Source organism: Bos mutus, chromosome 27 (assembly GCF_027580195.1).
Source record: "Bos mutus isolate GX-2022 chromosome 27, NWIPB_WYAK_1.1, whole genome shotgun sequence".
Classification (NCBI taxonomy): Eukaryota; Metazoa; Chordata; class Mammalia; order Artiodactyla; family Bovidae; genus Bos; species Bos mutus.
Window position 1 is genome coordinate 8,613,252 of NC_091643.1, and position 144,179 is coordinate 8,757,430.

A 144,179-nucleotide genomic window follows, 5' to 3' on the forward strand; every position below is an offset into this window, starting at 1 on the left:
TTCATGAGACAGGCACAACTTTGATATCAAAATACGAAAGAAGAATTCAAGGCAGGAAAATGATAGATCGGATTCACTTGTGGACATAATCACACAAATCCTAAACAATTTACTTATGCACGTAAATACTGCTATTTATAAAAAGGTAATATATCATGACCAAGTTGAATCTGTTCCAGGATGCAAAGTGGATTTAACATTAGAAAAACAGCCACTGCCATTCATTGCCTTCACAGGTTAAAGGAAAAAAATTAATGACAATGTCATTAGTTGCAGAACAGACATTTGACAAAATCCAGCATTTGGCAACAAAGACTCTTAGCAATGTGGAAATCGAAGGGAAGCTCCTCATTCTTATTAAGAGTATCTTCAAAAACTACAGCAAATATTCTCAATTTGAAAGTATTTCTTTTGCAAGATTAGAAGAAAGACAAGGGAGAAAACTATCACCACACCAATGATAAAAAGAAAAGATTTATGTAATTTATATAAATATATATATACACACATATACATAAAAACTTTATAATAGGAACTTCTGTTCATCTAGAGACACCACTAAGAAAAGTGAAATGACAAGATTAAAAACTAAGGGAAACAATATACAACATATATAACTGACATGTAGCAGGACCTGGAAAATAAGAATTAATAGAGATGCAAGTAATGCAATAGAAAAATAGGTAAAAGATTAGAACAAAATACTTCACAGAAAACTCAAATGGCCAATAAATGTATTTTTTTTAAAAAGGTTGGTCTCACTAGTGCTCAGGGAAAATGCATGTTAAAATACCACAGTAATAACAATACTAACAAGTGGGCTTATTATATAATGCAGACTACTTTAGTGCTATGACTATAGCAACTTTTAAACTCTCACAACAGACCGATGTGATACTATGGTAGCTGTCAGTACTGATGTGTGTTGTGGAGAAAACCTGGAAAGTCATAAAGTCAGATAGTAAAACACCTTCAACTCTGTTCATTTTCAAAGTTGTATGGCACTTCTACATCTTTTGTAGTTCCAAGAGAATTTTAGGATCTGCTTGTCAGGTTGTAGAAATGAATCCTGCTCGGATTATGAGTTCAAGTGCACTGAATCTATAAATCAATCTGGGGATAACTGACATCTTAACAATATTGAGTTTTCCAATCCAGAATATGTATCTTTCTATTTTCTTAGGGTTTCTTTAATATTCTTGGCAGTATTTTGTATTCAATAAACATATCTTGCACATTGTCAGATTTACTCCTAAATATTTCATATTTTGATATAACTATATATATTTTCATCTCTAATTGTTGCTGGTATGTAGAAATAAAATTTATCTTTTACACCAATACAGTATACCAACGCATATATATGGAATTTATAAAGATGGTAACGATGACCCTATATGCGAGACAGCAAAAGAGACACAGATGTATAGAACAGTCTTTTGGACTCTGTGGGAGAAGGCGAGGGTGGGATGATTTGACAGAATAGCATTGAAACATGTATCTGAAGCAGATCGCCAGTCCAGGTTCGATGCATGATACAGGGTGCTCAGGGCTGGTGCACTGGGATGACCTGAGGGATGGGGTGGGGAGAGAGGTGGGAGGGGGGTTCAGGATGGGGAACACATGGACACCCGTGGCTGATTCATGTCAATGTAATTCATTGTAATTAGCCTCTAATTAAAAATAAATAAAAAAATAAAATTTATGTTTAACTGTAATAATATACACATAACATAAAATTCACCATCTTAATCATCTTTTTTGGGGGGTCATGCTCTCCGGGCCACATGGCTTATGGGATCTTAATTCCTCAACCAGGGATCAAACCCAGGCCCAGAACAGTGAAAGTGCAGGGTCCTAACCTCTGGACCAGCAAAGAATCCCCAATTTCAACCATTTTCAAATGCACATTTCAGGGGATTTCAATCCTTGGGTCAGAAAGATCCCCTGGAGAAGGAAAAGGCTACCCACTCCAGTTTTCTTGCCTGGGAAATCCCATGGACAGAGAAGTCTGGCAGGCTACAGCCCATGGAGTTGAAGAGTCGGACACAACGGAAGCAACTTAGCACTGTTTTATGCATAGTCAGATTCCATTTGCTAAAGCTTTTGAAAGAAATTTGCATCTGCGCATCCACATTCATGAAGGACACTCTCTTTTTTTAGTAATGCTCTTGTCTAGTATTGGAATCAATAATGCTGACCTGAGAAAATAAGTTGGGAAATATTCTCCTACAATTTTCTGGAAGAATTTATGTAGAACTGGTTTTATCAATTTATTAAGTGTTTGGTAGGATTTACCAGTGAGAACAATGCCTGAAGTATCTTTGTGGAAGGTTTTAAAACTATAAGCTCCAATCCTTTGATAGATGTAGGATTATTTGATTATTTCTTCTTGTATATCCTTTAGTAGATTATGTCATTCAAGGAATTTTTCCATTTAAGTTGTTCAATGTTTTGGTGTAAGGTTGTTCATATTATTCCTTATTCTTTTACCGTGTGTAGGATCTTTGATTCTTTTATCTTTAATCTATTTTGGCCGTGCTGCACAGCATGTGGGATCTTAGTTCCCCAACCAGGGATTGAACTTGTGCCTCCCGCAGCAGAAGCACAGAGTCCTAGCCACTGGACAACCAGGAAATTCCTGGATCTTTCACTCTTTATATTGTTAATTCATGTCTTATCTTTTTGCTTTCCTGGCCAGTCTCCTTAGAGTTTAATTGATTTCATTAATCTTCACAGCAAACCATCTTTTAGTTTCATTGATTTTTTCTTTTGCCTTCCTGCTTGTCATTTCATTGATTGCAACTTGTTATTACTTCCTCCCTTCCATTTACTATGGGGTTTTTATTTGCTTTTCTTTCTCTAATTTCTAAATGTAGAAGCTTGATTAGTTGATCTGAGATGTTTCCATGCTTCTAATATAACTGTTTAGTGCTCTAATGTCCAAGCACTGATTTAGCTGCACATTTTGATATGTTTCTTTTCATTTTTATTCAATAAAACACTTTCTAATTTCTCTTTTAATTTCCCGGTTGACCCATGTGTTGCTTGATTGGCAAACATTTGCTGATTTTCCAGATACAGTTCTGTAATTAATATCCAGTTTAATTTCATTTTATCAGAGATCACGTTGGGTACAATTTCAATCATCTTAAATATAGTAAAATTAGTTTTATGACCCAGAATATAGTCTATTATGACCCAGAATATTTTGTGTACACTCGTGAGAATGCGGATTCTTCTGTTGTTGGGTACAATGTTTTATAAATTTGTTAGTTGACATTATTTCTCACGTATTCTGTATCATTATTCATTTTCTTTCTACTGACTTTTTCTTTTTTATAAGTCATTTTATTTAATGAACTAATCTTATACAAACATGTTATAACCCCAAAATGATATTAAATAATTGATTTACACATAGTCTCAGTTGATTACATCATTTATAAATTATGGCATTCCTGATTCACACAATGTTAAATATTACTTTAATACAATTCAAAATCACATTGCATGACCTCTGTTTATGAATATAATATCCCTTTTAAAGTATGGGTTACATTAGTTTATTAAAATAATTTTATTTTCTATGCTTACTTGATGCCTAGAAAACATGACTTCAAATGAAAAGGAAAAAGTTATTTTATTTAAATATATAATATAAACAGGGTTAATATTCACATTAAGGTAGAACATTTCCTTTAAGAGTATCACTGTGACAGTTGATTTCTACAGACCAGAAAACTATTATGTATTCTCCTTCCTATATATATGCTGCTGTTGCTGCTAGGTCACTTCAGTCATGTCCAACTCTGTGCGACCCCATAGATGGCAGCCCACCAGGCTCCCCCGTCCCTGGGATTCTCCAAGCAAGAACACTGGAGTGGGTTGCCATTTCCTTCTCCATCTACTGACGTTTTTAATTAATTGATATGGGACTGTTGAAATTTTAACTCGAATTGTAGATTTGTCTCTTTTTGTTTTCTCCGTTTTTGCTTCAGTATTTCGAAGGTCTGCAATTAGTTTCATTTGCATTTATGACTGTTAAATACTCTTGATGAATTGACCCTTTTATCATTCTAAAATATCCATTTTTATTCCTGGTAATAAACCTCATTCTAATATCACCTTTTTAATATTAATACGTCCATCCCAGTGTTCTTTTTCAAATCTTAATGAATTTGTTAAAGTATCGCTTCTGTCTTAAGTTTTGGACTTCTGACCACAAGGCATGTGGGATCTTAACTTCCCAACCAGGGATTGAACCCACACACCCTGCTTTGGAAGCAAAGTCTTAACCACTGCTCCACCAGGGAAGTCCCTCCAGTATTCTGTTGATTAATGTTTGCCTGGTCTATCTTTTCTCATTCTTTATTACTAATTTGTCTTTGTATTAAAAATTTCCTCCTTATAGACACTACATATTTGGCTCATAGTTTTATCCCATTTGATTATCTGTACCTTTTACTTGGATGTTTATACCATATATATTTAATTGCCAATATGGTTGAATTTAAATCTATCATTTTGCAAAAGTTTTCTATTTGTCTCATCTGTTCTTTGCTCCTTTTTTCTTCTTTCCCTATCTTCTGGACTGAATAATTTTGTGACTCCATTTTATTTCTAGTATTGGCCTAGTAACTATACCTCAGATTTATTATCATTGCTTGTAGGGGCCGCTCTAGAATTTATAATATGCATCTTCCGCTTACCCCAGCGCCTGCAAACATTATGCAGGGATGTATGTGCAGCGTAAATCCTCGGGACGGCTACTTCCACCTCCCGGACAGCCCCATCACCCACTTCATTCTACCCACGCTTTAAACTCCATGCGTATTGTCTTTAATTTGCCTTAAAATCAATCATATATTTTTAAAAAAATTTAGTCTTATCCACACTTTTCTCATTTCTGCTACTACTACTATCTTTCTACAAACCGACATTTCCATCTAATAAAGGATATACCCTTTCCTCTTCCTTCTGCAGAAATGTTTTCCACATTTCTGGCAGTTCAGGTCAGTAGCGATAAACTGTCTTAGCCTTTTCGTGTCTGAGAAACTCGCTATTTTGCCCTCATTCCTGAAAGACTTTTTTTCTGAATGAGGAATTTCAGGTCGATTTTTAATCTTTCAATATTCTAAAGGTTTTTTTCTCTTTCTCGGTTATATAGTTTCTAATAAGTCTAATGTAATTCTGTGTAGCTTTGTATATAATGTGGGCTTCCGTAAAGAATCCGCCTGCAATGCGGGAGACCTGGGTTCAATCCCTGGGTTGGGAACCCTGGAGAAGGGAAAGGCTACCCACCCCAGTATTCTGGCCTGGACAATTCCATGGACTGTATGGGGGTCACAAAGAGCTGGACACGACTGAGTCCGAAAGTGACACGACTTTCACTTTCTATATAATGTGTCTTTTATTCCTCTGGTAAATGTTTTTTCTCTTTACCATTGATTTTTCAGTAACTTTAGCGTAACGTGCCTTGGTGTGGTTATGATTTTGTTTATTGTGCTTGGTGTTCGTTAACCCCTTGAATTTGTGGATTTATACTTTTCATTCAATTTGGGAGTATTTCAGCCATTATCGCATCAAATCTCTCTCCTAACCCCCAATAAAGGGTAAGTACAGCCTCAATACTAAGATGATACCCAAAGCTGACAGTGTTGAAAGCCTTCCATTCTAGCTTCTGGAAACAGACCGTTTCCACTCATATGAGAGCTCTGGGAATAGTCTCACTTGCTCTTTTTTGGTGGTTCTTTCCCCAGTCAGGTTGCTGTCAATCATGTGCAGAGGAATACACATTCAGAGGCTGCAGACACCTGGGGTTCTAGACAGATGCATCTTTCCCCTTTCTGGTTCCCTGTCCTGCAAATGTTAGTTAGATACCTTGTTCTCTCTCAGCAGTGATATTTGTATCCTCGGCTGAGCAGTAATATTGCCGGGCTCTGGGCTGAGGTCTAAGCACGTTTCAGTGCAGTAGGCTGGGGCGGTTTGCTGCTTCTACTTCTCGTTTCAGTCACCACTGCCCTACCCTGTCTATTGTCCAATGTCTTAAAAACCATTGTTTCATATAGTCTTTCAGGCTTTGCAGTTGTTTAAGGGGGGAGGATAAACCCCAATACTTGATCATGGTCAGAGCAGAAGTTCTTACTTGAGAGCAGAATTTTTTAAAACATAGAGCCAAATTCGTCTCACTCTCAGAAACTCCGATTCAGTAAGTCTGGAATGGAATCCTTGAATCTTTACTTATTAAAAAGTACTCAGGTGATTCTGATACACAGGAAGTATTGGAAACTTACCTTGATACATCAGGCAAAGCCGTGTTCAGACATTCTTCTCATGAGAAGGAAGGAAAGACCTTTTCATTTTTAACACTTTTCCTAGTTCTGAGTATGGTGGGGGTGCTTACAGCAGGCCAAAGATCCAGCTGAAAACCACGAGGCGAGCAGGTACAGGATAAAACACCTACTTGAAGGCATTAGCAAGCAACTTAAGGGCCCAGACTTAAGAGGATCCAGTCTCAACTGAGGGGAAACTTTACACACAGGTGGGGTGACATTCTCCAGCACCTTTGCTCCTCAGGGAAATTCGAGGCATACGGCCAGAGTCCGAGTTTGGGAACAGACCCACAAAAGAGGCCCCGAGAGGCAAAGAGACCAGCAGGAACTGTGGCAGTTAAGTAAGGTCAGAGAGACAAAATCAAATAGAGGGGCCAGATTTCCAGTGAAAAGGGACAAGTGAATAACTGAGCCTAAGTCTCTGCTGGTTTCCTCAAGTTTTTCTCTCTTTTTAAAAATATATAGGTCTTTACTTTTATTTTCTTGGCTGTACCTTGCGGCATGTGGAACTTCCCTGACCAGGGATCGAACAATGGGCCCCCTACATGAAAAGTGTGAAGTCTTAATCGCTGGGCCAGCAGAAAAGTCCTCCCTTAAGTTTCTGAAGATGCCTAAGACAAAAGGTTGCATGTGCTTGCCTGCTCTGTCGTGTCCGACTCTTTGTGACCCCATGGATGGTAGCCTGCCAGGCTCCTCTGTCCATGAGATTTCCCAGGCAAGAATACTGCACTCGGTTGCCATTTCCTTCTTCAGGGCATCTTCTGGACCCAGGTCTCCTGCATTGCAGGTGGATTCTTTACCTACTGAACCAGAAGGTTAAGCCCTGGGAAAGCAGAGTGGAGGTTTTTGCCATCTCAGGGTTTTGAGGAAACCAGCATTAGATTTCAGTGCCCGCAGTGACCACTGTCGGCTCCAGGGAACACAGACTCTCAGTTGGAACCCTAAAGGCTGTGCTGTAGGAGCTGTAGCAAAACAGAAGGAGATCAAGTCTTGCCAAAACCCAATCTCAACTGTGGTTTAAAATATGTGCACAATTAAAATCCATGATAACGGTAAACACAAAAGGGGAAGGACTAAGTGGAGGAACAATACTATTCTATGCTTTTAGCATTCGGAGGGAAGTGGCAAAAATAATCCTTTATATTATAGTGTAATAAGTCAATCTTTTTGCTTTTTCTTAGTGTTCATGGGGTTCTCAAGGCAAGAATACGGGAGTGGGTTGCCATTTTCTCCTCCGGTGGACTGTTTTGTCAGAACTCTTCACTGTGACCTGGCTGTCTTGGATGGGTCTGCTTGGCGTGGCTCATAGCTTTATTGAGTTATGCAAACCCCTCCACCACCACAAGGTTGTGATCCATGAAGGGAGAAAGGGAAAGATATACCCATCTGAGTGCAGAGTTCCAGAGAATAGCAAAGAGAGAAAAGGAGGCCTTCTTAAATGAACAATGCAAAGAAATAGAGGAAAACAATACAATGGGAAAGACTAGTGATCTCTTCAAGAAAATTGGAGATATCAAGGGAATATTTCATGCAAAGATGGGCACGATAAAGGACAGAAATATCAAGGACCTAATAGAAGCAGAAAAGATTAAGAAAAGGTGGCAAGATTACACAGAAAAACTGTACAAGAAAAGGCCCTAATGACCCAGATGACCACAATGATGGTGATCACTCACCTAGAGCCAGACATCCGGGAGTGTGAAGTCAAGTGGGCCTTAGGAAGCATGATTATGAACAAAGTTAGTGGAGGTGATGGAATTCCAGCTGGACTATTTAAACTCCTGAAAGGTGATGCTGTTAAAGTTCTGCACTTAATATATTAGAACATTTGGAGAACGCAGCAGTGGCCGCAGGACTGGAAAATGTCGGTTTTCTTTCCAATTCCAAAGAAGAGCAATGCCAAAGAATGTTCAAATTATCATACAGTTGTGCTCATTTCGCAGTAATTATATTAAATGTAAATGGATTACAACTCCTGTTGAAACAAGGATAGGGCAACCATCCAATCTGAGGCTTAGCTGAACTCTGCATAAAATGTAGTTAACATACAGCTGAAAAGGCAGGGATATCTAGAGTGAAATGTGGAAGGGGGACAAACTTTGAGCCGTCAGCCCAACAGGGCTGAATTCTGAGTAGGCTTGAAACAAGCGAACTATCCTTTGGATACTGTGGATTTCTTTTTAGGATGCAAAAGATGAAGACCTGAATCAGTCTTTTGAGAAAATTGCCTGAATGTGCCATTAAGTTATGCAAATGTAAAGCAAAGACTCTCTATGGAAGCTGTTTGAAAAGCTAAACTGTGCTTTGTTGTTGCAAATTGTTTTAAATTCTTGCTACTGTGTGCTTAAACTCCAGTTTGGTCTTTTCACAACAATGGCTGCGGCTAGTTTTCTTCCAAATTATCCAAAAGCAAACAAAAGCCATCTTGGTTATTTTCTTCTGAAGACCACGCACTCACCTCCCATGAACTCATTTTCTATTCGTATGACTTTATCTGTCCTGTTTGGGAAATAAGAACATTGCTTTAGTCTTCTAAAATAGAGTCTCTCCCACTTTCTGCCCACAGGTGTATTTTCATTACAAATGCCTCTCATTTTTCCTGAGAATGCATCTATCTAACTCATCTAGAATGGAAAATGCCCTAATAGATTATTTTCTATCCCCATATTTCTCTCCTAATTTGGGGATGGGGCTTAGTGGTAGGTGAAGAAAAGGGTGATTCTGTAAATCTTACAATTACTGTTATCAGTTGTCAGTGGTAGGATACTGAGTTGAAAATGTAAGTTTTTATGTTATTGAACGGCCTAGACCGTCTACGATGTATAGAGGAATAAGGCTAAGGAGCAGAATGGAGAAAAGCTATAGAGACAAAGAAAGTATAGGTTGAGACATAAACAAGAGAGAGCTTGATGGGGGTGGAGGTGGACATTCCACCTCTTCAGTTCAGCTCAGTCAGTTCAGTTAAGTCGTGTCAGACTCTTTGCAACCCCGCCGCAGCATGCCAGGCCTCCCTGTCCATCACCAACTCCCAGAGTTTACTCAAACTCATGTCCATTGAGTCGGTGATGCCATCCAACCATCTCATCCTCTGTCACCCCCTTATCCTCCTGCCCTCAATCTTTCCCAGCATCAGGGTCTTTTCACATGAGTCAGCTCTCTGCATCAGGTGGCCAGAGTATTGGAGTTTCAGCTTCAGCATCAGTTCTTCCAATGAACACCCAGGACTGATCTCCTTTAGGATGGACTGGTTGGATCTCCTTGCAGTCCAAGGGACTCTCAAGAGTCTTCTCCAACACCACAGTTCAAAAGCAGTTTCACCTTACTGTTCATTCACTAGCAACACCTTTTTGGACTCTGAACTGCACATAACACTACGCCACTGGAGATGCAAAGAGGCATTCCAGAATATACTTGGGAATACGTTCATAAAACGTAGTTAAAAGGCCATGCAACAAGTGCCACAGGGATAGGGCAAGCGATCAAACTGCAAAAGTTCACGAAGGCAACGTTAGGGGAGTGAGCCAGAGCGTGGACTTTAAATGGTAAAGCTGGGATAAATCCAGGAGATGTTTGGGGAGAACAGTCTGGCCGGTGAAATGGTCCGGGGGCGGGAAAACGTGTCCACACAAAAGTATGAGTTATTTCGTCTGTCATCTGTCATGCACTGCCCTTCCCTGGAATGCAGATTAATAAAAAGGTCTGACTCAGTCCCTGCCACCGACGGGACACCAGACAAAGAAAACATCCGTGCGGCCAGAGGAGGACAGACGGGCCGTGAAAAGGGGCCCGTTCTCAGCTCGGCCGTAGATTCGGTAGAGAGCGGGCCGAGCAGGGCCAGGCGCACCGTACCGGGGAGTCGTGGCAGGAGCCCGACGGAGGCTCCAGGCTCACACGCGCAGCGGACCCGCGCGGGGCTCGCCGCCGATCGCACACCGGCCCCTGCAGAGCGAGATGGCTCTGCGCGGTCCAACAGGTCCCCCGGGGCGGGGAGGGTGAGGTCAAGACGGTGGGGCTCTGCGCGCCGTCCAACTTTCCGCCCTGGCCCTCCCGCCTCGCGCCCTCTCCTCTTCCTGCGAGGAGATACCGAAGTGAAGAACATGGGTGGGGGGGAGCACCGACGTGATGAACATGCGGGAGGGCACCGACGTGATGAACATGGAGGAGGGGGAACACCGACGTGATGAACATTGGAGGGGGGGCACCGAAGTGATGAACATGGGGGGGAGGCACCGAAGTGATGAAGGGGGGACACCGCAGTGATGAAGCGGGGGACACCGAAGTGATGAAGGGGGGGGGCTACCGCAGTGATGAAGGGGGTGGAGACACCGCAGCGATGAAGGTGGGGGGGGGGACACTGAAGTGATGAAGGGGGTGGAGACACCGCAGTGATGAAGCGGGAGGGGGGACACCAAGTGACGAAGGGGGACACCGCAGTGATGAAGGGGGGCGGCTTCCCCGCCCTCCGCCCCCTCCCGGCCCCGGCTCCTGGGGGCCGCCCGCAGAGGCGACGAGGAGCCGGGCTGGGTGGCTGTAAACACCGGGCGCCATCAAGACTTCGGATCCTACCGGATTTCCGCGCCGCCCCGAAGCCTCCCCGCCCGGGCGCGGCCCTCCGCTCCCCGGCGGTGCCATGGGGTTCGCCGCGGCTGCTCCAGCCCCGGGGTGGGGAGCCGCCCGGCCCGCGCACGGGCGCCCCCCGGCCGCCGGGGCTCCGCGCGCGCGGCGCCGCCTCCCACTTTGGCCTTTTGTACCGGCCCCACGTGACCCGCGCGGCCGGCTGTTCCCTGCTGCCCCCGCCCCGCCCTCCGGCCTTCCCCGGCGCCCGGCCCAGCTCTTCCCGCTCCGCGGCCGCCTCCCCCCCGCCCGCCGCCCGCGCGGCCCCCTCTTCCCCCTCCCACCCGCCTCCCTCCCGAGCCGTTCCCGCGCCCTCCCCCAGGCCGCCGTTCCCTCGCGCCGCCACCCCTCCCCCCGCGGCTGTTCCGCCGCCCCGCCTCCCCTCCCCCCGGCCGGAGCGCACTGTCTCCAAGATGGCGGCCGTGTCAGTTCGGGGCATCTCCGCGGTCCGGCCCGGGGCCCCGGGCGCCCGGCGCTCTCCGCCCCCGGTAAGTAGCCGAGGGGCCACCCCCCGGCCGCCCCCGGCCGCCGAGCCCGAGGCCGAGCCGCCTGGGGACCCCGCCCCGCCGCCGCGCGGGCCCGAGTGGCCGCTGCAGGCCCCGCCGCGGCCTGCGCCGCCTCCCGCTGCTCTGCGCCAGGCCTCGGGCTGGGGCGCCGCGGCCGCCCCCTCGCGCCCGCTGGGCGCCCGGCGGCCTCCAGCCCGCGGCCCGCGCCCAGCGCCCGGGCCCGGCTCTGCGGAGCGGGGAGCCGCGAGGGGCGGCGGCCAGGCCGCGGGCGGGCGGGCGCGCGGGCGGGCGGCCGGCCGGCCGGGCTCCCTCGGGGCGCGCCCACCGTCCGGCGCCCGCGGCCCGGTGCCCGCGCCCGGCCCGGGCCCGGCCGCGCGCGCGGCGCGGGCTGACAGGCGGCCGTGCGGGGGCGCGGAGGGCGCACGTGCGGCGGCGGGTCCGCGCGCTGTCAGCCCGGGGCCGGGGGGCGGCGGGCGCCTGTCAGCGCCGACCTGCCCGGCGGGGCCCCCCCGACCCCGCCCCGCGCCCCGCGCCGCTCCCGCCGGGACCCGGCCCGGCTGCGGGGCGCCCGGGAGCGCAGACGAGCGGCGCTCGCAACTCTTTCACGTGATTTCATTGTTAACTTCGTCCCCGGGTTCCGTTCCCGTCCGGTGGGAGCCGCCGGGCCGCCCCCCGCGTCTGCAAGCAAGCCGCAGGCTGGTGCCAACGCCAAGTTGTTGTTGTTGTTTTTAAAGTTTTTCTCGCTCTTTTAAAAAAGAGAGCGCGAAGCTGTGTCGGGGGGTGGAGGGGGTGGGGTGGCGGGGAAGGAGGCTCGGGAGGACTGTCGGGAGCGAGGGGGCAGTTTCCCCGAGTTAGAGTTCAAGTCTGCAGGCGCTCTGCTCGCCGCAGACCCGGGGCCCTTGCGCGGAGCCGGGAGGCCGGCAGCGGCTGTCATTCATTCTCTCTTCTTACCTGCGGGGCAGGTGAGCCCGTGCGGGACGGGCCCAGCCGCTGAAACTCGGGCTGGAGCCGCTCCTTTCTTTCACCGCAGATTCCCCCCCATAATGAACTCCGACAATGCTATTATGATTTCTGTCCTCTCGAGACGCTTCTCACCCAAATGTAGCTTAGTTCTCTCCGGGGGGTAGCGGGGGGGGGGGCGGCGCTTTTCAGCCAGAGCTCATTTAAAAATTAAGTTTTGCCTTAGGTTTGAGTGTTTACTCGAGCCTTTTCTTTCTTATCAGAGTTAATAGTACTATCGGTTTCCTCGCATCTTGTTAAACTTTTTCCTTTGAGTTCGGTGGCACTCTTTAAGGAAGGATTGTGCGAGCCACTTTAAGACATTGTTTATGTTGTAAAGGCTCCTCAGAATAAGAGTTCTCAGGAGCATTTAGGTAAGGTTAAGTTTATTTTTGGAAGCAAAGGAGTTATAGGGTTCATTATTTTGGTGATTTTTTAAAAGATGCAAATCTTTCGGGTTCTTTTGTTTGAAAGTGTTACTGACTTTGATCGTGGAGTGGCAGCGTCATGTATATACATAATGTTTGTGTTTTTTTTTTCATTAATGTTCACTTCAGGACAACAGTCTTGAATCATTATGAGATCTTCTTCTCTTTAGACTACACACAGGCAGTATATTTCACCCCTCTGAACTGTACATTTGATATGTAAATAAGTGTACGTTTGAACCTAGGAATTTCCGGGCCATTCTCATTTCTAGTTTCTCTATCTGTAGATTGGTTGTGAACATTTTGACAGTTGCTGGACTCTCTCCAATATATTGAATGTTACTAGGAGAAGCTATCACAGCATGTGATTCTTAAAATCTGAATGAAATTGGCTTATTTTAAAATTCTCTAAACACTTTTCACACTTGACTATTTTCATTGTTATTTTGTTTCCATTTGGAACGTATGTAGTAATATTGTACGTAAAATATGAACTGTGCTGTGTGTAAATTTTGTTTCTTTTACTAGGTGAAACAGTTAAAACATTTTCTCAGTGGTTTTTTGCCTTTCTTATTGACTGTTTCATCCAGTCTACATGTCTGGAATTTTGAAAGATGAAAGATTCACTCTTACTTGCATTGCAGGATTCTTTCTGCTGATTCAGGTAACTTGTTGAAGTTCTGATTAGTTTGTTGGGGAAAGCTGTCAAGGACGAGTTTCAGTTCATAGCCGGGTGAGTGGAGATTGTGCCGAGCAGGATAGCCAGCACCCTCTGGTTAGTTGTAGCTTGAGGTCATTTATAGTGCATCTCATCTTGTTTCCTCATCATTCATCTTTTTTCCTTTTCTTTGTTATCCCAATGGTTTGCACACATGATTGTTTTGAACAATAATGGAAACATGTTCACACTTTTACAGGTGCTCAGTGAACACTTGCTGTTGGAGTGCTTTAAAGGCTAGGATGCTTCAGTTATAATTTATTTATAAAGTGGACCTTGATAGAAAGCTGACTTTGTTTTGTTTTTCAGGCATAAGATGCACATTTTTCTGCTGGGAATGAGATGTTCTTGAGTTTTTACACCTTTATGAAGAGACCCACATGTGGTGCTACTGAGAAGTTTGTTGGGAAGTTTGAAGACTTTGCAGATAACAGGTTGTTTTGATTTCTAAAATAAAAGTGGGGAGGCCTCTGTTTCATGAAAGGAGAAAGGACTGAGGCCAGGAAACTTGTATGCTATGGTTAACTGGTTCCCAGCCTCCGCGAATGGTGTTTTCCAAGGTGTGAAACTTACGCAGCATCAGGATAAGGGATAGCGACTCTATGGATATACAGAATCCTTCACCATGGTAAAACTCGCCAACCCGCTGTACACGGAGTGGATTTTGGAGGCCATCAAAAAAGTGAAGAAGCAAAAACAGCGGCCTTCAGAAGAAAGGATATGCAATGCAGTGTCTTCATCCCATGGCTTGGATCGTAAAACTGTTTTAGAGCAACTGGAGTTGAGTGTCAAGGATGGAACAATTTTGAAGGTCTCAAATAAAGGACTCAATTCCTATAAAGATCCTGATAATCCTGGGCGAATAGCACTTCCTAAACCTCGAAACCATGGAAAATTGGATAACAAGCAAAATGTAGACTGGAATAAACTGATCAAGAGGGCAGTTGAGGGCTTGGCGGAGTCCGGTGGCTCAACTCTGAAAAGCATTGAACGTTTTTTGAAAGGTCAGAAGGATGTGTCTGCATTATTTGGAGGCGGTGCTGCCTCTGGCCTTCACCAGCAGTTACGATTGGCTATTAAACGCGCCGTTGGCCACGGCAGACTCCTTAAAGATGGACCTCTTTATCGGCTCAACACTAAAGCAACCAATGTGGATGGGAAAGAGAGTTGTGAGTCTCTTTCCTCTTTACCTCCAGTGTCACTCCTTCCACATGAAAAGGATAAGGTAAGAAGGGCGTGCACGTGAGTGTTCCCAGAGCTGGGGATACAGCATGCTACAGAGCCACATTTCTAGGATGTTCAATAGAGGTTACATTGGGCATTCAGGGCCCTTTGTGGATAATCACTGCCTGGCTTTTATTGGTGAAATCTAGGTGTGAGAACTCAATAGATGTGATTGTTCTAATACTTTGACATATTTGATGCCTAAGATTTCAAAGTGTAGAGTATTGCTCCACCTAAAAGAACATGCTTAGAATTAAAAAGTAACAAGCAACTTTCAGACTGTTCTGAAAAGTTTTTATAATACCTTCCTGCTGAAGTTGCTGAGCAGCCGAAGGCTGGAAACCCTAAGAACCTGTCTTCTTCCTTTCTTCGTTTTCTTACTAGACAGGAATTAGACTGATTATCCAGACCAAAGCAGTGGCAAAGCAGATTTAGTGATTCTTATTTCTGCTGTTTGTATTCTAATTTTTGGTCGTGTGTTATTTTTTTGCATGCAATGGAGTCCTAAACGTTGCTTATGACAGATGTCGCTGCATGGGTCGGGAATACAGTAGCCCACGTCGCTGAAGCTCTGGGGAGTTGAGAGTCGGGGCACAGGCCCCTAGTGTGCTGTGTGTATGCAGTTACTTTGTAGAGCTGGAAGATTCTTCCTAACAGTTAACCTTGGCCCTCAAGTAGGTATTCAGGATGGGGAGAGTTGTTAGTAGCTCCTTTTCACGTTGACCTGGAGTGAGAGCTGTGAATTTACTTCCGGGGCTCAGAGTTGCGGTTCGTGGGGAGTGGTGGTGCTTTAAGAGTGTTGCACACCTTGGTGAACGCCAGCAACACCGTCTTCACTTTGCTGAAGACCATGAAGGCTATTTCTAGCATGTTAACAGTCTGAAGTTAATAACATTGAATGTATTTTAAAATATTTGAGGATTGATCTAGATTCTTGCAATTAATAACCCGCCAGTAGATTTTTGTTTAAATAGCAATTGAAAATGAACAGTTTTTTTGGATGAAAGTTTTAGAGATCTATTTTAGGGTTCCGTTTTCCCTGTGGACTTTGAAATAGAAGCATTATCTTAACTGTTATTACCCTTAAAATGATTCTAATGGAGTCTTGAATTAATAGGCAGTCCCATTCATAACATGGTTCTGTACCATCGGAACGTTCATTAAGGGTGTATTGAAAATTCAAGGCGGACAAGGAACTGAAATACTTCATTCTGCAGTTCAGTGCTGTAAGGATTGTATGAATTGTTTCTTGATCCCATAGCTGAAGTTAAATGAAATAGAATTGATTTCAACAACCGTTATCAAATGATCTCTAGGTTTACTGCCTGGAAATGGGAAATACTTTATAGTTTAGAATGAAATCAGTGTCACATCTGTGAATTGGGTATTATAAATTCTTATTAGAACTCCTGAGTGCTTTAATTTCTCTTGCTTGGATTAGGTATTTTAATTTTAAAAAATGTTAGCCATACATAAAATGTCAGTTGTCATATCTTTTTTTAAAGGTAGTCGATATAGTACAGTGTAGGATAAAACTGAGTCTTACCATCCTAAAGTTGTAGTTTTGAAGGGACTTTTGAAAACCATCTAGTCCAGCAGTCCTTATTTTACTGCTAGACCTTTGCAGTAAATTTAATCCAGTAGAGGTCTGCTGGTTTGCTTTGGTTAGAAATATCTCTTTGGCTACATAACTTATTTATTATACACTATTATAAACCAAAGTAACTGACTGTGGAAAAATTGAGTTTTGTTGAGTAGATTTTTGTGTATTTTTACTGGTCTGATTGGGAAGCCAGTTTATGGTAGTTGTCTACACAGTTAGGGTTGATGAGATCTGTTATATATTTTTTAATAGAAGTCTTATTTTCAGGGGTTAAATTTTCTGTGTGACTTTCTCCAAAGATATGAAAAGCTCACATTGAAAATCATAATGCAGTAAACTTCAGGGCGAGGAATTATTTCTCCTATGAAGAGATTATGTTTGTTCCTTTTGTTGTATTTAACTACTTCTTGGTTTTTAAAAAACTGTCCAGTCAGTTCCCATTTGGAATTGATTGATTGCTGTTATGAACCTAGATGTTCTTTAAAAAATTATCCAGATTGTATTTGATAATAGAAGTAATGATGAATGCAGCAAATAGTTGCTGAGCGCCTGCTGGGGACCGGGTGCTCCGCTTGGAGCTGCAGTGACCGTACCTGCTGTCCGCAGGGCGGTGTCCTGCCGGTCTGCGCGGCTGTGGCTGAGAGATCGAGTGCAGGGACTGGAGTGGCCTGAGCAAGTTCCCCTTTACTTGTTTCTGTGTCAGCTCTAACCTTTAATTTTTTCTTTTTAATTGTGATGTTAACCTTTGGAAGGAGCTAAATCTTAACTTTTCAGCAACTGAGTGGTTTTTGCTTTGCTCTGAAAGTGAGATGGCTGTGTACAAAAAATTTTGAGAGTTTTTGTGAAGACACTTGAGCTAAAGTGTGTTTTCACATTGATAAACAGGAGAATCTGGAGATACTGTGATTGAAAAGTTTTATCCATGTTACAAGGGAAATTTCTGTGCTAACTTTAGGGTGTGGTAGTTTATGGTGAGTTTGTTTAACTTAATGATTTGTTTATACTGGGCGCCAGGCATTACTTTACAGCCACACATAAGTTAACTCGTGTGATCCTCATACGGCGCAATGAGATAGGTGCTGTTATTTTACAGGTGAAGAAACTGAGGCATAAGAGCTTCAGTAACTTGTCCAAGTCTCAGATATATTAGGTGACAGACAGGGCGAGGTTTTGGCCTTGGGCATCCTGGCTCCAGAGTCTTTGTCGCAGAGATGCCTGCTGCCCCCTGAGAGTCGTTGGGCGTCATGCCTGTCACTGCGTCGGGCACAGTCGTGAGTGTTGTTGGTGTTAACTGCGAGGCACAGGGAGGAGGACATGTCCCGAGCTCCCCTCGCACTGTTTGCATCCCTTTCTTCTCTTTCTGTCATGAAATGGATTCTGAATTTGATTTCAAACCAGCAGTAGGAATGTAGCAGAAGTAAAAGATTATGAATAATTTAGTTTTGTATACCTGAGATCCATAACTAAAAAATAGTTTGGTCTATGTGAGTTTTTTTTCCCTTGTTTTTCTGTGTGTATTAATTTTCATTTCAGATGGCCCTGGAGTCTTCTGATTTGTAGTTTGGGGTCGGTTGCGTGGCTATAATAGAGTGCTTTAATTTGGGACAGAATGTTGCTTTCCCTTGAATTATGGGCTATAGGTGGAGGTGGTGTGTGTAACTGGCTTATAGGTGGAGGTGGTGTGTGTAACTGGCTTAAATAAGAACTTCCACTTGCAGATTTCCTTTTTTTGAAATAGACATTCCTGTAAGAAAATTTGTTCACTTACTTTTATTAATTCAGTAAGTGTTTAGGTGCCTACCACGAACAATGCATTTATGATTTAGGTCCTGTTGGGGATTAAGGCAGACAGCATAGAAATGGGCAATAACTTTTTTTACACCATTGTTTTAGTTCACAAAATATAACTTTTAGTTTGTACATTCACTGTTTTTTGGTGTAACAATTAGGTGTGTGAATCTCTTGAGAAAGAATAAGATATTTCCTGGGTGAGGCTAATTATTACCTGAGATTTGAATGGTCCATTAAAAGAATTACTTTGGACACTGAATCTTGGAAGGATCCATTTCCCTTTCAGGAATAATTTCCACCTTCATTTCAAATTTCTGGGTTTGTTTCATACGCAGAACAATGTACTTGAATATCTTTATTTTATGTTCCATATTACTGATCCAGAAAACTGCTCCTGTGGTGATCAGCCAGATGAGGAAACTGTTAATCTGTGAAGTATTGTGGAACAGAATTATATTTTGCTGAAGCATTCAAGTTGGGAAGGGAAGAGAAGATACTGTCAGCCAATGTTATTGTTTAGGTCATTACCCAGCTGAGTGACTTGGAGCCAAAAGATTAAATGATAAATTGCTAGCCTTCTAAGATAAGTTGTATTGAAATGCAGTAAACTCTTAGTAGAGTCCAAACTATTCTGTGTAACTGGAACTTGGCATTTTAAGTGCATAGAATAAATGAGGCTTTGACAGGAATTTGATATTTGATGTAGAGATGCTGATTAGAATGGAAATATATTTTCAAGTTAGGACAGTTACGAATGAGAGTTTTGATTTAGCTATTTGGAAATGGCCTTAATCATAAAATTGTTTCACATTTTATGTGTTAGAATAGTGGATCTGATAAAATTGTTTATAAATGTAAGCTTGGTAATGTTTTCATGTATTTTGTTGCTATGGTACTTTATAGTAATCGTCCATGCTGTTAAATTCAGGGGTGCGTTCACTGCTTGGCAGAATGCTTGTCTACTTAAACATGCACACACATAGCAGATACCAGAAAGCGAAGACGCTACAGAAGAGTTGAGATGACATAAATTAGTAGTAAAAGTGGAAAAAGTTCTCAATTTAAAATCCTTATGAGAGCATGCAAGCAAGTGTATTTTATAGTATAATTATTAGGAAACTCTTTAAGATGCAAGTTTTAATTCTAATTCTGTGGGAGAAGGAATGGAGGATAATGACAACTGTATCAGTCTTTAAGTGAAGAAGGATTACTGTAGAGAAAATTATCGTAACCATATGTTGCTCACTTTTTTTTTCAAGTAATGGCAAGGATACAGCAACGTGAATATTGTAGATTTTGTAATGTCACCGAGTTTGCAACTGATTGATCTCAATAATTGTATTTTCTTACATTATAGTTAATTACATTAATTGTAATTACAGTATTGTACATTTTTACATCATTGTTTATACCATTTTTTGATGACCCTTAAATGTCCAGGGTCCTGAGGAGAAGCTGGCCAGAAATAAAAATTTGTTCCTAACAAGTCATTGAGGTGTGTTAAATATAAATGTGTGTGTGTGTGTGTATGTTAGTCGCTCAGTTATGTTGGACTCTTTGTGACCCAGTGGACTGTAGCCCACCAGGCTTCTCTGTCCATGAACTTCTCCAGGCAAGAATACTGGAGTGGGTTGCCATTCCTTTCTCCAGGGGACCTTTCCCACCCAGGGATCAAACCTGGGTCTCCTGCATTGAAGGTAGATTCTTTATCATCTGAGCTGCCAGGGAAGCCCTAAATATAAATTTGGTTAATATAAATTGACTTTGTCTCAGCAGACTTGTTCTTATTTTAAAAAAAAAATTAAAAATAACTCAGACAGAGGTATGTTTGTGATACAATATTTATTTAAATAGTCAGTTGTACAGATATTTTTTGGTCTTCAAGTTAGCCTGTGAGCTCTGTGTGCACTGGTTGTTTTCAACCCATGATATACCCTGGGAGAAAACTTGAGCCACTAAAACAACCTTTGATTTAGTCATTGCTGATCAAAACTTCCATACTCAGCTACTTGTTGAGTCATTAAGTCGTTTCAGACTCTTTGCGACCTCATGGACTGTAGCCTGCCAGGCCCCTCTGCCCATAGGATTTTCCAGGCAAGAATACTGGAGTGGGTTGCCATTTCCTTCTCCAGGGGATATTCCTGGATCAGGGATCGAACCTGTGTCTCCTGCATTGCAGGCAGATTCTTTACCATGGAGTCACACTTGCTAGTACTTTGCTCTTTCTTGGGCTGCTGCTGCTACTGCTGCTAAGTCGCTTCAGTAGTGTCTGACTCTGTGCGACCCCATAGACGGCAGCCCACCAGGCTCCTCAGTCCCTGGGATTCTCCAGGCAAGAACACTGGAGTGGGTTGCCATTTCCTTCTCCAATGCATGAAAGTGAAAAGTGAAAGTGAAGTCTCTCAGTCGTGTCCAACTCTTAGCGACCCCATGGACTGCAGCCTATCAGACTCCTCCATCCATGGGATTTTCCAGGCAAGAGCACTGGAGTGGGGTGCCATTGCCTTCTCCACTTTCTTGGGCTAGCTTCTTCTAGATTGATGAAATAAATGGAAGAAATTAAGGAAGACATCAGATAGTACAGCAAATTGCTTTGGGAGTAGAGACTTAGATGATCTAACTTCTTTCTTTGCCCTGTATCAGGAGGCCAAGGAACTGAAAGCAGTTGCTTATAGAAACTATTAATAGGTAACATTTGTTAAGGCCTAACCATGTGTTGGCCACTGTTCTGAGTGCTTCAGCATGTACTTTCTTATTGAAGTCTCAGAAGAACTTTACATGGTTAAGTTTTATAGGCATAGTATATTTATATAATAGCTATTTAATAATACAAATTTTCATTATGGCATCTCATAAAACACCAAATGGAAGATACATGTATGCCAAATATATTATCTTCTTTCTTATTCTTCTGCCAGTCTTTTATTCAGTTCATCCAGATACGTGGGCCAGCACTTTTTTACATTGTATTTAATGTTAATACTACGAAGCAGATAGATAACAGAAACTGTGTAATGAATCCGGAAAAAAAAAAATTGTATCATTCCAGGCCTCTTGCAGTTGTAAGACTCTCCTTCAGGTATTTTTTTCTCTTGCTATGTAGAATACTGGTGAAAGTATAATTACACTGACCTGGTTCTTAGCTGTGTGAAAGGACTGAATCTGGGTGCCAAGTTTGCTGGTTAAACTAGAGTTAAAAAATTTTTTTTTCTGGTGAACTGAGAAATGTTTTTTAAACTTATAATGCTTTTGAAACTTTTTAAAGAATCAAATAAATGTTATGTATGGGAATCAGCTGTGAGCCTCATTCTAGTAAAGCTGTTTACAGGTTGGCTGCTCAGGGGTGGAGTCAGCACACCCAGGGTCTGCAGCAGGTGAGTTAAACCTGCAGCGACTTCACCTTCTGCTTCTCCAGCTGGGGTAGGATTTGGACTCCTTTGGCTGCAGCTGGTGGAGAAGGAAATGGCAACCCACTCCAGTGTTCTTGCCTAGAGAATCCCAGGGGCAGAGGACCCTGGTGGGCTGCCGTCTTTGGGGTTACACAGAGTCGGACACGACTGAAGCGACTTAGCAGCAGCAGCAGCTGCAGCTGGTTCCCAAGAAAATCTAGGTTTTTCTTCTGGGTTTTTCCTTTGACAGGAATGTCAAAGTTCCCAACAGATGGCTTTCATCAGCACTTTACATAACTCTGTAAATTCAAGTCCAAAGAAATACTTTTGGCTTCATTAGGGAACAGGTGAAGAAACAGTTCATAGCATGGCACTATTTGGTTTAGGGTTGAAATTAAGCGTGGAGATTACAGGAGTGTAGCATTTAGGTTTGCAGAATGCCATTCTGGGTCAAAATAGTTTTTAACTGCTAGCAATTACAGAAAAGGACCTGCTGTGAAAAAATAAGTCTGGCTGTGTAGTGTTGAGTAAGTTGTATTTTTCAAGTATGATATATTTTATATATTTATTTACATTTTGTATGTTTTATATTAATTTTTAATTAAATGTTTTTATTAAAGTATATTATTTTTTATTTTGAATAATGCATACAAAGTATGGATAAATTCTCAGGAAGAAGAAGAATACAGTCATCTGCATTTTGTAAAACTTGGAGCCAGTAGCCGTCTTGGATAAGGATGGTTCTAATCTTATTTCACAAACAGAGAAGCTGAGGTCCAGAGAGGTTTATGAGTTTTGTTTAATGCCACACGGCAAGTTAAATCACATCTGGGGGATGTGATCAAGCCCTTCTCAGTTCTGTGCTTTTTTCATTAGGCTGTAGTACTGCTTTATAGTTTTAAGAGAGGAAAGACTATAAAATAACATTGTTAGAAATCTCTTCTTTGATGGAAACCATAGGATGAACCCTGGTGTAGAGAATTTTGTTGGTTTTTGTAAACCACAGATACATAAATCTGCTTGTTTCAGTTTTTGAAGACTCTGGAAAGTTGAACAGGTTTTTTTGGTGGGGGGAGACTGAAGAGGAATTAGAAAGTTTTCTTCTGTTTTAGGTAAATATATTATGAGAACACGTTCAGTTCAGTTCAGTTGCTCAGTTGTGTCCAACTCTTTTCGACCCCATGAATGGCAGCATGCCAGGCCTCCCTGTCCATCACCAACTCTCGGAGTTCACTCAGACTCACGTCCATCAAGTCAGTGATGCCATCCAGCCATCTCATCCTCTGTCGTCCCCTTCTCCTCCTGCCCCCAATCCCTCCCAGCATCAGAGTCTTTTCCAATGAGTCAACTCTTCGCGTGAGGTGGCCAAAGTACTGGAGTTTCAGCTTTAGCATCATTCCTTCCAAAGAAATCCCAGGGCTGATCTCCTTCAGAATGGACTGGTTGGATCTCCTTGCAGTCCAAGGGACTCTCGAGAGTCTTCTCCAACACCACAGTTCAAAAGCATCAATTCTTCGGCGCTCAGCCTTCTTCACAGTCTAACTCTTACATCCATACATGACCACTGGAAAAACCATAGCCTTGACTAGAACATGTTAAACTACCCTAAAACTGAGAGATAAAATACTCCTTGAGTTTTGAAAATAATGTTCACTTGCAGTTAAGTCTGATTTTCAGAAAGTCATGGATGATGATTGAGTGACTTGGGTAGTTGGTTTGAACTTAAAATATTTAAGACTGAGATAGAAAGGGAGGGACAAGCCTTTCTATTATTAACAATTAATGAAGTAATTTTCATTAAAGGCATAAATATGGTTGGCCTAGGAGTGTATCATCTTATGTATACATAGTATTTTGGTTCTGGATTTTATAATTATTGTTGTTCAGTTGCTCCGTCTTAACTCTTTTGCAACCCGAGTGGGCTGCAGCCCGCCAGGCTCCTCTGTCCATGAGGTTTGTCGGGCACGAACACGGGAGTGGGTTGCCGTCTCCTTCTCCAGCAGATCTTCCTGACCCGGAGACAGGACCTGCGTCTCCTGCCCGGGCAGGTGCATTCCTTACCACAGAGCCCCCAGGGAAGCCCTGGTTTTGTAATACCAGGAAACAAGACTTTACAGGACAGGCAACAGACAGCAGGTCATGTTTGTCTTTTTCGGTTTTTATGATCAACACGTCATCTCTGCATTACTTTCACTTTGTTGTAATGGACTAGAGAGTGGCAAATGAAAGTTAAGATCGGGGACAGTGCCTTATAACACCACTGGATAGGGTAATATGGCACTGTTTGGTTCGGGTTGAAATTCAGCATAGAGACTATAGGAGTGCCACATGTAATTTTGCAGTGGGTGCAAAGTGGTGTTGGAAAGCTTTGAGAGGAGAAAGTGACTGCTGTAGAAAGAAAATCAGGCAGCCTAAAAAAACTTAAAATTGTTGTGTGTATGAAAGAAGACAGCTGCTTCCTTTACCTGTTGTGCAGAAGAGGGGTCCGTGTGTGTAAGGTGATTTTCATGCTTACCCTGTAGGCTGCCCTTCCTCCAGGGAGTAGGGACTGCAGTTGACCCGGAAGGCTGCTGTTTGGTGTTGGTTTTCAGTCCTCTCTGCTTAGGAGAGCACAGGTTTGTCTTTGTTCTTCCTCACTGGCTGCAGTGAGGCACTTAACTCCTGAGTTTTCTAGAACCTATAACAGAATTCCTGAAAACATCACTGCATGTGTGTGTGTGTGTGTGTGTGTGTGTGGAGTGTAGTGCTGTGCTTTAGTAGTTTGCCGGCTTTTCTGTTCATCTTTAAATGTGTGATGTAGGGTTTAGATCTTCTTTCACCATTTCCCAATTTTAGTTTTTTCTTTTTTTTCCCATGCTAGTCTGTTTTCCTTTAAACAGACATAAATAACATAACATAAATCTAAAGTTCTGTTCTTTCTAATACTAAGTCCACTTTAGAATTACCTGAGGAGGCTTAAAACAGAAACACCAAACCAGTTAAATTGGAGAAGGCAGTTGCAATCCTCTCCAGTATTCTTGCCTGGAGAATCCCATGGACAGAGGAGCCTGGTGGGCTACAGTCCATGGAGTCCCAAAGAGTCGGACACGAGCCAAGTGACTTACACACACATGCATGCACACACACGCAAACCAATTAAATTAGACTCCAGCGGTGGGGCCCAGATTTCAGTTTATTTGCTGACATCTCCCTGCACGTCTGATACACAGCCATGGTTGAGAACCACTGCTCCTGTGCTTAGAACCAGCATGCCCTGGGGTGGGAACTGTCAGAGGGAGTTGAGGGCGGATGGGACTGTCAGGGAAGGAATTACCTGTAATTGAAATTCAAATACAGGAAACACTCTCTTGAACGTACTTTGAACTCAGGACAGTGTACCCCTGAATTTTGTTCTAGTCCCTGACCATAACTGCCCCATTTTCCACCTTTCTCTCTTTTCCCTCTTGCTGCACCTGCTCTTTTATCTCATGAAGATCCCCCATGGGGTATGTTCTTGAAGGAACCTTCCCTGTGTGATTCTGCTGTATCCCCCCATGAACGCTTTCCTTCTAATTGCTTGGCCTTATGGTTTATCATTGCAGGTACTTGCTTTCCTCTCGCATCTAATTGGCAAACCCCAACCTTGAAATTACGCCAACTGTTCTCTCCCTGTGGGCTTCCCAGGTGGCTCAGTGGTGAGGAATCTGCCTTGTCGAGCAGGAAACTCGCATTCGATCCCTGGGTCAGGAAGATGCCCTGGAGGAAGAAATGGCAGCCCAGTCCAGTGTTCTTGCCTGGGGAGTCTCACAGACAGAGGAGCCTGGTGGGCTGCAGTCCACGGGGCCACAAAGAGTCGGACACAACCTCAAAACTACACCGCCACTACCACCTTGCTCTTCTGTGGGACTTGAACATTTTGAAGAGAACTGTGCAAACTCACAGAGTGGTAGGGTGCCGCTTACAAGTTTGTAATCTCATCTCTGTCGTCTGCTTGGGACTGTATGTCTGTGTCTGCAGTCTTTCCCTCTGCAGGAGTTCAGTGTTCTCTCCAGCCCTCTGCCTCGTCTGCAACAGATACTCGTATGTACTCCTTCGGAGAGAATGGAATGTCTCCAGCCGTGTGAGCTCATCCAGCTTTGCCCTCCCGCCCCACCCTAAATGCGCGGGCGCCTGTGTTCACCCCTCTGCTGCCCGTTCCGGAGACGAGAGGGGCGTCCAGAGGCAGCTGCCTGTGTTCACCCCTCTGCTGCCCGTTCCGGAGACGAGAGGGGTGTCCAGAGGCAGCGGCTCTGTTTGCGTGCAGGATCCTCTCCTCTCCTGCCCGGGAGCCTGGTTCCGTCTTTCACTCCTTGCCACGTGACATGGGGACGTCTCTCCCATCAAGTTAGAATAGAAACAAGCATCACTGCTCCAGATTCTCTCCGTCTTCACCCTGTCTCCTTCCCTTCATCTTGAAACTTCTTGGGGAAAAGTCTAGAATTGTTCCAAATCTGTTGCAGTCTTGCCTTTGGCTCTAAGTACCATTTGAAACAGCTCTTGTGGACAGTTTTCAGTCTTCATCTTTCCTGATGTCTTAGCAGCACTCAGCACTGGTTGATTATTCTCTCTTCCCTGGCCCTGTGGGATAATTCTTCCCTGGGTCTTTGCCCGCTCCGCTCATTTTTCTGGTGATTCATTTTCAGTTTACTGGCTTTCTGTCTTTTGCTTCTAGCTCACATGTTGAATTTTCTATGGTTCTGTTCTTTGTCTCCTTATTGTTTTCACCTTCCTGAATTATCTCTAGACATACCTTCTCTGTACTGATGACTCTAAATTCATTTATTGTTCAGTTGCTAAGTTGTGTCAGACTTTTTGCAACCCCGTGGACTGCAGCATGCCAGGCTTCCCTGTCCTTCACTGTCTCCCGGAGCTTGCTCAAACTCATGTCCGTTGAGTTGGTGATATCATGCAACCATCTCATCCTCTGTCGCCACTTTCTTCTACCCTCAATCCTTCCCAGCATTAGGGTCTTTTCCAGCGAATCAGCTCTTTACGTCAGGTGGCCAAAGTATTGGAGCTTCACCTTCAGCATTAGTCCTTCCAATATTCAGGGTTGATTTTCTTGAGGAGTTACTGGTTTGATTTCTTTGCTGTCCACGGGACTCTCAAGAGTCTTCTCTAGCACCATGGTTCTTGAGCATCAGTTCTTCAGTGCCAGTGATTCTATCTTTTCCCCTTCTATTTGCTGTGACGTGTTGAGACTGGATGTCATGATCTTCATTTTTTGAATGTGAGTTTTAAGCTGGCTTTTTTACTCTCCTTTCATTCACCCTCACCAAGAGGCTCTTTAGTTCCTCTTCATTTTCTGCCATTAGGGTTCTATCATCTGCATATCTGAGGTTGTTGATATTTCTCCTGGCGATCTTGAGTCCAGCTTGTGCTTCATCCAGCCCGGCATTTTGCATGATGTACTGGGCATATAAGTTAAATAAGCAGGGTGACAATATACAACCTTGACGTACTCCTTTCCCCATTTTGAACCAGTCCATCGTTCCATGTCTGGTTCTGACTGTCGCTTCTTGACCTGCATACAGGTTTCTCAGGAGATAAGTAAAGTAGTCTGGTATTTCCATCTCTTTAAGGATTTTTCACCATTTGTTGTGATCCACACAGTCAAAGGCTTTAGCGTAGTCACTGAAGCAGAAGTAGGTATTTTTCTGGAATTCTCTAGATTTTCCTATGATGCAAGAGATGTTGGCAGTTTGAGCTCTGGTTCCTCTGTCTTTTCTAAATCAACCTTGTATATCTGGAAGTTCTCAGTTCACATTCTGTTGAAGCCTAGCTTGAAGGATTTTGAGCATTACCTTGCTTACATGTGAAATGAGAGCAGTTGTACAGTAGTTTGAACATTCTTTGGCATTGACTCTAGCCCACCAGGCTCCTCTGTCCATGGGATTCTCCAGGCAAGAATACTGGAGTGGGTAGCCAATGCCTTCTCCAGGGGATCTTCCCAACCCAGGGATCGAACCCAGGTCTCCTGCCTTGCAGGCAGCTTGTTTACCATTTGAACTACTCGGGAAGCCCCAAATATGGAATGCTTCATGAATTTGGGTGTCATCCTCGAGTGAGGGTCTTGCTAATCTTCTCTGTATCGTTCCAGTTTTAGTGTATGTGCTGCTGAAGTGACCACTCTGTAAATTCATATCTTAACCCAGACCTCTCTTTTGATCTCTGGACTTGCGGATCTCTGTCTTGTGTATCGTCTTTTCTCAGTCGATCACCCTCCTCAGCTTGCTCTTTTGATCTCATGCTTTGTGAGAGGCGTTGCCCTTGACTCTGATTCCTCGCGGGGTGGAACTCTGGTGCCGCCTTCTGGACCCATGTGCCTCTCTTTGGGATTCAGCTCCAGTCCATCCCCAGCCTTTGCGCCTTTACTTCTGTGGCGTCTCTTTCAGGGAGCTGCTTGTTCATTCCAGCCGCTCCTCTCGGTGCGCGTCCTCACCATCACTCTCCTGACCGAGCCGCTTCTTCCTCCTAGTGTCATCTCCTTCCGGTTCTCAGGGACCATCTTATTAAGAAGCAGTTAAGAACAGAGGCTCAAGAACCAGAGCGTCTGGGTTTGCATCTCCTGTTGCTACTACTTGCTTTATCACCTCGCGTGATTTGCTTAATCTTTCTTTGCCACATTTCTTTCTATAGCATGGGGATAATACAGTGCCTGTCTCATAATGAAGCTCTGAAGATATGAGGAGTTAATAGAGTGTACGTCAGTGTTGTCTAATAGAGCTTTGTACGATGATGGCTGTGCTCAAAGCAGTAGTCACTCGCCATATGGCTCTTGAGCCTCTGAGATGTGGCTGGTTGACTGTAGAACTGAAGTTTAAATTTTCTATACTTGTAATTTAATTGAAATAGCCCCCTGTGACTAGTAGCCGCAGCCCTGAGCTGCACATGCCTCGTGCTGTATAAATGTTACCTGTTACCCTCTTTCTAAAACTCTTCTGAAGGTCCTCAGTGCCAGATTCTGTGGCGTGCAGAGTTTGTTTAACTTTGACCCCCTCTTTACCTTCCGTGTCGCTCCAGTGCCCTTGGGGCTCCTGGATGCGGTGCTGCTCTGAGGGTGGTCCCAGGGCCAGAAGAAGCAGTGATGTCCCTGGAAAACCTGTTTGAGGCACAGATTCTTGGCCCATTCTCACGCCTGCTGAATCACTCACGGGGGGTGGGGCACAACAGTTTGTAGGTTAATAAGCCCCCCAGTTGATTCTGAGGCGTGCGTGCTAGGGCTTGAGAACCGCCACGCGTTCCCGGCTACCTGGTGTTCCTCAGGTCCACCGTGTTTTCTCCTCCTTTGTTTTTCTCCTGTCTAGATTCCTTTTTCTCCTCTTCACCACTCAGCTCTTACTTAACTTTGAAGACAGCCTCGGCATAGCCTGGACGTATTCTCTGTTCCCTGTTACCCGTCTTGCTTCCAGGCTGATTTAGCCAGTCCGTTCTCCAGGAATGGCTTCTCTCTTCTCCACTCCCTCCTTCAGGCCCCTGATGCACAGAATGCCCCTCCTCGTAGCCCGTTTGCATCGTATGGACCGTGAACGGAGGATCTGGCTGCTCATCTCTGTGCCCCATCCGCCTCACACAGTGTCTGGTGCTTTGCACGTATTTCTGCAGCATCTCCCAGGTGCCAACACAGTGGTCAGGTCCTGAGTGGGGGAGATGCAGCCCTGACAGTAACGCTCCAGGGGTCGGGCTCTGGCGGACTGAAGCAGGGCTGAGGCAGTGTGCCATGGAAAGGCGGAGGGGGTGGGGAAGGTGAGGGAAGCCTTCTCAGAGGAAATCACATGTGAGCAGTTAGAAAGTGGGGAAGCAAGTGGGTGGGGTGGGAAAGAGAGTGGTTCCTGCAGAAGGAACAGCATGTACAGAGGCCTAGAAGCAAAACATTGTAGGCCCACAACAAACGTTTAATTGAATACGAGTTTAAAAAAAAGCAAGTCACGTGTCTAACTTTTGAAGTGCTACACTCTCCCCAGCAAACTTTAGTTAGCACTTTATAAGGTGCTTTTATATTTGATATCATGCTTTCTTTGAGCTGATGTTTAGAGGGTAACCTCCAAGCCAGCAGAATACATTTATCTTTTTTCTTTCTTCCTTCCCTTTTGCCTTTTATATGGTAGAAGAAAGAATGTATCTGAAGCATTCTTCTACAGAGTGGGGGACACATCGGTGCTAGCAGAGGTAAACACATTCCTTTTATTGCATAAGAATAGGCCAAGATTTTAAGCAAGCAGCTTCAAATTAAGGGCACTGACAAGCATGTCCGGAGGAAGGCTGAGAGGTGGCCCGCGTGACCGTCGCAGCTGTGGGCACTCTTGGAGCCCTACTCTGTGCTGGCCCCTTTTACCCTTGTTGCTGCCGTCCCAGGCTTCTCGTTGCTCTCACTGACCCTCCGTTTTAAGGGCATCAGTCCTTGGTTAATGTGCTATGTAAGTTCCCTTTTTGTAGCTGTTGAATGCCTGCTTTTGTCTCTATGAGACTTTATATGTGTGCTTTTTAGTAAAAAACTCATCGTTTACTCTCAGAATGCTTTACAAGTAGTTTGGCTCCATCAACTACTAATTTTGGAGAAAGAAAAAAACACAGTTTTGTTTCTGATAACTTCAGCAATGCAGACAACTCCTAACGTTAGCCTAGAAAGCTAGAGAAGGGAAAAGAGAAAGTCTTTTCCCCCCAAACTTTATACGGGTGGTAATAACATGTTCTGAAGCGTTCCACAGATTGAAATGGGTTTTGCTTTCATCCATATTTTGTTTTGACGTAGTATTTGTAGCAGGGTAAGCAGTCCAGGTGCTATGGTGGCCAGGTTTTGCTTATTCAGAATTGTGTGGTTAGTTAAAGGAATAAATAGATCTAGAACCAGATCTCACTCTCTCTCTCCTTTTTTTGGTGGTATCTTTGGTTTGGGTATCAGGGCGATGGTGGCCTCATAGAATGAGTTTGGAGGTTTTCCTTCCTCTGCAGTTTTTTGGAACAGTGTAAGGATAGGTGTTAACTCTTCTCCAAATGTTTGAGCTGTCAGGCCCTGGACTTTTGTTTGTTGGGAGGTTTTAAATCATGGTTTCAGTTTCAGTGCTTGTGATTGGTCTGTTCGTATTTTCTGTTTCTTCCTGAACCAGGTCTCTTTCAAGCCCAGTACTCTTTCAGCCACATTAGGCTGCCTCTTGTTCACGAAGAAGATAGCGTTTAAAAAAAAAAAAAGTGGGTGCTTCTTTAGCATTTTTAGTTACATATATCTGTTAAACCATGTATCAAGTCAGACGTATTATTAATCCTTATACCCAGGTCTTGACACATTGTTAGATGCTCAGAAAATGCTTGTTGAGTGGAAACTGTCAGGTTTAAACTGGAAAGGGGAATGATAGAAATAAGGTTGTTGTTGTCTTCTTTTTTTTAAGTATTAAGTCTCCTAGTGAACTTAGAAGCTGAAACCATTTATCCTCTTAAAATATATAGATTGAAGGGAGAGACAGTTTCTGATGTTTTCTGCAAATACTTGACACCTCAGCTGTAAAGTGCCTTCTGCTGCTTCCTTCAGGGTAATATTTGTTCTGTTACCCACGTAGTGTTTTTAAAAGTTTAAGAAATTGTGTTTCCCCAATAGGTAATGCGTTCACTAGTACGTAAAATTGTAAAACGTACAGCAGAGGAGTATTCCATGAGACGCAGGCTCCTCACTCCAATTCCCTGGGCGACCAGTTCTCTTCCTGGGAGCCGTCAGTGAGTTTTGTTCATTTTTACCTTCCGAAGCGACCTGTGTGTCTGTAAGCAGCCGCTCTCTGTGCATCCCGCCACACCCCCCGCCCCCCGCCGCCCCCCGCCACAGTTGATAGTGTATCTTAACATTCTGTTCCGCACCCTCCTTTCTTCCCCTCCCTGCTTAATGACAGAGCTGAAGTGTGTTCCATATCAATGCATGAAGTTTGGTGGCGTTCCCTTGTGTGGGTGTGCTGTAATTCACGTAACTAGTCCCATGCTGATAGACATTTGTTTCCAGTTTTTTTTGTGACTACAAATAGTACTCAGTTAAATAACCTCCTTTGTATGTTGTTTTACTAACAGATTCCTAGAAGTGGAATGATTGGGCAGACTGTGTCTTTCTTTGTAATTTTGATGTTTCTAAGTTTCTCCCCATGGAGATTCACCCAGTGTGTGTATGAGAATCCTTGTTTCCCTCCACCCTTTGGAGCAGTTTTTTCAGACCTTTTGATCTTTGGCAGTCTGATAGTCTGATAAATGTATAATTGTTACCGTTTTTGACTCTGTCCTTTCACTCTCATTGGAGTTTGCTCTTCTAGCCTAGTGACAGAGACAGCCTCTGATCACCTCTGATCCACCTCTGAACCTTTCTGCTACTAGGCTGTTTTATGCCTGATTTCTTGAAAATATGCAGTTTTTAGAGATCATTGTAAATCTTTTTTAAACTGTTGCCTTAAAAAATATGTAGGTCTTTTTGCTGGATCTCTCTGGTAAGCATTGACTTATACCGATAGATTTCTGTTGAGTAGAATGAGCCCCCTTTGCCCACCATAAAAATCTTAGCCTGTCGCTTTACTACTCCTGGCAAGGAATATATGATTTAGTATGACCTTGTTCGTCAGTCTTTTTAAGTGCTTATATTTGAAAACACATAATTTTGAATAAATACTGTATGCTAGGTCATACATTTAGGTCATACCAACCTTTTAAGGAAGCTTGTCTATTTTATGGAGGAAACAAAGGCTCATAGAGGTTGAGTGATTTGCCCAAGGTTGTATAGCTTTAGTATGTATGTGCCAGGGTGTAGAGGCTGGTGGAGTGGTCCAAAGGAAAAACACTGTGAATTCGGAGTTGAGATAAACTGAAACTCTGGGAAACTGGTGCAGGGGTTTAAAGTGCTTCCTAGATTATCATATTAATTCTGATTAGCTTAGGGCTTATATTAAAGAGCACATACCTTGACCTCATCGATTACTTATTGTTTGATTTTTAAATTACTTTACCCTCCATGAGCTTCAGTTCCTTTCCTGTAGAAGAGAAGTAACCACCTTAGGCATCCAGCAACTGCCTATTAAAGATTGTTTCAGGCTTGAGCAAGTCACGGCTCAAGTGGTTCCTTTCTTTTTTTTTTTCCTTCACTTAAAAAAAATAAGCAGCAGGAAACAGTGCTGATTTCCCTCTCCTTTCTCCAGAAAATACCAGAACAAAACCAAACAAATTGATTTATTAACCCACAAAATACTGCCATCATATTTTAAAGGCTGAAGTTTTCATGAACACATACCCACTTTTAACAGGACATAGAAGCAGACTTCTAGATAGATCAAAAAACATATTTCACACATCTGTAATCCATTTAAGTTAGGGTGGATATTCTCTGGTTATATTCTTGTAGAAATAGGGACAATATATGACAATCCCTCCTTTGTCCTTATTTTTAAGTAACAGTATTTCTCTCTTCTTTAGTAAAAATACCAACCAAAAAACTAACAACCCTCACCACCCCCACCCAGAGTACCCCCTTTGTTAAAGCTGTCAAAATAAGTATGTATTTTGTATCTTGAAGTTCAAGAGTAGAGTAAGGATGAAGCCTTAGAGTTGTTGTTTTTCATCATGCAAAGCAACCTGGCCCATATTGAAAATCAAACCAAGGACTTTAATATAATTAAGCACCATGTTGTATAGTACTGCTTCTCAAATTTTCATCTGGAGATCTTGTTAAAATGCAGTTTCAGGTCTTTGCCTGAGATTTTGCATTTCTAACAAGCTCAACACTTCCACGGCTGCACAGAACACCCTTTGAGCAGCAAGTTTCTGTAGGACTGAATTTCTCCTTTACTCTTGACTGATTGTCCTAAGTCATATACTTAATTTCAGATACTCAGCAAATTTCCCCTGAATGCCTGTGTCGCAGGCACTGTGCTAGGACTGGGGTTGTAATGAGAATGCTAGGGAGACACTGCTGTCAGTCAAGGGAAAGCCACGGGAATAAAAACAATCAAGTAGTGAAGTAGTGTGGACATGTCCAGGGAACTCTGAAAAAATCTAAGTGAAAAGCTGCTTTTTAAACAGGTTTATGAAGATCCTGAAACTGGATTGTCTGATATGTTGTCATCGAAGTTCTCAGTAGATGTAAGGTGAAACTGAATTGTCAGTCTGAAACAGATGTTGGCAAACTTTTTTTTTTGTGAAGGGCCATATAGTAAGTATTTTGGTCTATCTGACCACTCTCTGGTCTCTGACACAACTACCCAACTCTGAGCAAAGCAGCCACACGTATCTTCTTGTAAGATTTTGCCTTTAGAACCGCTGGCGGGCTGGATGTGGTCTGAAGGCCGCAGTGTGCCCACCCTGTTTATTACACCTCCTATATTACACTCCGTTGTAAGTTGTGTGGAAAATAACTTAAAGTAATAATGATTTATTTAAAAAATACGTTCTCTTGGAACATGTTCATTTTCCTAGTGATACCCCTGAGAATGGATCATGCATGTAATTGTCTTTTGTCCTGTGTATCATCGGGAAAAGATGGGCAAAGAATTATACCTAATACTCTTATTGAAGAGCAGCTCAAATGCCCATTTCATCCTTTTCTTATATTGGAAAAGAAGCTATGACAGGTAAGAGGGGTTAGGGAGTTTCAGTACAGCTATGTAATGAAACATTTCCATAATTTACTTTTTCTGGCCAGTATTGAAGAACATGTAATTTCTGGATCAAAGGAGAATGACGTCGTTGGGTACTCAGATCAGTTATTATCATTTAAGGTGATGAATAGAATTTAAGCTCTGGAGTTTGCTTTCTGGTCTCGCCGCTTAACTAGTTGTGATCTTGAGCAAAGAATTTATAATCTCTTTGCCCCTCAGTTTCTTAGTAGGATCATGACCCTGAACACAGTTTTGGGGATGATAAGAAACGCTATTTGATAGAACTGGTAAACAGTAGGGCCTCAGTAGATGTTACTTTCCCTCCCTTCTGATCTGTTTGAAAAATTAAGAAAAACATGTCTCTGTCACATAAGAATGTTAAAATCTTCTTGGAGGTAAAAAAAGTGATAGAGGAGCATGCTCAAAATAACATGCAGACAAATATAAGGCCTCTTACTAGAGAAGTAAGTAGGTAAGAGTTGTTTAACTCTGGAACTGAAGTCTTAGAAATTTTTTCAATCCAAATTCCTATTTTTACAGAAGAGATTGCATGACTTCCACTAAGTATCTCTATGTTGTCTTTGTAAATAGGTAAAGAAGGAGACTAACATTCATCCACTAACCAGATATTACTGGCTCTTGGTTAGGAATTTCTTTATCTCTAAGCTAAATTCATCTTGTTTCACTTTAAACACTTAATAGCTTTCTTTGCTTATTTTGAACCCTTGGTAAATGTTGATTCAAATAATTTTGTCTTCAGCAGAGATGTAAATTAAATAATCTTGATTTATTTAATGTTGCCACTAGGAACAAATTTTTAATGACATATTTGTAGTTCTTTTAGCTTAGTTTTTTTGGCAGACCTAAAAATTTAAGTAATATTAGTCTTTTTGAATTGCATCAGTAGAAGGGAATACTAACAAGCCAAAAAAATGATACATTATATATGTGTGTGTGTGTGTGTGTGTGTGTATATATATATATAAATTACTATTTAATGGCTTAACTCAGTTCTTTTCTGTCTTGGGTTATTGTAGTTGTCTTTCGGCTGGCTTTCCTTCATTCATCCAATAAATAGGTAATGATACCTGGCGTGATAAATGCTCCGAATTGAGCAGTGAACCAAACGGGTACAAATCCCTGCCCTCATGGAGCTTGTATTACCTGGCAGACTCCAATCTAGCCTTCTGAAACTCACGTCTGTATTGTCTGATTATTCTCTCTAAAATGTCTCGTCTTCCGTTGTTTAGAACCTTCAAGCCTGTTGGATTTCTGTTACTACGTGGATAAAATTCAAGCTCCTTGGCCTTTTTGCAGCTTCATCTGTTGACACACTCTTTTTGACCCACTATCTTTCAGCATATCACAGTTCCTTGTAAGCACCACATTCTCTTGCCTTTCAGTTTTTATATGTATTTATTTCTGTTTGGAATGTCATTCTTTTAGACATTCCTCCAGACAAAACCAAAAATAGCTAATAAGCCTCCTTGAACGACCCACTACCATTACTGGTTTGGTGAGATGACTTTCTTCCTGTATGACCATAGCAAGTATATTCTCATGGTATGTTAGGCATGCTGGGTTTTCTCCCTAGATTATGATAGTCTGTTTAGCTGCATCTCCTACTGGAATTAAAAGCAAATTGCTTTTTATTTCTTTATTTTTCAGTGTCTGTCAAGGGGCTTGGCTCATAGTTTGAAATATCCATTGAACAGTGAATGAAATGCACGAACTTCTATCTCAGTACTATCAAGATACCTAGAGAGTGTTGGGGGTTCATTCAATAAATCTTTAAATCTGTGGAGTGCTTACTGTGTGCCAGGCAGTAGATAAGTAGATGACCTGCTCCGGGTGAGTCTGTGGTAAGACTAACAACTTCCTCACTTTTACAACAAGCTCTCTTTTCTTTTTAATCATTACACACACACAGACATCATAAATAGTACAGATGAGTCAGTAGTCTGTACTAGCAAGTATCCAGTGTTGATGGTATCTTTTAAATACAGCAGTGTTTTAAACTAGTGAATAGAGACTGATGAAAATGTGGGGATCCACAGACCATTTTAAGGGCATATGAGGAAGGAATGTGAGTGCTGGTTTATCAGGAAACCTTCTGTGGACGCCTTCTGGTGAGGTTAAGAAAGTGTCCACATCCAAACCCGGAGGAACGGGTTACTAGCTTGGAAGAACATTCTGGAGACCACAGTGAAGTAGTCTTTAAGAATTATTGCATCACTGACCCTGGATGGTTCAGAGAGTGATGCTGTAGATGAACAAAAACTGCCAACAAAAAATGAGCACTGACGACTCGCAACAGGAGAGTGTTCCAGAAGAGATGAACTCTGAATGCAAGAAAGGTGTAAGACACGTAAAATTCTGCTTACATTTTTCTTTCTTGTTTGCACAAGATTAATATATGATAAAATATATCTAAATAAGAACACTTACAATCTGTTTACATTAAACATTGAGGTAATAAGAGTCTGGAAAGAACTGGAGCGGGGGGATTGGACATACAGATGAGTACCAAAGCGCTAGTGTTTTTTGCCCCCTCAGGGATCCAGAGTTATTTGGATAGTTTAGTAGCACACACAATATATTTTAAACAACTGTGCTCATTAAATCATTGCATTTATTATCTTTAAAAATGTGAAGGCTTCTAAATGGTTTCTTCCCCTGATTAAGAACAGAATTTTAACCTTTAAATGTTACCCTTGGAGAAAAATTTTCTTCTGTTCCGGTACCTCTCACCTTTGTAATAGCGCTATCTACTTGTATATCTCAAATTTCACTAATATCCCTTTTTTTTTTTTTTTTAAATAATAGTCACTTTCATATTGCAGTTCTTTTTGACTCTTATCTTACACCTTGGCTCTTGTGTTTGTAGCTGTCGGTCTCTCGAGTTGCTTTTTTTATAGAGATGTTGAAAGTGCTTCGTGTCCTCATGCTGGTGTTTTCACGGATATGCGTATGTAAATCCACGGTTTTGGAAAGGACTGTTAAAGTATAAGGTGTGTGTATATTTGTTATGAGGAAAAGATTTAATCTTTGATGAGCCTTGATGTTAATTTTTATTGCTCCGTTTTAATACTAATTTTAAAACAGTAAGCAGAAGAGGGTTGTGTTTTCCAAATTGCTTCCTTGGTGTACCAGTTACTGAGTTTGTGTTCCGAGAACAGAGGAATCCCTGTCGCAGTGAGTTTAGGAACAGCGCATATTCATAGTTCACATAAGCACATTAAAGGCGTTGTGGAATCCCCACCCTACACCTTTTCACTCTGCTTAAATAAGCCTGTTTGTATAAGGCAAGGCACCTTCCCACCTGTTACTGCCCTTGAGATCTGTTTAGGAACCACAGCGATTACACTTTGTCTGGGGCTCTAATATGCTTTCAGATCCTGGCCTTTTGGTTGTTAGTGGCAGGTAGAGTCTTTGCTCTTGCCTGCTTTTGCAGTAAAATGTCTGTGGGAGTTATTAATATTTAAAGGGGGGAAAAGGAGCCAGTCATTGTCAATCAGAAAAACCTGTGGCTAGGGCGTCTGTGTATGTCCATGAGCAGAAGTCTCTGCAATCTCTTAGTTCTTAAATGAACATCAGACTTGTTGGCTGTTTGGATTATTGGAGCAGGAATAAATTGATGTTCAGTTCAGTTTTTTTATGGCATTGGAAGGGACAAAAAATGTTTAAAACAAAATTGTGATTAAATCAAAGTGCCTTTTTTATTTTTTAAGAAAAACTTTTAAATGAAGAAAAATATTCTTAAGCGTAAGTGTTTAGCTCAGCCTTTTTAATCACCTGTTGTTCTGTTCCTGAAGATAGACTAATACATATTCCAGGAATTGAAATGTCCCCAGAAAGCTTACAGGAAGTTGTGAACTGTCATTGCAGGCTTCTTTAGATGTGCTCATTTGTAAGCGCCTTGAGGAGAAAGTGCTCGTCTTTCTATTGCTCACAGGCAGATTACTTGCTTTATGTGTGGCAGTGATCCGTGTCCTCATTTACGGCAAGAAGGGCTTTGTGTTCAGTTGTCAAGTGCTGCCTGTGTGTCTCAACACTGTCGATCGCCTGGGATAGCTGTTAAGTGCGATTGCGGTGCCCGGAAGGTTGTTCGTGCAGTTGCCTTCTGATTCATCTGCCCTCATCGCTTCCCAGCTCTTTTGCCCCCCGGCTCGCACGGGCTGAAGGGGTGTGAATTGCAGTACTGCTTCCTGTAGCATAGGACTGCTCGCTTGAGTCGGGACTCTTTGAGTACAGAAGGGGCACAGATGTGGCCCTGACCTCATTGGACCGATAATTTGTGGGTGTGATGTGTCGCGTACAGGAGGCTTTGGTGTGTCTTTGTGGATGACATTGGTGGAGCATCTCTGACTGACTGGACGTTTTTCTAGCCTGCTCTGTTCTTGTTGCCGTAGTGTCTCCCTTCATGCAGTGGTTCAACCATTTGAAATTGTCTCTTGAGGCTTAAGGACAAAGAGTAGTTGAAGAATTACGAACAGTGATTCCTCAGCTAATTAAAGAGGCTTGAGCCTGTAATCTGACCTACCCTAATCCTGAATTTGTAGCCAGGATTAATCTCATGTACCAAAGTATGTTATTCTGCTTCAGTTTTTGTCTCCCTTGTATGTGGATCTGTTCATTCTAACTGACTAACGCATCTCTGACTTTCTTTGTGTGTGTGTGTGTGTGTGTGTGTATCTACATGCGTATCTTTTTTCCTTATTTTGCTGTTCTTTTGTCCTGTCTATCCTTGTCTGACAGCTATGATCTCTGCCCCACTCAAAATAAAACAGAAACAGAAACTGATTATGCTGTTTCATAATCAGCATCAGCATTTCAGGATTGAAGGTATATTTGTTGATTTGATTTTATATATTAAAAAAAAAAATAACCCTGGTAGCTTGAGACTTCTCTCTGTATGTATTTTAAGAAAGAGCATAGTTTCCTAAATCTCAAGCTAAAAATGTGGCTGTTTTTCCTGGTATATTTGCCTTCAGTTGATTTTTCTGTGAATTTTGGCCTTGGATAGCTGTAGCATGGGCACAGTGACTATGAATGGCATAGTAGCTCGTTACCAGAGTCACAGCCTTCTCACAGAAGTGCTTTTGCTCTGCATTGTGTGGGGGGCAGCTCTGTAGGAGCTCAAACTAGCAGACTGGTGGTGCGCCTGACAGCTTTTTCTCACGTGTCACCTGCAGTCCAGCGGCAAACGCTTCTGGCTCTGCCCTCAGTGTGCAGGTTGGTGATTTACAGCCCCAACCACACTGGCCCCCACTTCTTTTGACAACCTATGAAGTAAGAATGTTTTTAAACATATTATTAAATGGTTGAAAAAATTTAAAGGATAATATTTCATACTTGGCGAAAATTATATGTAATTCAAATTTCAGTGTCTTTATAAAGTTTTATTGAAGCACAGCCACACTTGTTCATGGCTTCTCTCTTCTCTCACACTTAACAGAAGAATTGAGTAGTTTTCAAGGCTTCCCTTGTAGCTCAGTCGGTAAAGAATCTGCTTGCAGTGCAGGAGACCCGGGTTCGATCCCTGGGTTGGGAAGATCCCCTAGAGAAGGAAAAAGCAACCCACTCCAGTATCCTTGCCTGGAAAATCTCATGGACAGAGGAGCCTGGTGGGCTGCAGTCCATGGGGTCGCAAAGAGTCGGGCACGACTGAGCGACTAACTGGGTAGTTTTCAGCGAACGTGGTTGCAGCTGCTGTGGCCTGTAGAGGTAACGCACTCACAGCCTGGCCCTTTCCAGAAGCAGCTTGCCAGACCGCGCGCTAGGACGCACAGCAGAGCCCATCACGTGCCTCTTCCTCCCCCACTACTCTCTGGGCCAGACTTTATGACTTGGCCGTTGCTTTTGCTTCCTCATCATCTCCTTGCTTTTGTCCTTGTCCGCCCGCATCTACACAGTCAGAGGACTTTTTTTTTAAATCAGATTTTGTGACTGTTTTGCTAAAAACCATCTAGTGGTTTACTATCTTGCTCAGTAAGTGTGAAAAGTGTGTCAAGTTTCTCTGTTGATGATTGTAGTGTAAAAGCAGACATGGCAGTATGAGAACAGATGGACATGGCTGAGTTCCAATAAAACTTTATTCACAGGAGCAGGTGCTAAGCTTGATGCGGCCTATGGGTTTTTTCTACTTCTGCTCTAGATAGTGTGAAAGCTTCCCAGACCCTTTCCTTCCACGTAGCACACATTTCCTGGTGTACGTCCTGCTGTTCTCCTCCTCTGCTGCCCACCAGCCACCGGCCTTTGCTTTTGTCCCCGCACATCCCTGCATAAGCACCCTTGCACATGCTGGGCCCTCTACTTGGAACGTTACCACCACCACCCCCCTCAGCCCCCAGGCAGTATCTGTTATACCTGCTGTGTACCAGATAATGTCCTCAACTTCTGGGATTTATCTGTGAGCAAAACCTAAAACTTAACACCCTATGTAGCTCACTTCAGGAGGAGTGTGTGTGTGTGTGTCTGTGTGTGTAGACAGTAAAAATAATAGCAGATATAAAAAGTTAAGGATACCATGTGTCATGAGACACATGCAACGAGGAAAAACCAGACTGTGCTGAGAGAGGCCTTGTGGGTAAAGTGACATCTGCAGAGATCTCTGGGAGTGGCTGTGGGCGGGGATGGTCTCCAGAGTCAGTGTTTGCATGGCTTGGCTCCCTCCCCTTCTTCCCTGACTGCCCTGTAGAAATTGCGGCTTCACCATCACTCCCGGGACTCCCTAGGGCCATTTTTGTGTTGTTTCTGTGTATAGTACTTACCGCCAGTTGACATACTCTGTATTTTATTTTTGTTCGTCTCCTCCTACTAGAACGTAAGCTCCAAGAGAGCTTTCTTTTTGTTTCCTGGTTTTTACTTAGTGCCTGGCACATAGTCGGTATTCAGTAAGTATGCAGTGAATCAGTCGAGGTGAATTGATAACCCCTAGACTTTTTCTTTACCAGTAGTATTTTTATCATGCTTATCACCGCATGTATTTACCACTTCTTGGTAAGAAATAGGTTATTGGGTGATAAATACACCCAGAAGCACAGGGGGAAGGAAGTTCAGCAACACCAAGTACTCTTCAAGATGATTTTGTTTCTTTTTAGATCAAATGGCTACATAACTATAGTTAGAAAGATACAACTAAAAAAAAGTGATGTTGAGACTTCCCTCCTGGCCCAGTTAAGACTGTGCTTTTCCAATGTAGTGGGTGTGGATTTGATCTCTGGTTGGGAAACTAAGATCCTACATGCTGCAGGGTGCAGCCAAAAAAAAGAAAAATAAGTAAAATTTTTTAAAAATTTATAAAGTGACATGGGAAGGTGGTTGAGGAAGGGAAAAGAACAAGGCTGTGCTTAGGGATACATCTAGATAGGCAGTGACCTGGATGTCCTGCTTCTAAACAGAAATGCCCATAAGGAAGTCCGCATGCCCCTCCCCTTGTCCATCATTCTTCTCTTCCAATTCAAAATAGCCTGAAAACAGTTGATTTAGAACAGGGGTTAGCAAACTAGGCCCAGCCTGTGAGCCAAATCCTGTCCAGGACCTGTGTTTATATGGACTTCTAGCCAGTTTTATATTTTTAAAGGGTTATTAAAAAAAAGAGAGACTACGCTGTAGATGACACAGGCTTTACGTGCCCTACAAAACCTAAAAATACTTTCTGCCCTCCTACAGAAACAGTTTGCTAACCTTTGACTTAGAGGTAAGGCACCTTTTGGTTGCTTACAGGGTAGAAAAATATTTCTCTATGGTGGTATTCATAAATAACAAAACTTTAGATTTGGAACAAGTAATCCTTCTCACTTGTTTCAAAGGTTGTGTTGAGACCTGGAAAGCTACCTTAAGTTTCTGGGGTAACACAGCTTTCTAGGTATAGATCCCAAGTCCCTAGCTCATTGTTTTTTATGTACCTTTTTTCATAGCAGTAAAGAGTGGTGTTCACTCTTTTGTTATGTCTTAGCCAGACTGTTTTCTTCTAAGCCTAATTTTTATCATCTGTGAAACTGAGAAATTGATATTGTAGGCATTCTGTAATAATTAAATAATGCTATACGGTACAAGTATACAGTTAAAAGTGCTCAATAGATCACAGCTACTTTGTTTCATCATGGTGTAGTTAACAGATTTCTGGTGCCTAAAGCTTATGCCCCTCTCCCTGCCACACACATTTTTTAGGGGGTAGGGTCACTCCGGTCCCCACCTCCATCCTTATCAGCGTCTGCTCTCTGTGTGTGTCCTGTCTCCCTCTGTCCTCTCTCATAAGGATAAATATGATGGCTCACATGGTAATCCAGGATAAATGCATTATCAAAGTGCTTCATTTAATTACATCTGCAAAGATCCTTTTCCAAATAAATTAACATTTACAGGTTCCTGGGATCAAGGCCTAATATCTTTGGGAGCAGTCATTCACCTTGCTACTATAGGTTTTCCTTTCACTTGGGTAAACACCTAGGAGGGAGACTGCAGGGCTGAATGATAAAGATATGTTTAACTTTATAACAAATTGCCAGGCTGTTTCTACAGTGGCTGTGTGCTGTTTCACATTTTTACCAGCAATGTTTGAGTTTCATTTGCTCTGCATTCTAACACTTGTATTGTCATTTAAAAATATTCTAATAAGATATATCATTGTGATTTAATTTGCATTTTCCTAGTGATTAGTCATGTTGAGCATCTTCATGTGCTTACTTATTTGTATCTTCTTTGGTGAAATGTCTGTTCATGTATTTTACCATTTTAAAAATTGGGGTATTTTCTCAGTTGAGTGTGTTCCTTTTTTCACAGTTGTGTTCTCCCCAAGCTCATCCTGGGCCCCAGGGACTTCGGAAGATGCCGGTGCTTTTGTAATCCTTAGCATTTCTCAGATTTCATTGCTGAGCACTTTCCTTTTTGAGCTTCTAAAACTAAAAAGACTTGAGTCCTTTTCGAGCTCCTAATAGATGTACTATGTAAAAGAGATAGAATCTAAATAAGCCTGTGGTGGGTGTGTTGGTCAGGTCTAGGGTTGTGAAAGAGTGATTTATTCATGCGTGTGAGCAGACTGAAGGAGAGGGAGGGAGCTGGCTCTCTGGCCAGCTGGTCTAAGACTAGAGGACTGTGGGTTCTCGCGTCTCTGCTCTGCCACTCTCTTTGAATTGGTTATGTGGTCTCCTGTCTCAGACAGGTTTTCTCTCACTGGTTGTAGGTCTCTTAGAACTCAGATCCTTCTACCCTCGTGACCTTGAAGGAAAAAAAGGATCCTCTCTTCAGACTTTGTTCAGAAAACCCCTGGGTTTTCAGCATGAAGGCATATACAGATCAGTAAAACAGTCTCTCTGCCCTACTTGAACATCTTAACTCAAGTGTAATGGGAACAAAACAGGTTCTTGATTTCTTCCTTCTCCTTTTCCCCATAGTTTTCTTTATATCAGTAAATCCACCCTTTCTCTATCAAAACCAGAGAACAAGAAGTCCTCCTTGATTTCCTTTAAGGCATAGCCCTCTTCTTGCATATCCAGACCAGCACCCTTGCTTGCTGCTCTGTAACCACACTTCTCTTTTCCAGTTTCCTCAATTTGCCAAACTCTTCTTGAGGCCTTTGCACCTGCTGTGTGTTTCTGCGTGCAGTGACTTACCCCTCCAGGGCGTAGCTGCTTCTCTACCATAGGCCTCTGCTGGAGTGTCACCACCTCGGAGAGGTCCTCTTTCTAAGGCATGTAGCTCCTCCTCCTTTCCCATCTCTTTCCAAACTCTATTTGCTTCCCAGTACTCCTTATAACAGCCGAGAGTCATTTGATCCATCTTCCTCTCTTGGATTTTGCCTTTTTGCCGCCAGGCTCTACCTAGTTTGAGTTTGGGGACTGCCGTATTTGCCTCTGTGTCTCCGGTTCTCGTTCAGCGTGGGGCATGTGGGGGACGTGAGGGTTTTTGAATGAATGAATCAGAATGTCTTTTACAGTTGGCCTGACTCGGGTTTAGTACTCTGTCAGCGTGGGGCGCCACAATAGGCTCCAAGTGAACCTCTGTTAAGATGCCACACTTAATTTTTTTTTTTTTTAGTTTTTCTAGTAATAATGATTAATTCTGATATTAATCATAATATTTATTATTTTTATTTGAATAGAAATAATTTCTAAGGGTTATTTGTAGGCATTGGTCTCAACTAAGTTTAAAATCTTGATTTAAAAGAACAGCCAGAAGAGTCTGATTAGCACTCTTTCGTCTAATACTTAGTGTGGTGTGGCCATGTTATGGGCCAACTAGGTGTTTGAAAACATCAGTAATAACACTCACCTTCATGTTGCTCTGTCGCGCTTACCCTGGGAAGCTTCTGTTCAGCTTCTTGTGTTGTCTTTTTCTGGCACTTTGCTTGGGATGGTCCATTTATTTGCTGCTCTCTTAATCAGCTCTGGGCAGTTCCAGACAGAGAATCTGAAGTCAAGAATGTTTGAGATGCAGTAGAACACAAAACGTTTATAACCTGCCTGGGATGACTCCCGAGTTAGGGAGGTTTAAGGTGATCATGTAACTTGACATCCAAAGCAGGGTGTTTCTGAGCTGAAAGGGAGTGCTGAGAAAACAGTTATAACCTGGACCTTCCTGCAGATCCCAGTGATGGGGAGGTGACAGTCTGTTGTTCCAAGGTGGGGTAGGGTGCTCTGAGCCTGAGAGCTTTGGGTTGGGAGGAGGCTTGCCACTTGTGGCCATTGGTTAGCATATATCAACTAAGATCATGGCATCCGGTCCTATCACTTCATAGCAAATAGATGGGGAAACAGTGGGAACAGTGGCTGACTTTATTTTTCTGGGCTACAAAATCACTGCAGATGGTGATTGCAGCCATGAAATTAACAGACACTTACTCCTTGGAAGGAAAGTTATGACCAATCTAGACAGCATATTAAAAAGTGGAGACATTACTTTGTCAACAAAGGTCTGTCTAGTCAAGGCTATGGTTTTTCCAGTGGTCATGTACGGATGTGAGAGTTGGACTATAAAGAAAGCTGAGCACTGAAGAATTGATGCTTTTGAACTGTGGTGTTGGAGAAGACTCTTGAGAGTCCCTTGAACTGCAAGGAGATCCAACCAGTCCATTCTGAAGGAAATCAGTCCTGGGATTTCTTTGGAAGGATTGATGTTGAAGCCGAAACTCCAGCACTCTGGCCACCTCATGTGAAGAGTTGACTCATTGGAAAAGACCCTGATGCTGGGAAAGATTGAGGGCAGGAGGAGAAGGGGACGACAGAGGATGAGATGGCTGGATGGCATCACTGACTTGATGGACATGGGTTTGGGTAGACTCTGGCAGTTGGTGATGGACGGGTGGCCTGGCGTGCTGTGGTTCATGGGGTCACAAAGAGTTGGACACGACTGAGCGACTGAACTGAACTGAGAACATTTTCATCATTACGGACAGTATCATAGAAAGTTCAGTTAAGAACAGGGTGAAAGAGGGAGCCAGGCAGGGCTCTTGGCTTCCCGTAGTCTTTCTGAGGACTGAATGTAAACAGCCAGCCAAGGGGTCTGTAGATCTGTCCCAGTTAGGAGATGCCTTACGGATAAGGTCGAAATCCTAGGATCTGAACCAAATTCTCTTTTTGTTTTCCCATAGGAAACTAGTTTTGTGCTTTGCTATAAAGTTCACTCAGAGAACGCATGGGCTGTGTGATCTGCAGGCGTCTGGCCCACTGCCAGCAGGTCACTGAGTGTCTTCTGCACTAGCGTAGGATTTTCCCTTCACAACTTCCTGCCAGTTTGTCTGTTGATGGTTGTCATGCACATGCGCAAGTAGGTTGGAAAGATAGACCTTGAGTAGCTTTTGAGTCTTATTTATGTGAAGCAAATTGGAACTCTTAAATTAGAGGGAGGGCAGAATTTTATAGCCAAGTACGCACTGTAGAATTTTGTCTTCGCTTTTGCAATTCCAATCTGTAATTGAGATGAATAGCTGTGACAGTATGTAGCATGACTGATTCTATAAAGATAAACTTATCACTCCAGAATTGGGTTTACCTTTTTAAATTAGGTAAACATGTTCTTTTTCTTTAAAAAGATTTTTGCTTTTGACAAAGGATGCGAATGTCAAATGTTTTGTGGGAAAACAGAAAAATACATTAAAAGTTGTATGAAGATTGTAAAACACACGCACAGTCACCTTAGGGCCACCTTATATGTAACATTTTTAATGAAGACACTTTTGTTATGCCTTTTCTTAGTTTTTTTTTTTAACTTCCTTGTTATATGCACCTTGAATAAATAGAACTATATATGGTTGTTCACTGAGAATCACAGTTATTGTGAAATTTCTTGAGATAACAACATTAAAAATAGTACTTAAAATTATATTCCTATATAAAGTAGCAACAATGCCTCTTTGTGTTTTAATTCAGAGTAATTAGTGGTTACCATTTGGTTTCATTTAATCAAGTCAGACAAGTTAGAGTAGAGGTAACTAGCTGTGTTTTCAGCGGCTGGCTAAACTGAACCCTAGCGTTACAGTAAACGGGAGGGAAGATGTGATGGAAGGCCCTTGGAACTAGGAACGGCCTGCACAGGGCACAGCGCACGCAGTCATACACTGGAGAGTTCGTCAGAAGTGTTTTTCACGGTCAAAATTTGCTCTGTAGACATTGTTGCATTCAATTTTTGTAATCTTTTTATGAATCAACTAAAGCTTTATCAGTTTTAAAACCTGATTTCCTTCTATACAGATTTCTAGAATGGTACCCATGCAGATGCCATTAACTGCATGTAGCTAATTCAATTTAAAAATAATAAAAAACTAATGTAGCTACGTTTCAGGTACCTAGTATCCCACATGTGGCCATTGGTTAGCATAGATCTAGAACATTTTCATCATCACAGAAAGTATCATGGAAAGTTCAGGTAAGCACAGCGTTAAAGAAACTATCACGAGAGGACAGGGTTTGTTCTTGCTTATAAGCTTTAGGGGTTTTTGGCGTTAAAAATGTTAACTTTGAATTATTTATCCTAATGAGCTGGGCTTTATGATTTACTATCTATGAATCAAGCTTGTCATGCTCACACTTGCCCTAATCTTTTATTAGTCTCTCTGGCTCTGTGTAAATCACTTAGACTAGGCTGAGGTATCTGGGGCTAAGTAATACAAAATTTGCAAATGTGTTTTATGTTGTCAATGTTTAACACCTTTTAAACCTGAAAGCTTAATATCTTCCTTGTCAGTAGAGCTCAGATAATGAAATAATGACTACATGGAATTTGAATTAATTGACTGGGGTTATGGAGTTAACAATTTGAATCCTAATGCACCTCTTGCTCCCAGCAGAACTCTTTGCTCCGTTTTGAAGTTAGCTTCAACTTCGCTTCAGACGCTGGACCCTTAAAGTCAGGACTCAGCGCAGCGCCTCATTGACCAGTCCACCTGTCATGGCACTCCTCCCGTCTGTCTCTGTCTTACGTTATTTGCTAATTCATTTATGATTACTCATTGCAGTTACCCTTAACTAGATTATGAGCTCCTTGGAAGTAGGAAACCTACTAAACACAAAACTATTTTGTGTTTAAAATACCTGTACTTTTAGAAATTAAGAACTGAAAGAGCCTTTAGAGATAACCATGGCAAATATTTTCATTTTACAAATGAAGAACATGAGAGGTGGAGTTGCCCCTCGTTGGAGAACTTGGACCACAGAACTTGGATAGCTTCCTGTCAAGCTGTCTCCTTAATTAGCTGATTTTAAAATTCGAATTGAAGGAAGTCCTAAACACAACTGTTGGTTGAAGCTACTGTATTTTTGTGTATAAACTATGTCAGTGTAGAACAGAGTTATTTATAACCACTGATTTCAACACACGCTATTTCCTGTTTGTTTCTTATGACACATTCTTAAGGGCAGATTGTATGCTATTTTCAGAGATACAGCATTTTGATCTTGAAAAGTCATTTTTGGTTTTAGACTAAAATAGATTAGTTTCTCAGGTTAAATAAATACTCAGGTTTGTTTTTTTTTTTTTTCCCATGTATTGCGTTTGGTAGCAGTGACTCATATAATGTGTCATGGGGTTGGAGTGTCTATTTATTGAAACTAATGGTGTTGAGTTTCTACGAGCTCTAAATTCTGATCTGTACTTTCATATTTCAGTTCCAGTTTTGGTTTCAGTATTATTGTGTACACAACAGACACACACACACACTCCGGAGTGCTAAGAACAGCAAACTTTCCTACATATACTACATTTCTGGGGCATCTGAACTGTTTCCTAAGGTTCGTTTTTATTCTCTGTAGTTACTGGCAAGGAACTGTTAGATGTGTAAGGTAACTGTGTGAGGTGTGTAAGGTAACTGCGTCAGGTGTGTGTAAGGTGGTTGTTGCCGCACAGGATGCTTGTGCTCCTCAGCAGTGTTGCAGGTTTCTTTCCGTGGCGGCGAGTGCTTGCACTGGGCATGGGCCAGGCCGGCTCAGGCTCTTTCTATGGACGCTAGTTGCTTGCGCACGGGGTAGAATACCTCCCTGTCCCCTTCCTTTTTCCAAGAACTGACAGCAGTTTCAGAAGGGAGTCATTTCTCGTGAATTAGGACTTTATGACTTTCTTCTTTCCAAAGACAGTTCTGTCTTCTGCAGTTGTTCTTTGGGTGGAGTGCACCTGTGTGTGTGCGTGTGCAGCATTTGGATCTGTGCAGTGGCAGCGCACTGGCTTTCCAGACACGCTTTGTATAGTAGCGGTGTGTGCAGAGGGGCGGGCGGCCTGCACAGCAGTTTCTCTCCTCCCCCTGCTCTCAGCCTCGCTCCCTCCCGCGACCTGGTGACATTACATGGATGGATGCGCCGGCTTGGAAAGCAGCAGAAGGAGTGGAGTGTCTGCCAGAGACGTGTGGCGTGAGCCAGGCTGGCTGCTCCGGCTCGCCTCCCCGGCTCTTCTGGTGTGTGTGGTCTGCGTGCTTAGGGCTCGCCGTGTAGAGCCTGACGTCACCGTGTTCTCCTCCTCAGGACACTGTTCTTTCTTCTGAAAAGCTGCTGGCCTCAGGCTTCACGCCTGTGAAACACTTCAGGCTTTATTTATACTGTTACGGGGTAGTGTTGAGGATGAAACATATTGACATCTGAAAGAGAGAGTTTAGTTTGATAGAATACCAGCTTGGGGTGTGAAGACACAGCATCAGTACACGTGTACCTGGGCAGCCTCTGCGTGGTGTAGAGAAGTACGGTCCTGGTACCTCCCTGAGCTTATTACACTGCTTTAAAAAAAAAAAAAATCTGTTCTTCAGGAAGAGGGATGTCTCCTCAAAGGACTTTGAAGACAGCTGAGAGAAGTACTGAATTTTAACCGTAGATCAGCATTGCAGATAGACCCTTCTAGAACAGAAGTGATGCTGTTTATTTATTGTGTTGAATTAAAGAAGATGATATGAGATCTGGAAGTTTGCGGTTCTTATTTTCAAGACTGCTAATGAAGTCGAGTATCTGAACTGTGTAAAATGTGTCAGTGATTGTAGAGAAATTAGATTTTATGCTTTTCTATAGTTTGGTGAGACTGTTTAAATCCATGTCTGAAGAAAATGGTTTTAGCTATTAAGGAAAGATTTATATAAACCTTTAAAAAATAAGATGAAGTCCTGCTTTTTTTTTTTCATTTCAGGAAAGCATTATTATAAATAGGTTCATTTGGGTGCCTTTAACTATAGTGTTTTCATGGTACTTGTTCCTTCTCTTGTGTTACCTGTATTCTAATGTATTTTTAATGTGTATGTTCTGTTTTTACAACTAGATTCTAAGACCCAGAAGCAAGGAACTAGTTTTGTTGTACCTTGTTTCCCCAGCATCACATTCAGTGTCCTTCTGCGTAGTAGGTGCTGCGGACAGTAGCGAGTGGAGGTGCGCTGAGGCTGAGGCTTGGTGAGGTCGTTTTACCTGCCAGTCATCTGAGGCTTCCATGCAGAAGCCCACAGACTGGGTGGCTCAAAACGGAGACCTTTCTCTCCTCACGGTTCTGGAGGCTGAAGGCCACGGTGAGAGCTCCAGCGGGGCTCGTTTCTCCTGCGGCCTCTCTCCTTCTCTCGCAGACGGTCACCTTCTTTTTCTCTGGGTGCACACACTCCTGGGGTCTCTTCCTGCTCCTACAGCACACCAGACCTCTCAGCTTGGGGACCCACTCTTGTAATCTCTCTTAACTTTAACTCCTGAAGAGTCCTGTTTCCGGGTACAGTCCTGTTGAGGGTTAGAGCTTCAACATATGAATCCTGGAGGGATACAGTTCCGTCCAGAACACTGACCTGAAGATAGACATGCTACTAAGGTAGGAGATAACACGCGTTGTTGTATGCCTGTAACTCACACATCATCGTTAAGCAAGTGTGCTCCAATATTAAGTTAAAATTTTAAGAAAAGATATGAGATGACATATCAGTCAGGATGCAGTCGGAAAGCAGGAATCACGAGAGGATGGAGGTGGTTCTGAGAGAGCTGTTAGCAGCTGCAGACCGCAGCCAACTGTGCTGCTCGGCCGGCCCTTGCCAGCCCCGAGACAGGCCGGAAGGGGCACGTCCACTCTGCCGCTCACCGTCTGCTCGCCCTCCTGCACCCCGGTTTCTGGGGCCTCCTGGGAAGGCGGTGGAGTGAGGAGAAGTGAAGTGGGCCCTCTGAGCCCAGCGTTACAGAGCCGCCTGAGGGTGAGCATGGAGCTGAGAGACGACAGCCTCCTGGCTGGCACAGATACTGCCGGTGGGAGCCAGCCTCGCTGAAATGCACTCGGCAGCGTGTGTCAGAAATCTTAGGAAGGAGCACTTCTTTGACCCAGCAATTCCAGGTCAAGAAATATATCCTGAGGAAACAGTCCGCAAAGTGAGCAAAGATGTATGTATAAGGGTATTTGATTATAGTATTGGGTATAATAAAATATTTGAAGCATTAAATGTTCATCTATATGGGATTGGTTAAGTTATCTTAGAATATGTAATGAATGTTTTTTAGCCATTAAAAAGATGATGTTGATTTAGATTTATTGATGTGGAAATAAATGTAACAAAAAGAAGATTATACATTATATGTCATATGAGCCTATTTATGCGTGTGTTTTAAACTGTCTATAGAGGAAAAGTTGAGAACAGTGTGTATGAACAGAAACTGCACAGTTCCAGACTGAAGCACGCAGGCTCTGCGGCCAGCATACCTAGGTTTCTGTCTGGGCTCTGCCGCATTAATCTTTCTGGGATCTGTTTTCTCATCTGGAAAACGGTGATCAGCGTCCCTACCCCATAGGGTGGTTGTTGGGTCTACACGTGTTGGTGCCTGTAAAGTGTATATGACAGCGCTTCGGGTGCTCAGTGGATAGTGCTTATTGTCGGAGAGGAAGAGGAGGGGGAATTTTACTGTCTTCTCTCTCTTGCTTACCTAACTTTATAAACAAGGATATGATAACTTTATGAAGATAAAGTTTTCTATTAAAACTAAAAATGAAGACGCCAACCAAGTTGTAATAAGCATTCTCGCTTCCTTCTGGCGGTCCTGGAACCTGTAGGTGGGGGAGCCTTTCCTACTGCAGCCACAGCAGTGAGGCTGGTCTCCCCGGCGGCTCCTGCCTCCCGCCGCGCAGGTCCCCCGATGCCCCGGGCCGGGCTCTGGGCCGTCGCACTGTCGTCATGCCGCGGCTCCCTGAGTGGCCCTCTGTGCTGCTCCGGGAAGAACCAAACTGAAGTTCCCTCACTGTTTTTTTCATTACTGAAAAGTTGCTCGCTTCTCTTTTTCATGTGGAGTGCAAGTTTGAAGATTTCTGTTGTAGCATAGAAACAGTCTTAGAATGGAGTGTTACACAGTTCTTCACAGTCCTTTGACCAACCTGCTTCTTGGAATTTATTCCCGGCCACCTCCTTCTCCACACTCTGTCCTCCTTCCGCTTCCTTGACCCTCTGTCAGTACCCTCTCTCTGGGTTTCTTAGGCAGGCAGTTTGCCTTCCTTGTTTACCAGGACTCTAAGGTGCTATGCTAAAGCACAAGAGCTCTCTTTAGCAGGGACCTGCCCTGGCTTCTGCGTTTTTGTTTTTCTTATACCCTCCCTAATCATTCTCTGGAATTGGGAAAAAGAGGTAAAAGATTGCTTTCCTTTTTTAAACAAGCTTGGTTTTGGCCTTGTTGTGCCGCTTGCGAGATCTGTTCCCTGACTAGGGTTTGAACCCTGGCCCACGGCGGTGACAGTGCCGTGTCCTGACCCCTGGGTGCCGGGGGTTCCCAGAGATTGATTTCTCGTTGCTGTGATGACGCACCTCGTTGAAGGCAGGGGAGGACCCTTGGTCAGCTTCCGTTTTAAGTGTGTAAGATTAAATTCTGCCACATCATATTATTAGTGATACCGTTACTATTCACCAGTGATGGAAACTCAGTCTTTCCATCTGTAAGGTCTTTCTTTTTTTACGAAATTATTGTATCTTTAGGTTGAGTCACTAAGTTGAACTTTTGACTAGAGTTAGTACTCTAGTTATTGAATTTAGAATATATACCTGACTTTGAGTGTTAACTTTAATCACTTGACTAGTCGTGTATAGCCTTTGGCAGTGTTTTTAGTTTTTGGTAAAGTGCATGTGTAGTGGTTTTTGAAGGCCCTTCCAGTTCCAGACCGACAGTAGCAGTACACTGCATGTTGTGTGAGATACGGGGCAGTTAGTATTTTGGGTCGCACTTGAGGAAATGACGCTGTTTGCCAATTTGTTACTTATTTTAGACCTTAGTTTGGTCAGAATAAATGCTGGCAAATAAATGTCTCTTAAAAAATGTAAGGGAACACAAAAGTCTTGTTGAACATCTTTCTCCTTGTAAACCATCGCTTTTGTATATTTTTAGCATAGAAAATATTCTTTTGCTAATGCTCTTATACTCAAGTACCTGTAGAGTTCTTTTTTTTAAAGGGGTAATTGTGTGTGCAGAAAGACTTAAAAAAAAACTTAATACAGTCATGCAAATAAATGCCATATATAGAAAGTCTGTTAGTCCATAGAAAATTTTAATCACTGTGCCTTTTGAGGGAGTCAGAACAAAAATTTGCTCTGACTTAAAAATAGTCACTTAACAGAGGTAAACTTTGCAGGATAGATACAGTTTTGAAGTGGGGTATAAGAAATCAGCTGTTTTAGGTGCTTATGTTTGAGTTACAGTCTCGTAAGTTTATCTCATTTAATCTTCTTGGTAACTTGAAAGGTAGGTATGTTGTACCATTTTGCAGCAAAGAGTTATGTGACATGGCCAATGTGATGCTGTAAATAAGGAACCCAGTCTGTCCCTGAGCTCTACTGAGTTGATTCTTAGAGGCAGGGATACAGAGAACTTTGAGGGATGGGGTAAAATAACCTGGAGAAAGAGCATTGAGTATGACATTTGAAGATAAGTGAGTAGTTGGGAGTAGACGAAGATAGTGTGAGAAAGGCATTTGGTGTGTGGTGGAGGGATGGCATACCAGTGACAGGAGCTGGCAGAGGGGGTGTGTAAGTGTGAGCCAGGCAAGTAACTGGGTTAAAGATGGTAGTATTTTAGGAGGATTAAACCAGGTGGCAGTAGAGGTAAATAACCTTCCTGCCAATGCAGGAGACAAAAGAGATTTGGGTTCGATCCCTGGGTCGATCCCTGGGTCTGGAAGATCCCCTGGAGGAGGGCATGGCAGCCCACTCCAGTATTCTTGCCTGGAAAATCCCATGGAGAGAGGAGCCTGGTGGGCTACGGTCCAGAGGGTTGCAAAGAGTCAGACACGACTGGAGCAGCTTCACACACGCCCACGATCTGGACGGTCTGGTAGTAGTGTGCAGAAATACATCAAAGAAAGACTGGTCAGTCTGTGCGGAAGATTGTAGTGGTGACATGACTCAGAATTAGGGGAGAGCCCTGGGTGTATAAAAGAAACAGAAGTAGGAAGGAAAGGCCACAGAGGAAGGGAGCGGCAGGCAGAACTTGGCAGTGTCGGGTTTGGATGAATGAGGAAATTGATACGTCTGACCAACAGAAAGCAGAGCTTTCAAATAACTGGGGAATATGGGAAAAAAGACAACTCGTTACGATTTCTTAGTGTAGAATTTAAATCTAGCAAATATGCATATTATCATTTTTGATATCACCTCTGATTAAGAAACAAAAAGTTGTTATACTGTCTTGACAGATGATTGCTTTCTCATCTAAATGTGCAGTAATCTATATACATAGTAAAAGTGTAAATTGAAATTGATCATTACTGATCTAATTATATCATTAACTTATTTTCTTTCCCCAATGATCTTGTTATTATATCTAATTGTAGAAGTCGTTGAATGAACTCATCATTATAAAAGAACTCAATTTAGTACCCCTATTAAAGCTTTGTAATGGCTAATTGGTTATGTTGGAACTGATTAGAATTATGCAAGGTTACCTTATTGTAGACTATAAATAGTAGAGAATGGACTCTTTTCCAGGCCATTCATGTTGTTTTATTACTGTGTTTCTTTTACAACTGTATACATTTAAGGAAAAGATTGTCCTGAAAAAATGTTTAATAAGCAACCATAGAGTACTTAATAGCATACGGGGTGCTGAAGAATTTGAAGGGATTAAATCCTGCCCAAGTATATCTCCCCTGAAGGTTATTGATTCTTGGAGGGCTTTGAGTAAGTAACTGATAAACCTGTTTGGAGCTAAGCAAAATTTCGTTGTGTTTTAATTTCAATAAATGCTTATTTAGTACATACTGTGTGCAAGGCACTTAAGACATGAATTAAGAGTTCTAGGGTAATTGCTGCTTACCTAGGGTTGTCTTTCTCCCTGGAGGAGTAAATGGGAGCCCAGTCTTGTCTGGAGAATCCCATGGACAGAGGAGCCTGGCAGGCTGCAGTCCACTGGGGTTACAAAGAGTCGGGTACAACTGAACTACTAACACTAGGGTTGTCTTTCTGGAAAAGATGGAGACAGGTTGAATTCCAAACTGTTGGGAAGGCTTTGGGAGAAACATGAGCTCGCCTGAGGCCATTGGTCGTGAAGAGCTGGGCTAGGCCGAGAGGAGGGCTCGCCCAGCTGGAAGAGGATAGCGTAAGTTAGAATGTCCAGCCTTCTCCACAGAGTACAGTGCCTCCCAACATTCCCTAAAGTGAACTCTTTCTTACGGGCCACTTTGCTTCCCTTCTAGTATTGGAAATAACGAATCATGCAATCATTCTCTCAGAGAGCTTGCTTTAGAGTTTTGTGTGTGTATGTGTGTTAAGTGGTTAATGTGAAAATTGAAACCAGTTTAATTGGTTTCTAATTATTTTGTATGGGTTTTGTTTTCTATTTACTGACATTTGTAAGTGCTTTGAAAATGTGAGTCCTGATTCTCTTATCTTATCAAATTTTATTTTATATTACAGTACTTACCAAACAGTAGCCTTTATAAGACATTTTATTCTTTGTATAGTATTTTGAAAACCTAGCAATATTTGTTTTCGCTGTGCTCTTGGTCACTGAGCAACATTTTGCTTCCCTTCACTATACTGTACCTAAGAGTAGTCAGTTTTCCTCTTTTCCAAGCTAAGACTTACCTCTTCTTTATCCTTTGGGTACTTTATTATTAATGTATATAGCAAAGCCATTCTTTTCGCTTTATTATACATAACAATACTTTAGCAGTACATGTTATCAACTAATAAATTATATCTCTGCTGAAAATTATTTAAGTTTCAAGTTGTGTGAAATAAATATCTATGTAAGAAAGTTAATTGGCAGTTAAATTTACTTTACTTGATTGTAATTGCAGGAGAAGAAAGAGACAGGATAAACAGATAGCTCTGAACCACTAGAAGAATTCAAAGAGGTAGGTGAGGCCCACAGCTTGAGGAGAAGTTAAATACAAGGAAGGGAAGTTTCGGGGCTGGATTTGAGGGCAGCTTGTGGTGGTTCAGAACCCAGCTGGGTCAGATACGCAGCGGTCGGAAAGAGGTTTCTGCTCGAGACTGAGTGGTGCTTGATTGCAGGTTATAGTAGTTTCTTCTCATCTTCATCAGTTTTGGCCTTATTACTTAAATCATCTTCATGCTTAGACTTGTTTTACAAGAAAAACTTTAAGGCATTAAGGGTGAGATGTCTTCATGTAATTCGATTAAAAGGTAGCCAGCTTCAGGGTAGGTACAATGAGAATAAAATGGCTCATGGTTAAATTCAGTTACCAGAATTTGTTATTAGTGATTAAAAACATTTTCATTTTGGGGAGTATTAAAACTGTATCTCCAAGTCTAATTTCTGTGCTCTAAGGAACAGTCAAAAGACACAGGTTTTCGAGATGAGGACAGAGGATAGTGGTCGCTTCTCACCTTCATCGATTTTGACCTTCCTACTTTAGTTATCTGACTTGTGAGAATATGAAACATCTATACCACTGATTTTTTTTTGTTCATTTTTTTATTATGGTAGAATTTACATAAAAATATAAAACACTTTTTAGTGTACAATTCAGTGGCATTGAGTATATTCACAGTGTTTTGAAGCCATTGCTGCTATCATTTCCAGAAGCTTTTCATCATCTTAAAATCTGTTTTTATAGAGCTTTATAGATAGTTTGTATTTAAGTCTAAGGAAGAACAATATAACTATTATTACTGCTTAGTGCATGTTTGAGTAATTCAAGGAATTATATGAATTATGTATTTCTTTCATACTCTTAATATTGGCTCTGCTAACTTGTCTTAATGATTTCTAGTGGTCATAAAATGAGAATTTGTAACTTTTAAGAAGTCACAAAGCTTTATTATCTCAGAGTCTGTGACATGATCACTTAAAGGTTTCTGAAATCATAAATCTAAGTTTACAAATGCAGTTTTGTCCTTGAAAATTCTGGTGGTCACAGTTCTAGAATTTATCATTCAGTTCAGTTTTGAAAGAAATAATTAAAACAGATTCTTGATTATCCTTTATGTCAGTGTTTCGAAACAGAGACGACATAAAGATAGATTTGAGGTCCTCAGAAGATATGAGAACATAGAGACAAAGACAAGTATATAGTGGTATTAAAAAATTAAAGTCAAGTGTGGGAAAAACTAAAATTGTACTTTAATAAAGATGGGAATAACAGATGATGTATTTTCAGCACCTAGAAAATGTTACATTTAAGATTTTCTAGATGATTGTGTCCAAAATTTATTTTTTTTTCATGTTTTAGTCTCATGTAATAGAGATCACTGGGCAAAATTTTTGCTGTCCTTTTTTTCCAAAGTTATATCCCAAAACCCAAGTCCAAATGCTCCGCAGCCTTCGGCCGACTTACCAGAACCTCTGCTGCGTATTTGTCTCAATGCTGCCATCTAGTGGTTGTTGTGGGTATCTCAACATGGAGCTTAGGCAGCCTGTGTCACTCCTTGACACAGTGCAATCTAAAGGCCTCCGGCCACAAACCTCCCCCTGCTTTTGAGAAGTTGAATAGCAGTGGGTTGCTGTGGCAGAAATCTTATTTAGTTATTGAGACCATGTAATCACTTGGAAACAGTAGTTCAGTTCAGTTGCTCAGTCGTGTCTGACTCTTTGAGACCCCATGGACTGCAGCACGCCAGGCCTCCCTGTCCATCGCCAACTCCAGGAGCTTGATCAAAGTCACGTCCATCGAGTTGGTGATGCTATCCAACCATCTCATCCTCTGTCATCCCCTTCTCCTCCTGCCTTCAGTCTTTCCCAGCATTAGGGTCTTTTCCAATGAGTCAGTTCTTCGCATCAGGTGGCCAAAGTATTGGAGTTTCAGCTTCAGTATCAGTCCTTCCAATGAACATTCAGAACTGATTTCCTTTAGGATGGACTGGTTGGATCTCCTTGCTGTCCAAGGGACTCTCAAGAGTCTTCTCCAACACCACAGTTCAAAAGCATCAATTCTTTGGCGCTCAGCTTTCTTTATGGTCCAGCTCTCACATCCATACATGACCACAGGAAGAACCATAGCCTTGGCTTTCCGGACCTTTGTCAGCAAAGTAATGTCTCTGCTTTTCAGTATGCTGTCTAGGTTGCTCATAGTTTTCTTCCAAGGAGCAAGCGTCTTTTAATTTCATGGCTGCTGTCACCATCTGCAGTGATTTTTGGAGCCCCCCAAAATGAAGTCTCTTACTGTTCCCACTGTTTCCCCATCTATTTGCCATGAAGTGATGGGATCGGAAGCCATGGTCTTCGTTTTCTGAATGTTAAGTTTTAAGCCAACTTTTTCACTGTTTCACTTTCATCAAGAGGCTCTTTAGTTCTTCTTCACTTTTTGCCATAAGGGTGGTATCGTCTGCCTATCTGAGGTTATTGATATTTCTCCCAGCAATCTTGATTCCAGCTTGTGCTTCATCCAACCCAGCATTTCGCACGATGTACTCTACATATAAATTAAATAATCAGAGTGTTTTTATATTATGAGATTATTATTGAGCTGAACATAGCTCTGTCAGGCTCGTTACCAACTCATTGTTCTTTCTGCCACTGCTGCTGCTGCTAAGTCTCGTCAGTCGTGTCCGACTCTGTGCGACCCCATAGACGGCAGCCCACCAGACTCCCCGTCCCTGGGATTCTCCAGGCAAGAACACTGGAGTGGGTTGCCATTTCCTTCTCCAGTGCATAAAAGTAAAAAGTGAAAGTGAAGTCTCTCAGTCATGTCTGACTCCTAGCGACCCCATGGACTGCAGCGCACCAGGCTCCTCTGTCCATGGGATTTTCCAGTCAAGAGTACTGGAGTCGGGTGCCATTGCCTTCTCCATTGTTCTTTCTAAGATACTGTTTTTCTTATTGTTTCCAGTTTTTCAGGATAATTTAACTAATGCACTGAACAACACTTATTAAATGCATATTATATGCTAGACACTGTTCTTAGTACTAGGAATATAATCCTCAGCAAACAGAAATCATAGCTTTCATGTAGTTTACATTTCATTGGGGGAACAAATGGTAAGATACACATACAATACTTCAATTAGTGAGAAGAGTTTAAGAAGGAAAAATAAAGCAGGGAAGGGAGATATGACGTTTTGTGGTTGGCAAATTGTTTTGAGGTGTTAGATGGAGTGGTCAAAGAGAATCTTACTGAAGGCGACTTTTGAGTAGAGGTCTAAAGGATCTAGGAAAGTGCTCTCCAGACAGAAGGAAAGCAGGTGCAAAGCTCTTGGAACATCTGACTTGTAAAGAAAGAGCAAGCAGGAAGGAGTAGAGTGTGAGAGTGAGAGAGAGAGCCGTAGCAGGTGAGGTTGGAGAGTCCCTGTGGGTGTGTGTGTGGGGGGGGCTGCGGTACAGGTCACAGAAGGTCTTGAAACTGGATGTCTTTGGGCTGGATGAGAGGTGGGCGCCAAGCTACGGGCTCACTCTGGCTTCTGTGTTTAATGGTGTGGGGCATCATTTGCTGCAGTTTTTTTTCTCTTGTTTTATTAGCAGTAGGAGTAGATTTACTTTATAGACATATGAGAACGATGAGGTATAAGGACTATGTTTCGACAGTTCTGGGATCAGGGTTTATATTGGCATATTGTGTGTCTATACATATTTTTACAGATTTGCTCTTGGATTATCAATTGTTCTTATTTTATTTTTATAATACAGGATAATTGAAATCAGCTGGTAGAGTATTACTTGGAAAATGTTATGAACATCACTACTCCAGTACATTTCAGGCTCACCTCTTAAAATGAGCAAACAATGTAGTGTAAGCCTGTCTCAGTGATCTTCATACTCAATCATATTTCGGGAATGAGAATCATCTGGAGTTGTAATTTTTTTCACACTTCATGATACAGTTAGATCAGATCAGTCGCTCAGTCGTGTCCGACTCTTTGCAACCCCATGAATCGCAGCACGCCAGGCCTCCCTGTCCATCACCAACTCCCGGAGTTCACTCAGACTCACGTCCATCGAGTCGGTGATGCCATCCAGCCATCTCATCCTCTGTTGTCCCCTTGTCCTCTTGCCCCCAATCCCTCCCAGCATCAGAGTCTTTTCCAATGAGTCAACTCTTTGCATGAGGTGGCCAAAGTACTGGAGTTTCAGCTTCAGCATCATTCCTTCCAAAGAAATCCCAGGGCTGATCTCCTTCAGAATGGACTGGTTGGATCTCCTTGCAGTCCAAGGGACTCTCAAGAGTCTTCTCCAACACCACAGTTCAAAAGCATCAATTCTTGGCGCTCAGCTTTCTTCACAGTCCAACTCTCATATCCATACATGACCATAGGAAAAACCATAGCCTTGACTAGACGAACCTTTCTTGGCAAAGTAATGTCTCTGCTTTTGAATATGCTATCTAGGTTGGTCATAACTTTCCTTCCAAGGAGTAAGCATCTTTTAATTTCATGGCTGCGGTCACCATCTGTAGTGCTTTTGGAGCCCAGAAAAATAAAGTCTGACACTGTTTCCCCATCTATTTCCCGTGAAGTGATGGGACGGGATGCCATGATCTTTGTTTTCTGAATGTTGAGCTTTAAGCCAACTTTTTCACTCTCCACTTTCACTTTCATCAAGAGGCTTCTTAGTTCCGCTTCACTTTCTGCCATAAGGGTGGTATCATCTGCATATCTGAGGTTATTGATATTTCTCCCGGCAATCTTGATTCCAGCTTGTGTTTCTTCCAGTCCAGCATTTCTCAGGATGTACTCTGCATATAAGTTAAATAAACAGGGTGACAATATACAGCCTTGACGTACTCCTTTTCACATTTGGAACCAGTCTGTTGTTCCATGTCCAGTTCTAACTATTGCTTCCTGACCTGCATACAGATTTCTCAAGAGGCAGATCAGGTGGTCTGGTATTCCCATCTCTTTCAGAATTTTCCACAGTTTATTGTGATCCACACAGCCAAAGGCTTTGGCATAGTCAATAAAGCAGAAATAGATGTTTTTCTGGAACTCTCTTGCTTTTTCCATGATCCAGCGGATGTTGGCAATTTGATCTCTGGTTCCTCTGCCTTTTCTAAAACCAGCTTGAACATCAGGAAGTTCACAGTTCACATATTGCTGAAGCCTGGCTTGGAGAATTTTGAGCATTACCTTACTAGCGTGTGAGATGAGTGCAATTGTGCGGTAGTTTGAGCATTCTTTGGCATTGCCTTTCTTTGGGATTGGAATGAAAACTGACCTTTTCCAGTCCCGTGGCCACTGCTGAGTTTCCCAAATTTGCTGGCATATTGAGTGCAGCACTTTGACAGCATCATCTTTCAGGATTTGGAATAGCTCCACTGGAATTCCATCACCTCCACTAGCTTTATTCGTAGTGATGCTTTCTAAGGCCCACTTGACTTCACATTCCAGGATGTCTGGCTCTAGGTCAGTGATCACACCATCGTGATTATCTGAGTTGTGAAGATCTTTTTTGTACAGTTCTTCAGTGTATTCTTGCCATCTCTTCTTAATATCATCTCCTTCTGTTAGGTCTGTACCATTTCTGTCCTTTATCGAGCCCGTCTTTGCATGAAATATTCCTTTGGTAGCTCTGATTTTCTTGAAGAGATCTCTAGTCTTTCCCATTCTGTTGTTTTCCTCTATCTCTTTGCATTGATTGCTGAAGAAGGCTTTCTTATCTCTTCTTGCTATTCTTTGGAACTCTGCATTCAGATGTTTATATCTTTCCTTTTCTCCTTTGCTTTTCGCTTCTCTTCTTTTCACAGCTATTTGTAAGGCCTTCCCAGACAGCCATTTTGCTTTTTTGCATTTCTTTTCCATGGGGATGGTCTTGATCCCTGTCTCCTGTACAATGTCACGAACCTCATTCCATAGTTCATCGGGCACTCTATCTATCAGATCTAGGCCCTTAAATCTATTTCTCACTTCCACTATATAATCATAAGGGATTTGATTTAGGTCATACCTGAATGGTCTAGTGGTTTTCCCTACTTTCTTCAATTTAAGTCTGAATTTGGCAATAAGGAGTTCATGGTCTGAGCCACAGTCAGCTCCTGATCTTGTTTTTGCTGACTGTATAGAGCTTCTCCATCTTTGGCTGCAAAGAATATAATCAGTCTGATTTCAGTGTTGACCATCTGGTGATGTCCATGTGTAGAGTCTTTTCTTGTGTTGTTGGAAGAGGGTGTTTGTTATGACCAGTGCATTTTCTTGGCAAAACTCTATTAGTCTTTGCCCTGCTTCATTCCGTATTCCAAGGCCAAATTTGCCTGTTACTCCAGGTGTTTCTTGACTTCCTACTTTTGCATTCCAGTCCCCTATAATGAAAAGGACATCTTTTTTGGGTGTTAGTTCTAAAAGGTCTTGTAGGTCTTCATAGAACTGTTCAACTTCAGCTTCTTCAGCGTTACTGGTTGGGGCATAGACTTGGATTACTGTGATATTGAATGGTTTGCCTTGGAAACAAACAGAGATCATTCTGTCGTTTTTGAGATTGCATCCAAGTACTGCATTTCGGACTCTTTTGTCGACCATGATGGCCACTCCATTTCTTCTGAGGGATTCCTGCCCGCAGTAGTAGATATAATGGTCGTCTGAGTTAAATTCACCCATTCCAGTCCATTTCAGTTCGCTGATTCCTAGAATGTCGACATTCACTCTTGCCATCTCTTGTTTGACCACTTCCAATTTGCCTTGATTCATGGACCTGACATTCCAGGTTCCTATGCAGTATTGCTCTTTACGGCATCGGACCTTGCTTCTATCACCAGTCACATCCACAGCTGGGTATTCTTTTTGCTTTGGGTCTATCCCTTCATTCTTTCTGGAGTTATTTCTCCACTGATCTTCAGTAGCATATTGGGCACCTACTGACCTGGGGAGTTTCTCTTTCAGTATCCTATCATTTTGCCTTTTCATACCATGATACGGTTAGGGATGTGCCAAAACAAACCAGACAATTAGCTGATTAGCACTTCTGTTTGATCCACACAGAAAACCTCATAGATTTATGTTGTAACCTAGATGATTTATTTAAACCACTTTTTTGCTTGTAGTTCATCAGCTGAAATGACTAATTCTCAAAGTACTATAACTCTTCCCCAAATTGTGCTTAAAAAGTACCCTGAAATTTAATTTAAAAAAAAAAGCCCTGGAATTGTATCAGTTAAGTTACAATATCCTGATCACTGTTGGTAATAGTGTTTCTCTACAGGTTCCGTTTTTTTTGGTAGCTAAAATATCTATTATTTTTGTGCTTGGTCTTGTGAGGTCAGAGAAGAGGCGCCCTGGGTGTAACGTGGTGAGGTCGAGGAGACGGGCCGCGCTGCCCTGTGTCCCATGCACTTTCTGCTGTAAACCCTCGGTGTAACGTGGTGAGGTCGAGGAGACGGGCCGCGCTGCCCTGTGTCCCATGCACTTTCTGCTGTAAACCCTGGGTGTACCGTGGTGAGGTCGAGGAGACAGCCGCGCTGCCCTGTGTCCCATGCACTTTCTGCTGTAAAGCACCTGTTGACGTCTTCTGTCCTTTCCTGACTGACGTGTAAGGGTTTTTCTGTGTAGTACTGGATATGAACATTTGTTAGTTAAACGTGCGTTAAGATCTGCCTTTCTGTGGCGTGCGTGCCTCTTCGCTTCTTTGATGGTGTCTCTCTGGTCTTCCATGCTTCTCTGTTTCCTACCCCTGGTCAGTTACCCATCAGTCCTGCCAGATCTGCCTTTTATACTCCTCTTATGTCTCTTCTCCAGTCCTTTTGTCAGTGCCTTAACGCAGGCCCTTGTTACTCATGGCCTGGATCACACATAGATCATATTCCTTCCCATCCATTTCCAGCCACTTACACAGTGACTTTTTAAAACTTCAAATCTCGCTCATATCATTCCTCTGTTAAAATCTTCTAGTGGTCCTGAGAGGCTGCAGCATAAAGCTCAAACCTCATGACCTTACTTCTGTCTTCTTAGAGGTTACTTCAAGCTTCTGCTCCTGTATAATGTCTTTCCCAGGTTTTTCCCTGGTTCTTTTTAAAGGAAGGATGTGGCTGTCTTTACCACAGCACAGTTGTTGAAAGACAACTTCCAGCTGTTCATCTCTGATTTCATCTCTTGGCTGAGCAGTACTGTTAGTTTGCTTGTTTGGACGTTTTTATATTGATGTACCATTGAGCTCTCTGACTAGTCTATCTCTTTTCCAGGCTTTTTCCTCTGCCAGTCCCTTACATATTGGTGTTCTTGGCTCTCCTTTCCACCTGTTCTCCATGGGAAAACCCATCAACTGACGGCGTTACGGGTTCTGGATTCCAGATTCAACTGATTTGGATCCACAGTTGGTTGAATTCAAGGATGTGGAACCCAGGGATATGGAGGGCTGACTATGACTTCTAGATTTTAATTTCCAAATCAACCTTTCTCTTGAGCTCCAGATCCAGGGACATTGCTCCTTGGATGTTTCATAGGCATTTTAAGCTCTATTAAGACCCAAACTAAGCTCATTCCACCCGCCTCTCAAATCTGACTCTCTACGATTCTGTGTTTTCTTTTACCATCCCCTTCAGGTATGCCTGCGCCTGTCAGATAACTCCAGGAAGCCTTTGCGGGGCCCACTTGCACCTGCTTGATCACCTGGTCCTTTGTCTCCCACTCTTGTCCGTCTGCCACGATACCTGTAGACGTTTTATCTGCTCTCCCCGGTAGACCGAAAGCACCTGGGGAGCTTTGTGTCACCGTCCTGCACCCTGCTTAGCGTAGCTGAGAGGTGCCTGAGAGTGCGTCCCGATGAAACACACCTGAAACCGGACTCATCGGCTCTTTCCTCCTGACTCTTCTCGGGGATGGCTTTCACCAGACTCATCGGCCCTTCCCTTTCCCCCTGACTCTTCTCGGGGATGGCTTTCACCAGACTCATCGGCCCTTCCCTTTCCCCCTGACTCTTCTCGGGGATGGCTTTCACCAGACTCATCGGCCCTTCCCTTTCCCCCTGACTCTTCTTGGGGATGGCTTTCATAGCTGATGATGTCACCACCTTTTCCTTTAAGTTGCTGTTGTTCACTTGCTGGGTCGTGTCGTGTTTAATTCCTTTTCTGTTACTTCCACTGCTGGTTGTTTTATGAGCCCGTAGCTAGTTTTGCATTTCCATTCCCTTTTCCCCAGTCTGCCTTTTTTATTGCTCTGGGGTTTTTTTCTCAAGTACAGGTGATCGATCATCTGTTGGTTCAGTAACTATTGTTCTTCTTTTCTGCAGGGTGAAGTCCAACTTCTTTATAAGACATTCAGTGGCAATCTTAAAGAACTGATCTAGTCTCCCTCTCTCGTCCCCCCACGCCCCCACCCCCGCTTACCACAGAAACTGTCTTTAAAGTACTAGCCTTGGCAGCCTGTGCACCACAGCTCACCTTGTTTGCTCTACCTGTATTGCCCTTCTCTCCATCCACTGCTGTGGAGGAACCTAGAGACCGAGGTTTAAACCTGCTTTTAACAGTTACTATCTGTTGTCCTTGGAGAAGCTTCTTAGATTACCATAACACCATGTATTAAGTACCGGCACTTAATACGTGTTGTCTTGCTCATTCAGCCCGTGGCTTCCAGACCACTACTGGAATTTATTTTTCCCATTTGCACAGAGCTCTGTCTTGTTGCACTAATGACTTTTGCTTTTCATTATGATTGTTATTATTTTTCTCTTATATTACATGCCTTGTAAAAGCTAATACTATGATTTCTTGTAGTTAATTTAGTTGGATTTTTCATTCTTAGGTAGTCAATATGCTTTGCTTAACCCATATTGTGTCATTTAGTTTCTAAGTGACCACCTGATTGGGGTATGAGTTTTTAGACCAAAGTTGCCAGTGTCAGGACCATTTGTAAAGATGTAGCCAAAGCAGGCTTGGTAAAAACCCATCTACTTTGTGAGTTTGAAATTTCGGAGGGCTATACATCTGTCCCACAGTTATATGCAACTCTTAAAGGAATTTAAATTGTACTTCTACTGTCTTTATATCAACACTAAAGAAAAGCCCCAGTACTGAGTGAATTGTGTTTTTCTTTGCAGCCGGTTGCTGAACCCATCCCCATCTGTAGTTTCTGTCTTGGCACAAAAGAGCAAAACCGAGAAAAGAAGCCAGAGGAACTCATCTCCTGTGCGGACTGCGGCAACAGCGGTAGGTGACCCTCTGTGTGTGTGGCTCCCAGGGTTTGTCCGGCAAGAGTATGTTTAACTGGGAATTGCCCGCTTGGTCCTTAAGAGAGTAACATTTACATTTGATTCTGGTTTTAGGGACCTGACATGAGCTTCTAGATGAGGGAGGAGTTTAAATGTGTAATTGAAATGTTTGATTCAGTTAACTTAGATCAGGTCTTAGTAGCTGTTTTTTCAATAAGAAGTTTTCCATAGACTTCTTTTTATTTCTGTTAGTCTTTATATTTCACTGTCAAGCATCTGTTCAGATCATAGCAGTCAGTTGGAAGTTATTGCTGGTTTCTTTAATAATCACTACTCACCCTTGATTTATGCCTCAGCCTTCGTGAATAGAACCAGGATGATAACAGATTTGGTTTTTTTTTTTTTTTTTACATAAACTTACATATGTCACATTGAGAAACAGAGTGTTGACTGCAGTTTAGTGAGCTGTGTGAAATTTGGGGCTCTAAAAAAGATTTTTCAAAGAGTCTCCTAATTTGTTAATTTCAGAGATATTCTCTGTCTACATTGTAAAAATTAATGAAGCTTTGTAGTAGTTTTGATCATTGGCTTAATATTCAGTGTTTTATACCAGTAACAAACAGGATTTAGTCCAGAAAGCAGAAAACACTACGTGCTTCAAGAGGAGAGGAACTCAATACCAGGATAAGGTTTCTGTAAGATTGTTGGATGGGCCTTGAGGCCTGATTCCCGGGACAGAGGTGGCCCGCCAGAGGGAAAGAGCCAGGTGGAATGGCAGCGCCTTTCACACTTGCCTTAGCAGTCAGGTGGCCACTGCAGCAGGGTCCTGTTTGGTGCGAGAGGACTCACGGGGCGTGAGCTGGTGGTGTTGCCAGGAGGGCTGCTTGGCTGTCACAGTAACCAAGGAAGAAAGCATGGACACGGTCAAGTACCTGAAATTTGGGTATTTTCCAAATTGAGAGCTAAAGTACCCCAAATTTTAAACAGTAAGAATTGTTTGAGAAAAATAACTGTGTTAAACATTTGGCAAAGGGCCAAAAGCTGTGAAGTACCAAGAGTGCATTTACATTTTTAAAGTCCAAGGAGAAAGGCGGTGATAGGCCATTTCTGTGAGAGAAATGAAGAGTTGAGCACATTAAAAATGTTTTCCCCAAATAATAATAGGAAGACCCACCAAAGCAGCAGTGAAGTGTTGTTTTATAGCTTTATAAAACTTGAAAGATACGAGAGCCCAAACTGGAGCTGATAGAATTGTGGGAAAAGGTTTGTACGCTGCTCATGTCACTGGATACGTCGTAGGGCTTGGAGCATGTTTTGGCAGATCTACCTCTCAAGCTATAGAAATGTTTATTTCATTTCACTTGCCGGTTCCTCTTTTAGGAATTTATTCTAAGGAATTAACTTAAAAGAAGGAAAGGATCTGTAATCGTGAAATAATTCGTTTTAGTGTTCTAATAACTGTTACGGGTTAATTGTGTAAATATTTACAACAGGCAGATGGTCAGGTAGGTTCTAGTGTGTCAACTCTGGAGCATAATCAGTTTAAGGAATGTAAATGTAAAGTTTGCTTGAATAAAGTAATGAAAAGCAGAACAAAGCTGTATATATCCTATAATTAAAACCATGCAAGGGCTTTAGTTAGTTTAGAAAGGAAAAGTAGAACATGAAAATAGCTCTTCTGGGATGATGAGATTACAGGTGAGATTTTTTTACACTTCTACCATTTTCCTTGGATGTTAGTGATGTTTTGATGATAAATTTCTTATTTCTTAAAAAAGAAAATTTATTGATAGAAAAGAGAAAGATAATTTAACCAACCCTTTCTCTCACTGAAGAAAAGTAAACATAACCAATTTTTAGAGGAAATGGATAAATCTTTACGAGCAAATAGGCTATCCTGTTTTTGAGAATCAAACTGATTGTAACTCTTGAGAGAGGAAATATTTTTTTTTTTCCTGTTACTGTTAATTCTGATCACAGTAGAAATATTGCTTAGGTCTTAGTTTTATCTTGAGTGCCTTAAATCATGAGCACATAACTCACTTTTAATTGATGGGATTTAAAAAATTTATTTATTAGTTATAAACATAACACATTATTGTTTAAAAAATGAGAGCACAGAAGGGTATAAAGTAAAATGTAAAATCCTTTTCCTGAAAAATATTTATAGCTCTGTATCCTAGGATGTTACAGTTGTAAACAGTTTTTGTGTTTATTCTTCCAGGAATGGCCCAGGCGTATTATGTATTCATATACGTAGGACCACGCATACACACACAGTACTTTAATTAATGCAGCCTTAATATAAGTTTGGAATTTTTCAAGTTTTTTTTATAATCATATTAGGCGAGGGGTGATGTATGTAGCACGCATAAAACTGAACTGGAGTGCCAAGTCCTGATAAGACGAGTGTGGCAAGCTTCCAGGAGCTTCTTGTTTTCCTTGATGTTTTGATTTAAGATAATTGCCTTTTTTCTACAACATTTCTTTTATACAGTTGCAGAATGATTCTTGATTGTTTCATTTGCCATTTTCACCTTTTATTAGGTCATCCATCCTGTTTGAAGTTTTCCCCCGAACTAACGGTTAGAGTGAAGGCCTTACGGTGGCAGTGCATTGAGTGTAAAACGTGCAGTTCCTGTCGAGACCAAGGCAAAAATGCAGTGAGTAGTTTTGCCTTCCGTTGTGAGTATTTCATTTAGAAGTAGAGTGTACAACTGGCATTTTCTTCTGTGCGTGTTTGATTATTTTCAGTCTCTTGGTTCAGCAGAATTTAGAACAATGGCCTCTTAAAATTCACGTCATTAGTTTAGAATACTTGCTCAGTGATGATTGAGCGAGTATTGGATAATTCTTGAATAATTTCTAGGCAGTTTTCTACCCCACTCCCCAGTTTTTTTGGCCAAACTGTGCAGCTTATGGGATCTTAGTTCCCTGACAAGGATTGAACCTGGGTCCCCCAGCCGTAGAAGCGCAGAGTCCTCGCCCCTGGACTGCCAGGGAATTCCCAGATTTCTTGGTAGTTACTAAAGCACTTTAATTGTATGTTTGCAGAGAGACTAGCTACGTTAAAGAAATACTTGTGAAATTTGAGTCTTATGGCAGTATTCATTTAGGAATGATCAGTTATATTAATTGCAGTCATCGTCCTCTCTTTTATTAAAACAGACTAAAAACGTTATCTTTTATCTGGCTATTGGATACACATTTTTTTAGAAGTAATGAAGCTTTAGTTCCTTATTAAAGATGGATGAAGCAGAACTTTTTGCTAACTCAGGCTGTGCGTTTACTCAACTACTGCAGATTAAGGGAACTTTTATTATTAGGTCACTCATCTCCTTTGTGGAAAGGAGCCTCCTAGGTTTCATGAAGTCATGACCCTACCATGTTTCTGTTTCATGTGGTTGAGCAGAGCTGTTCTTTCTCTGCTTTAGGATAACATGCTCTTTTGTGATTCCTGTGACCGGGGTTTTCACATGGAATGTTGTGATCCGCCACTCACTCGGATGCCAAAAGGTAAGAGATACTTTCCGAAATCAAACTGGTGATAAGGGGCAGGTTAGTGAAAGCGCCTTTTAATCTACTTGGTTAAAGTGAAAGAATAGCTTGCGTCTTTCTCCTTTGTCTCGAGTGGAGAGCTGTCATCTAAGGATGGGGACAGTCCCTCCTGACGTTCCTATGTGGTGTGGCTTTAGTACTAGTTTCCTCTGTTTTCAGTGTTTAAGCGTCCACGAGGGTGAAGGTGTCCACTTACCAATTGTTGCCAGCCCTGTAGCTAGAGGGCAAAGTACTTGACTTATATAATACTTTGAAATATTTATTTCTTGAAGAAGTGAAATTCTGTTAGGTCATGTTGATTATATCACAACTCATAACCTTTGAGGGGCTTAAAGCTGTTAGAGCCTCTGGTTTATCGAAAACCTCACAAAGTTTTATAATTTGCAAGCAAACAAGTGCCCAAATGAGAAGAATACAGCTTAAAACTGTTATTTTATTCTTTTGACACTTGTTCCCTGAAAGGTATTTACTTGAGACATAGTTGCCTGTTGTTTGGACTTCCATATTATCATATGCTTATACTTCCTTCAAAAAAAAGTAGTCTTCTCTGCTTTGTCATATCATAAAGTCCATTTTCAACTCTGGTTTTTGTGATTTATAGATTTTTAAAGTAAAATGCTTGTGAGATACTTTATGTCTCTTTAACGAAGTGTTTCCTGCTGATGGAAAGGGACTCAGCCCTAGCTGTAGCCAACTTACTCCACTTCAGGATTTTACTTGAGCCCTCGTGCCACTGCTGACGTTACCTTTTGAAGAGTCGCGTTTGTATGTGCTGGAAGAACAGGTGTCCCTCTTCCTACCTCTTCCATTTACTTGAATTTTCTTTCTTTATAGGCATGTGGATATGTCAGATATGTCGACCTAGGAAAAAAGGAAGAAAGCTTCTACAGAAGAAGGCAGCACAGATAAAACGGCGCTATGCTAACCCAATAGGACGCCCAAAAAACAGGTTAAAGAAACAAAACACGGTGTAAGTTGTACTTGTGGCCAGGTGAGGGGGAAGAGACAGGGCCTTCTCCGTAGCGCAGGCTTCACTTGTTGGCGTTTGGAAAAGGAGATTGACTTTTATGTAATGATAATAATGGCTAATGCTTACTGAGCCCTTAACAGAGGGCCAAGGCACCCCCTGTTCTAAGTACTTTACATGTATTAAATCATTTAATTCTTTCCACAGCCCAGGGAAGTAGGAACTGTTGGTACTCTGATTTTTCAAAGGAGGAAGCTATAGCATAGAGCAGTAACTTGCATAGTTTATAGTAAGTGTTGAACTGAGATTAAAACCCCAGTAGGCTGGCACCAAAGTCTGGCTCTTAGCTGTTACCTTAAATTTTCTCTTTTACCTGAAAAACAAGGAAGAAAAAATTACATTTTTGAAGCATTTCAAAGATTCTTCTCTTAATGTTACCTCAGTAGTTTGTGTTATATGTACAAATTGCTGGATAGCTTCTCTTACTCTCATATTCTCTTATTCTCATATTCTCTTCTTCTCATAGCTAAGTCCCATTTCTATGTCCTAAAGTAAAATAATGTGAATTTTTCACCTATTAGCAGAAATCAGGAATATAATTAACTCTTGTGGACTAGAAAACTGGGCTAGGTCTGGAGGAGGTGGGGCAAGATTCAGTAGCTAATTTTGTCTTTTTTTTTTTGAAGTATCTCTCCATTAATTCACCTTCGATGATATGTAAACTACCTTTAAGCCTGTCAACCTCTCCTAAAATTTACCCACCTTTTCTATACTTAAGACTATCTTGAAGGTGATATAACTGAAGTGAATGGGCATTAGCAGTTTGAAATACATAGAACCAGTACTGTAATTCATGCTTTTAAATCTTACATCAAGCTTTAATTTTCCTATAAAAAGATCTTTTGATTCCTGGCTTGCAGAGAGTAACCCATCCTTATGTTGAGAGGTAAGAGTCTAACTCTGAGTTGGTGCAGAGATCCTAGGAAGAGCCTTCATACCGGGAAGGGTCTTAGGTTTTCTGTGGTACAACTCTCATTGTGTAGATAAAGACACTGTTGTTTAGAGAGAATGTGATTTGTCCAAGATGTGCAGAAAGTAAGTGGCAAAGTTATGACTCACATATGCCGTCTGACTCCTGGCCTAGGATTCTTTTCATTATAAAATGCATAGGCTTCCCAGAAGTGGATGTTTCTAATAATATTACTTCTTAATCATATAATATTTATTAGAGTTTATGGAATATTCTTAACAATATGGAACTAAAAAATACAGTTGTAGATATTTACTGTATGTTATGTATTAAACAGAAACCTTATACAGATTTCTTTTTAATCGCTCCCCCTTTCCCTGTTTGATTCCTTAGGTCAAAAGGTCCCTTCAGCAAAGTTCGAACAGGCCCTGGAAGGGGTCGGAAACGTAAAATCACTCTCTCCAGCCAGTCAGCATCGTCATCAGAAGAAGGATACTTAGAGCAAATAGATGGCTTGGACTTCTGCAGAGATGGCAGTGTCCCCTTGAAGTTCAATAAGAAAACCAAAGGGCTCATCGACGGCCTTACCAAATTCTTTACCCCTTCTCCCGATGGGCGTAAGCCTCGGGGGGAAGTGGTAGACTATTCTGAGCAATACAGAGCTAGGAAAAAGGGCAGCAGAAAGCCAAGCACTTCAGATTGGCCCACAGGTAAGGTCTGCTCTGCTGGAGACAAAAGTATGCCAGAGGCTGTTATTTGGAATAGCACTACTTATCTGGAGTAGATTTATATTTGACTTATTAAAAATCGGTCTTGGAATATGAGAATATGCTCAAGGTCGTGGATTTAGGTGAGACTCAGGTGATAACAAGGCAGGAATTTAGAACCTAGAGATGAAGCTGGAGAATGGACAAGTAGGAGTTTTAGAGAAAAGAAGATGCTTTTTTTTGGTGGAAGCACAAAGAATCTGCCTACAGAAATGTGGGTTATAACCTTGACTCAGGCATAACTTTATATTTCATAAATGACAAAATAAATCGTGATGAACTTTGTAATGCTTGTTTTTATTCCTGGAAGGAATCTGCAAAGAGTGTGGGTAAATAGACTGCTGTTAATCCGAGCATACGTGAAAGACCAAGTTATTTGGAAATACGATGAGGTCATTGGTTTTTTTACTTCAGATCTTGGCAGATACAGTTGTAATTTTTCATGGATCATACTTAGAGAGCCACAGCTTCAGACCGTTTGCCTACGTTTCAGGCTAAGTTCTCTCGTTTTCAAATTGGATAAGATCTGTGAAGAAGAGTTAAAAGTATAGCAGATAATTCAGGTCAGAGGAGACAGTGCTGATAAGCTGGTCTCATCGCTGTGGAGCTGACAGCACCTGATCGTGTGAAGGAAGTAGGAAGGGCTCTGGGCAAAGTCAAAGAGTGAGAGTGGACTGTCAGGTCATGGGCTGTTACGTGCCGGGGTGGTGCCTCATGGGCTGCAGGGGGCCGTCTGAACTGTGATCCCTTCCCCCTGACTGTCCCACCGGGAATTGTACTCCCCACTCCATGTCATTCCTCCTTCTATAAAGGATGGACCAGGCCACTGCAGGAGGGAAAGATCCTCATCCTTGTCCGACCCGCCCCCCTTTTATGCTGTATTGATTGACTTTTCACCTGAGTGGCAATCAGCTAATTACAGTTTAGGCTTTCACTTTTCATGTCTTTATCAGCCATGTAGACTGAAGATAAGGCCCACTCTGAGTACATTTATCTGAGAAAACATGCAGGCCGTTCAGGTTGGACTTAGGAAAGAATCTCATAAAGCAGAGGGTGATAAAAGGCATTTCTGAATTAACCATTTCACTAGAGGTAGATTATTAGAAGAATCTACTGGAAAGTGTTAGAAATTTTCTATCAGAGCAAATGTATCAAGTGTGTGGAGAACCACTGCAGGGTTTCAGGCATGGCTTTGGCTTGAACGGGCTCTGTCATTTTGTCCCTGAGCTGTAGTTCCGGAGGCAGCCTGCACCATCTGGTAGAGCGCAGGGAGGGCTGTACCCGATCTGGGCCTGCGTCCAGCTGTGGCACGCGCTAGGGGGCAGTGAAGGCTCAGAGTATCTTCAGATCAGACATGTGTATTTCAGTTTAGGAATATGGTGGAGAGTGAGCCCCTGTCCTGTTCCTTCTTCCGCGAAATGAGTAACTGTGCATACAGTTGATTTTTGAAAAGAACTGTCCCTAACGGGTCTCTTCAGCCACACACATTCAGAGAAGCTGCAGGACCACACTGATGTCATTTTCAAGTGCAAAGGCTAATGCTCTTCTCCCCCAGTACTCCTCTCGCTCATTTCTGTACCCATTTGAGGAAGGTGCGTCATTTAGTGAATGCTTATTTTAATTTCTCGTACTTTCCCAGAGGGTTACTGCCTGTGATCCTCAGGCTTTGGAGTTTGTGCTTTAAACGGGCACCCAGAATGGGAGGGGAGTTGGGGAGTTGGCACTGGGCATCAGTTAACCACTTGAAATTGACTGTTTGTTGAGATAAGAATGGGTTGGCCTTATGAAGACTGTGGAATCATTGACAATTTTAAGAGGAGCAAACTTTTCTTGTTTTGCTCTGAAGTGATGAAAATTATGTCTTGCTATAACATAAACTTCTTCCATGCTACCAAAGAATGAAAAAGCAACATTTGTGTGTTGACATGTGTTAAAAGTTTTATATTCTTGTTATTTCAGAACAGACTGCATATTCCTTAGACCTTTTTCCTGTTGTACTTTATATATATATATATATATATATATATATATATATATATGTATGTATATGCTGAAATACAAACTTGTTTAATGAAGTTTAAATTTAGTTATGTAATATTTTTAAAAAGCTTTTAAGTCAATTCAGGGTTTTCATTATAAGGCAGATATAATATGTACATATCCTTTATTGACTAGTATCTTTCTGGAAGTCAGCTTAGTGTTGTCCTTTTCTCTTTTATATAAATAATATTAAGACTTTTGAAATTTGTTCTAGTTTGTGTGCTGAACTCATGGTAGCATGAATAACATGTAAGCCCTTTCTTAACATGCAGACAATCAGGATGGCTGGGATGGCAAACAGGAAAGCGAGGACCGGCTTTTTGGGAGTCAGGAAATCATGACTGAGAAGGATATGGAATTGTTTCGTGACATCCAAGAACAAGCCCTGCAGGTAAAGTTGAATATTCACCTTGGACAATCAGTTTGTTCGGGGGTAAGAAGCAGAGGATTAATTATATTGTGCGTAAAGCAGTAGTAGTTTATTCATCCATCTGGTCTGGTGTGGTTTGTGCGTGTACATTGTCTGCTGATTAAGGTGTTCTTTCCAAACCCATGGTAATTGGTTTGGTTTTGCAGATAAACACATTGCTTTAACTACCAGTATCAAATGAGCTTGGTTTATTTTCTGTCTTATATGAAGAAGAGTTTAGGATTTGACTGGCACACAACTAAAAACCAAACCTCTCTCAGGTGATGAAACACATATTCGTTAACTCAGGAAATATTTATTAAATGCTTGTGCCTTAATGCTTTGTTGACACATAGCAAGATATAAACGTGCAGACACAGCGCCTGCTTATGTGCCAGCTGCTGGAGATGCCAGAGTAAATGACAGGATTCCTTCTCCAGCCAGGAGAGACTTGTGAATAGATAATTTCCTTAATGTGGAAGTTTAATTATAGAATACATGAAGTGTGGGGAGTCAGAGAGGATTCATTGAGGGGAAATACCACTTGAGCTGGTCTTAGAAATGTAAAGGATTTGATCAGGATGACAAGGAATGTGGTCTCAATAATTAGGAAAAACGGGAGTGCAAAGACTTGGAAGTATTCTTTGAAACGCAGAGAACAATGGTGTAGATAATGACAGGAGAAAAGATAGGAAGAGTGCGGTGTGGATCCTGAAGACTCTTAGATTTTGTTTATCTTTTGTCTTGCTCCTTTGCCACCAACCCACTGTGTAAGCCAAGTTGAGTTCTGTCTCTTATCTTGAAATTAAGAATTTATAAGGCCACTGCTGGGGATTCCTGTTGTGTCGGTGAAACTCTTTGGATTCAGAGACCCACTAGTGAACAGATTATGTTTTTTTTTTTAATGGAGGATAATCGCTTTACAGCATTGTGTCACTTTCTGCCATACAGCACAGTGCGTCAGCCATGTGTGTGCAGATGCCCCTCGTTGCTGAGCGTGAGCCTCCCTCCCACCCCATCGCCCCCCACCCGAGGTCATTGCCGAGCTGGCCTCCCTGTGTTGTCCCTCCCACCCCATCCCCCCGCCGAGGCCATTGCCGAGCTGGCCTCCCTGTGTTGTCCCGCAGCTGCGTCTCGGCAGCTGTTCATTTTGCACATGGTAGTGTGTATGTCGGTGCTCCTCTGTCCGTCTGTCCTGCCCTCTCTTTCCCCCACCGTGTCTGCAAGTCTGCTCTCTACGTCTGCGCCTCCATTCGTATGCATTTTTGAAAAATAAAAACAGCAGTATGAATATTCAGGAAACATTTACTCAACATTTCACCATCTTAGGACTTAACCAGGTTTGGCTTTGAGTCGGGCGATCTGGGTTCAAGCCTTGGTTTTTTACTGCCTTATACTTCAGACAACTTGCTTATCCTCTAAAGGCATGTTCTTTTCCTGACAATAAGTAAAAAAAAAAAAAAAAAAGTATTAGAGGTACTCTAGTAGGAGTTTACATGGTGTTTAGTGGGAATTCAAAGGAGAGAGTAGTTTCTTCACTTTTTAAAAAAAATTTTTTTTCTTTTTAATTTATTTTTTTATTGAAGGGTAATTGCTTTACAGAATTTTGTTGTTTTCTGTCAAACCTCAACATGAATCAGCTGTATGTGTACCTATATCCCCTCCCTTTTGAACCTCCCTCCCATCTCCCACCCCGTCCCACCCCTCTAGGTTGATAGAGAGCCTCTGTTTGAGTTTCCTGAGTCACACAGAAAATTCCCATTGGCTATTTAACATGTGGTAATGTAAGTTTCATGTTACTCTCTCCATACATCTCACCCTGTCCTCCCCTCTCCCCGTGTCCATAAGACTATTCTCCATGTCTATTTCTCCATTGCTGCCCTGTAAATAGATTCTTCAGTACTGTTATTCTAGATTCTGTATATATGTATTAGAATACAATATTTATCTTTCTCTTTCTGACTCACTTCACTCTGTATAATAGGTTCTAGGTTCATCCACCTCGTCAGAACTGTGACTCATATGTGTTCCTTTTTTATGACTGAGTAAGACTGCATTGTGTATATGTACCACAACTTCTTTATCCATTCATCTGTCGATGGACATTTAGGTTGCTTCCATGTTCTAGCTATTGTAAATAGTGCTTCAGTGAAAAATGAACATGTGTCTTTTTCAGTTTTGGTTTCCTCAGGGCATATGCCTAGGAGTGGGATTGCTGGGTCATACGCTGCTTCTGTTCCTAGTTTTTAAGGAATCTGCATACCACCTTCCATAGTGGCTGTATCAGTTCACGTTCCCACCAGCAGTGGAACAGCGCTCCCTTCTCCACGCCCTCTCCAGCGTTTACTGTCGGTAGACATTTTGATGAGGGCCATTCTGACTGGTGTGAGGTGATATCTCATTGTAGTTTTGATTTGCATTTCTCTAATAATGAGTGATGTTGAGCATCTTTTCATATGTTTGTTAGCCATCTGTATGTCTTCTTTGGAGGAATGTCTGTTTAGGTCTTTCCCCCACTTTTTGACTGGGTTATTTATTTTTCTGGCATTGAGTTGTATGAGCTGCTTGTATATTTTGGAAACTAATGCTTTGTCAGTTTTTTCATTTGCTATTATTATCTCCCATTCTGAGCGTTGTCTTTTCACCTTGCTTATAGTTTCCTTTGCTTTGCAAAGCCTGTAAGTTTAATCAGATCTCGCTTGCCCACACTGTTTACTTTTGTTTTTATTTCTGTTACTCTAGGTGGTGGGTCGTAGAGGATCTTGCTTTATGTCATTGAGTGTTCTGCCTATGTTTTCCTCTAAGAGTTTTATAGTTTCTGATCTTAGAGTTAAGTCTTTAATCTGTTTTGAGTTGATCTTTGTGTAGGTGTTAGGAAGTGTTCTAATTTCATTCTTTTACATGTAGCTGTCCAGTTTTCCCAGCACCATTTATTGAAGAGGCTGTCTTTGCCCCATTGTATATTCCTGCCTCCTTTGTCCTGAGAAGGCAATGGCACCCCACTCCAGTACTCTTGCCTGGAGAATCCCATGGATGGAGGAGACTGGAAGGCTGCAGTCCATGGGGTCACTGAGGGTCGGACACGACTGAGTGACTTCAGTTTCACTTTTCACTTTCACGCATTGGAGAAGGAAATGGCAACCCACTCCAGTGTTCTTGCCTGGAGAGTCCCAGGGACGGGGGAGCCTGTTGGGCTGCCGTCTGTGGGGTTGCACAGAGTCAGACACGACTGAAGTGACTTAGCAGCAGCCTCCTTTGTCATAAATAAGGTACCCATAGGTGCATGGGTTAATTTCTGGGCTTTCTATCTTGTTCTATTGGTCTGTATTTCTGTTTTTGTGCCAGTATCATACTGTCTTGATGACTGTAGCTTTGTAGTATTATCTGAAGTCAGGAAGGTTGACTCCACCAGCTTCATTCTTCTTTCTCAAGACTACTTTGGCTATTCGGGGTCTTGTGTGTTTCCATATGAATTGTGAAATTTTTTGTTCTAGTTCTGTGAAAAATGCCATTGGTAATTTGATAGGGATTGCACTGAATCTGTAGATTGCGTTTGGTAGTATAGTCATTTTCACAATATCGATTCTTCCTACCCAGGAACATGGGTATCTGTTCTATCTATCTGGACTATCTCTCCATCTGTTTATGTCATCTTTGATTTCGTTCATTAGTGTCTTATAATTTTCTGTGTACAGTTCTTTTGTCTCCTTAGGTAAGTTTCAGTTCAGTTCAGTTGCTCAGTCGTGTCCAATTCTTTGTGACCCCATGAATCGCAGCACTCCAGGCCTCCCTGTCCATCACCAACTCCTGGAGTTTACCCAAACTCATGTCCATCGAGTCAGTGATGCCATCCAGCCATCTCATCCTCTGTCGTCCCCTTGTCCTCCTGCCCCCAATCCCTCCCAGCATCAGGGTCTTTTCCAATGAGTCAACTCTTCGCGTGAGGTAAGTTTACTCCTAGATATTTAATTTTAATTCTTTTTGTTGCAGTGGTGAATGGGATTGATTCCTTAATTTCTCTTTCTGATTTTTCATTGTTAATATATAGAAATGCAAGCGATTTCTGCGTATTGATTTTGTATCCTGCAACTTTGCTAAATTCACTGATTAGCTCTAGCAATTTTCTGATACTGTCTTTAGGATTTTCTATGTACAGTAACATGTCGTCTGCAGACAGTGAGAGCTTTACTTGTTTTCCAATCTGGATTCCTTTTATTTCTTTTTCTTCTCTGATTGCTGTAACTAAGACTTCCAGAGCTATGTTGAATAATAGTGGTGAAAGTGGACACTGTTGTCTTGTTCTTGATTTTATGGGGAATGCTTTCCATTTTTCACCATTGAGAATAACGTTTGCTTTAGGCTTATCGTATATGGCCTTTACTATGTTGAGGTAGGTTCCTTCTGTGCCCATTTTTTGAAGAGTTTTAATCATAAATGGGTGTTGAATTTTGTCAAAGCTTTTTCTGCATCTATTGAGATTATCATATGGTTTTATCACATGGTTTTTATCTTTAAGTTTGTTAATATGGTGTATCACATTGATTGATTTGCATATATTGAAGAATCTTTGTATTCCTGGAGTAAACCCAACTCGATCATAGTGTATGAGATTTCTGATGTGTTGCTGAATTCTGTTTGTTAAAATTGTGTTGAGGACTTTTGCATCTATGTTCATCAATGATACTGGCCTGTAGTTTTCTTTTTCTGTGTTGTCTTTGTCTGGTTTTGGTATCAGGGTGATGGTGGCCTTGTAGAATGAGTTCGGAAGTGTTCCTTCCTCTGCAATTTTTTGAAAGAGTTTTAGAGGGATAGGCATTAGCTCTTCTCTAAATGTTTGATAGAATGCTCCTGTGAAGCCATCTGGTCCCGGGCTTTTGATTTTGGGGAGATTTTTAATCACAGCTTCAGTTTCAGTGCTTGTAATTGGGTTGTTCATAATTTCTATTTCTTCCTGGTTCAGTCTTGGAAGATTGAACTTTTCTAAGAATCTGTCCATTTCTTCTAGGTTATCCATTTTATTGCCATATAGTTGTTCATAATAGTCTCTTATAATCCTTTGTATTTCTGCATTGTCTGTTGTAACTTCTCCTTTTTCATTTCTAATTTTGTTGATTTGATTCTTTTCTCTTTTTTTCTTGATGAGTCTGGCTAAAGGTTTGTCAATTTTGTTTATCTTCTCAGAGAACTTTTAGTTTTATTAATCTTTACTCTTGTTATGGAGAAGGTGATGGCACCCCACTCCAGTACTCTTGCCTGGAAAATCCCATGAATGGAGGAGCCTGGAAGGCTGCAGTGCATGGGGTCACTGAGGGTTGGACATGACTGAGCGACTTCCCTTTCACTTTTCACTTTCATGCATTGGAGAAGGAAATGGCAGCCCACTCCAGTGTTCTTGCCTGGAGAGTCCCAGGGACGGGGAGCCTGGCGGGCGGCCGTCTGTGGGGTCGCACAGAGTCGGACACGACTGAAGCGACTTAGCAGCAGCAGCAGTGTGTATATGTGGAGAAGGCAATGGTAACCCACTCCAGTGTTCTTGCCTGGAGAGTCCCAGGGACGGGGGAGCCTGGTGGGCGGCCGTCTGTGGGGTCGCACAGAGTCGGACACGACTGAAGCGACTTGGCAGCAGCACTCTTGTTTATTTCATTTCTTGTCTGTTTATTTCTGCTCTGATCTTTATGATTTCTTTCCTTCTACTAATTTTTTTTTGTTTTTGTTGTTGTTCTTTTTCCAGTGTAGGTGTAAACTTAGGTTGTCTATTCAATGTTTTTCTTGTTTCTTGAGGTAGGATTGTATTGCTGTAAACTTCCGTTAGAACTGCTTTTGCTGCATCCCATAGGTTTTGAGTTGTCATGTTTTCATTGTTACTTGTTTCTAGAAATTCTTTGATTTCCCTTTGGATTTCTTCAGTAACCTGTTAGTTATTTAGAATGTGTTGTTTAATCTCCATGTGTTTGTGTTTCTTACAGTTTTTTTTTTTTTTCTTGAAATTGATATCTAGTCTCATAGCATTGTGGTTGGAGAAGATGCTTGATATGATTCAATTTTCTTAAATTTACTGAGGTTTGATTTGTGGCCCAAGATGTGGTCTATCCTGGAGAGTGTTCCATGTGCACTTGAGAAGAAGGTTATTCTTCTGCATTTGGATGGAATGCCCAGAAGATATCAATGAAATCCATCTCATCTTATGTATCATTTAAGATTATGTTTCCTTATTAATTTTCTCTTTTGATCTGTCCATTGGTGTTAGTGGGCTGTTAAAGTCTCCTGCTATTATTATGTTACTGTCAATTTTTCCTTTTATGTGTTCGTGTTTGTCTTATGTATTGAGATGCTCCTATGTTGGGTGCATAGATATTTACAATTATTATGTCTTCCTCTTGGATTGATCCCTTGATCATTATGTAGTGTCCTTCCTTGTCTCTTGTAATCTTTATTTTAAGGTCTATTTTTTCTGATAGGAGGATTGCTACTCCAGCTTTCTTTTGCTTCCCATTTGCATGGAATGTATTTTTCCATCCTCTAACTTTCATTCTGTATGTGTCTTGAGGTCTGAAGTGGGTTTCTTGAAGACAGCATATATATGGGTCTTGTTTTTGTATCCATTGAGCCAGTCTGTGCCTTTTGCTTGGAGCATTTAATCCATTTACATTTAAAGTAGTTATTGATATGTCTGTTCCTATTGCCATTTTCTTAATTGTTTGGGGTTGATTTTGTAGATCTTTTTTCTTCTCATATTTCCTGACTGTGTATTGTTGTAAGGTTTGTTTGGTGGTACTGAATTCTCTTAACTTTTGCTTGTCTGAAAAGCTTTTTATTTCTCCATCAATTTTGAATGAGATCTTTGCAGGTACAGTAATCTTGGTTGTACTTTCAGTACTTGCTGGGTTGAGTAATCTTTCGGTACTTTAAATATATCCTGCCATTCCCTACTGGCCTGCAGAGTTTCTGCTGAAAGATCAGCCGTTAAGTGTATGGGGTTTCCCTCGTATGTTACTTGTTGCTTCTCCCTTGCTGCTTTTAGTATTTTTTCTTTGTGTTTAGTCTTTGTTAGTTTGATTACTATGTGTCTTGCCATGTTTCTCCGTGGGTTTATCCTGTATGGTATTCTGTGCCTCTTAGACTTGATTGACTATTTCTTTTTCCATATTGGGAAAATTTTCAACTATAATCTCTTCAAAAATTTTGTCATACTCTTTCTTTTTCTCTTCTTTTTCTGAGATCCCTAAAATTCAAATGTTTGTGCATTTGATATTGTCCCAGGGGTCTCTGAGACTGTCCTCAGTTCTTTTCATTCTTTTTACTTTATTCTGCTCTTCAGAAGTTATTTCCACCATTTTATCTTTCAGCCCACTGATTTGTTTTTCTGCTTCAGATATTCTGCTGTGATTCCTTCTAGAGTATTTTTAATTTCAGTAATTGTGTTGTTTGTCTCTGTATGTTTATTCTTTAATTCTTATAGGTCTTTGTTAATTGATTGTTGCATTTTCTCCATTTTGCTTTCAAGGTTTTTGATCATCTTTACTATCATTATTCTGAATTCTTTTTCAGGTAGTTTGCCTATTTCCTCTTCATTTATTTGGACTTCTGTGTTTCTAGTTTGTTCCTTCATTTGTGTGTTATTTCTCTGCCTTTTCATTATTTTTTTTTTAACATACTGTGTTTGAGGGCTCCTTTTCCCAGGCTTCAAGGTTGACTTCTTTCTTCCTTCTGGTTTCTGGGCTCCTAAGGTTGGTCCAGTGGTTTGTGTGAGCTTCGTATAGGGTGAGATTTGTGCTGAGTTTTTGTTGGTTCGTTTTTCCTCTGACGGGCAAGGCTACGTGAGGTGGTGATCCTGTCTGCTGATTACTGGGTTTGTACTTTTGTTTGTTTGTTGTTTAGCTGCGGTGTCCTTCGCAGGGTGCTGCTGGTGGTTGGCTGACGCCGGCTCTCGTATGCAGGTGGCTTCCTTTGTGTGAGTTCTCACTATCCTCTCCCTGGGGTTAGTTCTCTGGTAGTCTAGGGTTTTGGCGTCAGTGCTCCCACTCCAAAGGCCCAGGGCTTGATCTCAAGTTTTGCGTGGTTCTCTGTCTTCGTTTCCTCTGGTCGGGTCCTCCTGTTGGCTCTCAGCTGGTGTCTTGTGTGCACTTCTGTGTCTGAAGGTGTGTTCCTGACGTATCCGTGGAGAGAGATGTCCTCCACGTCCACATGCTCCTCCACCATCTTGTTCGGTCAGGTTATCGTTTCTTCACTTTTTAAGAACCTTTTTTCCTGAATTAAGTTGCAGATGTATACTAATGCTTTTTACTCCTATTTACTTGTGTGTATTTCCTAAAAGCAAGGAAATTCTTATAGGTGACCACAGTGCAGTCCAGATCAGGAGTTTACACCCATGAAACATGTTATCTAATCTGGAGACTTTATTCAGATTTCACCAGTTGTACTGCTAATTTTCTTTATAGCAAAAGGAAAGGAAGCCTTGTCCTGGTCAACTAGCCAACTGAGGATTGTGTGTTTTGTTTACTCATAATGTCTCCTATTCTCCTTTACCCTGGAACAGTTTCTCAGTCTTTTTCATGCCCTTGACATTTCTAATGAGTGCAGGTCGTTTATTTTGTAGAACATCCACGGTGGTGACGTGTCCTTTGATCACTTGGTTACAGTGATATCATGCCATGTTTCTTATCTGTGAACTCATTTGCCCTCTGTAATTAAGTAATTTTGGGGTATATACTTTGTTTAAATATGTGCTGTTTCTCATCAGATTTTATCCACTAGACTTTGTTGGTTGCTTTAGATGGAATTAGATGATTTTCTAATTCCATCATATGTTTTTTAATTGGCATACTAATATAAAGAAGAGCTTTTCCTTTTTTCTATCTATCCATCTTTCCATCCATCTGTCTGTCTATGACTTATAGATTCTTATTTTATGAGTTATCTTATCATTTGTTGTTACTGGTATTTATTTAGATGCTCAGGTTGTTCCAGATTTGGGCAGGGAGAGCTTCTTTTTGTGTGTGTGTGTGTGTGTTACTTTGTCCAATTTATTCATTTGGTGATTTTTAAAGTTGAGGTATAATTGACCTCAATTTTATATAACTGTAAAAAAGTTTCAAGTGTACAATGAAATGATTCAATATTTGTATAGCCCATATTCATATCTGCTTTTTAGCCACAGCAATATATCCTAGGCTCCTGTTGTTCACGCTGTAGATTCAGCCATTTCTCTGAGAATCCCTGGTTCCTTTTAGTGGAGAATGGGCATCAGCAGTAGTTCTGTTCTTTTACTTTCTCAGGCCCAAAGAAGTGTCATCCTTGATTTTTTCTGCATACCCTGTACATGTTCAGTTCATCAGCACATCCTATTGGTCCTACCTCCAGAATGTCTCCAAAATATGACTGCTGCTTTCCCCACCCACCTTCTTAGCCTGAGCTGCCCTCCTTTCCTCTTGGGCTGCTGTGATGTCTCCATACTCATGTGCTTGCTTCCACTCCTGCTGCTCACCCGTGTGTCTGAGCTGTATTCTTTACACAGGGGCTAGAATAAATGTTTTCAGACTTTCCACTCTGCTCAGAAAGCCTGTAGGGTCATTCAGTCCTGCTGAGACTATTTAAAGAGACCCACTGTGGCCGTGTTCCTGCCTTCCTCTTGCACATTGTCCTCCCATTCTGGCCCTTGTTGACACGTCACCAGCCACCGGCCTCCTCTGTCTTCCTCAGGTGCACCAGGCGCACTTGGCCTCGGAGCCTTTGCACTTCCTGCTCCCGGTCTGCGTGGCCCTTCCTCTGGTCCAGAGAGCGAGTCTGCTCACTGCTCACTCTGTTTAGGCCTCTGCTTCTGTCTTCTGGGTCACTCTTTGTCTCCCTACCTGCTTGCTTGTCCTACAAGGTGCTCAGCACTTACTTCTAAATGGAAACATTCATTTCTGGAATGCCAGTGCCTTGACATCAGGCGCTTTCTTTTTGGTCACTGCTTTATACTGAGTATTTGGAATATAGTAAAGGCTCAGTAAATATTTGTCTACTGAGTGGATATTTAAATAAAGTTTTCTGTTGGGTGAAATGAGTCAGAAGTTATAATAATAGGTGTGAAGAGAAGAGATGTGAAGAGAAAGATGACTAGGGAAAGTTAAAAGGGGTGCTGAGCCTTGCTGAGGCCTAGTGGAGACAGTAGGTTTCTTCCAGTGTTTTATTAAACTTGGGATTATCCGTGTACGAATCTGGCACCAAGGAAATAGGCAGCTAGACTTGTGCACCCTAACCTGTGCTGATTCTCGTAAGCACACTCTGGAAATAGTGCACTGACGTTATGATATTTCTCCATGAAGTCCATTCATTTAGAATTCACGTGCCTGGCCTGGAGCTAGAGCTATAGGGTAGAGGGACAGTCATAGACTCTGCCTTCATGAAACGTTCAGTCTCATGAGTGCAACAGATAGTAAACAATTGTACAAGTAAGTCTCTTGTTACAAGCTTATAAGTAGTGGGAAGAAAGTAAGAATGTGGTGAGAGGGCATAGTAGACACTTCCTGTACCAGTCTCTGGTATTCCTAGGCAGTGATAATTCACACAGGGACTTAAAAGATGAGTAGAAAGTCAGCAAAGCAAAGAGCTACTGAGGAGAATGTTCCAGACATAGGGGGCTGCCTGTACACGTCTGGAGGCATAAAAGAACTTGGTACATTTGAGGAAATGAAAGAAGGCCAGGACAACCAGAGTACAATGAATAAAAGCCACAAAAGATGAAGTTGGAGAGAGAAAATGAGGACATAAGTTAGGATTGGAGTTTTTATTGCAATTGTAGTGGGAAGGTGTTGAATGATTTAAAAAGATTGTTTTTCCATTGTGTTTTATTGTAGGATATTGACTGTAGTTCCCTTATCCTTGCTGTTCATCTCTTTTGTATACAGCAGCATATATCTGTCCCTTACCCCTTTGGTAACCATTAGTTTGTTTTCTATGTTTGTGTCTTATTTCTGGTTTTTAAATAAATCTGTGTCTTTTTTTTCTTTTTAGATTCTACAAATAATGATGTCATGATAATTCTTTTTTATGGCTGAGTAGTATTCCATTGTATGTATACACCACATCTTCTTTAATCATTGAATGATTTTAGCAAGGAAATAGAACAAATATGAATTAAATTTTCTTTTTTTAGCCACTATATGAATGGATTTAAATTCTTCATATTCCAAGCTAAGAGTAGAAGCAGGGAAACAAATGTAGAGGCTTTTTCAGTGATCGAGAAGGTGACTTAGACTAGAGAGGCGGCAGTGGAGATGGGGGAGAAGGAAATGAATTTAGAATCCTTTTCAGAGATGGAGTTGGTGTAACTTGGTAGGTTTGATGTGTAGTTTAAAGGAGTAAGGGGACGTCAAGAACAGCTTCCAGGCTCTCTGACCTAATGTCCTAGAGAAAGCGAGTTGAAGCAATGGGGACTCACTATTGATTAGATTAGATGATGTTTTTAAATAATAACAGCATTCATAAACATAGCATACAGAGTCATTTTGGAGAGCCTAGACATGCTGTAGTAGAAACTGCTTCAACCTTTGTTCCCCAAATTTTGCAGGAAGATTTTATTACAGTGTCTTAGATGGCAGTCCATCCAATCAGTAGTTCGTCATATTTAAGTACCTACCCTGTTCTAGAAATTGCTAGGTGCAGGGCCTGTGAGTGAGACATAATTTGAATTCTCGTAGAGCTTTAAGCAGCCACCGAAGCAGCCCGCAATAGTGATAGCTTATAGTGGTGGTCTCCAGCAATTACATTTTGTGTGATACGCTACCTAATTAAGTCAGACATTATCGAAGTGTTTCACAAGGTTTCTTTTTTCCACCCCTCCTTCAAAAAGGGTCATTTATTAATTGGTTTTGCTTTTTGTTTACTTTAAAAAAAAAATACAGGAGAAGGGGATAGTTTGCCTGGTACTATCTTCCATCGTTAGTGGCTATTCAGTGAACACTTCCATAAAAAACAGCCACCTCTTAAAAAAAAAACAGAAGCAAAGAAATTGGTAGAATAGGGTTTTATTTGGAATTATCTTTCAAAAGTGATTTTGTGAACTTGGAAGGAATGGTTTTTCTTAGAAGATTCATCACTGAAAAGAAGCATTTGTATTTAAGTCATTACGTTGAAGAGCATGACAGCCTCCTCGAAATAAATAGAATGGTTTTTTACATAAAATATCACCAAATAGTGCATTATATTTCCTTAGTATTTTTAGTGCTTTCTAATTTTGAAGGATTTGATTGTGTGTGTGTGTTTCTAGAACACTAATAGCATTTTTGAAATAACTTTTTTCTTTGCATAAAGAATTTAACAGTTAATTAGAAATGAAATAAACTAGGTTCAGCAACTCTCTTCACTCTAAGAGTTGTTATCCCTATTTAATTATTTTTTTCCTTGGAAAATATTTATCTTACAATTACCAAAATGCATGTAAAAGCATTGACATTTTACCCTCAATGTCCCAACTACCTAATCAGTCGGTCTCAAGCCAGAATGCACTTTAAAACCACCTTATCCTGCCTAGGCCCTGTTCAGATATTTATGAACTCCAGGGACTGGGGAGAAGGGCCCAGTATTAGGAAATGCTCTCTAGGTAGTTTTGTAATTTGAAACTGCTCGAAGATATGCATGCCTCTTAGCTACAGCTCCACTAGGAAAGTCAAGACGCAGAGGCCGTTCTCACTCTAAGCGGTGAGTTCTCACCCACGGTGACTGTCTGTAGCGTTCTGACAGTGGTGGACAGGTAAGGCGGTAACCAGGTAACCAGTAACCAGGTAAGGCAGTAACCAGGTAACCAGTAACCAGTGCATGGAGCTTGTTCGGTGACTCTTCACCTTCTGCACAGCCCCACTGGGTACAGCCTGGGACATTCCTTACTCCTCTGGCCCAGCAGCTTCGTTGAGCCTGGTGTCAGGGCGCACATCTGGAGCTCCCGCCCACGTCGTGGCAGGTTTCTGGGTTGGTTTGAGTGCCCCACGGGCACACTTCTTGAAGTCTGCTCTATGGCTGCACTTGCGCATGTCCATGGTGTGTTCTCCGGGCACCACCTTGTTGATGGCCGACTGGCCTTTCTTCTTCTTGCTGCCCTTCTTTGTGGGAACCCTCCTGCCGGACTTGACAGTTTAGCAAAATTTTATTGAATATTCATTAAGATAGTGGTTAAAAGCCTAGGTATTAGAAATAAGCTGCCCAGGTTCAAATCCTGTCGAGTGACCTTTGTCAACTAAGTTACTTAATAGGTTTGTTGAAAGGATTAAATGAATTGATATTTGCCAAGCACTTGGTGTGTCACTCATGTGGTGAGCACTAAATCCATGCCGGTTTCTGCTAGCTATCTTAGTGGTGGGTGCTGGAAACCCACAGATACATAGAAAATGTGTCTCTGCTCTCCAGATAACATACATTTATAAAACAATAGTTGAAGCCTTGTGGTTAGCAATAGGAAGTCTTTTATTGTGTTCTAGGTTCACTACATTCAGCATTATGTGTCAGTTTTTGCATTTAATAAAATCTTGTTACTTGCTCCCGTTTCAAACATATGAAGAAATTGAAGCCTTTGAAGGATTATCATACCTGGAATTACATAGTTATTCAGTATCAGAATCAGCGTTTGAACCAGGCCGTGTGACTCCAGATCTTTAATCCTTAACTGCTAGTCTCTGGTAAATGTGCTTGAGATGCTGGGAGAATGACAGCAAGGCATCTGCCTAGGCTGTTCATGTCATCTTCAGGGAGCAGGTGATATTTGACTAGGGTGTTCAAAGAATGAATGAGAATTAGCTACTGGATGGGGAGAGGAGGGCATTTCTCATGGAATAGTTTGGGTGTGAGGAACATTACTGAACACTTGAGCTGTGTGTAATTTCTTCGGTTGGCATTCAGTTAAGAGATGAAGTTGAAAAGGCGAGTACAGACCAGAAGACCGAGTCACGAAGATCCCATGGTCCATGTGAAGCCATCTGTACTTTGCTTTCTAGTTAACGGTGGTTCTTTAAAGTAGTTAAATAGCTCTTGAGGAGCTCCTGAAGAATTTATTTTAAAGAGGACGGCATGGTTGTATTTGCATTTAGAAACCTAGTTCTAGTGATGCAGTGTGAAGTGGGTCAAAGAAGCCCTCCAGTCCATTGCTCACAGTGGTCAGTGAGACGTGACCAGGGCCTGGATGAAGGCGGCGGGGGTCCAGTAGGCAGAGGTTGTGCGAAGGATTTAGGATAGGATGGGAAAGGTAGAGTGCTGGGTTGAGTTGAGGTTAAACGAAAGGACAGAACCACATAGTTCCCAGTGTTCTTTTTTGAGTAGATGATGATACTGGATGTGGGAAGGGGAGCTTCTTTGGATGGCCTCTCCCAATCGTGGTCACACACACTGGGGGCTTGTGCGAAGTCTAGACTGTCTTGTAAAAGGATGTGGTGATCAGGAGGGCTTCCAGGTAGGTTTGCCAGGTCATCAGCACACAGGTGACAGCTGAAACTGCATGGGTCATAGCTGAAGTTGTTAACATAGATAACGTTCATTTAACAGTAAACGTTACCGGGTACTGGTTACCTTGTGTACCATTAGGCACTAGAGATAAAACAGGGACCAAAGCAGACTTTAAAAAAAAAATTCGTATTCTCAGGAGCTAACAGTTTAGTAGTGGGGATGGATTAAAGTAAATACTGTATCATGTGGTAACGTTATGGGGAAAAAGCACGGGGTGGGGGGCAGAGAACTCTGAGGGGAGGGATGGATTTGTGCAGTTTTGAATTGTTGGGTTAGGGACTGTCCACCATGTAGCAGAAGGCTGAGCAAGGTGAGGGAGTGAACAGCAGAGTACTGGAATCGCAGGCTGTGGGCAGGGGCTTGTGCCTGGTACAGTCCAGGAGATACACGAAGGCCACGTGCTCGCTGACACTTGGTATTTTCTGGGGGTTTATTTATTTATTTTTAGTAGCCGTCCTAATGGGTGTGAATGGGTGTGATGTACAGTTGCATTTCCCTGGTGACTAGTGATGTTGAACATCTTTTCATGTGCATATTGCCCATCTGTGTATATATCTTCTTTAGAGAATGAAAATTGATTAGAAGTCATTATATTGTAAGATCTTATCCTAATTCAGTTGTTTGGCAAAACATAATCTGAACTGATTTGAGACTATATGTATATGTATGCTGCTGCTAAGTCGCTTCAGTCGTGTCCGACTCTGCGCGACCCCATAGACGGCAGCCCACCAGGCTCCCCCGTCCCTGGGATTCTCCAGGCAAGAACACTGGAGTGGGTTGCCATTTCCTTCTCCAATGCGTGAAAGTGAAAAGTGAAAGTGAAGTCGCTCGGTCACGTCCGACTCTTCACGACCCCATAGACGGCAGCCCAGCAGGCTCCCCCGTCCCTGGGATTCTCCAGGCAAGAACACTGGAGTGGGTTGCCATTTCCTTCTCCAGTGCATGAAAGTGAAAAGTGAAAGTGAAGTCGCTCGGTCACGTCCGACTCTTCACGACCCCATAGACGGCAGCCCAGCAGGCTCCCTCGTCCCTGGGATTCTTCAGGCAAGAACACTAGAGTGGGTTGCCATTTCCTTCTCCAGTGCATTAACGTGAAGTCGCTCAGTCGTGTCCGACTATTAGCGACCCCATGGACTGCAGCCTACCAGGCTCCTCTGTCCATGGGATTTTCCAGGCAATAGTACTGGAGTGGGGTGCCATTGCCTTCTCCCAAGAACACTGGAATGTATATATATTCTTTGTTGTGTCAGTTGCTCAGGCGTGTCCGCTCTTCGTGACCCCCATGGTCCATGAAATTCTCCAGGCAAGAATACTGGAGTGGTTTGCCATTCCCTTCTCCAGGGGATCTTCCTGACCCAGGGATCAAACTTGGGTCTCCTACATCGCAGACAGATTCTTTACCATCTGAGTTACCAGGGAAGCCCAATATATTCTTTAGTTATCCTATGAATATATGAATATTCATATGCTTTGCTGAAGAAATATGAAGGTATCTGATTATGCAGTGTTCTCCCAAACCCTGCTGAGGCTGTTGATTTAAGATACATATATGTTCTGTAACACTTTTCTAACGAGAAAAGTTCACAATTCCAAAGCACATTCTATTCCAAGCGTTTTGGATAAGAGGCTGTGGATGTGTACTTTGGAAAGCTAAGTTCTAGTTCAAAAAAATTTACAAACTTTTGGAATTCAGAAATTAATTAGTTGAGGGCTCCCCATACGTTCTGTCTCACCTTGTACCTGGTTGGTTCTTTCTGTTTGTGCTTCACTCTTGCTGTTCCTGTGCTGTCCTTCTCCCTCGACTTCTCTGAGCCTTGTTTCTCACCCCACACCCCTCCCCGTCTGTGAAGTGGGCATGTGTTTCCTGCTTTGAGGACTGGATTGTGGGGAATGAAGGAGATGACAGTGCGAGATGCAGGGTCTGCACAGGAGGTACCCCACACATACTGAGGCTCTTTCTTCCCAGTTCATGCTCTCTCCATTTCACAGCTTATGACTTCATTCTTACACGTCTCTTTCATCAGGTAACTTTTAATCCTTAAGGAACAGGATTGTTTTTTATTAAAGTTTTCATGGGAAATGTCCCAGTGTCAGAAAGACATATCTTCTCCCACCATTGCACATTCTCGTGCTGATACTAAGGGGAATCCTACCTTCCATTCCCACCTCAAAGTGTCATTCCCACAGGGAATGGAAAAGAGATGTCTGACGGGAGGGGGCAGGGCTGTGTCAACTTCAATTGTAATTTTCCTTTTGTACCAGATCTAGACTGGGGGTCAGTGTATACAAGAGTGGTCTCTCTCTATTGGATGGAAGTGGAGTTTTTTGCAGAAAAGTAACAACCTTTTCTCCAAAATTGCTGGTAATAAGTTTCATTCTCTAGAATAGGCATATTTAAAGTTACCTCTTTTGATTTAGTCCAATTACTAGTGCATTCAGTGTCCCCTCCCGTATTTTCTTAGGTTGGACAGTCCATTCTGGCCCAGAATGTGTGTTTTGTTTTAGCTGTTTAGGTGTATTCAAATGAGAAGGAAGGCACAGGGTGGCAGCACCCGAGTTAAAAGCTTAAAAAAAACTTATGTGCTCTTGATTTGTTAAATACCTGCTACTTTGGAAAGTTGCATATTTGATGACATCTTGACTGAAATTTAAACATGAAATCAAAGATAACCTTGTAATTCAGACTTGGCAGTTTGGTTTTGGCAAGGCCTGGGTTAACGGGCGGTTGGGCGCACCTGCTCCTTCCTGGCTGCACAGCCTTTGTTGCTTCTGCACGCTGGCTCAGAGGCTCCTTTCGCAAGGGAGCTGGAGGGTGGCCGGCGCGTTTCCTAGTGCAGGAGGCCGAGGGTCCTGAAGGCAGGGAGGTGTGCCGTGCCTCCGGCCTTCCGCAGACCACAGGTGGCGGCGATGTGCAAGCAGTTGTACTGGAGCTGGGTGTCCACCTTCGCGTCAGGCATCCGCCTGGAGGAGCGCGCGGCCGCGGACGGGAAGGCTGTCCAGCCGCAGGTGATGTCGCAGCAGGTGTGTGGCCTCGCCCTGTGTGCGTCCTGTGTGACCCTTGGCCCAGGAGGTTGATTTGGTTTCTGACTGGTTATTCTGATATTTTCTGTATTACTGTTCTTGTTATTTGGAGCTGTGAAGATAGGCTAAAAGGTGCTACTTTGTGAATTACAGTACATGATTCTGGAATGTAGTTTAAAGAACAGTGTGTTTAAAACTTTTGCAAAGCTCTGTTTGGCTTTTGAGAAACAAACAAACAAAATCTTTCTCTAACCCCATCTTGTGTTTTTCTTTTTGATTTTGCTCTTGAAAGAGCCTCAGTGCTCCTTGGTGTCGTAACACAGTTTATCCAACTAACAGATGTTTGTCTTTTGTTTTGAGGTGCCTCAAGGAAGAGGTGAGGTTTCACCTGGCTATGCTCCAACTTGAAACCCGAGATACGTCCCTTGGCCTTTTAGAAAAGGGAGTGGTTAGACAGACCAGAGGGAGTCCTCAGATGAGTTATGGTGAAGAGGCGTTTTCCTTAAATAAATTTATATAAAGAATATAAATTTGATATTATATCTTTTTAGATTTGTTAGAAGTGGGGGTGGGGTGGGGTGTGTGTTTGTCCTGCGCTCCAGCAAGGGACTTTTGGTAATCTCTCAGTGGTTTTTAAAGCATAAAATGGTGAAGGATAATTTTGGTTGTTCCTTTTAAGAGTTATTAATACTTGTGTTTGATTAGGCCGAATTCTAGCTCCGTTTTTAAAAACATTAATTCATGTTTATAGAATATCCATGATAATTATACATGGTTATGTATTGTATGTTATATATATAATATACACGGGGACATACCTTCTTTTATTGCTCTTCACTTTATTGTGCTTCACAGATAATGTTTTTTACAAATTGAAATTTGTGGCAGCTCCGAGTTGAGCAAGTGTATCAGCAAGCACCATTTTTCTAAGAACACTTATTTGTTCATTTCATGTCTCTGTGTCACATTTTGGTAATTTTTGCAATATTTCAAACTTTTTCATTATTATTGTATTTGTTCTGATGATCTGTTATGGGACTTGCTAAAGGCTCAAATAATGTTTGGCATTTTTCAGTAATAAAATATTTTTAAATTAAGTATGTCCGTTTTTTTTTTAAGATATAATGCTATTGCAAACTTAATAGACCAGAGTGTAAACATAATTTTTATATGTACTGGGAAACCAAAAATTTGTGTGACGTGCTTTATTGTGATTCTTAGTTTGTTCCTGTGGTCTGGAGCCAAATCCACAGTATCTCTGAGGTATGCCTATATGTGTATACGAATCTTGTTCCACTGGGCACAGGGCAAATCAAATTCCCTGTGAAAAGCTACTAGGAAGGAAGTTTTAGGAGAAGTGTACAACGGACTGAAGACTCTTACTTGTTTTGGTGTATTCTTTTCGTGTTGTCCTTAGTACCTGCTTTTGCAGACTAGAGGATGCTTGCTTTCTGTGTGCACGCCCCTGTTGAGTAGGTTGTTGCTGCTTCTGTCAGTTGGGGTGCTGTATGTCTGATCTCAGCCTGTGGGCGGCAGGCCCTCCTCCCCATCCCTGACTCCGAATCCCCCTGTGCCACGGTGTCTCTTTAACTACTGAGTCATTAAGGAAGGAGTTTAGTTGAGGATATTCACAGTATTATTAAATATGGAAACTGTAGTGTCACCAACTGCATTTGGTTCTAGGAGATTTATTAGCATATTTAGTTTTCATTTGGTTGCTCGTTTTAAAGAGTAAGACAGTTTATTTCAAAACTCATTAGCTTGTTCCTGGCTTTTCTAATTCCTTGTGGAATCCTGAGAACAGGACACTTTGATTCAGACGATTTTTTTGTTTTGTTTGTTACCTATCTTAGTATTTTTAATGTACCTAACTTATATAACCAGTGTATTTTCTCACTCCACTCTTAGTGTTTTTAATGTAGCTAACTTATGTAATCAATGTATTTTCTCACTGCACAGAAAGTTGGAGTGACTGGTCCTCCTGATCCACAAGTCCGCTGTCCCTCTGTTATTGAGTTTGGGAAGTATGAAATTCATACCTGGTACTCCTCTCCATATCCTCAAGAATACTCAAGGTATGTTTTGAGAGGCCATTTACCTTTTGTTCTTAGGTTCCTAGAACTCCAGCACTAGAAGTGATCTTGGAGACATTGTTGTAGTCCAGTTCATCTCTTTACATTCAAGAAAACTGGTAGGTTTTAAGTGTCCATAATAGCAGCATACTTTGGCAGCCACTTAGTCTCAGTTGGCTTTATAATTTTTTTTTCTGTAAAAAAACTATTACTTAAGATCGGAAATCTGACACATGGTCAGAATGAAAGGGGAACATTTTTTCTTTATGAGAAATTGGCCTTCATATCTCACACCAAAAAAATTTCTTTTAAAGAGAAATTCTTATACTTAACTATAAATAAAGTTTTACTGAGTAGCCTTTTATTTAAATTTTTATAATTTAACAAACTTAGTAAATTGTTTTCCCAGAAATAATTAGCCAAATGGTATAAAATTATATATAAATGGCTTGGGTTTCTAGATATAAAAACTGATCAGTCACCAGCTTTTTGGGATAACGTAGTGAGCTTAATGAAGCCAGATTTGTTTCTTGACTCAACTCTGACATTTATAAGCTATGTAACCTTAGAAATTACCTAGCTACTTGGTACTTCAGTTTCCTCATCTGTGAAACAGAGATAATAATAGTTCTGACCTCAGGAGGTTTATTGTGAACATTAAATGAGTAGAATCATGTAAATCACTTAAAAATTGTGAGTGGTCAGTAACGTCAGTTATTTTTTTCTTTTAGGGTTGAAATTAAAAGAGTTGAAAAATAAGATTCAGTCAAAAAATTAAACACTGGCTTAGCATTTGAAGCAGTCATTAATTCTTTAATCTGGCTTACAAATCTAAGCAGATTAGAAAAGTAGGAGTGAGACCCAGACCTCAGTGACAGAGAGGTGGGGGGAGAAAGCAAAACCCCAGGAATCTGACATACAAGCTTATGAAACACAGTAGCTGAGAGCCATTTATTGTAGGATCAGTTACCTCCAAACTCTGTGTTAGACCTTTAAGGCAATATTATATTTATTTCATGGAAGAATACCAATCTGAGTTTGTTAAAAACATTATATATTATGTATATATGTTAAAAGAGGGAAGGAAATTCCTCAACTACCTACAGAACACAGGTGTTTAGTGCAATGTCTTCCTCAGGAGTTATGGCCAGCCAGGGTATTGTATAATCAAGAACAGCAAAGTTGAAGAATTAATTTCATCATGAAGTTTAAAATAAATCATTACCATTTTAAGTGAGCTCTTTCCCAGCTGTGCAGATCACAAGAGTGCCCCGCCTGGAACAGAAAGCCTGTTCAGCTGTGTGTCCCAACGGCTGCCATGGGGAGTGCAGCCCCAGGCACCTGCTCTCTTCCTCTCCAGGGCGGGAGGAGGGGCGGAGCTCATTTAGTCAGGAGTAGAGACAGAGGAGATGAGAATGAGGCTGTCAGTTTTAAGATACTAAGTCTGATTAAAAATGTTGCATTTTGCTCTGATGAGTTTGTCCCTCGAATTTGACTTCTTAATCAAGTTTGAGGGAGTTAGTTACCAGTGAAAGAATAAACATTGCCAGCAGAAAAATAAATAACCTAAGAAGTTTAATAGGAATTGTAACAGAAAGCAGCAGCAGAACTGTAACATACATCTAAGTAGAATTTTAGATGTTTTCTGTACTTTTCATTAGTCACCATTGTGAAGGGTTCCCTGAAAATAGCAGATAATATTGTGTAATTTATATGTTTTTTAGTAATTATTTTTTCTATCTATATAGTCTTAATTTTCTTAATTCATTTTCAAAAAAACATGTTTTGTTGAGTTTAGACTTGTTTCACTTCTGAGTTCTTTAAACTTGAGTTGACTATAATGTTTAGAGATCACGTGCTTTCTAAATAATAAACCTATATTTTTACTTTGTTAATGACTATTCTCTGCTAAATTACTTCTAAATTATTTTCTTATTAATAAAAGTTCTAAACACTTTAAAAAATTTCCGAGTCCTAAAGCAAAACAAAGAAGAAGAGCAAAAACAAAGAGGAGATCGTAAAAGGAAAAATTATTTGGGAAGTGGGATTACGTATTATCTCCTATAATATTCAGATATTTGTGTGTGTGGTATATGTTAAGTAGTCTTGCGTCCATGATTTTTAAAAAACAAAATGAAACAACAGCAATGAAGCAGCTTCATTTGGAGCAGTATGATTAAGTCTCAGACGTTGAAGAATATAAAGCAGAGGTTGTAACCTGAGGTTTCCCCCGCAGGGCGATGTGATGCTCACACATGGCAGATGGGTCCATAGAGGGCCCGACTCTGCCTGTAAGGACGTGACGCAAATAGGCTGAAGGCAAGAGGAACTGTGGTCACGGAATGTTCTCTACTCCTGAGCTGCTTAGGGCTTTAGCTTCTTAATAACCTCTTTGCTACAAGTTCGTATTAAGATAAGATCCCAAAAAGGCATATTCTCACATATTTGAGTAGTTTGGGAACCTTGCTCTACCTTTTGATCCTGTTCCTGACTTGACTTGATGCTTAGATTATGTACAACCCCAATTACTAAGGAACAGCATCCTCTAAGTCTTTAAATGACCATTAAATGATGAAATAAAATGGATGAAAGGAGAATAAAAATATTCATAGTATTAATCATAAATAATAGCCATAGTTACCATTCACTGAGCTTACTCAGTGACTAAACATCTCTGGAATAATTCTGTGAGGTGGATATTGCTATCTTTGTTCTCACAGGCCAGGGCCCAGCAAACATATTCAAGACCACACAGTTTCTAAATGGGAGAACCAGGATTTAATCCCACTTTTCTCTTACCATATAGCTATAACTTTTAGCCACTGTACATGACTACTCCATATAGCATTGATAACTAGATTGATCTCAGATGGCTTGTACCATAATCTTTGACTTAAGGAGTATTTGGTGTAATTTCTATTGTATTAAAATTTTACTATTGACATATTATAAAAGCTGCACAAACTGCTGCTATCTTGGGCAATGTTCTAAAGCCACAATAGGAAGAATATTTGCATTATCATAGAAGTAAGGGAACCAATACAGCTGTAGCCCAATCCTGACTTCAGAGATTGTGGTATCCATGTAATGGGTGACTTTAAAATAAATGTCAAGTGTGGGGGCTGTACCCCCATGATGGAGCTAGTCAGAGTGACCATATGCGTCCTCGATAGTTCAGGCCTAGGTGCTGTCAAGGAGAAGGCAGAAAGCAGTACTCAGCAGTGTTCTTTAGGTTGGGGAGTGTTCCTGATTTCAGTAACTGCACTTCATTTCATGTGATCTGATGTTTTTCCTATTTGATATATTTTTTCAATGAGAGAACTGCAGCCATTTGTACTATTACTAGAAAAGATATTTGATCTTTTCTAGAGTTGTATTGAATGATTCCCATTAGACTAACAGTGTCATCCCAGTAGTCTTGATTTTAATAAAGTCAAAGGCTTTTAAAATACAAAGGATCATAAGAGACTATGACAAATAGCTGTATGTCAATCAGATGGACAACCCAGAAGAAATGGAGAAGTTCCTAGAAATGAACAATCTTCCAAGGCTGAAGCAGGAAGAAATAGAAGATGTGAAAAGACCAATTACCAGTAATGACATGGAATCAGTACTAGAACGGCCATCAGCAGACAAAGCTTCAAGAGCAGATGGCTTTATAGGTGAATTCTACCAAACATTTAGTGAAGTGGTAGCGCCTGTCTTTTCTCAAACTATTCCAAAACATTGCAGAGGAAATAGTGCTCCCGAACTCATTGTGTGAGGCAAGCATCTCCTTGATTCTAAAACAAGATAAAGATACCACAAGAAAAGAAAATTATAGGCCAGTATCACTGATGAACATAGATACAAAAATCCTTAACAAAATGCTACCAAACCAATGCAATAATGTGTTAAATGCAACAGTGTATTAAAATGATCATAAGCAATGATTATAAATAATAGTCAAGTGAGATTTATCATGGGGATTCAAAGATTCTTCAGTATCTGCAAATCAATCAGTGTGATACAACACACTGAAGAACAGAATTAACAAATTGAAGGTCACACTAAAAATAGTGTGACCATCTCAGTAGATGCACGGAAAGCTTTTGACAACATTCAGCATTCATGTGATAGAAACTCTCCAGAAAGGGAGCGTAGAGAGAACACACATAATAACGGCACGTATGACAAGCCCACAGCTAATTTCACACTCAGTTGTGAAAAGCCCAAAGAATTTCGTCTCAGGTCAGGAACAAGACAAGGAGCAAGACCACTTTAATTCAACATAGGTTGGAAGTCCTGGCTACCTCAGTCAGACAAGAAAAAGAAATAAAGAATCCAGATTGGACAGGAAAAAGTAAAATGGTCACTGTTTGCAGACAATATGACACTATACATAGAAAAGTCCTAAAGAAGCCACAAAAAACGTTTGGAGCTCACTGATGAATTTGGTAAAGTTGGCAGGATACAGAATTAATATGCAGAAATCTGTTGCATTTCTATACCCTGACAGTGAACTGTCAGAAAGTAAGGAAATAGTCTCATTTACCATTGCATCAAAAAGAATAAAATGCCTGGGAATAAACCTGCCTAAGGAAGTAAAAGATCTGTACTCAGAAAACTGTAGGACACTGATGAAAGAAACTGAAGATGACGGAGACAAATGGAAAGATACATTATGTTTATAGATTGGAAACCTTACTGTTAAAAACGACAGATACCATGCAAAGCAATCTACTCATTATGTGCAATTCCTGTCAAATTACTCAGGGCATTTTTCATAGAACTAGGACAAAAATTTTTTAATTTGTATAGAAATGCAAAAGACCCTGAATGGCCAAAGCAATCTTGAGAAAGTAAAACAGAGCTGGAGGGTTGACTTCAGACTGTATTACAAAGCTACAGTAATCAAAAAGTGTGGTCCTGGCACAAACACACACACACAGAGATCAATGAAACATAATAGCCCAGAAATAAACCTGCCTCTTATGGTCAGTCTGTGATGGAGAAAGCAAGAATGTACAGTGGGAAAAAGTCGGATTCTTCAGTAAATGATATTGGGACGATCGGACAGTTGCATGTAACAGAATGAAACTGGACAGTTTTCTCAAATCATGTAAAAAATAAACTCAGGATGGTTTAAAGTCCTAAAGATAAGACCTGAAGCCATAAAAGTCCTAAAAGAAAATATAGCTGGAATACTCTTTGATATAAATTGGAGCAGGTTTTTTTATCTGTCTCCTAAAGCAAAGGAAACAAAAGCAAAAGTAAATGGAGCCTAATTAAACTTAACTTTTGTACTGCAAGGGAAACCATTGACAAAATGAAAAGACAACCTCCTGAATGGGAGAAAATGCTTGCAAATGATATGATCAATAAGGGATTAATACCCAAAATATATAAACAGAGGTGTTTTTTTTTTCCAATTTCCTTCAGCCTCAGTACGTATTTATATGAGAGAAGATATATTTGGATTATATTTCTTGTCATTGTATCACCCAGTATTTTTGTATGTACAGTTTTTGTTATAGTATCAGATCTTAGCATGCTTACCAGTTTTGGACACAATTCAGGGTACAGGAGAGCCTCTGTGCTGAGGATACATGGGATATGTGTTTATCAGAGAGAGCCATGCAGTCTTCTCAGTCCAGACTAAAATACTTACAGAAGCCACTGGTGTTTAGGTTATGTTCCTTCTGTGGCTTTTTCAGTGGTGAAGAATCTGTCTGCATTGCAGGAGAGGCAGGAGACTCGGGTTAGATCCCTGAGTTGGGAAAATGCCCTGGAGGAGGAAGTGGCAGCCCACTCCAGGATTCTTCCCAGGATAACCCCATGGACAGAGGAGCCTGGTGGGCTGTGGCCATCAGGTCTCAAAGAGTCAGAAATGGCTGAGCACACGTGCACACTTTATTGCCTGGCTGCTTATCACAGAGACTGTGTAAGGGAGAAGTCCTACTGCTAAAAAGCAAGTGTATTGAAAAATATAAATTATTATATAAAAAGTAACAATATAGATGAAGAAATAATTAGAAATTTTATTTCAGTCATTGAAAATAGACCTTTGAGGTGCAGGATTTAATGTCATATTTGACTGGAGAGAAAGCCAGAATTTCGGAGCAGAAGGGAGGAGGTAGTGTAGCATGTCCTAACTTGAAAAAACGTTTTCCATATTACAGTTTTATACTTAAAAATATGTACAGAATCTGCTTTTACAGTCCCCACTATATGTCCATCATGCTCAGCCTCTGTACCTGGTGTACCTGGCACAGGGCCTGACAGTGTTCAGTCCGTGTTCATTTTCTGAAAGTAATGAGTGAGTGATCTGATAAAGGAAGAAAGACTGTACAGCTTAACAAAGTCTTCACTTTCTGGTGTGTTCCCAAGGTAGACTTTACTTTTTTTACTTACTGGAGATTATCAAGGAGGAGAGAAGGTGAGATTTTCATGGCTTTCTGGTGGGTAACTTTAAAAGACAACAAAGATTAGTTTACTAGGAAGATCCCTGGATTGTGTGAATTGATTTCCCACCCCTGCCCTCTTGCTATCGATTACTTGGATCCTATTATCCAGATTAGTTTTATCTTTGATTTTTGTGTTTCCTTTTTTAAAAATTTGATTAGTGGGGATAATGATACATTCCTTACCTTTTTACCTGGGTAGTAATGAGTAAGAATAAAAGTGGAAGTTTAAAGTCTTACGTAAAATTTGTGTAATTGTTTTTTTTACAGGCTGCCTAAATTATATCTCTGTGAATTCTGTCTAAAATATATGAAAAGTAGAACTATTCTGCAGCAGCATATGAAGAAGTGTGGTTGGTTCCATCCTCCTGCTAATGAGATTTATAGAAAGAATAACATTTCTGTTTTTGAGGTAAAGTAGAAGATGTTTAGTAGTTGTCTTCCTATCCGTTTCAAATACAGCCCCCCACCACCACCCAACCCCCCCACCCCCCACCTCCCTCCCCCCCCACCCCCCGCCGCTGCCCATGCTTTATCTGATTGCACAGCTTGATTTGTTTTGGAAATGTTTTACTATGGTTCACTCACTATGGAGTCAGTAGTTCAGCTCTATAGGGGAGAATCAGAATTAGGTCAGTCTAAGTGGTACCAGTTCACAAACTTGGTCTCTGAATAAACTATTTTGTATTTCATTGAATCAAAGACATCAGTTGTAACATATTTTACGTTCCACTCAGAAGGTAAAAATACTGAAAATTATGATATATATGACTCCATTTGATTTTTTAATGCCAACAGATTTTACTTTTGTATGGATGTGATAAGATTGTGTCTTAGACTCTATGAAATGTGGCACTTAACAGATTTCTACTGCTCTGTTTAAAGGAATATTGTGTAGAGGTATATATGTAACAGCTGTAGTAAATCCTAGTAATATTTCCTGACTTCATCGTGATTGTTTGACTTAGGCTACATCTGTGATTCTGTGTTGTTAATAGTGGTTTTTAAGTTCTTGATCTCAGCTCCGGTCTGATTGCCCAGCTACTAACTGAGTGCGTACCATGTGCTCAGTTCTGTTAATTCCAGTGATGATAGACTTTCAGGTTGTCAGGATCTGCTCCATCTCTCACTGTCTTAATCTTCCCAGAGCTTTTATTTTAGGTGAGGAATAGAGGAGCTCTTGACCTTTAAGGGAGGGAAAAGGTGTTTTGTACATTAAATTGCTAAAGAAGTGGCAGTCTTTTTTTTGTGTGTGGCCACACAATGTGGCTTCTGGGATCTTAGTTCCCCAGCCTGGTTGAACCCCAGACCCTCAGCAGTGAAAGTACAGAGTGCTAACCTCTGGACTGTCACGGAGTTTGCAGAAGTTGCAGTCTTAAAATGTCAGTGTCTTTGGGTCTGATGTAAGTGGTCATAGAGGAGCACACGCTGCAGGGGTGCTGGGACCAGACAGCCTCGCGCTCCTGATCCTGGCCAACCAGAGCCCACGAAATACCTCACTTGCCAGGTTGCCGCCCAGGGAACCTGCTCCTTGCTTTTGACAAAAGATAATAATCCCTCAAGGAGCTTTGTTTAGGGGGAAACCTCATTTTGGCAGTCTGATTACATTGCTTCTGGCTGCTGGCACAAGTTAAACTGTTGTTTTACTTTGTTTTGCTTAACAGATGTATTTTAGAAGAGGTTACATTTAGATCTTTTGTTGAATTAAATACTGTAAAAAATGCATCAGATCAGCTTGCCATCTGAAGGATTCCTGTAGTCAGTCTTTTTGTAAAAGCAAATGCTGTTTTGAAAATGGCCATCACCTCCTTGTCTAGCCTTTTTTTGTGCTTTGTTGAAGTGCAGTGTTTTGTGTATTTAGTTGTCTTAAAGTAGCAGACACTGTACTCTGCCATTTCAAGGGACAGCTTCCAGATCCATTCTGTTCTGAGAGTTGCCAGCTCCTCCTGGGCTGGACTGTGGGTACTCACAGGCACTGTTTGCTGACGTGTGTTATTCTAGAATTAAAGAGACACCTCGCTGACCGTTTTGTCTGTTTTTTTCCTCTAGGTTGATGGGAATGTGAGTACCATTTATTGTCAGAACCTGTGTCTCTTGGCAAAGTTGTTTCTTGACCACAAAACACTCTATTATGACGTGGAGCCATTTCTTTTTTATGTTCTAACCCAGAATGATGTCAAGGGCTGCCACCTTGTTGGCTACTTTTCTAAAGTAAGTATAGCAGCTGAAGTTTGTCTTGAATTCATATGGAAATACGAAACAGCTTTTGGTTGTCCCTAGGAGGCAGTACAGGGCGCACCCTTCTGGGTGCCGTGTGGCTTTCTGGAAAGGGAAGCAGGAGGACCGCCGAGACACTTAGCAGGTGCCAGCAGGTGCCTAGTAACGTTCAGAGGGCTGTTCTCTGCTGGGAACATAAAACTGCTGCTCACACCCCAGAGGGAAAGCTTTGCCATGGCTTCTACTCCCATGGTGATGATAGGCAGAACTTGTGAAATAAACAGAGTCATTACCTGAGTTCTTTCTCTGTTTAAATCTTCTCTTCCCAATTTGAATTTTAGGCATAGAAGTAAGAATTTTTAAGAAGCCATTTTTTATTAAAGGATACTTTCTCTCCTTCAATTTTCCATTCTCTTGGAGAGAAAAAAAAGTTTCTTCTGTTGTCAGACAACATAAAAGATGCAGTTTTATTTAAGAAAGCCCATGATAAAATCTAACTATATAAAAATAGTTAAGTGAAAAGCCCTAGTTGTTAGTAGGCCGTTTCAGTAGTTCAGTATAATTTAAAATATATTGCTTTGATTTATAGAGGTGTATTTATACCCACCGTATGTAGCGCCAAAGCAGGAGCTACAATAAAAGGAACTTGGAAGTCGGTGATGAACTGTCCCACTTCTAGGGGCCACATTGACGGCAGCGTTTGTAGCTTTGCAGATGGTCAGGACTGGGATTCCTCTGCTCATCTCAGGCGCTGACATACTGTTTTCAAGTTGCAGGTGGTGTTGGGTGGCGTCACTTTGGTTTATGTTTTTCCCTGGGGATGGTTGCTTTGTGGAGAGTGCCAGGGGCTTAACACTGTCCTCCCCCTCTCAGAGGGGTATTTTTTTCTTGATGTGCATTGCTAATCCCAAAGGACCAGGGCTGTGGTTTTGACTGTTAATCTTTGTTTCTTAAAAATTAACATTAGTGTTTAGTCTTAGCAGCCTGTTGTTTTAAAACTAGGCTTTTGTTTTTTCTACCAGGAAAAGCACTGTCAACAGAAATATAACGTTTCCTGTATAATGATTCTTCCCCAGTACCAACGCAAGGGCTATGGGAGGTTTCTCATCGATTTCAGTAAGGATTATAGTAACGTAACTGCTCATTGTATCTTCTTGTGGACTTTCTTTTGGTTGGACATGAAGTATTTTTAAATTGCTAATATTAGATATGAGTTTCTATGTGATTTATAGCAAATAGTTTTAATTTGCAGCTATTAATTTACAGTGGAACTTAGTTTTATTTTATGCAATAATTCTGTCTCACAATATGAAAAAGCGTAGAACTACTTAAATTAGCACTAATAAAGAAGTGCAGCACCTGCCCTATTTTTCTTACCCAGTTATCTGAGAAATGTGTGCAGCACGGTTTAGTTACAGGCTTTACCTAGTGATTCAAAATATGCGATGCACCTTTAAAAATGATAGAAGTAAATGATAGGGTAGATAATGTAATTTGAGTTAAAAATTGAAAGCTAACTGTTCTAAAAAGGTCATGTGGAACTTGCATTTTGTTTTATACATTGATAATCTTGCTTTGAAAGTAAATGTGTATTTGAGGTAAATTTTCTATTGATTGCTGGAGAAGGAAATGGTAACCCACTCCAGTATTATTGCCTAGAAAATTCTGTGGACAGAGGAGCCTGGCTGGCTACAGTCCAAGCAGTCGCAAAGAGTCAGACACGACTGAGCACACATGCCTTCTATTGATTATGAAATAGTGTTATTTGAGGGAATATCTTCCCTCAGATATTCGCTCAAAATAGTAATATTTAAAGGAATACTTTCAGAAGTAATGGTTAAAAGGACTCTGAGAGGCAGTTCTTCTAAATATCAGATGGTTACATTTCTAGTGTTAATTCTCTCACATGGACCAGTGAACCTTACTCTACTTAGCCTTAGACTGTGTCCCTGCTGCTGCTGCTAAGTCGCTTCAGTTGTGTCTGACTCTGCGACCCCATAGACAGCAGCCCACCAGGCTCCCCCGTCCCTGGGATTCTCCAGGCAAGAACACTGGAGTGGGTTGACATTTCCTTCTCCAATGCATGAAAGTGAAAAGTGAAAGGGAAGTCGCTCAGTCGTGTCCGACTCCTAGCGACCCCATGGACTGCAGCCCACCAGGCTCCCCCGTCCCTGGGATTCTCCAGGCAAGAACACTGGAGTTGGGTGCGATTGCCTTCTCCGGACTGTGTCCCTAACCATATTTAATTGGAAATATGTGCCAATATGTGACACAATATAACCACCATATGTGGTTATTTTTTACATTTTCCTGTTTTTTTCTTCCAACTAGTAGTAGAGGATAAAACACATAGTTTCCTTTAGTATCAGTATATTGTTTTGAAATAGGACTCGTGATTGGATGTGTTATGCCATTAAGTAGCAGAGTTAGGAAGAATATTTTCAGTCATTTTTTTTGGAGCTATACAAACAACAGTCTGTATGATTATAGTATTTGTTTTTATTTTAAAACTGTTCCTGATGTGATGTGTTTTCCCACTTCACCATTCTTAGATGGATATTTTCTTTGATGACAAAATGCTACCTTTTTCTGCCATCTCCATTTTTGATACTTTCCCTTAGAGTTTATTCCTTTCTTTTCCTGTTCCATGCATTAGACAAGAAGACAGAGTGATAGCACCACACAGTGATGCTGGCATGCTGCATTCTTGCTTATCATGAATTTGGGTGATGGGTGATTGTGAGGAGCATTTCCATTGAAGTGAGAAATCGTCATATAGGTCCCTCATAGAACCACAGTCTTAATAGGATTATGTAAAAACTGAAGGCAGTCTTATATTGTGCAGACAAATAGTTCTGTTGCCATCTAGTGGCCCAAGTAAAACATGCAAGGATGGTTTCCCTCATCATGCTGCTGCTGCTGCTAAGTCGCTTCAGTCGTGTCCAACTCTGTGCGACCCCATAGACAGCAGCCAACCAGGCTCTACCGTCCCTGGGATTCTCCAGGCAAGGACACTGGAGTGGGTTGCCATTTCCTTCTCCATTGCATGAAAGTGAAAAGTGAAAGTGAAGTCGCTCAGTCGAGACTGACTTGTAGCGACCCCATGGAATGCAGCCCACCAGGCTCCTCCATCCATGGGCAAAAAGCGTCTTGCCTCGATCTTATCTGTGCAGCCTTTTAATATGAAGTCCTGATTTTTAACAGCTTGAATATTCTAACAATGTGATTTATATTAACTATAGACAAAGTAATACTAATTTGATTTCCAGAGTGTATAAATTGTGTAATCTTCTTGCAAATTTGTTTTCAAGTAATTTTGTAATTTTGTTCTTGAAGGAATTAGCCTCTGAAATGATAGCCTATAATACCTGGATTGATTATGGAAGAAGGGCTTGTTATTTTTGTAAACTGCTATCTTTTAGGCTCTCTGACATATTTGTGATTTGGGGGTTTCTTTAGGTTATTTGTTATCAAAGCGTGAAGGCCAAGCAGGGTCTCCAGAGAAACCATTATCCGATCTAGGTCGCCTTTCCTACATGGCTTACTGGAAAAGTGTAATATTGGAGTGCCTTTATCACCAAAATGATAAGCAGATCAGCATTAAGAAGTTGAGTAAGTTGACTGGAATCTGCCCTCAAGACATCACTTCCACACTGCACCACCTGCGCATGCTGGACTTCCGGAGTGACCAGTGAGTGTTACATCCCTTTGCATCACCTTTGGAAGGTGATTGGGTGGAGGTGTTTGGATCGGGCAGCCGGATTATCAGTTAAAGTGCATGAACTGACGTAAGTGGTGTACTTGGTGATCCTGAGACTTCATTTCCTTTATATATTTTATACTAGTGATCATTTTTTAAAAAACGTTTTTTCTGGTCTTCTGTCTAACTTTCGGACCTAAGCTACTGAATCTGTTACTTATTGGGAGTACCTTCATCATACAAGTAACAGCTGCAGAAATAGTATCAACTAAAATACACCTTTGATTAATTTCCGTACAGATGGCACAGGATGAGCTACAGGTCAGAGAAAAGACAGCTTACCTGTCTAGTGTGATGGAGAAAAGGTCACAAAGAAAGGAGGCATTTGGGCCAGGACAATGGAGAATAAAAGACAGAATGCAAGAGAATAGCAGAAATTTCAGAGGTGGGGAGTGTGAGCCAGGAAGTGACTGAAACAGCTTCCATCGTTCTAGCTGAGTGCGAAGTCTTTATCCACCTTCGTGTTTCTGAGCCATCTCGGTGGTGTCTTTCCAGGCAGGCTTTTTTGAAGCATTTATCTGCTCTCATTTCTAGGGTTTCTGGGAGTGTAGCTCCATATTCATTGTTTGGTACTCCTGGTACGTCGTTGATTGCTATAAACTTTTCTCTGGTTTCAGATTTGTGATTATCCGCCGGGAAAAGCTTATCCAGGATCACATGGCAAAGCTTCAGCTGAATCTGCGGCCTGTAGATGTAGATCCCGAGTGTTTGCGCTGGACTCCTGTCATAGTCTCCAATTCTGTTGTCTCAGAGGAGGAGGAGGAGGAGGAGGAAGAGGAGGAGGAGGAGGAAGAGGAGGAGGAGGAGAGAGAGCCGGAAGAGCGTCAGAGCCAGGAAGAATTGGAGCCAAGTGTAAGGGCACGGGCGGTTCCCGGTGTTGGTAACGGAAGAGCGCGTGTTGGTTTTCAGGCGTGTTTGTGATTTACATATAATGGGATCTAAAACCAGTACTATAAACTCACAGTAGAATTTCCAAGTTTATTTCAGTGATAGAAATTTCAGGAAGACTGGGTTTGTTTACTTATTTGTATATTTTCAAGCCTTGTATCATTAGGAAACGTTCAGATTTGTTATATTGTGTTAGTTATGAGTATTTATCAAGAGTGCCTATAAGAGCTAAGTTTGAAGCTGTATAGAAATTGAGGAATCTGAATTAAATTTAAATCTGACCGTTGTTTAAAATGAAGATTCATTTTCCTTAAAACATTAAGGAAATAATGTAAGCAGTGCATATTTTCTAATAGAGCACTGAGCGGCTCCGTGTCTTTCGCCATTAAAGGGTTAGTGAAGGTCCTACATCATTTTCAACATTTTTCTTCATGTGATGCATACTGTTCTCTGTCCTTTTTTTTTAAAGCAGTGCTTTCATCCTTTAAAACTCTGTGTTCTCTTTTGATAGAAATAGTTTCAATGCCCCCTGTTTAGTGTAATTTTCCAAGTAAAATTAAGTATTCAGAATAAAATAAGTCAAAATCATTCCAGAAATTTTCTTTCATTTTTTGATCATCCTCTTTCTCTTGCCCATGCCCCAGAGTTTGTCTCCTCTCTGTTTATAAATTTCTGATAAATTTCATGAACTGTGTCATTTAACATTTACTAGATTATAAGGAAAATAATACAAGGCTTCCCTTGTAGCTCACTAGGTAAAGAATCTGCCTGCAGTGCAGGAGACCGGGCTTCAATCCCTGGGGTGGGAAGATCCCCTGGAGAAGGAAATGGCAACCCACTCCAGTATCCTTGCCTGGAAAATCTCATGGACAGAGGAGCCTGGTGGGCTGCAGTCCATGGGGTCACAAAGAGTCGGGCACAACTGAGTGACTAACACTTAAGGAAAATATTAGTCACTTTGTTTATTGTTTGCACAGTGGTTAAGAGTACTGGCTCTTGGATCACTGTTTGGGTTTACATCCCAGCTTCTTCATTTGCTATTGCATGGCCTGGGGCAGGCTACTTACACGTTCTGTGCCTCAGTTACCTCATTTGTAAAACGGGGATATAATAATAATATTTCACATAATTGGTATGGATTTTACCCATACAGCTTTTAAAACATTGCATATCACACAAGAGATATTTATGTTAAGTATTAAATAATGTCATCTTTGAAGCTCTGTTTTCTTACCCCAACATTTAAAAGGCCAGAATAGGAGATATAACCAAATAAGACTGAAAATTAACCAGCATGGTTTTATTTCCTAAAATCAGGTGGGGAAGTCTGCATCTCGCGAGAACAAAGAACAGGATTCTTACACTTCAGTAGAAAGTGAAAAGAAACCAGAAGTTGCGACACCAGCCAATACCACTCGATTGAGCAAACAGGTCCTTCCCCGTGACAGTCTTCCTGCCAACAGTCAGCCGTCTCGGCGAGGCCGCTGGGGGAGGAAGAACAGAAAAGCCCAGGAACGCTTTGGTGATAAGGACCCGAAACTGCTCTTGGAGGAGACGTCAGCCCCCCAGGAGCAGTACGGAGACTGTGAGGAAAAGTCAGAACCTTCCCAAGAGCAGTACATGGAGAACGAGGAGCCTTCGGCAGCCTCCCAGGAGCAGCCGAACCAGGACGGGAAGCCAGACGGGCCCAAGAGGAGACCCGGCGAGGGGCTCGAGCTCTGGCGAGGCCCGCCGAAGAAGAGCCCCGAGCCGCTGAAGTGCGGGCTGCCCGACGCCCACGACCGGCTGCCCCGTCGCTACAGCGAGGGTCGCTACTGCGAAGGCCGCTACGCTGACGGGGACCGCCCCGCGCTGCGGGGCTGCAGCGAGAGCAGCGAGGAGGACGGGGAGCCCGAGAGCCCCCGGTCCAGCTCACCCCCGGTGCTCACCAAGCCCACGCTGAAGCGGAAGGTGGGGCCGCCCCGCCCTGCCCCGGCCCGGAGCTCTGAGAGATCGGGGCAGGAGTCCACAGGTGTTAGCCTTTCAGCTGCATGCCCAGTGTCTCCTGGCCTGTGATCTTCCAGTGAGCACGTGTCGTGTGCACCTGGCTCCTCTGGTTCATGAGTGCTCACCTGGAAGTCATACACTTATTTAAGGGCTGACAGGCTGTTTTCAGCTTGCTGGTTTGATTTCAAACTATGACTTATTAGGGATTGAAAAACCCCAGGGACTTCCCTGGTGTTCAGTGGTTAGGACTTTGAGTTTCCACTGTGGGGACCATGGGTTCAAACCCTGGTTGGGAAGCTGAGATTCCACAATCATGAGGCCAAAAGCACGGGTTAGAAATGTTTCTACTAGAAAAGGAGAGGCACACACTCCATAGGTGCATGGAGAGTGGGCGGGACAGTGCCCCAGTACTCAGAGTGACGCCTGTCCCCTCGCCCTGCACAGCGCTGTGTCCTGCCTGGGTCTCTCTCCTCTTCAACCCTCTGTGGTTTCACTTAACTTTGTTTTCAACGTATTTTCTAAACTATATTTCTTCATCTTGCAAACTTTGAATGATAGGTTATTACTGAATGCTATGAGGTGGTAGTCACAGATTCTGTTAAACCGTATACCACAGACCTCCCAAACTGTGGCGTGAACTTTAAACATTGCTGCCAGGCCGAAGCGTGTCAGCTCTCTGGATGAGCCACCCTGGACTAGAGAGGTGGCAGCTTTCACGCAGAGCAATAAAATCATTCTTCTCCTTAGCAGAGCCTTGGGGGAAAAAAAAAAAAAAAAGATAGGGCTATTTATCAGAGAAAAAAGAGCTTTCCATTTTAGGAGCAGTTTTAGATTCACAGATCTATTGCAAAGAAAGTATGAAGAGTTCCTATATTCTCCACACCCCGCCTCCCCTGTTACTGACCTCCTCCCTTGATGCTACACACTGGTCACAAATCGGGAACCAGCACAAGCACTTCATTAACTGGAGCCCATACTTGGTTCAGATTTCCCCCCGTTTCCCCAGGATGCCACCCAGCACACCACGTACCTTGCATTTAGTTGTCATGTCTTTTTAGGCTCCCTGGTTATTGGTGACAGTTTCTCAGACTCCTTGTTTTTGATGACCTTGTCAGTTTTGAGGAGTACTTGCTAGATATACTGTAGAATGCCCCTTATGGTATTAAAATGGGGTGAAGTGTTTTGGGAAGAAGGCCACAGAGGTAAAGTGCCATTCTCGTCACATCATAGAAGGGTATCTGCCATCAGGCTGTACCAGGACCAAATACAAGGGCATCTGCTGTCCGTGTGACTTCTCACTGTTGGTGTTGATGTCAGTCCAAGTCGCCTGACTTCCAGGTGCCAGACTTGTCAGGTCTCTTCACTCTTGAGTTACTGCTGTTTCAGACCCCTTTCTGTACTGTACTCTTTGGAGGGAGGTTACTGCCTGCAGCCCATACCTAAGATGCAGGAAGTTCTACACTGCTCCTGAAGAGCAGAATATCTGTGTTAATTACTTGAATTCTGTTCAGTAGAGTTACCCATTTTTTCCTGTTTCTTGACATATCCGTGTGGCCTCATAGATACTTACTTTCACGCCCCAGTCCTCGGATTAGCCATTTCTCCTCAGAGTAGGGCCATGTTTAACCTCGTTTGAAAAACTGTGTTCTCAACTAGAAAGACTAGTAAGTTTGAAGTGGAGAAAAATTGATTAACCTGTTGTTCATTACGTGACTGTGAAGAATATATCTTTGCCATCCTGGGCTTATGTTGCCTTTTTACAAAATAAAATTATGCTATTTCCCTGTGTAAAAAGAGAGTATTATAACAGGCAGTGAGTACATGTACAGGATGCTTGTAAAGTTTTAAATTCACTTGACTAGGAATTGCCAATAATTTTATAGCCACTTCTTTACTGACTGGACGTGACCTTAAAGCAAGTCCTATAACCTTTCTGGCCTCTGTAGACTGAGGGGATTGAATTAGATCAGCTTTGGTAATATATGATACCATTTTGTGATATCTATTATGTGATTTAAGATGTTAGATCAACCCTAGTACAGAAGTATGCCTAATGTGCCACGTCCCAACACCAGACTTGTTTTATTTCTGAAATGCTCGCTAACACCAAGGAGATCTATCCCGACTCCACATTCCCAGGCTCCACTGTAGCTCTCTGTGGATAGTGCATGACAGTGGAAGGTGGCCTTCCTGGTGGTTCTGCTGACACGCACAGTGGAGCTGTGAGATGTACGGTGTTTTATTTCTTCTTTTCTCTTTTGAGGAAAAGAGAAGAGACTAGCCTTTGTGTCATTTCAATATTGAAATAGGCTGCTCCCTAGGGTACTAAATGTACCTGAACTGTTAGTAGGGGAATGGTAACATCCACTCTTTCCTCTGTTCTTTTACAAAGTTGTTTTCAGTGATCCTTTTTGTATCTATGACACTTTATGTATATATAGTATCTTAACTATGGTATTTTGAAATAATGTTCAAAATGTCTTTTGGCAAACAGCACTCATTTGATACGTGCTAATTGTGTCAGGTTTAAAAACTATTAATCGTGTTATTAATGAAAATGACGGTGTTCATTACCGTAAATAAAATGCTTCTTTCTCTCTCAAACAGAAACCAATTCTTCACCGAAGAAGGAGAGTCCGAAAACGCAAACACCACAATAGCAGTGTTGTCACAGAGACCATTTCTGAGACCACGGAGGTCTTGGACGAGCCTTTTGAAGACTCCGACTCCGAGAGGCCGATGCCGAGATTAGAGCCAACGTTCGAGATTGATGAGGAGGAGGAAGAAGAGGATGAGAGTGAACTCTTCTCTCGAGGGTATTTCCATCGCTTGGCCTCCCAGGACGTTCTCAGGTGTCGGTCTGATTCTAAGAGGAAGTCTAAAGATGAAGACGATGACGAAGAGTCAGATGATGCTGATGGTATGTTTCACAGAGCGGTTGCTTGTTGTAGTTTCCTGGTTTTGAAAGATACAGCAGTAGTAGCTGCAAAACCTCCAGCAGAGAGGGTGAGGGGCAGATGACCCACCGAGCAAGTGCAGAACGACTTGCAGCCCCCGAAGAGCTGTGTCCAGTGTGCTCATACTCACCTTCTGCCTTACTTCTCTGTCCTTTTTTCGGAGTGTTTTTTCCCAGTTCCCCCATAGCACCTGTTTTTGCCTCAGCAGATAGTAATCTTGCTGTTCGGAAATTGTTCTTTTTGCCTAGTCCTTTCTCGTCCATTATGTGTGTCTTTAGTTAATGGGTGGATGAGACTTAGCGTAAAGAAGATAATTAATAACCCTTTACTGGAGTGCACTGTCTACAGACCTGGCCTGTTTTGCTAATTGTGTATGCTGAGTGCTTAAAATAAGCACTCAGTAAATACAGTTAAATGACTAAGTGCTTAGAAGTGGCTCTCGAATAAGGTCAGACTCGTGTAAATTGGACTTGCTTCAAATCTGTTCCTGAATTGTATCTGTAATATGTCTTATTCAACGAGTAGTAAATTTCTAATAAAAGGGTAACAGTACCTCAAAATAAGTTAAATTTTATGGCATAGCTAAAAATCCGGTGATTAGACTGGTTGTCGTTTCCTCTTTAAAGATGAAAAGAAGGGGCTGATATATGACTTGGGTCCCAAACTAGTTGTTCACATCGTTGCCCGAACTTCCTGCCTTGTGCTGTGTGGCGTCCTTGCTGGGGTCACACTGAGCTGCTGTGCTTTGCTGGGCGAATTCAGAGGAATCACGTCCACGCTTGGTGCATAAACCTATAGCTTTTATGTACTGACTATTTGGGCTTTTAAAAATAAATTCACTCAATTTCAAATCTAGTAGACAACTTGCATTTTCTTCAGTCTCGTGTTTTTGTATAATCAATAGTTTTAACGTAGTGATGACTTAAGTTTTTTGCTTTATTGTGCATGATTTTCCAGAATTTTATTGTGTTATATTTTGAGATATGTAACTAGGAAACTAAAAATTTATTTTGTAAAGTAAAGAATGTGGCACTTTTGCAAAATTCTGTCTTATATCATCATAGATTAAAATAGTATCCTCTAAGTTCTGTTGAACAGAATTTTCTCTAATGTAGCCATTTCCTTTGTTTATTTTCAGGTTACTACTGGTAACTATACTTTTTTAGTCCTACTACTTCCATTCCCCATCCCCTAAAAAAAATTCCTGTTCCTACCTTGCTGGTCTTCTTTTTAAAAATTAATGGAAATGTGGATGTACTTAATGTTGCACCAGACTGTACACCCAAAAATGTTAAAATGGTAAATTTTATGCTATAGATATTTCATAGTTTTTAGAAAAAGTGATGGTGAGAAAGTGATGCTAATATCAAATTTATTTCTAGTAAACCCTTTGCTTCAGGTCAGTATTTGTCCAGGACTACATGTCTTGCAGCTCTTTTTACACAAACACAACACTGGCTGGGAAGTGTTCCTGTAGGATTGCTCAGACATGGCCTGGAGTAGCTGGCTCATGATATTACCTGAAGTAATGATTTTGTAGAAACTAAGAAAACCAAAGCAATAAGATAAATGGGGGGGAGGGATAAGTGAGCTGATATGTAATTTATATGGTAAAGACAGCTTGTCTAAAGTAGCTCTGAGCACTACTAGTATGTGTCCTTGTAAAGCTTATCTCCATTTTTTAAATGATGATCCTGAGTCTTAGGGTAACTTCCCAAAGATGTGCAGTTGGCTTTGATGATGCACTTGAACCTGGTGGGTGGACCAGAATTCTTTTCCTTGTTCTGCCAGTTCCCTCTGTGACTTCAGAAGATATCATGAAATAGGTTTCTCCTTTAGATTCTTAACTTAGAAATGAAGATAGTCGGGAGTTTGGGGTGATAATAAAATCATTTCTGTTGTACATGTGGGCTCGGACAAAGGCACTAGCAAATACAAGATCCTGTAATTTATTTTATTTTTTATCCTTCCTGTGCAGACACTCCTGTCCTAAAGCCAGTGTCTCTCTTGAGAAAATGTGATGTGAAGGACGCTCCACTTGAGCCAGATACATCCACGCCCATGAAGAAGAAGAAGGGATGGCCCAAGGGCAAGAGCCGCAAACCAGTCCACTGGAAAAAGAGACCTGGTCGCAAGCCGGGCTTTAAGCTGAGTCGGGAGATGGTGCCCCTCTCTGCTCAAGAGTGCATCGTTGAGCCCATCGTCCCCCTTCCGAAAGCGGGACGTAAATCCAAAATGGAAGAAAGCGAAGAAACTGTTGAACCACAAGAAGACTTGCCTTTAACGGAGGAAAGGAAGGAAGAGGAGGAGCTGCCCCTGGAAGCGGAGGAGGTCGAGGAGGGGGAGGAGGAGGACACCACCAGCAGTGACGTCAGGGCGGCGGCCTCTCCCGCCGAACCCAGCAGCCCGGAGGCCGAAGCCAAGGAGCCCGAGGCCGGTGAGGAAGAGGAGAAGCCCCGCGTCCCGGCAGAGCAGCGGCCATCCGAGGAGGCGCCGCAGGAGCTGGCCAGGCGGGAGCCCGAGGAGGAGGAGGACACGGCCGCGGAGACAAACCAGAGCGAAGATCACGATGCGGACGACGAGGACGACGGCCACCTGGAGCCCGCCAAGAAGGAGGAGGAGCCGGGGGAGCCGCCGGCGCGGGAGGGCGTCAAGGAGGAGCCTGGCGGCCGGGAGGCTTTTTTAGATCCTAATGTGCAGGGCAGTGGGGAGAACCCGAAAGACAAGGAGGAGACGGAGCCGGATTCCGAGGAGGAGCAGACTTCGCACGATGCGTCCGTGGTGTCGGAGCACATGCCGGGCTCTGAGGACGACCGCGAGGAGGACTCGCGCTCGAAGGAGGAGCTGCTGGAGCTGAAGGAGGAGGAGGAGATCCCACACAGCGAGCTGGACCTGGAGACGGTGCAGGCCGTGCAGTCCCTGACGCAGGAGGAGCGCGGCGAGCATGAGGGCGCCTACCAGGACTGCGAGGAGACTCTGGCCGCCTGCCAGACGCTGCAGAGTTACACGCAAGCCGACGAGGACCCGCCACTGGCCCTGGTGGAGGACTGCCACGCCTCTGAGCACAACAGCCCGCTGTCCTCCGTACAGTCCCACCCCAGCCAGTCGGTGCGCTCGGTCAGCAGCCCCAGCGTGCCCGCCCTCGAAGGGGGCTACACCCAGATCAGCCCGGAGCAAGGATCCCTGTCCGCCCCGTCTATGCAGAACATGGAGACCAGCCCCATGATGGATGTGCCTTCCGTATCCGACCACTCCCAGCAGGTGGTGGACAGCGGCTTCAGCGACCTGGGCAGCATCGAGAGCACCACAGAGAACTACGAGAACCCCAGCAGCTACGACTCCACTATGGGCAGCAGCATCTGTGGGAACAGCTCCTCCCAGAGCAGCTGCTCCTACGGCCTGTCGTCCTCCAGCAGCCTCACCCAGAACAGCTGCGTGGTCACCCAGCAGATGGCTGGCATGGGTGGCGGCTGCAGCCTGATGCCACAGAGTAGCGTCCCGCCCGCCGCCAACTGTGGCATCAAGTCCCCGCAGAGCTGTGCCGTTGAGAGGCCTCCCAGCACTCAGCAGCCGCCGCCGCCCCAGCCATCGCAGCAGCCTCCACCGCCACAGCCTCAGCCGCCAGCCCCGCCCCCACCGCCTGCCCAGCCGCCGCCCCCACCCCCGCCGCCGCCCCAGCAGCCACAGCCCCCACCCCCGCCCCAGCAGCAGCCCCCTCTGTCGCAGTGCAGCATGAACAACAGCTTCACTCCGGCGCCCATGATCATGGAGATCCCGGAGTCCGGCAGTACGGGGAACATCAGCATCTACGAGCGGATCCCCGGGGACTTCGGGGCCGGCAGCTACTCCCAGCCGTCGGCCACCTTCAGTCTGGCCAAGTTGCAGCAGCTGACCAACACCATTATGGACCCCCATGCCATGCCTTATAGCCATTCTCCTGCTGTGACTTCCTATGCAACCAGTGTTTCTCTGTCCAACACGGGACTGGCTCAGCTGGCTCCATCGCATCCCTTAGCAGGGACCCCTCAAGCACAAGCCACCATGACACCGCCCCCGAACTTGGCCTCCACCACCATGAACCTCACGTCCCCTCTGCTGCAGTGCAACATGTCTGCCACCAACATTGGCATTCCCCACACTCAGAGGCTGCAAGGGCAGATGCCCGTCAAGGGGCACATTTCCATCCGCTCCAAGTCGGCGCCCCTGCCCTCCGCGGCGGCTCACCAGCAGCAGCTGTACGGCCGCAGCCCGCCCGCGGTCGCCATGCAGGCCGGCCCACGTGCCTTGGCCGTGCAGCGTGGCATGAACATGGGGGTGAACTTGATGCCCACCCCTGCCTATAATGTCAATTCCATGAATATGAACACCCTGAACGCCATGAACAGCTATCGAATGACCCAGCCCATGATGAACAGCAGTTACCATAGTAACCCGGCCTACATGAACCAGACAGCACAGTATCCTATGCAGATGCAGATGGGGGTGATGGGGGGCCAGGCCTACCCCCAGCAGCCTATGCAGCCGAGCCCGCACGGAAACGTGATGTACACGGGCCCCTCCCATCACAGCTACATGAACGCGGCGGGCGTGCCCAAGCAGTCGCTCAACGGACCTTACATGAGAAGATGAGCAAGATGGACTTGCAGTTCAGAACCTAAATATATATAAATAAAGGAACCTTTTATACTGACAAACCAGAGAAAAATGGACCTTTTTTTCCAGTTAAAATATTGCTGTAGATTTAGAGGAATTTTTCTTTGGTTTATTTTATTTTTTAGAAAACCTGGTCTTCTCTTTTTTGGGGGGTTCATTTTGTTCTGGGTTTTGGTTTTCTTCACAATCTTGAACATTTTACAATAGAACTCATCTAAAAACGGATTTGGGGATAGGGGAAACATGCACAGAAATCTTTTCATAATTAAAAAGAGCCTTACTTTCTTTACACGCCACATGGACAGAATTTGTGTAAAAGTGAATTATCTTTATTTTATTTTAAAATGTATGTTTCCCCTCAAGTGTTTGCAGCTCCCAGTGTCGTCATTTTTAAATGTTACATATACATCTCGAGGGTTAGCCAGACCCTTTTCCTCCACACCCAGCCTTTCATTCCCTACTTCATTCCAGCAGGAGGCACTTATGGGAGACTCGGAAGGGGACATGGAGAACAACCCAAGCTCCTTAAACTTATTATTATTGTTAATATTATTATTATTATTATTAATAAAGTGAGGCAGGAAAATGCTTCTCCTCCTAAAATCCCCTCCACTCCCTACACATACACACACGCGCACACACAAACCTCTTGAAACCTTTCCCCAAGAATGTTTCTTTATAGATGGACTTCATTGAAATGTTTTTCTTAGATCAAGTGTAATATAATTTTTTAAAAACTACTCCCACTCAGCACTCAGAGACACACAAATACTGTAAGTCTCAATTAACAGCAGAATCTCAGAGGAAAGCTGTTTGCAATCCTGATCCAGCCTTGGAGGAATAGATGGTCAGTTAACAATCAAAAGAGGAATGTAACCTCTTGTTTTTTTTACCACCTGGTGAATCAGCCATACGCACATAATTCCACGCAGCCTCTTGATTTTAGTACATACCTTGAGACTCTTAAGGGTCTCGATTCTCGAGCCTTCCTGACTGTGATTAGAGTGAACAATAGTCCCCGGTGATGTGGCGATGAGCCTCTGACGTCCTCATCTAAAGGGTTGGCGGATGACTGTACACGTCAGCGGCTTGAGAAATACCTGACTAACCTTTGACACTGTTTACTTTGTGTTGGAAGAGATGACGCAGATAGCGTGTTGTGAGGGAGACCGTGGCGTGAGTCTTATAGCTACTTCAGTGATAACATACCTCTAGTTTTCCTTTGTCTTTTGAGATCCTAAGTCCCTTCCCCTGTGAATCGGGATGCGCGGCCCCTCCCCGGGGAGAGGCTGAGGAGAAGAGGGATCGACCAACCACCAGCATAGTCGGGCAGATCTGGACAGCAGGGTTTTGGCAGGCTCCTATGTCACTTCCAACTTCATTCTCTTTTCTCTTGTGCAGCCAGTTCGCCCATTCTCTTGTCACTTGCTCCAGGGATAGGTTAAAAAAAACATATATATATATATAGAAGTATATATATATGTGTGTATATATATATACGTATATATGTTCCATCATTGGAAGATGGACACTATTATACCACTTGGTATGTGCAGTCAAATATCCAAAAGGAGGAAGTACTGCTTAAAGAAATACCTGTAAGCGTTAAATTCTCTCCTTTATTTGTACATTTTATATAGATAAATTTTTGAAGTAACAAATTAGGCATTAAATTTTTTCAAATGCACAGGTTTGTTGGTTTTTTTAATATATATACACACACTTTAATTGACTTTCTCAATTAAACGTGTTAGGTAGAACAAGGCAGAATCCCGCCTCCTAACCGCTGTCTGAGCATTCTGAGCATGCGCAAGGCTGAGTAGGACCAGTCTCTGTATATACCTTTCCAGCCCCCGTCCCGTGTGTAGAACGTGCCCTGTGCTGCCCTCTGCCGACTCTTCAGCGCTGTCATTGCTTCCTGGTTGGGGTGGGGACGGGGTGGGTGGGGAGGGAGGTGTCTTGGGAGGAGGGTGGGTCAGGGCAGAAGGAGAAGCTGTTGAAAGGAGGGCCGTGAATTCAGTTTCTGTTGGTTTGCGGTTGTGTTTGGTTTTGTTTTAAAAAAAAAAAAAAAAAAAAACAATTTTCAATCGGGCAGCTCCCTTTTTCCACAAGCCTTTTTGTGACTTTAGAACTATTGTAGAGAAAATGTTCTTTTCTATATTATAAAAGAAATTATCCAACACAGTAATATTGGTACCTGTCATTTTTTCACTTCTGTTTAAAAAAAAAAATGTATTTTTAGCAAGATAACTTGGGTAATCTTCTAAAAAAAGAAATTTAAAAAACTCACTGTTAGTGACTTTGATGCCTTTTAAAATAAGAGCTTTTTCATTTCATTCCATCTTTAAAATTTTTTATCTTTGTTGTAGAATATTAAAAACTATTTTAAGAAAGATAAAAATTCTCTTTAAAGAGATCTCTAGAGTGTGTGAATAGAGCTCCAGATGCCTCTAAAAGCCGCATGTACAAATGAAGCTAAGTCTATTCCTGTCTGTTTATATTTGCTTTTCCTGTTTTGTAACCTCTTTGTACTTTGTTCATGGTGACTTGTAAGCTACGGGGAAGGGGTGCCTAGATGCCTTCGTACTTCTCCATGTCACGCGCTCCTGGGCCAGCCGGTCTCCTTCCTCTCCTGTATGTAATATCACTTTTTTTTCCCCCTTTCTAGCAAGTACTTTCAAAAGAACTCTGTACATTTTAACATTAAAAAAAAAAAATAAATTATGTTGAGCCATTTTGGATGTCTGTCTTGCAAGTGGAATTTTTCTCCCAAATGCTTCAAATTTTCTGATTCTTTTTCTACACACAAACTCAGGAATATTAGCCTTTTCACACTCCTCTTCAGCTAGCAAGTATTAAGTATATGACCTTTGCTTTGAAATTTCAGTTTTGATTCAAATAATGTTTCATTTCCAAGAATATAGATAGTTTCCCCTTTTCCAGAGAAAATGGTATTAGAACCTCACTTTGGTGGGATTTTTTGGTGTGGGGTGGGGACCCATTTGAAAAACTTTTAAAGGGGTTGTAATTCAGCCAACCAAAAAAAAAAAAAAATACAGTGGCAGTAACAAGTAGCTCCCAGAAGTGGAACAAAGCAGTGTTTTTTCTTATCTCAGTTGACCTGATTGTGTAATCTAGGAAGGTTTACCAAAAATCCGGGTCGTAAACATCAATCATTTTTTTGATATTTTCTGAGTTACTGTTCTCGCCTCTCATCTAAGAATTTTGGGTATAAGGCAGATTCCAGAATCCGACTTTGCTTTGGGAAACTGACAGCTGTTTAGGGTAGGGAGGCGAGGCAGATGCAGGTTTTCATGCCCTCCTAACTTGATCTGATGCCCTTTGCTGCTGAGTTAGGAGTTTAGGAAGTGGATGTGAATCATGTTCACAGCAGACATTTGTTCTAAACTTTGTGCCATTGGAGTTTTAGGCCACGTCATCTTCAGAAAAATAAACGTGTGTTTTTTTCCCCCCTATTTGCTTGCTTCAGTGGTCACAACTTGGACCCAAGGTCGTCACTGCACTACGCGGTTAGTAGTGAATTGTCTCAAAAACATACACTGCCTTTGCTACTGCAAACTCCCTGCTTTAAGTGATTTCAACATGCAACAATTCTGATTTTTCTACCAAGAAGATAATGTGACCAAATAGGCTTCTTTTAAGTGTGAGCAACCCCCACTACGTATTGCGTGTAAAACTGGAGTAATTCCATGTGTGGCCAGCTCCCAAGTGATCAGGTGAGGAGGGCCTCTCTCTTCTTCGCCATCTGGCCTTTTCACTCTCAGCAGGTGGGTGGGAGAGGAAAGGACCACACCCTTGACGTCTGTGTATGGCTGAGCGCCTTGATCTGCTGCTGCGCCTTCCTTCTTAGGCTTCCGGAAGTCCCTCTGAAGCTCCCATGCTTCCCATGCAGTCCCTCTGAGCATCCCAGGTGGACCGACCCCTCTGTACTGTGGGGACAGCCCCGTGCACTCACTGAACATCAGGGGTCGGCGTGACGGCCCCAGCTCTTCAGGTGAGAATTACTGTTTTAGGATCTCCCTGGGACACCCGGTGCTGGGTGTGGTGTTTTTTGTCCTACCTCTTGATTTTTCATAAAGATGACAATTGGAAAGCATAGTGCAAAGAGGAAAAACTGATTGTTGTTGGCCCTGTTGTTGGCCCGGCAGAGTAAACAGACAAGTGGTGGCGGTGGGGAGGAGCACCATACTCTTCATGTAACTTACATCTAAAAATTCAAGCGACACATCTGTATGTGAACCCAAGACCCTGCAGAGTGACATTTATATTGTCAAATGTCTGTAATTATTGAGCATGGTCGTCCAATTAAAAGCCAAAAATCCCCTGAACAAAACCCAGCTCATCTATTAATAAATTTCTGTTAAGGGGCAGGTTGGGTTTGTTATGTGAGTCAGTGTGGTTACCTAACACAGCCAAGATCCATGGATTTGCTTTGCAGAGTGACAGCTACAAATTGGGCTTAACTGTGATTCCTTGCTACATCAATAAGGAGCCTAAAGATTGGTACACAGATTACACAGAAACCTTGGAAAGGTGGCAGGTATAATTTTTGCCTGAAATAAGGGAAGCCATGGAGTATGGTGGGCTTTGGCTTTCTGAACTCTTCTGAAACAGGAGAAAGACATAGGGAATTGTTCTCCTGCAACTGTTGTGAATAATAAACTTTTTGAGAATGAGAGATACATTCTTGTTAGCAAGAAAAAAAGTTCTAACATTTAACTCTATAATAACAGACATTTCTGAGAGCCTCATTTAAGTGACATAAAAAAAAAAGTTAAACGTTTCTAGGGTGACATGTTCGTTTTTAACCGTTTTTAGTCTATGCACGCACAAAGAGCAAGCAAAGGCAAGCAGGTGAACTGAGATAAATCCATCAGCTGTGCCTACACCGGAGAACTACAGCTGGGACTCCCCGGGGTTTCTATGAATATGCGTTAGAAAACTTACATCCAGTTCATGCCTCGACACCAGCCATTCAGATCACCTTTCAAGTTATTTACACTGGCCTTAAAGAGATTTCTGAGTCTCAGAATCTTCTATTTTTGAAAATGTCATTTAAAGCCCTTCAGCTATTATCCTAAGTTCAAAGTCTCTGGTGAACAAAGTAAAGAAAGACATTTGTACACAAAACCTCTGCCAGAACGGAGGCTCTGCCTCATGTACAGGCAGGCTCTAATTGTTTAATTGATGTATTCCATTTAATAACATTGGTTGATTTCATTTTCTTTTTAAAAGAAAGTAGAAGAAAGCAGCTGTAGTCAATTATGTCAAAAGGACTGAATTTGATAGTTTTCCAGAGAAAGAGCAGTTGTATGTTGACTAGGAGACAGTGACAAAGGCTTTGCTACAGGCAAGGACCTCTTGCAAAAATGGAATAATTACACAATTAAAAAAAAAAAAAGATTGTCCAGCTCCTATTTAAGGGGAAAAAAAAACAACCTAGAATTGACTAGAACCCCTAACTTGGCATCCCCAAAAGTTTTTTTTTCTTAATATATGTATTGTATTGATGTATAGTTCACTTACAATGCGCATAGCAAGGTGATCCAGTTATACACATATATTATTTTTTAAATTATTTTCCATTATAGGTTTATTTTACAAGACATTGACGACAGTAAACCTTTGTTGCTCGTTGCATATCTATTTTGTCCTTGATAGAAAGAAAGTCTTGAATCTGAAACTAAATAGTATGCAATATTGGAAGAACAACCGTGGAAGCTGAGAAACAAATCCTATTAGAATCACAAGGGAAACAAAGCCAGAGAGGTCGCAGCCAGGCACTACAGCCTATCTTAGTTATTTCTTTGGGGCGCCAAGGTATTTTATTCTCTTTTGGTGTGATTGTGAATGGGCTCATTTCCGTGGTTTATCTTGCTGAGAGTTTCTTGTTAGTGTACAGAAATGAAACAGATTTCTACACAGTTTGTGTCCTGGAGCCTTACTGAATTCATTTATGAACTCTCGGATTAGTCGTTTGCTGGTGGCATCTTTAGGGTTTTCATGTCATTTGCAAACAGTGACAGTTTGACTTCTTTTCCAATTTATATTCCTTTTATTTCTTTTTCTTGTCTGCTTGCTGCAGCTGGGACTTCTAACACTCTGTTGAATAAAAGTGGTGAGTGGGCACCCTTGTCTTGTTCCTGATCTGAGAAGGAATGCTTTCAGCTTTTCGCTGTTGAGAATGATATTAGCTGTGGGTTTGTTATATACAGCCTTTATGTTGAAGTATGTCCCCTCTATGCCCACTTTCTCGAGAGTTTTAATCATAAATGGATATTAAATTTTACCAAAGGCTTTTACTGCGGTTATTGAGATAATTGTATAGTGTTTATTCTTCAATTTGTCAATGTGGTGTATCACATTGATGGACTTGCAGATATGGAAAAATCCTTCCATCCCTGGGATAACTCTTGATCATGGTCCTTCTAATATATTGTGGGTTTGGTTTGTTAGTATTTTGGTGAGGATTTTTACATCTATATTCATCATTGATATTGGCCTGTAATTTTCTTTTCCTGTCATATCTTTGTCTGGTTTTGGTATCAGGATAATGCTAGCCTCATAGAATGAGTTTGGAAGTGTTCCTTTCTCTGCAATTTTTTGGAGTAGTTTGAGAAGGATAGGCTTTAACTCTTTGCCAAATGTTTGATAGAATTCACCTGTGAAGCCATCTGGTCCAATCTTTGTTGGGAGTTCTAAAACTACTGACTAAATTTCATTGCTGGTAATTGGTCTGTTCATATGTTCTGTTTCTTCCTGATTCAATCTTGGGAAATTGGACCTTTCTAAGAAGTTGCCCAGGAGAAGGCAATGGCAACCCACTCCAGTACTCTTGCCTGGAAAATCCCATGGATGGAGGAGCCTGGTGGGCTGTAGTCCATGAGGTCGCTAAGAGTCAGACACGACTGAGCGACTTCACTTTTACTTTTCACTTTCATGCATTGGAGAAGGAAATGGCAACCCACTCCAGTGTTCTTGCCTGGAGAATCTCAGGGATGGGGGAGCCTGGTGGGCTGCCGCCTATGGGGTCGAGAAGAGTCGGACACGACTGAAGCAACTTAGCAGCAGCAGCAGCAGCAAGAAGTTGTCCATTTCTTCTAGGTCGTCCATTTTATTGGTGTATAACTGTTCATAGTCTCCTATGAGCCTTTCTATCTCTGTGATGTTTGTAACTTCTTTTTATTTCTGACTTTATTGACTTGGATCATCTCCTTTTTTTTGCTTGTCAAGTCTGGCTAAAGCTTTATCAATTTGGTTTATCTTTTCAAACGACAAGCTTTTCTTTTCATTGATTATTTTCTGTCTCTCTTTCATTTACTTCCTCACCTTTATGATTTCTTTCCTTCTACTAACTTTGAGTTATGTTTGTTCTTCTTCCTCTAGTTGCTTTAGTTGTGGGATTAGGTTGTTTCTTTGAGATTTTTCTTGTTTCCTGAGGTAGGATCGTATTGCTATAAACTTCCCTTTTAAACTGCTTTTGTTGCGTCCCGTAGACTTTGTTGCGTTTTTGTTTTCTTTTGTCTCCAGGCATTTTTCTTTAATTCCTCTTTGATCTCTGCAGTGACCCGTTTGCCTCTTTAGCAGCATGTTGCTCAGCCCCCATGTGTTTGCAGTTTCTCCTTACAGTTGATTTCTAGTCTCATTGGCCTTTTACTTTCTTAACCGTCTTTTGATGAACAGAGTTTTTCCTTTATGGATAGTGCTTTTTCTGCCTGGATTAAGAAATCTTCTCCTACCCTGAGGTTATAATATTATTCTCTGTAACTTATAATAGCCTCCTTGTTTTGCCTACATAGCTAATATCTGAAGTTGATTTTTGTTCACAACCAAGGTAGGGACCAGTTTCATTCTCTTCCCGTATGGATATACAGTTTTAACACCGCTCTGTCTTCCGCCACCTCTCTCAATCAACTATCCGTGTATGTGTAGATTTCACTCAGTTCAGATCAGTCACTCAGTTGTGTCTGACTCTCTGCAACCCCATGGACGGCAGCACACCAGGCCTCCCGGTCCATCACCAACTCCTGGAGCTTGCTCAGACTCATGTCCATCGAGTTGGTGATGCCATCCAACCATCTCACCCTCTGTCGATCCCCTTCTCCTCCTGCCTTCGATCTTTCCCAGCATCAGGGTCTTTTCCAATGAGTCGGTTCTTTGCATCATATGGCCAGAGGATTGGAGTTTCAGCTTCAGCATCAGTCCTTCCAGTGAATATTCAAGACTGATTTCCTTTAGGATGGACTGGTTGGATCTCCTTGCAGTCCAAGGGACTCTCAAGAATCTTCTCCAACACCACAGTTCAAAAGCATGAATTCGAAAGCACCACAATTCAAAATATATCAATGTGTAGATCTATGTCTGGACTATTTATCCTGTTCCACTGATCTATATCCATCCTGTCTCAATCATTTTAGCCTTAAGATAAGCCTTGATATTAAGTAAAGCAAGTCCTCTTAACTTGTTCTTCTTCTTCAGGAAAGACCAACCCTTCTAGGTCTTTTGTCTGCCCGTATATTTTTAGAATTAGCTTATTGGATTCCTTAAAAAGTCCTAATGACATTTTATTATGATTGGATTGACCCTTAAAGTCAGTTTGACAAAAGTTGACATCTTAACAGCACTGACTGTTGCATTCATTTAACATAATGCATTTGTTTGATTTCTTTTATTTATATAAAAAATTTAATTGATTTTCTTTGCATACATGTTCTGTACTTTTTTATTTCATTCTTGTATTTTAATATTTTTGAAATATTAACTTTAAAAAATTTATTCTATGTTTTATTTTGGTATATAAAAATTTCAGTGATTTTGTATTTTGCCCTTGTATCCAGTAACTTTTTAAAATTCACCTAGTAATTCTAATAATTTATCTACACATTTTTGGACTATTTACCTATTTTGTCATATTATCTCTAAAATGAGAGTTTTATTTCTTATTTCCAATTTTTATGACTTTTTCCTTTTTCAGGACTCACAGTGCTGTTTAAATGGTAAAAGTAGGCATATCCTTCATCAGATGAAAGAAGATTCATTTAGTTCCCAGTGTTTTAAAAAGAGTTTTTATCAAAAATGTACGTTAAATATTATCAAGTGCTTTTTCTGCATCTATTGAGAATGGATAGGATATTTTTTCTCCCATAATCTGTCAATGTGGCCAAAATATTGATCCTTTTCTAATGTTAAACCAGTATTTAGGAAAACAAACTAACTGGTATGTGTGTAAATCTACTTGATTATATACACATATCATTAAAATGAAAAATGACAATGTCACGTAAGTTAGAGGATTAAAACAATCTTTCTTAAACATTTTTGGGAAAAAAAACCCCTAAAAATCTTCTTAAAATTCTATTATGTGCTGTTTATAAGAGAAAGAGCAAAAACTTAAGGATGATCCAAAATTTTAAATAAAAAAATAGGTATGTCAGGAAATTACTATAGTAGTAGGAAAGCTGCTATAGCTATATTAACATGAGATAAAATAGAATTTAAAGCAAAAAGGATTACTAAAAGAGGACTACTTAATAATGATAAAGTTTTAATTCACTACTAATTTATAAAAATGCTACATACATATATACACTTATTGTCATGACTCCAAAAGCAAAAATGGCAAAACTATGAAAAGAAATTTAAAAAAAATCTACAGTCATGGAGATTTCTTTCTAGATTAATAAGCTTTATTGGAGCAGTTTTAGAAAGCTCCTATACAGAAAGTTCCTATAAAAACCCTGTGCCTGTGCCACACGTGTGCACACCTTGCCCACTAAGGAACCCTCTCCCACAATGGAGCATTTGTTACAGTCACTGAGCCTGCATTTCACGTCATTATCACCTTCAGTTCATAGTTTACATTAGGGTTCACTCCTGGTGTTGCAGCTTCCATGGATTTTGACAAATATGTATCATGTATCCACCAGCATGGTGTCATACAGAACAGTTTTGACTGTCTTGAAAACCCTCTGGGTTCCACCTGTTCATCTTTTCCTCTACCCTGCTGCTGCTGCTGCTGCTAAGCCACATCAGTCGTGTCCGACTCTGTGCGACCCCATAGATGGCAGCCCACCAGGCTCCCTTGTCCCTGGGATTCTCCAGTCAAGGACACTGGAGTGGGTTGCCATTTCCTTCTTCCTCTAAAATAAACCCTGCCAATCACTGATTTTTTTTTTTTCACTGTCTCCCTAGTTTTGCCTTTTTCAAAATGTCATACAATTGGAAGCATACCTATGGAGTCCTTTCGCCTAGGTATGTCCATCCAAGGTTCTTCAGTGTCTTTTCATGTCTTGAAAATTCTTTTTAATCATTGAATTATATCCTGTTGCCTAGACATGCCACAGTGTATATTTGCTTCCAAGTTTTGGCAATTATGAACAAGGCTTCTATAAACATCCATGTGCAAGTTTTTGTGTGGACATAAGTTTTATAGTAGGAGAGTGTTCAGTTTTCTGAGAAGCTGCCAAATTGCCTTCCTCAGTGGGGCTACACCACTCTGCATCCCACTGGCGATGAATAGGAGCTTCTGTTGCTTGACATCCCCACCAGCATTTGCTGCTATCAGTGTTTTAGGTTTTGGCCATTCTGACAGTTTCTCACTGTCGTATTAATTTACAGTCCCCTAATGACACTTTGTGGAGAAGGCAATGGCACCCCACTCCAGTACTCTTGCCTGGAAAATCCCATGGACAGAGGACCCTGGTAGGGTGCAGTCCATGGGGTCGCTACGTGTCGGACACAACTGAGCGACTTCACTTTCATTTCTCACTTTCATGCATTGGAGAAGGAAATGGCAACCCACTCCAGTGTTCTTGCCTGGAGAATCCCAGGGACAGGGAGCCTGGTGGGCTGCCGTCTCTGGGGTCGCACAGAGTCGGACATGACTGAAGCGACTTAGCAGCAGCAGTAGCATTAATGACACTTTGAGGGTTTCCCAGGGGGTGCTAGTGGTAAAGAACCTGCCTGGCAATGCAGGAGACAAAGAGATGTGGTTCGATCCCTGGGTCAGGAGGATCCTCTGAAGGAGAGTGTGACAACCCACTCCAGTATTCTTACCTCCAGAATCCCATGGACAGAGGAGCCTGACGTGCTACAGTCCATAGGGTAGCAAATAGCCAAACACGCACGACTGAAGTGACACAGCATAGCACACAGCACAATGACACTTCATATCTTTTCATTTGCTTGCTTGCAATCCGTGGTCATCTTTGGTGAGGAATCTGTTCAGATGTTTTGCTCATTATTTAATCATGTTGTTATTTTTCTTATTGTGGAGCTTTAAGAGTTCTTTGTATATTTTGGATAGCAGTCCTTTATTAGATACATACTTTGTTGTTTTCTTGATGATGTCTCTTGCAGAGCAGAAGTTTTAAATTTTAAGGAAGTCCAGTTCACTAACTACTTCTTTCATGGATCATGCCTTTGGTGTCTCTGAAAAATCATAGCTATGTGCAAGGTCAGCTAGGTGGTCTCCGAAATTATCTTTTGAGAGTTTTACAAAGTTTTGTGTCTTACACTTAGGTTTATAATCCATCTTGAGTAGAGTTTTGAGTTTTGTGCAGAATGTAAGATCTGTGTCTAGATTCGATCTCTGGTTGGGGAACAGAGATCCCCCCTGCCTTGTGGCCAAAAAAACCAAAACATAAAATAGGAGCAATATTGTAGCAAATTCAATAAAGACTTTTAGTATGGTCCACATCAAAAATCTTTAAAGAAAAAAAAAAAAACAAATAGGAAAGGACTGAAAAGGACTGAAATCAGAGTAAGTCTTCTGACTACTCTGTGATAATGCTGGAAATTGGTAACAGAAAGATGACTAGAAAATCTCCATATATGTAGAAATTAAGAAATACACTTTTAGATAATTCATGGTCCACAGAAGAATAACAATTAGAAAATATTTTAAGCTGAGTTATTTGCCACCCGTATGAAATAGGGGGCCCAAGGGGGGACCATCAAACACTGCTAGCATCATAGTGAGAGAGGCGTCCAGGACACATCCGTGAAAATCTTCCTGCCAGAAAGTCAGCCTGATTCAGAACCAGCCTCAGTCTATCCATGTACAGGAGACAAGCGACTGTAGAACATGCTAAACAGCACCACAGTGAGGCAGTCAGCAACATCCAGAATGGGAGGAACTTGCTGGGATAAGTGACAATTTCCCCAACAGGCAAATTGCAAAGAATAACGAAAGATAGGAGGTGGCGGAAGACCAGCAGTGCAGTGGGAATCTCTTAAGAGATTTAAGAGATGATCATGAAATGCAGTGTGGGGACCTTGTTTGAATCCTGAGTCTAGGAAATTAGCTTAGAAATGCTCGTGAGACAGCGGAGTCTGAACACTGTGTATTGGATCATATTGGAGGTTTATTATGATTTTATTGTGTTATTCACATCTTTAAGTATAGTATAATGATTTCATTTCATGTTTCTTTTTAAAAAGACCATTCTCAAAAAGAAAGATCATTTTCTTTTAGAGTTAAATGCTAAAATATGTGTATCAATGAGAGGATATGTGTGAATGGGATTTGCTTCAAAACAACCCAGTGATGTTGTAAAAGACATAATATTAGCAGTGGGCTGATAAATGTTGAAAGTTGCTAATGAGAACAGGAGAGTTCATTATACTATTTTCTCCACTTTTGAATTCATTAAAATTTTTCCTGAAAAATTTTAAAAATCACAAGATGCAACCAAAGACATATTTAGGGAAATTTATGGCTTCATTGAAACACCTGTATTCAGAAAGAAAGTCTGAAAAATGAACAGCTACTGTGTACCCACCAGGTTAGTAAAAGTGAAAAGGATAGAAAATATAAACCACTGGTGAGACTGAGAAGAAAATGGGACTTTCATAAGCTGCTGGCAGAGTGCACATTAGTTCACCTCCTTCTGGAAACTTGTTGGGATCACCCGGTACGGTTGAAGTTACACACGTCCCGTCACTCATCCAGCAATTCAAAGGCTAAGAGAATGCACCGGTCACAGAAAACACCCTCTTCCAACTACACAAGAGAAGACTCTACACAGGGACACCACCAGATGGTCAACACCAAAATCAGATCGATTATATTCTTTGCAACCAAAGATGGAGAAGCTCTATACAGTCAGCAAAAACAAGACCAGGAGCTGACTGTGGCTCAGATCATGAACTCCTTATTGCCAAATTCAGACTTAAACTGAAGAAAGTAGGGGAAACCACTAGACCGTTCAGGTATGACCTTACGATTCAATCAAGTCAAATTTCTTACGATTATACAGTGGAAGTGACAAATAGATGCAAGGGATTAGATCTGTTAGGCAGAGTGCCTGAAGAACTATGGATGGAGGATTGTGACATTGTAACAAGAGGCAGCAATCAAGACCATCCCCAAGAAAAAGAAATGCAAAAAGGCAAAATGGTTGTCTGAGGAGGACTTACAAATAGCTGAGAAAAGAAGAGAAGCTAAAGGCAAAGGAAAAAAGGAAAGATATAAGCATCTGAATTCAGAGTTCCAAAGAATAGCAAGGAGAGTTAGGGAGACTTTCCTCAGTGATCAATGCAAAGAAATAGAGGAAAACAATAGAATGGGAAAGACTAGAGATCTCTTCGAGAAAATTAGAGATACCAAGTAAACATTTCATGCAAAGATGGGCACAATAAAGGACAGAAATGGTATGGACCTAGCAGAAGCAGAAGATATTAAGAAGTGGCAAGAATACACAGAAGAACTATACAAAAAAGATCTTCATGACCCAGATAATCACGATGGTGTCATCACTCACCTAGAGCCAGACATTCTGGAATGTGAAATCAAATGGGCCTCAGGAAGCATCACTATGAACAAAGCTAGTGGAGGTAATGGAATGCCAGTTGAGCTATTTCAAATCCTGAGAGATGATGCTGTGAAAGTGCTGCACTCAATATGTCAGCAAATTTGGAGAATTCAGCAGTGACTATAGGGCTGGAAAGGGTCAGTTTTCATTCCAATCCCAAAGAAAGGCAATGCCAAAGAAAGTTCAGACTACCACACAATTGCACTCATCTCACACGCTAGCACAGAGAAGGCAATGGCACCCCACTCCAGTACTCTTGCCTGGAAAATCCCATGGATGGAGGAGCCTGGTAGGCTGTAGTCCATGGGGTCGCTAAGAGTCAGACACGACTGAGCGACTTCCCTTTCGCTTTTCACTTTCATGCATTGGAGAAGGAAATGGCAACCCACTCCAGTGTTCTTGCCTGGAGAATCCCAGGGACGGGGGAGCCTGGTGGGCTTCCGTCTATGGGGTCACACAAAGTCGGACACAACTGAAGCGACTTAGCAGCAGTAGCAGCACATGCTGGCAAATTAACGCTCAAAATTCTCCAAGCCAGGCTTACACAGTACATGAATCATGAAGTTCCAGATGTTCAAACTGGATTTAGAAAATGCAGAGGAACCAGAGATCAAATTGCCAACATTTGCTGGATCATTGAAAAAGCAAGAGAATTCCAGAAAAACATCTACTTCTGCTTTATTGACTACACCAAAGCCTTTGACTGTGTGGATCACAACAAACTGTGGAAAATTCTTAAAGAGATAGGAATACCAGGCCAGCCGACCTGCCTCCTGAGAAATCTGTATGCAGGCCAAGAAGCAATAGTCAAAACTGGACATGGAACAACAGAATGGTTCCAAGTCAGGAAAGGAGTACGTCAAGGCTGTATATTGTCACCCTGTTTATTTAACTTATATGCAGAGTACCTCATGAGAAATGCTGGGTTGGATGCAATACAAGCTGGAATCAAGATTGCCAGGAGAAATATCAATAACCTCAGATATGCAGATGACACCACCCTTATGGCAGAAAGCAAACAGGAACTGAAGAGCTTCTTGATGAAAATGAAAGAGGAGAGTTAGTTGGCTTAAAACTCAACATTCATCAAGCTAAGATCATGGCATTCGGTCCCATCACTTCATGGCAAACAGATGGGGAAACAATGGAAACAGTGACAGACTTTATTTCTTGGGCTCCAAAATCACTGCAGATGGTGACTGCAGCCATGAAATTAAAAGATGCTTGCTCCTTGGAAGAAAAGCTATTGCCAACCTAGCTGCTACTGCTAAGTCGCTTCAGTCGTGTCCGACTCTGTGCGACCCCATAGACAGCAGCCCACCAGGCTCCGCCGTCCCTGGGATTCTCCAGACAAGAACACTGGAGTGGGTTGCCATTTCCTTCTCTGTTACCAACCTAGACAGCATATTAAAAAGCAGAGACATTACTTTGCCAATAAAGGTCTGTCTAGTCAAAGCTATGTTTTTTCCAGGAGTCATGTATGGATGTGAGAGTTGGACTATAAAGAAAGCTGAGCCCTGAAGAATTGATGCTTTTGAACTGTGGTGTTAGAGAAGACTCTTGAGAGTCCCTTGGACTGCAAGGAGATCCAACCAGTCCATCCTAAAGGAAGTCAGTCCTGAATATTCATTGGAAGGACTGATGCTGAAGCTGAAACTCCAATATTTTGGCCACCTGATGTGAAGAACTGACTCATTTGAAAATACCCTGATGCTGGGAAAGATTGAAGGCAGGAGGTGAAGGGGATGACAGAGGGTGAGATGGTTGGATGGCATCACAGACTCAATGGACATGAGTTTGATCAAGCTCTGGGAGTTGGTGATGGACAGGGAGGCCTGGCGTGCTGCAGTCCATGGGGTCCCAGACTCAGACACACCTGAGCAACAGAACTGAACTGATAAAGCTAAAGAAATGCATGGAAACGTGTCCCTGGATACAGTTATAAGAAAGTTCATGGCAGTGAAATCTGTAATGGCTGAAGACAACCCTCATGTCATCACCAGTAAAGTGGATGAATAATGTGCATTGCGTACCTGCCAGGGCCGTGCACCAGTCACAGTGAAGGAACTACAGTGCATGTGATAAATCAGCCCTAGGAACAGTGGTGAGCAAAAGAAACCAAATATGAAAGATCCACAGGACACCAAGAACATGAACCATGCCATGAAACAATTGATAAATTGGATTTTGTCAAAAGAAAAAGCTTCTCTTCAAAAGACACCATAAAAGAATGACATTTCATCCACAGGCTGGGTGGCATACATGCTTGCCATACATATATCAGCCGAAGGACTTCACCCAGAATGTATAAAGAATACTTCCAACTCCGTAGTAAGACAAACAGCTCAATTTAAAAAATGTGTTTATTTGCCTGTCCTGGGCCTTCGTTGCTGCATGAGGGCTTTCTCTAGTTGCAGAGAATGGGGGCTGCTCTGAGTTGCAGCGCGTGGGCTTCTCATTGCGGTGGTTTCTCTCGTCGAAGAGCTCAGGCTCTTGGGCGCTCAGGCTTCAGTAGTTGCGGCTCCCGGGCTCTGGGCACAGCACTGGTTGTGGTGCATGGGCTTAGCTGCCCTGCAGCATGTGGGATCTTCCCAGACTAGGGATCGGGCAGGAGGACTCGTCACCACTGAGCCACCAGGGAGGCCCCAGTTGAAAAAAAAACAGGCAAGTGACTTAGACACTTCACCAAAAAATGTATGTGAATCACCAATACGTAGATGAAAAGGTGTTCACACCATTAATCATGGAGGAAATGGAAATTAAGACCACGAAGGGACCTCACTTCATGAACAGGTCTACCTTATGATCCTGGATGTGGAGCACTTGGAACTTTCATACGGTACGGGTGAGAATGCGTGTGATGCCACCACTCGGAAGAAGTTTGACAGTTTCTTATAAAGTCAGTTGTAGACTGACCACACACTTCACCGCACGTCCACTCCCCGGTTTTCACCCAAGAGCAACGGAAGTAGACATCTCTTGCAAAGACTGATCTGAAAATACAGCAGCTTGGTTCACAAATGCCCAACCCTGGAAAGAACCCAGTGTCCAACAGCTGCTGAATGGATGAACCAATGTGATTTATCCATCCAATGGAATAATGAACTCTGCAATAAAGGAAAAACTATGGGTATATAACAACAGAGATGGATCTGAAAAAACACTAAGCTGAGCGACAAGAAGCTAGACTCAAAAGAGGACTTTCTGTGTCATTCCCTTTAAATGAGATTCTAGAAAAGGCAAAACTGATCTCTAGTGACAGGAGGTAGATCAGTGATTGCCTAGGGGTGGGGTGAGGAATTAACAGCAAAAAGGGACAAGGGACTTCTTGAGGTGATGGACATGTCCTGTATCTAGTCAAGCTAATCAAACTGCACATGTAAAATGGGTGAAATCGTTGTATATAAATTATACCTCATTACACTTGATTTAAAAACCAAACGAGAGATGTACAAGCATGTTCACAGCTGCATTATTGGCAATGGCCCCAAAATGTAAGCAGCCCAAGTGCCCACTGATGGGTGAATAGACAAGCGAAACTTGGTCTATGCAGAGAAGGGAACAATACTGAGTCTTTTTTTTTGGCCGCACCATGTGGCTTGCGGGATCTCAGTTCCCAGACCAGGGATTGACCCCGGGTCATGACAATGACAAGCTGAGAATCCTAACCAGTCTTAATTCAGTCTTAAAAAGGAGGGAAATTCTGACCTAGGCGACAATGTGGATAACATCGGAAGACATTGTGTGCATGCATTCTAACTGGCTTCAGTTACATCCGACTGTTTGCGACCCTTGAGACTAAAGCCCGCCAGGCTCCTCTGTCCAGGGATTCCCCAGGCAAGAATACTGAAGCGGGTTGCCATGCCCTCCTCCAGGGGATCTTCCTGACTCAGGGATCAAACCCGCGTCCCTGGCACCTCCTGCCTTGGCAGGTGGGTTCGTTACCACTAGCATCACCTGGGAAGCCCTTGAAGACATTACGCTCAGTGAAATAAGCCAGACACAAAAGGACAAAAGCTATACGATACCACTTAGATGTACCTGGAGGAGTCAGGTTCACAGAGAGAAAGCAGAAGGGTCATTACTAGAGTCTTGGGAGGAGGAAGGGCTGGGGAGTGTTTGACGGCTTCAGAGTTTCAGTTGGGAAAATGAAAAAGTTTTGGAGGTGAATGTTGGTGGTGGTTTCACAGCAATGTGGATATACTTAATGCCATTTAGAAATGCTTAAAATGCTGAAATTTAGGTTATATATATGTTACGACAATTTTTAAAAGAAGAGAAGGGAAAGACCAAACAGGGGGCATTGGGGATCAGATTTTTATCCCTGAGTCTTCTGAGACTGCAGGTCAAAGGGTGTCTCAGGGGCCTGTTTCCCAGCAAGATGCTGTTTGGGGGACTCTGCCACTGGGCACAGCCGGGTCACACAGCTGCTGAGAGAAGGGCTGAAAAGTCGCTGACAGTGGTCACCAGACGGGAACACACGCAGGAGAACGGGAGCTGTCTGAGCGAGGCTTATGTAACCAGCTCAGACATGAGTCCTTTACTAGGGCTTCAAGGAGGTCACGGAGACCCTCCCAGAGACAGCAACCAAAGAAGACCTGGCAGGTGATGTTTCTGGGTGCAATTAACTAGTCATTAGTAGTAAGTAAAGTAAGACGTGGGCTTCCCTGGTGGCTGAGTGGTAAAGAACCCACCTGCCAATGCAGGAGATGTGGGTTTGATCCCTGGGTCGTGAAGACCCCCTGGAGAAGGAAATGGCAACCCCCTCCAGTATTCTTTCCTGGGATAGTCCCATGGACAGAGGAGCCTGGCGGGCTACAGTCCCTGGGGTCACAAAGTGTCGGACATGACTCAGCAACTGAGCACACACGTGATAAGACATACACACCTCAGACGATGAGAACCTCAGAGGAGGGTCCGTTTGCATGTTTGTCTGACTCACTTTGCTGTAAGGCAGAAATTAACACAACATTCTAAAGCAACTCCAATAAAATTTACTCCGATAAAAATTAGTTAAAATAAAAAAAGGTATGTTTGCAATGAGCAGCTCCTTCCTCTCCCATCCCACCTCCTCCACGCCCTCCCCCTAGAGCAGCCTTGTGAAGGATTTCCCTGGGTCTTTCCAGACAACCTTCAGTGTGGAGTATGTGGTTCATTTGCCAGTTTCACTACCCAGACTCAGGTCCACCATCAACGCTCTTGTTCCTCTTCTCTGAATTCCTCACTCCCTTTTGCAGGGACTCAGGTCTCCAACCACCACACTGGGCATTGCCTCATTTTTGGTAAATGCTGGATGGCTCTCCTTTGTGGGGAAATGTTCATCACAGGTAAACGCAGACCCCTTTCCACTTCTCTCTGGGGCCACGTGGCCTCTCCTGTGGCCTGGTCTGGCGCTTGGGGCCTTAGCCATGTGGTGTCTCCTCTGCACAGGCCCACATGCTCGGTCAGCCCTGCAGTGAGCCACATGGAGGCTCCATCCTCTGGGCCGCCTAGACACTGCCCTGCCCCCACAGCCTTCCTGGAGCCTCTCCGCATCAGGTGCCAGCTTCTCCTTGTTCATTTTCTCTCCTCTCTCGTGCCTGGCTCCCTTCCTCCTAAGCTGGCTTTGCGGCAGGTATGTTTTCCCTGATCTCCACCTTCACGGCCTCAGCCTCTGCTCTTGCCTCGCGGCCAGGCTCCCCAGAGCCTTTTCCTTCTGTGTGATGAGCACAAAGCCCAGTCAGTTCAGTTCAGTCACTCAGGTGTGTCCGACTCTTTGCAACCCCATGAACTGGAGCACCCCAGGCCTCCCTGTCCATCACCAACTCCCGGAGACTGCTCAAAGTCATGTCCATTGAGTCGGTGATGCCATCCAACCATCTCATCCTCTGTCATCCCCTTCTCCTCCCGCCTTCAATCTTTCCCAGCATCAGGGTCTTTTCCAGTGAGTCAGTTCTTCACATCAGGTGGCTAAAAGGAGTTTCAGCTTCAGGATCAGTCCTTCCAATGAATATTCAGGACTGATTTCCTTTATTGACTGGCTGGATTTCCTTGCAGTCCAAGGGACTCTCAAGAGTCTTCTCTAACACCACAGTTCAAAAGCATCAATTCTTCAGGGCTCAGCTTTCTTCACAGTCCAACTCTCGCATCCATACATGACTACTGGAAAAACCATACCTTTGACCAGACGGACCTTTGTTGGCAAAGTAATGTCTGTGCTTTTCAATATGCTGTCACAGATTGGTCATAGCTTTCCTTCCAAGGAGCAAGTGTCTTTTAATTTCATGGCTGCAGTCACCATCTGCAGTGATTTTGGAGCCCAGAAAATAAAGTCTGTCACTCTTTCCACTGTTTCCCCATCTATTTGCCATGAAGTGATGGGACCAGATGCCGTGATCTTCATTTTCTGAATGTTGAGCTTTAAGCCAACTTTTTCACTCTCCTCTTTCAGTTCCTCTTCACTTTCCGCTGTAAGGGTGGTGTCATCTGTGTATCTGAGGTTATTGATATTTCTCCCGGCAATCTTGACTCCAGCTTGTGCTTCATCCATCCTGGCATTTCTCATGACGCACTCTGCATGTCAGTTAAATAAGCAGGGTGACAATATACAGCCTAGATGTACTTCCTTTCCCAGTTTGGAACCAGTCCATTGTTTGATGTTCTGTTCTAACTGTTACTTCTTGACCTGCATACAGATTTCTCGGGAGGCAGGTAAGGTGATCTGGTGTTCCTATCTCATAAAGAATTTTCCACAGTTTGTTGTGATCCACACAGTCAAAGGCTTTGGCATCGTCAAGAAAGCAGAAGTAGATGTTTTTCTGAAACTCTCTTGCTTTTTCGATGATTCATCATTATGGATGTTGGCAATCTGACCTCTGGTTCCTCTGCCTTTTCTAAAACCAGCTTGAACATCAGGAAGTTCACAGTTCACGTACTGTTGAAGCCTGGCTTGTGGAATTTTGAGCATTACTTTGCTAGCGTGTGAGATGAGTGCAATTGTGCAGTAGTTTGAACATTCTTTGGTGTTGCCTTTCTTTGGGATTGGAATGAAAACTGAAAAATGTCCTGTGGCCACTGCTGAGTTTTCCAAATTTGCTGGCATATAACAGCAGCATCTTTCACAGCATCATCTTTTAGGATTTGAAATAGCTCAACTGGAATTCCATCACCTCCACTAGCTTTGCTCATAGCGATACTTCCTAGGGCCCACTTGACTTCGGACTCCAGGATGTCTGGCTCTAGGTGAGTGATCACACCATCGTGGTTATCTGGGTCATGAAGATTTTTTTTGTACAGTTCTTCTGTGTATTCCTGCCACCTCTTCTTAATATCTTCTGCTTCTGTTAGGTCCACACCATTTCTGTACTTTATCGAGCCCATATTTGCATGAAATGTCCCCTTGGTATCTCTAATTTTCTTGAAGAGATCCATAGTCTTTCCCATTCTATTATTTTCCTGTATTTCTTTGCATTGATCACTGAAGAAGTCTTTCTTATTTCTCCTTGCTATTCTTTGGAACACTGCATTCAGATGCTTATGTCTTTCCTTTTCTCCTTTGCCTTTAGCTTCTCTTTTTTTCTCAGCTGTTTGTAAGGCCTTCTCAGACAACCATTTTGCCTTTTTGCATTTCTTTTTCTTGAGGATGGTCTTGATCACTGCCTCCTGTACAACATTACGAACCTTGTCCCTAGTTCTTCAGGCACGTTATCAGATCCAATCCCTTGCATCTATTTGTCACTTCCACTGTATAATTGTAAGGGATTTGATTTAGGTCATGCCTGAATGGTCCAGTGGTTTTCCCCACTTTCTTCAATTTAAGTCTGAATTTGACAATAAGGAGTTCATGATCTGAGCCACAGTCAGCTCCTGGTCTTGTTTTTGCTGACTGAATAGAGCTTCTCCATCTTTGGCTGCAAAGAATATAATCAATCTGATTTCAGTGTTGACCATCCAGTGATGTCCATGTGCAGAGTCTTCTTTTGTGTTGTTGGGAGAGGGTGTATGCGTTCTCTTGGGAAAACTCTGTTAGCCTTTGCCCTGCTTCATTCTATACTCCAAGGCCAAACTTGCCTGTTACTCCAGGTATTTCTTGACTTCCTACTTTTGTATTTCAGTCCCCTATGATGAAAAGGACATCTTTTTCTGGTGTTAGTTCTAGAAGGTCTTGTAGGTCTTCATAGAACCGTTCAACTTCAGCTTCTTCAGCATTAGTGGTTGGGACATAGACTTGGATTACTGTGATATTAAATGATTTGGCTTGGAAACGAACAGAGATCATTCTGTCATTTTTGAGATTGCGTCCAAGTACTGCATTTCAGACTCTTTTTCTGACCATGAAGGCCACTCCATTTCTTCTAAGGGATTCTTGCCCACAGTAGTAGATAAAATGGTCATCTGAGTTAAATTCACCCATTCCAGTCCGTTTTAGTTCACTGATTCCAAAAATGTCAATGTTCACTCTTGCTATCTCCTGTTTGACCACTTCTAATTTACCTTGATTTATGGACCTAACATTCCAGTTCCTATGCAATATTTTTCTTTACAGCATTGGACTTTACTTCCATCACCAGTCACATCCACAACTGGGTGTTATTTTTGCTTTGGCTCCATCTCTTCATTCTTTCTGGAGTTATTTCTCCACTGATCTCCAGTAGCATATTGGGCACTTACCGACCTGAGAAGTTCATCTTTTAGTGTCCTATCTTTTTGCCTTTTCATACTGTTCATGGGGTTCTCAAGGCAAGAATACTGAAGTGGTTTGCCATTCCCTTCTCCAAAGCCCAACCCACATTCAAATCTTCAACATGCCAGTGTATTTCTGGAGAGGTGTACATTTAAAGTGTGTTTGGTCTTCGTAGGTGACACAGTAACTTGGACTTCACGGGCTGTGGCCATATCTGGGTGCAGGGTCCTTGCAGAGCAGCTCCTTGTAGAGGTGGGGGATGGGGTCCCAGGCAGTGAGGCGCAGGTGGCCTCCCTGTGGTCACACGAATAGATGGTCATGTTGAGGCTGCGTGTGATGGAGGTGTGGAAAGGGGTCTTGCTCATTCACTCAACAGACATTCACTGGCAGAGGCCACCACCAGGGGGGGACAGAGAGGCCACCTGTGGAGGCTCAGTGAGTCATTTATTCAAGCCTCAGTGTGCAACCCAGGGGCCACTGCTAAAGGCCACATGGCCTGTCCCACTCTGGACTCCGCTCAGGCTGGCGTGGTGTGGCCCTGAAGTCTGCCCCCTTCTCCCGGCCCCTTCCCTCCCTGCTGCTGCCCCTGCCAAGGCCATCCGAGCCCTCCCTGCCCTCAGGACCCCGTGGGAATCGGGGAGACTCTTGGCTGCTGGCTCCTGGCACAACCTTGGGATGGATCTCTTGACCCCACGCTCCCAGTGGGCTGACTGTGCTTACTCACCTCGGGCCACAAAGCCCTCTGGAAGTGCCATGGTCCCTGAGCCCGGGCCCTGCATGTCTCAGGCTGCCTAGGCTGCTCTCCTGGCCCCTCCAAGTCACACTCCCTCCCCGGGCCTCAGTTTCCTCTCTGCAAGAGGGTCAGAGAACCTTGACCTGCCCTTGGCTCTGATGGGGATTCCGCCAGCAGCCTGGGTCTTGAGCCTTGGACCTCATTGGTGACCTTGACATCCTGAGGAGGGTGGGGGATGCCAGTGAGATCTTCTGAGCCTGATGCTGAGACGCACCTTGTCCCTGGGTCACAGGGGAACTCGAAGGAAGCTGCAAGGTCCCCTTGGTGCTGGTGGGCAGAGGCGCACGTGGACCAGCCTCCCTCTTCAACCTTCCACGTTACCCCGCATCACCATCCCGCAACCTCTGCTCACACACGCTCCTGAGTCCAAAGTTGGGAGCCCAGAGCAGCCATGTAGAAATTCTAGGGGGAAAAGACAAAAAGGTCCAAAGAAATGCCAGGAGGGCTGGGCCTAACTCAGCACAGGATGAGGGCCCTGGGTGGTATTAGATGAAGGCAGATGTGGATGTCAACCCACATTCTAAAAGCGCCCGAGGAAAACCACTATTAAGGAAATGCACACTGAATCCTTTAAAAGAAAATAAGGATTTTTTTTTTTAAGATCCATTATGCAGCAATCACCCTTTCCTTTTGCCCCCTTCCTTTATTTGATGTTTTTGGCATTTTCAAATTTTTATGTATTGAGTCTTCTTAAAGCCAGGCCCACAATTACAGAAAATTTCACTGGAGGGGGGAAAAAAAAAGGCTACATTTATGCCTCTCAGGGTGTGTTTTTAAATACCAAACAGAAGGGCAGGAGGGAAAAAAATTACACGCCTTCTGGTGCCAAAAGGAGATTAAGAAACGAAAAGGCCTTTTGCAGTTGGATTGAGAAGAAGGCACTGGGGGAGAATAGTCCACTAACAGCTGAGCGAAGCCTGGCGCTCAGCACGAGCGCACGTGGTCGAGATGGCCAGTTCCAAGCTCATTACGCGATCTTTAATAAAAGTATTCAGTGAAAGAAATATGAGCACCAGGGTGTTCTGGAGGCCTTTTAAAAATAGTTGTGGCTTCAATCAATTCATTAAACACGTATGAATTATATATGTGAGTGATGCCGTATTAGCGGAGTGTCTGCTGGGTCCCGGGCTCAGTTAGAGGCCCTGGGAATAATGCACTGACCACCACAGACCCAACCCTGCCCTCATGGGGCTGACATTCAAGTGGAAAGACATAAGAGAAACAAAATACAGAACCCAAACTCACAGTGTGACAGATAGCGTCGAGAGCGGAGGAGAGAAATATACACAGGAAAGGGAGAAAGGAAGGGAATGGGGCTGAGAGGATGAGGCTTTAGGGAACATGATCAGGAAGAGTTTTATGGGCTTGAGGTGTGTCCCCCCATCCATACTGAAGTCCTAACTTGGCAGCACTTCTGAGTGTGACTGTATTTGGACACCAGGTCTTTAAAGAGTTGGTTAAGTCAAAATGAGATCAAAAAAAAAAAATGAGATCGTGAGGGTGGGCCCTGATCCAAGATGTCTGGTGTCCTTGTAGGAAGAAGAGAAGACGGGGACACAGATGCACACGAGGAAGTTCATGGGGGGACACGGGGAGAAGACGACTGTCTCCAAGCCCAGGAGGGAAGCCTTGGAGGAAACCCACCTGCCCAGCACCTTGGTCTGGGACTTGTAGCCTCCAGATCCACAAGACAGTCCATTTCTGGCCCCCAAGCCACTCAGCACGTGGGCCTCTGTTACGGGAGCCTTGGCAAACCCACATGAAGACCTCACCAAGAAGGGAACTTTCGAGCAGTGGTCAGAAGAAAGTGAGGGCTGAAGACCTCACCAAGAAGGGAACTTTCGAGCAGTGGTCAGAAGAAAGTGAGGGCTGAGCCCTCAGGGGCTGTGAAGCGTGAGGTGGCCGAGCAGGTGCAAGGGCCCTGAGGCAGTGGCGCAGCCCGTGGGGCCGGAACAGCACAGCGGGAGAGGATGCAGGGGTACCAGGGGGTCTGGGAGGTGAGGCAGGGGAGGCCCTGGCTTTTACTCTGAGCCGGGAAACCGCTGGAGGGTTTTGAGCAGAGATGTGAGACATGGTCTGACCTACATTTTACCGGAAGCATCCCAGCTGCTTGCCGTGTGACTTGCAAGCATATGTCGGGTAGATCAGTGAGTACGCAGGAGGACCAGTTAGGAGGCTGGTCAGGGCCTCCAATGAGAAATGATGTCAGCCTCCGCGAGGGTGGGCTGGGGTGGCGTGATAAAACATGGCTGGATTCTGGTTGTGTTTTGAAGGCGGAGTTGGTAGGATCGGCTGACAAATCTCGTGTACACAGTGATCGAAAGAGAAGGGTCGAGAACGCTGCATCAACCGATCCACTGGAGGGAGGCAGCCTCCAGCACCTGGGATGGCAGTGAGGGGCGGAGCACCGGGGCTCCGTGTTGGGCATGTCGGGGCCTCTGGCCTGAGACTGGCTGCGGGAAATCCAGATGGAGACCACTGACCATCCGGGGTAAGCGTGGCTTGAAGAGCGACACGGGCCTCTTTGGCAGATGGAGGGTCTCAGCCGAGAGTGTGGGTCCAGGGGCAGAGGGGTCTCTGCTGGCAGAGGTCGGAGGATTGGCACGCGGACCAGAGCTGGCTCTGGGGTGGAGGACGAGGTCAGGAGAGGAGCCAGGGGCAGCCAAGGCCAAGAATTGGGGAAAAGGACACGGAAAAGCTGCACAGGCTTTTAAATTGGGTGTTGTGTGTGTTAGTTACTCAGTCATGTCCGACTCTTTGGGACCCCATGGACTGCAGCCCACCAGGCTCCTCTCTCTGTGTAATTCTCCAGGCAGGAGCACTGGAATGGGTTGCCATTCTCCCTTCTAAGGGATCTTCCTGACCCAGGGATCGAACCCACGTCTCCTGCACTGCAGGCGATTCTTTACCACCTGAGCCACCAGGGAAGCCCTAAATTAGGTAGGGGCCCCGTTTTATAATCTGGAGATTTGACAGGACCATCACTGGCTGTGGGCGTCTTCCCTCCCTCATCACTGGCCACTCAGCAGAGGCTTGTTGACACGGCCTGGGCGTCCCTGGGTGGGCTCTGGGGTGAGGGGATGGGGACCTCTGGTCCAGCTCTGGTAACTGCACGCCCCCCAAATCCTCAAAGCCATCCTTCCTTGGTTCTTTCGCTGACTCATCTCCCTCATCCCCCCGGAAACTGCTGGGTCCCAAGGGTTCACCCTTTACTCACCTGGGTCTCTCAGAACCTCAGGGGGTCTCTGCGTCCCCTACTAGCAGATGCCTAGGATGTGTAGTGACACAGACACGCCGCCAGCTCTGGTCCTGGCGATGCCTTTCTCGCCAGGTGGCGCTGGGGCTGCTCACCTACCTGTGCTCATGTTTCCCATAAGCTGTAGCTCAGGGGGTTCTAAGGATGACACGAGACAACAGACACGGTGCCCACCACGGTGCCCGGGTGAGGGTGGTGGGGCGAGAGAGAGGGTGGCCCCGAGCAGGTGCAGGGCTGGCTTTTATGACAGTGGTCCTGACCCCTGAGTGAGTGAGACTGATTG

At 42.6% G+C, this 144,179-nt stretch overlaps 1 protein-coding gene and 1 non-coding gene across 4 annotated transcripts; one reads left to right on the forward strand and one right to left on the reverse strand.

Moving 5' to 3' along the window:
* The first annotated feature begins 11,310 nt into the window (after window positions 1–11,310).
* KAT6A (lysine acetyltransferase 6A) lies at window positions 11,311–120,091 on the forward strand. 3 transcript variants are annotated; one of them, XM_070364192.1, is made up of 17 exons: window positions 11,311–11,437; window positions 13,910–14,825; window positions 66,060–66,168; window positions 68,718–68,833; window positions 69,605–69,686; window positions 70,563–70,698; window positions 72,059–72,375; window positions 74,745–74,863; window positions 94,334–94,449; window positions 101,160–101,301; window positions 102,939–103,100; window positions 104,129–104,222; window positions 106,566–106,797; window positions 107,484–107,718; window positions 109,072–109,704; window positions 112,348–112,660; window positions 114,676–120,091. In XM_070364192.1, the coding sequence occupies exons 2-17, from the start codon at window positions 14,226–14,228 to the stop codon at window positions 117,324–117,326; spliced, it is 6,057 nt and encodes a 2,018-aa protein (XP_070220293.1). In that variant the 5' UTR covers window positions 11,311–11,437; window positions 13,910–14,225; the 3' UTR covers window positions 117,327–120,091. The 3 variants fall into 3 exon arrangements, with proteins under 3 accessions (XP_070220293.1, XP_070220294.1, XP_070220295.1); XM_070364193.1 differs by having other exon boundaries at window positions 70,563–70,677; XM_070364194.1 differs by lacking the exon at window positions 11,311–11,437 and adding an exon at window positions 29,734–29,794 and having other exon boundaries at window positions 14,468–14,825.
* LOC138985993 (U6 spliceosomal RNA) lies at window positions 27,649–27,755 on the reverse strand. Its single transcript, XR_011462946.1, has one exon. It is a non-coding gene; the product is annotated as a U6 spliceosomal RNA (small nuclear RNA).
* Window positions 120,092–144,179: the final 24,088 nt, after the last annotated feature.

Bases quoted from the DNA above. Each gene is read 5' to 3' on its own strand.
- KAT6A (XM_070364192.1), top strand. From the start codon at position 14,226: ATGGTAAAACTCGCCAACCCGCTGTACACGGAGTGGATTTTGGAGGCC. The intron at 66,169-68,717 runs GTAGGTGACCCT...ACCTTTTATTAG, and splicing joins TGCGGACTGCGGCAACAGCG to GTCATCCATCCTGTTTGAAG. The intron at 94,450-101,159 runs GTATGTTTTGAG...TTTTTTTTACAG, and splicing joins TATCCTCAAGAATACTCAAG to GCTGCCTAAATTATATCTCT.